The 139,579-nt window shown below is 51.1% G+C and overlaps 14 protein-coding genes across 15 annotated transcripts; 9 read left to right on the top strand and 5 right to left on the bottom strand.

Annotated features, from left to right (window-relative positions):
* Positions 1-38,777: 38,777 nt before the first annotated feature.
* LOC128272899 (F-box/LRR-repeat protein 7) lies at positions 38,778-41,947 on the top strand. Its single transcript, XM_053010784.1, has 5 exons — positions 38,778-39,853; positions 39,929-40,419; positions 40,491-40,751; positions 40,821-41,000; positions 41,074-41,947. Exons 1-5 carry the CDS (start codon positions 38,778-38,780, stop codon positions 41,607-41,609), a joined length of 2,544 nt encoding a protein of 847 aa, XP_052866744.1. The 3' UTR covers positions 41,610-41,947.
* Positions 41,948-42,366: 419 nt separating this feature from the next.
* Positions 42,367-43,078, top strand: LOC128272375 (mitochondrial import inner membrane translocase subunit Tim16). The gene is made up of 2 exons (XM_053010172.1): positions 42,367-42,664; positions 42,733-43,078. The coding sequence occupies exons 1-2, from the start codon at positions 42,502-42,504 to the stop codon at positions 42,969-42,971; spliced, it is 402 nt and encodes a 133-aa protein (XP_052866132.1). The 5' UTR covers positions 42,367-42,501; the 3' UTR covers positions 42,972-43,078.
* Positions 43,039-43,537, bottom strand: LOC128275002 (uncharacterized). The gene is made up of 2 exons (XM_053013369.1): positions 43,400-43,537; positions 43,039-43,333 (listed from the first exon to the last, which is right to left on the bottom strand). The coding sequence occupies exons 1-2, from the start codon at positions 43,535-43,537 to the stop codon at positions 43,142-43,144; spliced, it is 330 nt and encodes a 109-aa protein (XP_052869329.1). The 3' UTR covers positions 43,039-43,141.
* A 481-nt stretch (positions 43,538-44,018) lies between these two features.
* LOC128274999 (transmembrane protein 169) lies at positions 44,019-45,885 on the top strand. Its single transcript, XM_053013365.1, has 2 exons — positions 44,019-44,147; positions 44,755-45,885. The coding sequence occupies exons 1-2, from the start codon at positions 44,019-44,021 to the stop codon at positions 45,883-45,885; spliced, it is 1,260 nt and encodes a 419-aa protein (XP_052869325.1).
* Positions 45,886-46,592: 707 nt separating this feature from the next.
* On the bottom strand, positions 46,593-57,419 carry LOC128271452 (ubiquitin carboxyl-terminal hydrolase 8). 2 transcript variants are annotated; one of them, XM_053008987.1, is made up of 11 exons: positions 56,637-57,419; positions 56,435-56,573; positions 56,051-56,373; positions 55,846-55,976; positions 55,468-55,759; positions 48,822-48,952; positions 48,603-48,705; positions 47,973-48,089; positions 47,691-47,900; positions 47,251-47,612; positions 46,593-47,192 (listed from the first exon to the last, which is right to left on the bottom strand). In XM_053008987.1, exons 1-11 carry the CDS (start codon positions 57,417-57,419, stop codon positions 47,072-47,074), a joined length of 2,712 nt encoding a protein of 903 aa, XP_052864947.1. In that variant the 3' UTR covers positions 46,593-47,071. The 2 variants fall into 2 exon arrangements, with proteins under 2 accessions (XP_052864947.1, XP_052864948.1); XM_053008988.1 differs by having other exon boundaries at positions 48,603-48,702.
* Positions 57,420-57,902: 483 nt separating this feature from the next.
* LOC128272858 (protein unc-50 homolog) lies at positions 57,903-59,037 on the top strand. The gene is made up of 4 exons (XM_053010741.1): positions 57,903-58,243; positions 58,306-58,371; positions 58,436-58,795; positions 58,865-59,037. The coding sequence occupies exons 1-4, from the start codon at positions 57,991-57,993 to the stop codon at positions 58,999-59,001; spliced, it is 816 nt and encodes a 271-aa protein (XP_052866701.1). The 5' UTR covers positions 57,903-57,990; the 3' UTR covers positions 59,002-59,037.
* Positions 59,038-63,617: 4,580 nt separating this feature from the next.
* Positions 63,618-66,835, top strand: LOC128272005 (mothers against decapentaplegic homolog 4). The gene is made up of 9 exons (XM_053009711.1): positions 63,618-63,787; positions 63,881-64,140; positions 64,221-64,395; positions 64,473-64,664; positions 64,770-64,997; positions 65,139-66,087; positions 66,154-66,322; positions 66,427-66,544; positions 66,617-66,835. The coding sequence occupies exons 1-9, from the start codon at positions 63,715-63,717 to the stop codon at positions 66,826-66,828; spliced, it is 2,376 nt and encodes a 791-aa protein (XP_052865671.1). The 5' UTR covers positions 63,618-63,714; the 3' UTR covers positions 66,829-66,835.
* A 3,577-nt stretch (positions 66,836-70,412) lies between these two features.
* LOC128274996 (fork head domain-containing protein FD4) lies at positions 70,413-72,650 on the bottom strand. The gene is made up of 5 exons (XM_053013361.1): positions 72,566-72,650; positions 71,894-72,437; positions 71,578-71,767; positions 70,716-71,486; positions 70,413-70,637 (listed from the first exon to the last, which is right to left on the bottom strand). Exons 1-5 carry the CDS (start codon positions 72,648-72,650, stop codon positions 70,413-70,415), a joined length of 1,815 nt encoding a protein of 604 aa, XP_052869321.1.
* Positions 72,651-75,777: 3,127 nt separating this feature from the next.
* LOC128274994 (uncharacterized) lies at positions 75,778-78,335 on the bottom strand. Its single transcript, XM_053013359.1, has 5 exons — positions 78,326-78,335; positions 78,027-78,193; positions 76,675-77,871; positions 76,303-76,596; positions 75,778-75,972 (listed from the first exon to the last, which is right to left on the bottom strand). The coding sequence occupies exons 1-5, from the start codon at positions 78,333-78,335 to the stop codon at positions 75,778-75,780; spliced, it is 1,863 nt and encodes a 620-aa protein (XP_052869319.1).
* Positions 78,336-79,275: 940 nt separating this feature from the next.
* Positions 79,276-80,389, top strand: LOC128270249 (general odorant-binding protein 19d-like). The gene is made up of 2 exons (XM_053007651.1): positions 79,276-79,390; positions 79,489-80,389. The coding sequence occupies exons 1-2, from the start codon at positions 79,325-79,327 to the stop codon at positions 79,861-79,863; spliced, it is 441 nt and encodes a 146-aa protein (XP_052863611.1). The 5' UTR covers positions 79,276-79,324; the 3' UTR covers positions 79,864-80,389.
* On the bottom strand, positions 80,009-82,140 carry LOC128270248 (atypical kinase COQ8B, mitochondrial). The gene is made up of 2 exons (XM_053007650.1): positions 80,624-82,140; positions 80,009-80,561 (listed from the first exon to the last, which is right to left on the bottom strand). Exons 1-2 carry the CDS (start codon positions 82,138-82,140, stop codon positions 80,009-80,011), a joined length of 2,070 nt encoding a protein of 689 aa, XP_052863610.1.
* Positions 82,141-92,436: 10,296 nt separating this feature from the next.
* On the top strand, positions 92,437-93,870 carry LOC128274987 (uncharacterized). Its single transcript, XM_053013352.1, has one exon. It carries the CDS (start codon positions 92,437-92,439, stop codon positions 93,868-93,870), a length of 1,434 nt encoding a protein of 477 aa, XP_052869312.1.
* Positions 93,871-98,854: 4,984 nt separating this feature from the next.
* LOC128274327 (uncharacterized) lies at positions 98,855-99,818 on the top strand. The gene is made up of 2 exons (XM_053012481.1): positions 98,855-99,230; positions 99,292-99,818. The coding sequence occupies exons 1-2, from the start codon at positions 98,855-98,857 to the stop codon at positions 99,816-99,818; spliced, it is 903 nt and encodes a 300-aa protein (XP_052868441.1).
* Positions 99,819-100,257: 439 nt separating this feature from the next.
* LOC128274984 (uncharacterized) lies at positions 100,258-124,826 on the top strand. Its single transcript, XM_053013348.1, has 4 exons — positions 100,258-100,995; positions 119,567-119,906; positions 119,982-120,321; positions 123,740-124,826. Exons 1-4 carry the CDS (start codon positions 100,258-100,260, stop codon positions 124,824-124,826), a joined length of 2,505 nt encoding a protein of 834 aa, XP_052869308.1.
* The last annotated feature ends 14,753 nt before the right edge of the window (positions 124,827-139,579 follow it).

The raw sequence follows: 139,579 nt of genomic DNA, 5'->3' as shown, positions 1-139,579 counted from the left end.
TCGTTGCAGAGCGGCGCTGTGCTCGTTGGCGCGCCACATTTCCTTTCTTTACGCTGCACCGGCCCAATTGGCCGCCCGAAAGGAATGTGCTTTGCGTAGGCAGCACACGCAGTGATTGCAGGGGGCCTGCCCTGTCCTGTCTGCCTGCAGGGCAAGTGTTTCTGCCGATCGCCGTCGTCGTCTAAACGCGGTGCTGGTGCATCAGGAAACGGGGCTAAACGGGGTAATGGCTATTTCGGAGCTCACTTTCAGGAGACTCACACGTGTGTGTATGTGGCCGGACGGTCCAGGTTACCGGAAGCGTGCACCGTGTCTTCTTTCTCTTCGCGCGTAGCGTGAATGGGTGCCAGTAACAGAGCCCCGGTCTCCCTCCTGGTCTCCCGCCGGTTGGTTACAATTTCGCAATTACACACTCTCTCATGTGTGTCTGCCATCTGGTCTTCGTTTCAGCGAGTCCGCCGTTTCCCCTACCACCAGCCCAGAGATGCCTCTCGAGTTGACCAACTTGCGGCGGCCCTTCTACGCATCATCGGGGCTATCGATGGAGTTCCACGGGCCCGAGAGCCCCATGCCCTCTGCTGCTGCTGCAATGCAACGTTAATGATTGGTGCGCATACAATGTTGTGACCGCGAATCGATCGAGACACAGTCCCGTGAGGTGGCGCACGAGCGGATGAGAAATTCGAATCGAATGCATTCCCCCCGGTGCGTTGCATCTTTGCCAGCGATGGTCAATGCCACCGTCGCGGTGTGTCATTTCGTCGACCGTGTTCTTGGTACCGCACCTGGGGCCACTAACGCGAGAACGATCCAGTGTCCGCACGTAGAACGGAAGCTGAGAGAGACAGAGACAGGGAGTTGGTTAGCGGTGGTTGATGTGGTTTCCGTATTTGTCCTAACCTTACCCAGCACGTCCAGTGAGGGGGAGCCCTGGCACCATTTCTCACACGCCTCACTCGAAGGTGATGATGGTTACAGGTCCACCGGGACCACGGGGTGTGTGATACGCTCGATCAATTACACTAGTTATGGTTTCATGTTTTCTGATCCTACAATCGAACTGGGCTGGAAGAGGCTCCCACAAGGCTGAGAGCGACCTGTAATTCAACAAAGACGCCATTTATTTTTTGTTGATACCATCGAACAGATCACACAGATAATTTGCGAATTACCCTTATGCAGCTGCATCCAGAGCGGTGTGAATGGAGGAGAGCACTTCCCACAATCGTCTTGTGGGCAATCTTGGGCCGCTGGATTCGCTTGCCATTTCTCTCTGAAACGTTGCATTAGAAACGGATTAAAAAAACCCGAGAGCCGTAATTGTGCGCAACCGCAACTAATCTACTTATCCCGCGCGGGGCGCGCTAAGTGCCGGTTGCAGTTCGAAATTGGCACCTGACTCGCACCTCACTTTCACTTAATCACGTGTGTGTGTGTGGGGCGTCGCAATAAGCACCGGGATTAGCCGGGCGTCCAATCCGCGGTCCTTAATCACTTAATGCCCGGTGTGGCGTGGTGCATCAAAAGACTCGATTTCACCGGCGTGCGGCACGGAGTGTCTTTAATTGTATGATGACTGAGAGGGTTGGGTAAACTAGGAAAAGCATCACGAAAAGTCACACCTAAAGACACGCACACCCGGAAAAAGTAAATATTTGCAACAGAAATTCTATTCGGGCGAAGTGTTTGGCGAAGCGCTAAATCGGGGCCTAACAGGTTCTTCTCGTAGCAATCGCCCGGAAAAGAAGGGGAGCCCATTAAAAGCTGCCCGGACGGGCCTGGGTTGTGTGTTTATTTATCTGACACTCTGGACGATAGTAACAATATCGTTAACTGCTCTCAAAAGCAACACCTCGTCGTGCGTCGTGCCTCTCCCCGGTGCGCCGTTCAATTACGTGATCGACTGTCTGTTGCGTCTGCGTTAATGAAATTTTATGACGCGGACCCCGGTACCGGCGGGACTGGACGGTCCACGGACCGCTGACCACCACCATCATCATCAGCATCATCCTCTTCGTCTTAAGGGGCCCCTACAGGACGGGCCCGTAGATCCGTCTCACTTCACACATCCATCGTGCGGTCGACGTCGTGGATGCGCGTCGTGAGCAAATATTTACTTTATTACATTACAGCCTCCACACTCGCTCGCTGGCCCCAGCCCGGCCCGCGTCCTGGGTCATCCCGGCCATGGCTCGCCGTGGCTCTTGTTTTGCACTTTCGCACCCGGGGCCGCAGAGGAGAGGAACCTTAATCATAGCACTTAAAATTAAGGCTATTTATTTAAACGACACCGAGGCGTCTTTATGGTGTGGCTGTGGTGGTCGTGGTGGCGAAACTTACCACACTTCATAAATTTAATATTTTTATTACACACTCGCCACCCGACCCGGCAAACCCACCGATCCACCCGCCGCGTAATGACGCACCGGGGCTGGCCTGATCTAAATGGGAACATCGCGCTAGAACAAGGGTGCGCACTCTGCCTCTCAGAGACCATCCACAAGACTCCCACTCTTCTCTGGGGCCTTCCTTCTCTTCCCGCGGTGTTCTTTGGCTTCCTGTGGGCAACTCGGCGTAACCATCAAACCACACATCCACAGCCGTCGCGAACCGGTGTGCAATTGCACATTTTCACAGGCAGGCTGCTGGCTTAATGATTAAATTGAAGGAGCCACCACGCGCATTCTGCCGGCCTGTCCGTTGCATTGATTCTTTGTTTAATGCACGCCTCCTGCACCTCGACCGGAGCGGCCTATCGCACGCTGTTCCGGTTCTCCGTGTGTTTGGTGCGTAACAGCCTTCCACTGGTTGGCCGCGGCAATAAAACTAATAAAATTATTTCTACACTTTGCGCGCGCGCGGTGAGCTCACGCGAACCGAATGCGCTGTGGCCGGTAATGGTGGTGGTGGTGCCCGCCACCGGTTTGTCCTGCCGCGAGAGTGTGCAATTGTCGTGTCCGGAGGTGCGTAATGGCGCTAGAGAAAACATACTCCACGAGCAGGTTTCGGAATGGTCCGTTTTTTTTTTCTCCGATCCCTTCGGTTCGCATTCATTCGGCTGCTAATGGTTGGCGATATTTACATTTCTACCGGGGGCCTGGGTAATAGACAGGCCGCATCGCCGCATCAATCCCACTTCCGATGGGGCTCGACTCGAGCTCGGCAGCCGCGCCTGAAATAGAATGCAAAATTTATGTTAATAATTAACGTAATACACTAGTGCTAATTCTTGCGTTGCGTTGAATAATACTCACCGCCGACGAAGCCTCTCCGGTGAGGGGTGTGCCAGGTTGACCGAGCCGGTGCCCGATGTCCGGATTCGCTCGGAACGACATGTCACGGCACGGCACGGTCGTAAACCGTCCCAAACCAAGCTGCGGCAACGAGGGCAACATAAAAAAGCGTGCGCGCGCACATTCAGACACAAAACGTAACCCGGATAACAACCCCGGAAAATGGCCGCCACGGAACCGCGTTCTTGCGGGAACGGAATGGGTCGGGTCGCAAGACAAGCATCTCACGGAATGGGCCGACTGAATGCTGCTTGCAACACTAACGACACCGGTCACGCTAATGGAACGGCGGTGCGCGCGACGGTTTCGGTCGGAACATGACTTTATTGCACTTGCACGGGCCGATGTTTGGTCGGTCGGGGGACATTAGACACCACCGGCCGACTCCGGTCTGTCCCCGGTTCGGGGCATGGCATGATTTGGGCCGTTAAAGAATATTGATCGTGGCGGGGCGATTGTGTTTCGAACTCTGCGCAAACAACAAACGCAAGCTTTGGGGAAGCTTTTCGCTTCCTTGGGAAAAAAATGGTAATTATGTCGGGAAGGAAAATCGGTTCCGCAGGCACAAGGGTTCGTTGTGGTCCCTTGTGGTCCAATGAATGCTTATTGAAATGACAGGCTCAAGAAGTTGGGGGTTAGGTATCTCAGGTCCCGCATCTAGGGCTAGGTTTGTAGATTTCCGAGAATAGATGCGGGTTAAGTGGACCGACAACTTCGGGCTGTATTTGGGAACAGACCCCACTACCAATCACTGGCTCCGGAGCTCAATTGAATTCGACGAGGCCAGGGGTTGGTTCCATAGCTTTGGTGAACCGAAAAAACCAATGGAAGTAGATCCTGATTCAGGCAGTATTCATTTAGCTAACAAATATCGGGATTAACGGGAAAATTCCTACGTGTAAAAAGACTTAAAACAGACGGTACCTAAATCTAAATCTGAGAAGTCGGCCATTTCTTTCAGCTGATCGCCACACTGGTCTAATTTCCAGTGAAAATTCGAAAAAGGAGAAGAACCTGTCAACAGATCTCCAGTACGATCTAGTAATCATTGAAAATTCGATTTTACTTCCCAGCAGTTAACCAATGGCTAAACTGCCGAATTCCTTCAGATGGAGAATCTCTCATATTGTGCCATTCCGTAGCATCGAGACCCAACTACGACCACAAACAATACCTCTGAGGAGTAATGACACTCTTCTCCACCCCGGCCTGATGTTCCTTCATTTGCTACGTCAGACGCTCGCTCGCTTGTTAACTGGGGCTACCCCTTAATAGCCCTTTCTTTTCGGTGCCGTGCCAAGCGATTGCCGTTGGGTGCGTTATTGTTTTACGAGAGTGTTTGTGTGTGTATGTGGAAGAAAGAGAGCGAGGGACAGAGAACACCACTTTCTTCCGACGGAAGTGACCACTTTGCAAATAACCGGTTGAGGCGAGCGAGTGTGGAATCTGTGAAATCCGGCGGCCACTCTCCGGGCCGGCAGAACAACCGGTGGTGGTGGTGGCCTACGGTCAGCGTCATGTGGGGATCCGCCAACACAGACCCAAGTCCGCCACCACCACCGCCGATGAAGCCACTTTCTCGTGCGTTATGCCTGTCTCGGCAATTCGATCATGCCGGGGGGCGGCCCGTCAGTAGCCGCCCGCCCGCGGTGGGGTCGGTATTTAAGTGGGAAAGTCATCGTCCGAAAAACACTTTTCCAAAGCGCACACACACACGCACATCTAAGACCTCGCTAACGTACACTAATTGGGTTGCTAATTAACACATATTTGTTTCCTGTGGCACAGGCAGGCAGCGCAGCACGGCTACCGGCCACTTTTTGGGGTGGTTGGCTCGCGGAGATGTCCGAATTCGAGCAATGGGCCGCGGGGCGCGCGCCCATCATCATCATGCTGCTCGAGAGTGCAGAGTTCAGTCCGTCAGTTCCAGTTTCCAGTCATTTGGTACGCCGATCGATGCTGGTTGTCGGTAGCGAAGCCGGAAAATCGAAACGGTTGATTTTGGCCGGCCATTCCAAATTTTGCCCACCGGGCGAGGCGAGCTCGAAATGAGAAGCACATTCAGGCGAAGCGATAGCGGTCGGCACGGCCGCGCACTCCACCGCGCCAAGGGACGTCTGGCACGGATCTCCGAAATCTTTGGCAGGTTCCAAAATGCTATGCAAAACGGCGAGACGATTAAGGAAATTGAGTTTGATCAGCACAGCACACAGGCATTCACCGCAATTCGATCGTTGTTTTTCGTTTTGATCAATGGAAATTCTGTGTTCCGATGAACGGAACTGTCCGGGGAACGTCGCCACGCTGAACCATTCGAAAGTAGCGCGCATTAGTGACGTTTCTGCGCCGAAGACTCTCTACCGGGGGGCCAACTTTGCGGAGACTGCGCTCTGGAATGTCTAGGAATTTGTGTCCAATGTGTGTCTGCGCGCGATGTACTCCTTGTGTGAGTTGCTGAGGTCGGCTCAGCAGTTTCACACAGTTTGTCACACGCTCCCCAGAGAGCGGGGTCCCATTGCTACGATCTGCGATCCGATCTGCACCATGAAGCCATATTTAATGGCGTCCTCCGATTTGCAGGGAGTTTGTCGCGGGCTGCCCAAAATGAGAGGCTCCACGAGCCTTTCTACGGCGGCGTGACAGCTGTCACCGATTGGCTTGCCAGTCTGTCCCAAACTGAGTCGCCCCCGAGAAGTCGCCAAAAAGTCGGCCTACCGTTGCCCGGGTCGGGCATTTGTGACAGTGTAGCAGGCCCGTAACTCCGCTCAATTACCTCGTTGCCTCGACTGTGATCAATCACTATCAGGGGCGCGCATCGATGTGGCGCGCCACATTTTCGTGGCCGCGTGGCCCCTGCTATCGCATTTTAAGTACTGCGTTGCGCGCGAGCTTGCGTAATGCGCCGGCAGTGCGAACGTAACGCAACGCCTGTCTACACAGCCCTGCCTCCGACGTTGGGACCGGCGGCGGAACCATTAGCCGCCACCAGGCGGCGTCGCGAATGGAAAAAAGAGTCATGCGAACCGAATTGAACCCGTCGTCGCTAGAAATTGGTACGCAAGTACACGCTCTCTCGGTGATTGACACACACACACCACTGCGGCGGCTTCCGTCAACCCAACCGAGTTCGAGCAGTTCGATTTGTGCGCTGCCCAACAATCATCCGAGAGGCTCGCACCGCAACTCGATTCGATCGCTAATGAGAAGCTAACGCCTGGGTTAGTGGCACCGACTAAATCTAGCTGCAGACACTCCGGGCTCCGGGGCCACAAATAGGCAGCTGTTGCCGGCGGTACCACGGGGCCAGACACCATTGTTGGGAAGGTAGCATGCTGGCTGGCTGGCTGGCTGACTCCAGCTGTGTAATGATCCATAAATCTCTCCCCCCCAGGGGGACGCGCCCGATACTTCGCCCCACGATCGCCAACTTGAGAGAGAGGAGTCACCTTCTTCGGGCGCTGTACCCGGACAGAGCCGCGGCCACGTACTGCTTGACACCGTTTCGAGCCGAGGGTGCAACAACAACGGCGAGTCGCTGTTTTAGGAATATCTCCCCACGATCGAGGTTCGACTTGGTGGTGACCCTCTGGAAATCTTTGCATTCCCGGCACGGCCCGGCCGACGACGTGGCAATTGGCCCCGCAACTGGTGTGAGCTTGATAGTAATATTCTGCGCCAGGGCTCCTGGTCCGCGTGTTCCTGTGCAAAACGAGAGGAAATAACCAGATCACACAGGCGAACTGACGGAAGCCCCCCCACTGTTGGTGGCCAACGGGTCCAGCAACGGGTCTTACCTCCGGCTCAACGCAAATTGCAACCGGCCTGTGGTGGTCCGTCGTTGTTGTGGCTGTGACACTATTTCCGCTTTACATTCAGGCGCACGAGTCGCCTCTCGAATCGCTCGGGGTTCGATCGTTCCATTTTCGGGTGTTGACACCGATCTGCTTATCCACACGGCGGCAGCGACACCAGCGCCTTCTCAGCACCGAAGCGGACCAAGCCGAAAGCCGGCCAAATTCCATTAGGCCGGCTCCCGTGAACCGGCGTCAAACATTTGTCCAAGCCAGCTACAGCCCGGCGGCGTCCCCACTACTGACCAGTAAGTGGGGAATCGATTTTCTATGCAAAATTGACCATTTTCGGGTTGACTGCTTGCGGCTCGGTTTATTGCTTTTTAATGTTGGTTTAATGCCATTTGCTTGGTTGTTGATTCGCACTTTCACACTCGCGAGACGATGTGGGGCGATGTTTTGTCTTGGTTTCCGGACTTTTTTGGGTGACTACAGCCACCATTAGGTGATAAAATCGTCCTCGGTTTGCTCTCTAGGTTTCCTTTCTCAACTCATACATATTAATAGCTAAGTTTTTTTCCGTGGTATCTTACAATAGTTTGCCATTAATGTTGGTTTTCTTGTCTAATGGGACAAACTCCTTCTGGTAGCCTCATTATTTCCAACGGAGTACCCCTAGTGCCCGGAGTGTCCTTGTCAAACAAGTGTAACCTTTTCAAACTCTCTTGCGCTCCAAATGGTTTTCGCAAACAGCGGAGCCTTTTACCGGAGTGGTCCAAATCCGAGTGCCGCTCTCAGAACACGTTAGCCCAGCATGGATGAATGGAACAAACGATACACAGGGGCCCACAACCTTGTCAATGCCTTTTTAGTATTTATTAGCAGGTTAGTTGGGCCGCGGCGGGACATGGGTTTTAGTACATTCCACAGCGCAGGGGACTAAGCGCCTCGAAACAGCATGTTCAGGACACCAACTACACCATAAATCACACAATCAGCAGGATGACATTTGCAAACTGGGACACCATCTGGCAGGCCAATGAGACAATGGCCAGCCAGTGAGCCAAACGAACCGTCCGCTCGTTACGAAAGCACCACATGTGGTAATCGTGACGAGTATATCAGAAAACATAGTCCTGCCGGGCGAATGTTAACTCTTCAAATGTAGATGCTAATCTTAAAATGCGACGGTGTCAACAATCGGCCTTCAATCGGTAGCAGGCACAGAACTGTCGGGAGTACGACAGAGGCTACAAAAAAGAAGTGACAGAGGAAAGGGTAATCGTCTTTAGGAATGTTGCCACGTCAAAGTTACTCTTTTCGGGTGTTTGCATTAGCAAGTGTGTTGATTTAGGACGTTCCTTATCGGAAGGGCCTTTTTCCGTGGCGCACCGCTCTTCGTGAGAACTGTAGCAACTGCCAGTAAATCGATTTTTCATCTTTCTATCTCAAACGCAACGTAACGCAATTCAGTATAATTCGGGTTGTTTTCGAGCAGTTTGAGCCAAAAACACCTTGCGCGAGTATTGACATGTATCCAACGAGAAGCGGGAAGAGAAGCCGATCGGATACGTCATCGGGAAGCCCGATTCTCTGAAACGAGAAATGATGATGAAATGAGGCGTAGCGACGCGCGCCAAGAACAGTTAGTCTTTTATAACTGTGCCCCAAACCGGGCCCAGCTAACGAAAGTTGCAGACGTTGCTAAACACCAGGAGAGCAAAAAAATGTGACATAAAATGCCACTTCGAAAGCGCTCCAATCGCAGCCTGCGTTAAACGTCAAAACGATAATTGTTGTCACCGGTTCTCTTTCGATTATCATCGGTGCAGCTCTTTCTCTCTCTCGCGCATGCACGGTGCAACGGGTATAATTTTTCTCTGAACCCGAACCGGGGACTGTTCTGATAGCGATCGAAAGCAGCGGGCCGCCACGATTACCGCAGCGATTTATGGTGCCGTAGGAAATGTGGTCCTCGCGAAATGCGTCAATTCCGCTGCCCGACCGCGTGTGTCCGATTACTGCTAGCCAGGAGATGATGATTGTGCTGCAGCAGCCGCAGCGACAGCTTCGTGGACGGAGAAAAAGTAGGCTTCGTTGCCGGTTGCGTCACTAATCAGGCGTAGGAAATCTTTAATCATAAACTGCGCTCAGGTGTGTTGCGTGGCATACCGGACGACCGCGCATCTGGCAGGCTGCTGTGACTTGAATCTGACAGCCCGATCTTTTGCAGCGCTCCCATCTACTGGCGGCCGCCGATGCTTTACTGCAAACACCTCCAAACGGCACCCTGAAACGATCAAGATTTGGTGGTGTGTATTGTGTGCAAACGATTTAGATGTTAAAATAAATTAATCAGAAAATTATGCTGCCTACAAAAGCGTGCCCATAGGACCATTAAAAGCTTATTAGCCCCTCACAGCAGTGACAGCCGCCTGTTGGAACCGGGCGATGTGATTTTGACATTCTCTCAAATACACGGTACGGCGGTACAATTCCCAAAACCAATCCAGACATGGTGCCCGTTGTTGCTCGTTGCTCTACATTTGCTTTCTTCTTCATTGTTTATCATGCTTTACGCTGTCCATCCAATAGCCAACCCGATTTACAAACATTCTATTATTTCCATTGCGCCTTCCATTTAGAGGGCCCCACTTCTAATCACTCCTAATCAGCGCACTGGCGAGAAACGTCAGAATCGCGCTATCAAAAGTTCCGTGAAATCATCTTTGCGCATTAATTACAGTGGGGGACCCCGCGGCACGGAGTGACCGAAAATTCATTTGGTCCTACACCCGGCGGTCAATTCATGGTTTTGTTGATGTCCCAGAAACAAGCAAAAAACAACAGGTTGACTGACCAACGGCCAGAACTACGCGCAACAATCGAGTAATTAAATTAATTCAATCAAATACTTCACCGTCGTAACGGTCCAACGGCGGTCCGGCTCTGGGAGTCGGCATTAAGGCGGCGATGCTGTGATAAGAAAATGTTTGGCGCAACTTTTTTGTAAAACAACCTCTGTGTTGGATTTTTACTGTTACGTAACTTCTTCATTCAACTTGACACACATTTTTGAACGCCCAATCTCGAGTCTTGGCTCTGGTACATTCAACTGCTCTGCCGGAAAGGGAATTAGAAATTAAGAGCCGTCGGACGTTGAACGTAACTTAACTTTACGGGTAAAGTAACTTGAACGCTGAGAAGGCCACTCCGGTGACTTATGTGACGTTGCATAAAACTGTCACCGGTGCTGGGCGCGCAACTGATGCAAAAGACGTTCACGCGCAAAGGACATACGATATTCTGTGCCGGTCTGAGCTGGGCAAATTTCGCCAAGCGGACGTGGTGCGGCCGCGGTAATTAATTTCATTAGCACTTTCGGAATGATTTATCGTTCATTTGCCCGCCACAGCCCGGTGCGCCCCCAGTGTGTGCCCCGGTACGGCCACCCGGGCGGCGGACAGATCTCTCTTCTTAGGCTCTCTGAGCGATGGCGATCTTGTTGCACCGACAAAAATGAGCATTAACGGCCAGAAAAGAGGGCCAAATTTCGTAAACGCAGCGCAGCGGGCCGTGGCCGGCACAGGGAGAGATTCACACTCAAAACGAGCCGTCAAGGTATCTGCTTTCTGTCGGGGAGGTGAGGGACACACGGTGTGCGAGGGTGAATGTAAAGGCTAAAGGCGAATCCGGCCCTTATCCAACACCCGATCAGCCCATTAGGTCAATCGGTTTCACCGGATGCCGCGGAACGAGGGATTAACGGCGCGAAATCGAGATACGACATTCCAGCAAAGTCTGACGGCCACAGGGGAGGAGAGGCAAACGAAAAAAGGAACCGCCACGGACCGGCGGTGACAGTGACGTTTTGAGTTACGACGGCGCGCACAATCCGCCGAAGTCTAAAAGTTAATAGTCTAGTAAGTGTCGCACATATTTTTCGTACCGCCGCACGGCCACCGCGGTCGGAAAACGGGGGAAATTGGTTCGGAAAACTCGGGTAGTCTCTCACGACGGCCGGCGGCGATAGTCTAACAGGCTGACCCACAGAATGGCTCACTTAATGCAAATGATGCGCCGATAATAAATGGCCCCACCCCACTTGCCACAATTGAATGCCTCCCGGAGACCACCCGAAGAAGAATTTTAGGACCACTTCCGGGCGCGGCTCGTATTCGAAGCACCGGAAGCACCGGACCCTGACCGGGCGGTCGGCGCAAGTCAAACCGATCACGACGTTTTTGCTCCTTATCGTGATTCAGAAACGGAACGGAATGCGCGGTTCGTGTATTTCGTGGGTTTTTGTTTTTGATCACCAAAAGCTGGATTCCCGGCTCTCTTTCGAGAGAGCGAGAGACAGAAAGAGCACCGAAAGCTCTAACGCACCGCTCCCTCCTAGCGCCCCCCCGATACTCCCAGACCGGACGAGTCGGGCGAGCTGTCAGAATGGTTTATTTATTAGAGATAATTGGATTAATTTTCCGGCCAGTGCATGGCCCCGGTCCTCCCGCCATCCCGTCACGGTCGGCCACTGCCTGGGCGCGCACCGGTGCCTATGGCTGGGCTGCTTCGATTCGTTTCATTTCCCTTTTTAAATGTCTCAATTAGATAAAACACATCGCTTTCGGCTTTCGCGGGGGTTCTCGCGATTCTTCCCCCGGGGTGGTAATGATGATCATTTGTCTTTTCGGTGAACTAGAATGAACGCGTCATCCGTCTTGTTCCACCGTCTCGTGCCTAAAAATAGAACGCCTAAATCCACAAACGCCGCCCGGCCGGCCGGCCGGAAGGAAGGTTTGTAAAACGGAGTGCCACCATCGCATTAAATATTAAATTTTAATCACAACCCAACGATGGACCAGACCAGGAGAGCGATTCTGGTCAGGGTAGAGAGCATAACCATCCTTTGAGGAGTTTTTAATTGAAAAATGCTTCCTTCTGGACGCTCACTAGACTGAGCCAAAGACCGTTAAAAGACGGCGATACGGATGCGGCTTTAGGAGGATATAACGTAAATAATTAACTTTTTATTAAATTAAATGTTCGAATGTGGAACATTGTTTCTTTTTCGCACAGTGAGATCCGTGAGGGTACCTCATCCTCAACTACTTACTATTTATTAAGCGAACAATAAATAGAACCAAGGAAAGGCAGATCATTGTCCTCGTCGAGAACCTTTTTGTTCTAATTTCCAACAACCCTTTGGTTCGATCGTTAGAAAGTTTGAATCATTTAAAAACATTTGCATGCCAAACGTTTCGTGTGGCTAGAAAGGACCAAAAACGGAAGCGAAAAGAATGAGGAGCATCAGAAAAAGGGTACCACAGCTGGCCACTGGCCCAATCTTAAAGCGGGGCCCGCCGCTCCCGCCGTCGGAATAGGTCCACCAGCGCGACACAGGGTCGCCGGCCGCCACCGCCGCCGCGAAAGAATGTTGATGAACACTATAAAAGGATAATGACAGTAGCGTGACATTTTCAAATCGCAAACGCATAATTATGTTGCTGCGCGTGGCCCTCCCGTTATGCTCACCCCCCATCCGGACGGCCTCTTTTGTCCTCCAGCGGAGAGCACCCGCACGGGGGGCCATCGCCCGGTCCGCTGGTGGTGTCCTTCCAGGCCAGGAATCCAGTTGAAAAATGCGTCGCCCATCTCCCAGCGGGGTTGGCGCGCGCGCGCGCATTGTAATCCGATCTCCGAGATACACCGACGACAAAAAGGGTATCCTCCACACCGCCCCCCAGCCGGCCAGCACACAGAGACAATTCATTTCTCTCAAACACACACACAGTGTGTCCCGAGCGCAGGCGCGAGAAGTCCTGCGTGGCCGTGGCGCGACACGCGATTAAGATCAGCATCTTCGGCCTCGTCCCGCGTTTTTTTTGCGCACGCTGCGATAAGGAAGAAGGACACATGGACCGGAGGTCGGGGTCCCCTCAAAAGACACCGAGATGCCGGCCCGAAAAGAGGCGCGCAGCGTAAAGGACCGCAAAGCGTATACAAACGCGACCGCGCGAACCCTATGACGTTGCCGTTGCGGCACTCAGTGACAGTGACAACAAACACAACGCACAGCACACACACACACACAGATGACGGCCGGAAGAGGCATGTAGCTCCTTCTCCGTGCGGCCGAAAAAAGTCAGGCCGAACAAACGGACAGGGACGGACGAAAAGAAATTAAAAAGAAACCGCGAAACGCGAACCGCGTGCGAAAGCGACGATGCGCAACTAAAAGCGCAAGCCGCCAACGCCGCCGCAGCCAGCACAATGACGACGGCGCGGGGTCGAGGGGTGCATCTGTCAACGCGACAGGGTGCACGCCAGCTCCGGAACCGGAAGGGTGGCCCGTCAGTGGCGGTGGCTGCGGCGGCGGCGACGAACTGCATTCAACCTTCACGATCATTTGTCAAATTGTCAATTTGATAGGATAATTTACGATCGGCGCGGGATGCGGCGCGTAGGGCGTCGCTGCTGCTAGCCGGTCGCGGGTTCGCGTGGTCATGCTGTGGTGGTGTGGCCATGTAGAACTGTCCCCGCTTTCGCCCTCTCTCTCTCTCTCTCTCTACGTCCGATTTCTGGGTGTTTTTATTTTACTTTTCAAATTAAGCAAAAAGGCAAACAAACACCAACACCGGCCGCCGCAGCCGCCGCCGTGGGATTCCGTGTCCTGGTCGTCGGCTCCTAGCAGTAGTCCGGTCCGTGCTGCGTGTGGGTCAATAATTACCCTCGGCGCTTCGTGCACCAGGACGAGCTTAGAATGGGTTCTAGGCGCGGGATGGGCGCTGTCATTTCAGTGGCCACGATCGCCGACCGACCGGCCGGATGGTGACAGGAATCGGTGACGCTGTGGTGGGGCTGTGTTGCCGCCGCCGGAGAGAAATCATTACCGCAATGCCTTATTGAGCACAAAGCCGTCCGCTCCGTTCCACGGGATTCGAACCTAGGGTTGCGGATTCCCAGGTTTCGGATCCTGGGAATTGGCACGCGGCATCTGCTCGCCCCGGCAACGGTTTCTGCTGCTGTCACCAAGATCGGGCAAAGAGTTTCATTCCCTCTGCATCCGTATCATTCTAAAAACCTTTCCTAGAATGTATTTAGTTAAATTGCAATACAATTCTTCTGTACAATTAAGAATGCTGGGACATTCGACCCATAAGACGACCGTCTGACAACTCCGAATGCGTCTCTAAGCACTAATGGGGAAGGTGTCGTTGCCCATAGCAACGATTGTCTTTCTCTTAGCCAATTCAATGATACGCCACGCTGCCGATTTTTCGTCAAAAGATCTTTCACTTCTTGGCATTCCTTTCAAGTAGGCCTTTCTTTTGGAGCTGAATTTGGCAAACACTAGGCACTGAATCAATAAACGGACTAACGCACTCGTGACATCATAACGATGCTTATTCTCATAAATACTGTCATGTACTGTGTGTACTATCCATGCACAACTTGCTCTATTCAATTTCAACAGAAGTCCAGCCATACTGAGAGACGTTGCACTATTTGCCACCAATCCAACTCGGTTGAGTCGGAACATCTCGAAATAGTTAAAATATATTGATCACTTTCGCGCTGTATATTAACAACTCCAGTGGACACCTGGGGCCATTATGGAAGGCGCAATTCAGAAGAAGCATGAGAGAAGCATTCTTTCTTTTCACGGCGATGGGCCAGGCATAAAGGCGGACAAACCGTTCCACCGACGTTGAGAAGGTTTAGCTGTGAAAAAGGTCAAAATGTGAATTCGTAGGTAGCGAAAAAATTAATGTAAAAAAGACAGAAATAGCAAAACGTACCACAGTGTAAACAAACATTCAACATGTGTCACAAATGGGCTGCGGGTGGTTCTACTACTGGTCCCGGGAGGGCCCCGTAATCGCCATGTTATAATGATGGCCCGGGGCAGAATTTTAAATTAATTTAATTCAAAATGTATTTTAATCAACCGAACGCACATGATTAAGACGAGAAGAAACGTGTTTCACAGCCGTTTACAAGATTTATCCGTTTCCCTACCGGCCGGCCGGCCGGCTTCTTATTTTCGGCAATCCCCCGGGATTGCTTGCTTTGATGTGAAGAAACACGCAGCGGGGGCAGCGCTTCCTTTTCTATCGCAGCAGCCGTTTTTTGGCGACAGATTCCAACCTCCATAGGCAAAACATAAATCATGTTTAAGGCCCCCCGCGTCATCCGCGCGGCCACCGGGTTCGCCGTGAATGCTGGGCACCGCCGTTGAAAACCGTCACACTAAATCATCCCCACCGCCTCAGCGACTACCGCGATGCCGATTGTTTAGCCCAATTTTCACTATCTAAATTGTAATATATCTCTCTCTCGGTTCTCTCTCGTTACAGTTCCTGTCGGCCGCCGCCGGATCGAAGCCCGCGAGTGTCGCGATGACTTTCAAGCTGCGCTATCGGTAAGAGGCAACTGGCTGCGTGTGCGCGCGCGGCGCGGTAACGGAACCGAAAAGCGATTAAAATGATTTATCCCCCGGTGATGGGGCCGCTCAGCGCGCGGGCCTATTATCCAGGGCCTTTTTTGCCAGAAAGAAATTAGCCTCCAGAAGGCTTTGTGCGACACACACACACACAGCCGGTAGCAGGCACTCCCTTGCACGGTGGTGGCCCGACCCGATTGACTCTACTGCCTTTTCTTTCCGTTGTTGTCCGATTCGAACCCAGCCCAAGAGGCTGACCAGTCCCAAACGGGGGGAACGTCCGCCCGGGATGGACCCAAAATCGGGCGATAGATTATTTCTGTTTGTGAATAAATATGCCATAAACAATATTTACCCAGCCCCAGAACCGCCGTACGTCGTAATTGTGCAACGCAAAGAACCCGCGGTGGCTGCGGTCGAAAACGGTGCATTTTGGCAATTCCCAAACCGTTAGATCCGTTTGGGAGACCCTCTACATGTGTGTGCGCGATTGCTTCCTCCTGACCGCGGGGTCTGACGCAGTGGCGCAGGCGACTTCTTAATAGACTTTTAATCCGATTTAATGGCCTCCGGACGCAACACGATACGCCACGATGATTAGGGATTTAATAATTTCCATCCACGATTCCCCCGATGGCGGTGCGATTATTGGCGTTTACCTTCGGGGGCATTTCGGACCTCGGACCGTTCTATTCGAAGAAGGCTTTAAGTATTATTTTCCGCCCAAAAACACACACAACAAGATGCTTCCTGCAAAAGACGCACACGGCACGGCAAGAGGAGCAAATTTGACGCGGAATTTCGCTACTTTTAAGAACCTGAGGCCGCCGCTACTGCTGCTCGAAAGGTTTTCGTCGTGGAAAGGTTTTCGTTTTAGATAATTAGGCACCCCAAATTGGGGGAATTTAATTATCGGTCCATAAGATGAGCGCACATCTCACTCCGTTATGTCCATCCGACGGGCCATGCTGCAATATGCTGCGATGATTGGTCCCGATGGCAGGTGGCCAACCTGGCCCTGGCACACCGTGCGTGGCACAAAGCGTAATTACATTTCGGTGGCTTCTCCGGCGGCATTATTGGCAACATTGGAAATTGGCCTCACACAAACACGCGGTGCCGTGGTGTGCGGCGTGATTTATCGGAACATTGGAAGCACCCCGGACCACACACAAATTACCCATCGCATCGCATCGCGCCACGTGATAAACACATTGCGCGCGGTCGAAACAATGGCAATCGAGCGCGTAGCCCGCGCGATAGCTCACTCCGCGCCGCTGATGATGATAATTGCGCTGACCCAATTGTCCAACCACCACAATGGGCTTCGGTAATGCTCCAAACAGCCAAATGGCAGCAGCGTGGCAAACCACAACGACAACAGCAATGAAAGAAGAAAAAAAAACCCCCGAGAAGAGAAGGACTTCTAATGTCTTTCCCCGGCCCGGCACGAAAAACATGATGAGTAATTTAATCAAATTGCTGCTGCTGCGCCCAAGACATGGCCCAAGCCCTGCCTCTATCTTGGGTCGTCTTGGTCCCCGAGGTTTTTTCCCCGCTTCTTCCCGGCCGCAACAATCGATTATGAATTTGTTTGCGCCTTCGTTGCGGGGATCAATTTATTTGTACATTCTCTTCCGCAGTGTGTTTTGTTGTCAACCTTTGTTTTGTCGCTCTCGCTGGTGGCGTCGGGTGGTGCGAGGCGTGACCAACGCGAGAGACCTCGAAGTCAAATCGAAGTCATAATTGAGCCTCCGATTGCGAGTCCAGTAAATTGTGTTGGGGTGATTTAGGTACAGTTACCGGGTCCTTTCGCGGATGTAGGACGTTCTTTCGGCTACCTTCGTAATAAATGAAACCTTTGTAATAACTGCACAGAAGTGATCAGCAGCACACGAGAAAAAAAAACTAGCAAACTACGCACCACGTCGGCTCATGTGACCGTAATGTTAATAGCTAAAAAAATCTAGCTTCCATTTTGATCCCGAACACCTCGCATGGGCCCGACTGATGATGGGCCGATGATTCACCAACAACGATGCTTTACCTAAAAATGATTGAAATAAGGATTTTTATGATATTCAAAGCGAAAATTGTCTAAAACAAAAAGTTGGCACAAGCGTTAGTACAGCTTAGGTTAGAGAAATATATTTTCTCATGTAGGAAGGAACATTAGAATTAGATTATCATAATGGAAATCATTTAAAGCACTAAGAAACCATCCCTAGAACCCTTCCGAATCGATGTGCTTTAGTTCCCAAACAAAGAAAAATGGTTATCAACCTAAAGACAAGAAGCATGTTGCGCTTTCCCTACTATCATTTGCCATTCGCATTCATTCCCGTGGATGTGAATAATTTCCAAACGCAAAAACCCATTTTTTTGCACTTCACCAATCCGTGTGCCACGGTGGCACAGAGAAATTTAAATTCAGTGTCTCCAATCCGGGACCAGTGGTCCGGGACCACCACGTGATCCTCTCCGGACAGCAGCAGCGAGTGAAAGCGAAACATTTCCATCGCTTCATTGACATGCCAGCCACCCCGTCGTCGGCGCGAAGGAAAACCCACGGCTCACGGCGGCGGCGACGGCCACGGCCACCGATGAAATCCGAAAGTTTCCCACGATTATGACTTATTTCCCTGGCCCGCGCTCTGTTGCGGGAGGGGGGCCCATCGCATACAAGCGGTCGTAAAGCGGCAATATTTTAATCCCCTGGCGCGTCGCAAAAGTCGGACCCAGATAACCTCCCGGCCGGAGGGTCCATCGCCCGGCCGGACGAATCACTGTTGCATTATACAAACCGTCGCCAGATTAAGCCGGATCGTTGTGGGGGGTTTCGTAACCGGAGCCATTGTTTGTGGTGCTCCTGCTGCTCCTGATGCTGCTGCTGCTGCTGGATACGCAAGTTAAGCCATTTTCCTTTTTACGTCCCATTTTATGTTGCTTCTGGACGATTTGGTTTTTATTTCAATTAAATCAACGTAATGAGTTGATCCAAGTTGCGATGCGCATCCAAGTAACCCGTTTTCACTTTCAGCCAGCTACGCCACGAACGCCGGACGGGTCGCAGAAATTGTCACACTCTCTCAGTAGGCGCGCGTGTGTCGGGAAGGAGTTTTGTATAAATCACACCCACGGACCGAATGTACTAAGTGGCCAGCTTCGGTTACGTGTGTCCTGGCTGACCGGGCGGGGCAGCGACACCGCACCCAGTACCGCACCCTCCCGGGGGCCCTGTTATCGCAAAATAAAGTAATTTTGCTCCGTGACCGCGCGTGTGGGTGGGTGGGTTTGTGCCGCGTCGTGGTGGCGGACTTTCACAACAGCAGCCTTTTTTAACCCACCAACCTTCACCACAGTTTCCAGAGCACTTCCAGTCGAGGCGCCCTTCGACGGGCCGCGTTGCGCCATTCGTGGGACCTTCGCTGGGCGATTCGTGCGATAAAGTGAAGAAAGTGGCCGTCGTCGATGTTGCCGTCTAGGATCTGGGAAGGAAATTATGTTCCTTCCAACAAACAAAGCAACCCGGGCCGGGACTCCAGGGCGCCGTTCCTCAAAAAGGAAAGGAAGTGATAGAATATTAGAAGAAACACAAGGCGTTCGGCGGGCGCACAAAGCAAAACTGGCACACAAAAACCTATCTGCACTATTTTATGCGCTGTCGCCAACCACCGTCCGCCGGTATCGGGGGGCCCATCTGACCGGAAAACCGGGGCCACCGCCGCTCGCCGGGTTCGACGAGCAGCAGCATAAGCTCCGCGCACCCAAACTCCCAGGCACGCGCGCCGCGGCGCACCAGGGTGAAAACTATTAAGTGCAATTATCGTCGAATAAAAATCGCTTAGAAAATGGTTGCCCAACTTGGCCGGTGCCCTTCCGCTTGCCGGTGCGCGGTGGGCAGCAGAAATGATCGGACCCCGGGACCAGCGACCGATGAACCCATCGCGGTTGGAACGGTGCCCAACCGTTGCGCGCGCCCTGTGATGGTGAAACATAAAAATGATCAAAATCAAAATGGGTTTGCATCACGAACGGCGGCCCGGCCGTTCCGGCTGCAAACTCGCCAAATGGTTGATAATTTCGACACAGGTCGCCTCCTCTTAGTGGTCCGCGGAGCGGGTCCTCTTTATCTGTGGGAGTTTTTTTTTCTCTCGTCCCGCGCACGCAACCCAACGGTTAAAAAGGTAACGATAGGACCCCACAAGGAACGGGGTTCTGGGTTGACACCATTTTTTGTGCTTTTTCTAGTGAACACTCAAGCGATTACATTGACGTTGGGCTTGGAACTTGGAACTTTATTAGACGGACTAGGGCAGAGGTCTCCCGAAGATATTCACAATGTGGAAGCATCGTCAATAAAGAACCAACCATGCCACAATACACCGAATGATGCCAAATAAGCGGCTAGTGAATGTTTAATTGATACTTCATCGTTCGATTTGTCGCGTTTCCTTCATCTAAAACGCTTTTTAGGAATTGTGTTGATATTAAGTTTTGCTGTTCGGTCAATGGAAATAAACTACAAAGAGATCTCTTTGAAAAATGGCCACAGCTTCTGTTCAAAGATAAAATTACCGTACGAAGGGTTGCTGTTTAGGGGTTTACTAATAATCCAATTGTAAACTTAACACAAATATCATTACTGGAAGCAGTTCTCAGTTTGTTCTAACTTTGATCCCAAAAATGCTAGTAAGCCGGTTAGATGTCATCGAGATGGGATCTGTTATATGGCCGGGCGCTGCTTGGGCAAAGCATGGCTAACCTGGATCCTAATTGTATCGATTATGTTGTTGAATCTACCATTCACACAACACAATTTTAAGATGTTCCAACTTGCCTTATACTCGCCATTAGGTCGAACTTGGTTGATTTTCTTTTGTAAAATATCGCATTCAAGCTTTAAATCCTCGAACAAACATTATCCCGTGGACGTGGAGCGTGGGTCAAACTACCTAAAAGACCGCCTGCCTTGGAACTGAGACTGGCAATGCGACGAACTCCTCCGAATGGATTATCCATCGTGCGAAGAGACACAAGCAAAAAGGTGCGACCTCGGTGTAACCTGTACCTGTACCGATATCAATCATATTTCATGTCCGCGGCCCCAAAACCCACTGGCAGGGCGATGTCGCGCAAGAGGCGCCTCCCCGAGATGGATCTCCTGGAGCAACAATGTTTCGCCACAAAACGAAAGAATCAACCCTTTCGCTTCACCAAATTCGCAGCCGATGTCGCAGCATGGCGAAGCAATGTTGTAAAGAGCTGCCAGAAGAGGAATCTCATCCCGAGCCGGCCGGCCGGCCGGGGCGCGCACGTCTCATTTCTGTCTCGTGTTTCCTTCTTCTTTGTTGCGCGCCATGCATTACCGGCTTGTCGCAAAATGCTTTACATTTTTCACCGCTCTTTAATCCTCTGGCATAATATGCCGCTTATGCTGTTCGGTAGCCTGTTGGGTCTCTGGGAGTCCTTGTCTGGGAGTTGCAATCCCCGCCCGGCTCGCCGCAGTCGGTCGGTTGGCCGAACGAACCCCGGGACCAGAAATGTGTAAGATAAACGCTAAACCGAACCGTTGCGCGCCGAAAACGACCAAAAGAGCGAGCGAAATCAGAATGCGCCAAAGATACCGCACCCTGCGGAATGGGTACCCAAAGTTGGGCGGAATGTTTGTCGAGTAGCAGAACAACATTTTTGGCCGCACAAATCTGCAACCGCGGTGCGTCGAAATTTTCCATTTGGTCACCAACCAACAGTCAGCCGCGCGGAATCTTGTCCACCGTTCGAGCCTGTGGCGGAATGATCCTTCCGTAGGAGCTGAGTTTTGGGAGTATCGTTCTCTAATTGCAGCCGGGTTGGGTCGCATTTTGTCTAATTACCGGTCACAAATGGGCGCCACTTTGGGAACTTTGCAAGACTCCGGCGTCCAGGTCCATCCATCCGGCAAAATTGGTCGATAGGTATGTGTCCTTTCTTCCCGAACGCGACCACTTTTTGATCGATTCTCGTGAATTCATTATCGAGGCATCGAGGGTGCTGCACCGAGAACCATCTTTAATTAAACTTCGAGAAAAAAATCGATGAAGCCTACCACATTGAGGCGTGGTTTGCGCTAAACGCCTCGGACCTGGACCGGCTACTTCACCGTTGCTTCGGCTGAGAAACAACTTAATTAGTTCCAGAATCATTGTTGTCCTCCCCAAAGGAGGCGACACGATTGGTTAAACGGCGGTGACCAATCGTAGTGCTTCGCAGGTCCTGCCGAAGCTTACGGCGGAGAACCCGGGAGGTCTTACTGCTGTTAATTTGGTAACCCACCGGGCAATGTGGGGCAATTATTTCTCAATTGAACCACACGAAAAAATCCGCCCATCCGCCATTCCGAAGCACGACATCAGCAATCAGGTAACAATTCCGTCCGTCCGTCCGGAACTTCTGGGACAACGAATTCCGTCTGGAAGCTCGCGATCGTCTAATTAGCGCGTCTCGTGCGTTCAGCAGCCTTCGGCATCCCGCTCCGTGTGGGGCGAGGGGGGGAAAGCTGAGAATCACTGGTTCCAAAATGGCCGCCCTTTTGACAGATCGCACTCCGGTTTTGACTCGCAATCCGGTGTTCTCGCACGTCATCCAAAGTGACAACGCAGCAGAGATCACTTTCGGACCGTTTTTGGTTGCGGCACTTCCTGGAAGCGAATCAATCAATGCCGCGCTACCGCGGAGAAACCGCGGCTACCGCGACCGGGCGAGCCGGAAGCCTCTTTTATACCGAGACATTCGATAGGCCCGTCGATCCGATTCCTCCAAGAGCCCAGCGCGGCGTTCAACGGGACCGTCGGCGGTCGAGTGTCGACAAAACGGTCTCGAGTTGAGAAATCGGGAATTAACGAGCATTAAAATATTTCGGATACTTTTTAATGCTCGGATTTATTAAATTCCCATTTCGGAAAGCCGCTCGACGGTTGCAGTCGTGCGTCATATTTTCGTTCGTCCGGCCGTCCGTCCGCCCGTGCGTTCGGAGAAATCAATGGCCGCGCCCGCGTTGGCCAACCAGGGTCCTGCCGTAGTTGCTTGACTGCTTCCAGAAATGCCACCTGAGGACTCCCCAGTGACTCAAAAGCAGGCTCGGCTGTCCGGCTGGCCAGCTCACATGCGTGGAGAGGCAGAGACGACGCTTGGTTCGCTACGCGACGCGACGTTGTTGCTCCCATTCCGGACCGAACCGTAAAAAAAGGGGAGAGAACAAAACGAATATCAACCGGGAGCCAGTAATCACAAATTCCCGGACCCGCTCGTGTGGACCTCCGCCGGGCGGGGAACCGGGATGCATACCGTCTCCCTTTCACGAACGCACATGAAACAGATGGACGGTTGTCAATCTGTCAGCTTATGTTACCGATTTGTTGGGCTCCCACCAAGTTTGGAGTGGGACTTGGCGGCGGCACTGGCCGCTCTCGCAACTGTCAGATATGCGGTCAACGATGATCGATCCATCGGTACGACGACGACCGTGCGGAGTTGTTTTCCATACGGGAGCTTAGTGTAATTTGTACATTCCCGCACCGGCACAGCCCCGACGGCCGACGAGTTCCACGTCCGGGACACCGGGAATCGTCCAGATTTTGACAGAGTTTGCCCGGTCTCTGAGGGGGGCCCCGCGAGAGTGTGTGGAATGTCGACCAAGGCGCGCACTCCGAAATCGGTATCGAGAGGCCAGTGACTAGTGACCCTTGTTTTCGGCAGTTTTACCCCGATAATAATCGCAACCCCGCAGTGGGAATATATCCCGTTCGGATGATAGGGAGTTATCATTTTTCATGCGGCGTTACAGTTTTCCTAAGCCGGCCCGACGTCGGACGTGCCCAGACGCTTTGTAAAATAATCCCGAGACCCCCGCGGGAGGACCTCCTTCCGCAACGCACACCACCGCTGGATCCAGCACGCAACCAGACCCAAGCCAAAGTTGTCGCAACCCAGGCTGTGGAATCTAGTGTAGCAACCTGTTTCGGTCTTTTCGGCGGTCGCACCGGTTGCGGAGCCCGCCCCGGCTACGGTCCAGGGGCCCGGGTGTCCAAACGCGAAACCGTTTCCTGCGTACATTCTTCTTCGCGATTGCGATCCATTACGCGACGCGGGGGCCCAGAGGACGCCGGTCACAGGAAAGACAGGAATCGGCCCCCGAACAACAACAACTGATTGAGTTTGTCATCTTGACTCATATCTCATATCGGAGATTTTGATTGCCAATCTGATTGTTCCGTTGTCCGCCTGCTGTCTTGTGTCCGTGCGTTTCCTGCCGCCAGAGAACCGGTTAGCCGGCCGGCCGGCCGCACAAACCAAAATGCCTTCCGTCGTCTGACGGGTCGGGTTGGACGGTTCTCCTTCTTTCGCCAATTCCGTTCCGTTGTGGCCCAGAACGCCCGGTAAGTCCGGTATATTTGGTTATGCTGCGTCCTCTGCACACCGAGCCCCACCGACCGACCAGCGAGTGCCACATTTCTGCGCGCTTGTAATCCACGGTCTCTCTCGTGTATCGACGGCGAGGGCACAAGATGTCCGCGGAACCCACGGACCCCGTCAGCGTCATATGTTGTGTTAATCAATGGTTTAATAATTAATTGATAATAAACACATGTAAACGGGGGGCGATTCAGTGAAATGCGATACACCGTCGCACGACAGGCAATAAGATAATAATTGTTCTGCGTTAAGCACGGAGATGCTGTGAGTTTTGACGTTCCCTTTAAGTGCACGTTGCAACCATTGGATCGGCCAGTGGTTTGTCGCCATATTGATGCCTAATCCCGGATATTTTATGAATATCCGTGGTCAACATGCTGCACTGTGCATGTCCAGGGGCCCCTTTGGCCCATACTTGTCTTATAGCTCTTGATTTACTAGATTCTGCTAAGATTATAGTTTATGTCTAACATACATAGGCCAAGAATGGGCACGAGCAACAAAACATTGCTTTTGGCTCCAGGCCAAAAGCCAGGCACCTACTCTATGCCACGGCGCGCCGTGCATGTTCAGGATCCTCCCCCCATGCGCGTCAGGACGGACGCGCCACCGCCGTAGGCTTTCAATTTCTTCCGCCCCAACCAGCACTCTTCGTGGGACCGTGAAAAATCTTCCCTAAACACCTGCCACCCGCCCGCCCGCTGCCTCTTCGTTGCCGTGAAAATTCAAACTTTCTCAACGGCTTGCGGCACGACCACATTCCTTCACAATGCCACAAACATAGGCGTATAAGTGAAGTGCATGGCTCAAAATGGCCTGGCCAATGCAGCGTAAGCGGCCTCGGCCGTGTCGTGTAAATACTGGCCCGGGCCGGGCACCGCCGTCACGGCCACCGCAACCTGTACTTGTGCCCTGCGGGCTGGAATGTCGTGCGGGGCGTCGTGCATGGCAGCGGCCATTCGTGTACAGGATGCACATGCAGCGCACATTAGCCATCGATGCATCGTGTGGGTTTTTATTAATGAATTTTTGATATCCATGAGGTTCGCGAAACTAAACGAGGCCACGAGAGGTCTTTCCGTGCACCTTGATGGCCGTCTCCGGCCATCAGTGTGTTACGCATTTGTCTCGATGGAATTGCATCTAAAAAAAGAAGAAGAAAATAAGGCTTGCATTCGGAGACGGGGTCAGCACAGATCGATCTTCCTAGATACTTACCCCAAATGCCATGTCGGGCGAGCCGTTACCACTCGGAATCGGTTAATATACTTCGTAAGTTCCCATTGACGTAAATGAAAATGAACATTAATTAGGCTTTCGTTCTCGATGTGTCCGAAAAAGGCTGTTGTTTCAATTTTATGCGACTAAAAAAAGCATTCCAAGAGCATTAACTCAATAACAATTATTTCTCAAAGAAAGATACAATAAACTGTGCAGCTTTTGCGCACGTCCCCAACGGGACGGGAGCGAGAACTATGGCCACACAGTGCTGCAGCGGCCAGGGAACTGATCCTTCACAAAACGCTCCGAGCGTACTCACGACTGCCTGAGACAGGACCGAGGCGGCGGTGCGATGCTCAAATGGCCGTGGTCCTCTGGTCCTTCAGACCACCACTCAGCGGACGGCCGCGTTGGTGCTCCGGAGCGGTGTCTGGCTAGGTTTGTGCTGCATTCCTCACCGTCGCGCACTAACCGACCGCATCCCCCCGAGAATGTCCCGGGCACAGCCGCCACTCGCGGCACCGTGCGAGGATCGGCCGGATCCTCGGAGCAGCGGTCGGTCGATGGGTCCCCGACTACCGGTACCGGTATGAGTTTTTATGCGTGCCTTTGTCAACCGCCAGCGGCTGCGATGAGGCGTAAGTGCACTTTTGCGCACAAGTGGTTTACGTGCATTCCACGCGTTCGCGATACCGAACGGAGCCCGGAACCGGGTGGGGGGAGAGCACGCCACGGCGAAACAATAATTTCATATCAATTATCAGTCCATGGTGGGCGCGGCGGCGGCAAGGCTGGCTGATGGATGATGGAGTCAGAGCCGGCAGAAAGAGAGGCAACGGCTAATTAGTAGTGGGCCGCTCTGCTCTGCGCAGAACTAGCCCGCGCGCGCATCGGAAGGAGGACGAGATACTAGGCGAAGGAAATGACGAGATGTCGCTGCAAAGGCAGGCCACATTCCAGCCACGCCAGCCGGCCGCCGGCCGGCCATTCATTCTCCCAACAACATGCTGCTCGCGCTCGAGCGAACCACTTGCACCCGTACCGGATGTCCATTTTGGGCGTTGAACCGAGACCGGCCGTCTCGGAGAGGCATCTCTTAGAGGGGCGCGCAAAGCTAGCAAACACAATTGCACCGTCTAGGCAGATAGGCTGGCGGACTTCATATTTGGATTTCGATAGCAGGCGGTCCGCAGGTCCCCGCCGCTTGGTCGGAATTAAACGAATTAGGATTCCACGGGCCAACGGGCGCACCGCTATGCACCGGAGATTGTTGGCGCATAATTGAACGGAAAACAATCATCGTTCGTTTAAATCGGTGGCTTGGTGACTTCAACGTAATCCGATCCAATCCACGAACCCGCTGTTGCTAGGTGATGCTGTGGAACGGCATTTGGAACGAGTTTTTACGTATCTCAAGTGTAAACGTTCAACACGCAACATCCATCCGCCGGATGCTGAATGCTGAAAGGGGCGGAATTTTGTCCACACACCGCGAACCTTACGGCTAGTGTGTAACGGAGGCCTACGCTCGCGATTATCTCGACATTGGATCATTCCTCACCTGTGGTTACGCCTTCAGGACATCTATTTGCCCCGTGCGGTTGCCCCATCCGGGTATGCCACCCTGTGGCCTACTGACCGACGACCATCGACAGCCACAACTCTCCTCTTCCCACGTTCGTGGCGCGAACGTGGCGTGGAGACTCTCCATAAGTCACCGCGTCTCGAAGCCTGCGGGTGCCCATTGTGCGGCACATAAGGGGCCGTGCCCGTGTCATTCCAAGCAAACGAGCTCCTCAGCTCCGTGACATCCATCGCCCCGAGGGCACCATCGCCGTTGTGGTCCACCGTTTCCCACCAAGGTAGGCGGCAACGGTCATGACGACGACGACGACGACGACGACGGAGGGAGGAACGTCCTTTCACCGACGGCATTTTGATCGAGATCTCGCAAGAGATCGGTTATGAGATGCGATGGCGGCCGCGGCCGGGTTCCCCGCGCGCTGGCTGCACGATAAGTTTGGCCACCAAGTCCTCTGGGGGCAGGGTAGTGGGAGGAGGCGGTCGGGCGCGCATTCCTCGCGCAAGCCGGATCGTGTCTTAATCTTCTACCGGCATCTTTGAGGTTGGGAATTTTCGGGAATCAGACGACGGCCCGCTCCGCACTCTCCCTAAACCCCGCACCACACGACAACGGTGAGCGCGAGCGCATCACGAAAGTGAAGCAAAATCGAGATCGCACCCATCGGCGGTGGCCTCGATTTCGGGACGCGTCGGTCGGTCAGGTTGTCGTCGATCGTAAACTTCCGCGAGCCGGCCGGCTCAGAGCGAGTTGTGTTCGACGAACGAAGAAGATCGCGAACACATCATCCTTCGGGCGCGCAATTCCAAGAACGCATTCCTTCGTCTTCCATCCGGTAAAACATCCGGCCACGCGGGTGAGGCTGACACGAACCACGGGTAAACACTAACAGTCCCACCGCTATAAAGCTTTCACAAATTTGTCAAAACAATTTCAAACAACCGCAGCCACGACGCGACCCACCGTGGCGGTGCTGAGGAACACGCGCAGGACGAGATGTGATGACCGAACGTTGCGCCATTCGCAGCCCGATAGAGAGAGAGAGAGAGAGAGAGACAGAGCCACAGAAAACTCAAATAACATCGGCGGGGAACAAAAGGAAATTCGTGATCGTTCCTCGAACCCGCGCGCCTCGGAACCTGCTCGGTGGGCCAGGCGGCGGCTCCGGGAGACGAACCGGGAAGAGCAAACAGACCCACAGCGCTTAGAATAGGGTCATAAAAATGCTGCAACATAAGGGACCGACCTCAGCATCGTCGCCGTCGCCGTTGTCGTCGTTCGTGACGGTCAAAGATCGTCGACGATCGCCCGGATGATGATCGCGGAGACCCTTTCCGCGAGCGCGGGCGCGCGCAGCACATAAGGACACGGTGGATTATTGTTTTGTGTTCCGTGTTCTGTGTGCCCCGTCCGTCCGACCGTCCGTCCGTATGTGTGTGGTTTATTCCTCGTCCGTTTCCTTTTGGCTTGGCCTTCGCGCGCCATCCTTTAATGCTTCCTTAGCTCGAAACGTGTCATTTTTGCATCAAAAATCAACAGCACGGTCGTGCCGGTGCGTGTGCCGGTGCGATGACAGCGCGCGGGGGCTTCGTGCTCCATTTGTGCGGCCACACACTTGCTCCCCCGGTCACTGGCGACCGCATCGATCCCGCCATTGTTGGGCCCGTGATGGGAATTCAAGGTTCAGCAATGCGGCGCGAACCGTATAAGAAGTGGTCCCCACTCGGTGACCGGGTCTGTGTTGACGACGCTGCTCGCCGGCGAGCGAAGCGAGTGGGTCCTCCGATCCGACATCTGATCCGAATCTTTGAACGAGAAATATCGTCCAAAGCGCAGCATAAACAACCGCAAAATAATGACCAACGCACCAAACAGCGGGAACATGCGGGTCCACAAACGGGGCTTAGTCCAGCGTTGAGTCGTACGAAACTGCGGATGCAATGATTTGATGCAACTTATGCAATATGCAAATACCGGAAGGACCGCGATCGCGTACACTGGAAACGAGAGGCACGTTTAAGCGAAATAAATATTCAATCCCATCTTGCCTTCCAAATTCCAACGCTTCAACGGGTGGCCATTATTTGTGGTCATTTGTAAGAGGCTGCCTGCTGCTGCCAGGGTATTCGTTGGCCATACGAATACGCACGCACACACGGACACGCGCGCTTGGAACGAACACCTATCATTAGCACAGCGCATGTGTGTGGTGATGCCCGCTGGCCACAGGAAATGGCAGTGGGCCAGCAGCGCAACAGCAACGACTGCGGCACCGCAGCTCCTCATCCTGTGTGGAAGAAAAACGGGACAGGAAATGTCATAGGTGTCATAGCTGTTGTTTATTGTTTTTCTCTGCCTTCTCCCTGGCCGGCCGAGGATCGCCTTGCACCTGTGGCTTTTATTTTTATGACACGTTCTGTTCCCTCCTTCACCGCCCCAGCGCCGAGAAGGTGTTCGAAACGGGCGTCCAAACCTCGCGGTGACGAGCACCGGATCAATTCCCCGCCCCCGGGGGCCCAAAGAACCACGGGCACGGCGGTGATGGCCTCTCCGCGTGCGGATTAACGAATGGTTTAGTTGGCGAGTAACCATAGTTTGGGCCGCGCAAAGTATGCACATTTGTTTCGCTCCGGAGCTCCGGTGCCGATCATAAAAACGGGTGATAAATTGTCTGCATGCAAAACATGGCCACAGCACCGGCAGCAGCAGCAGCAGCAGCGCCGTCCGATCGCGATCGTGAAGGATTTATGCAATTTTTGGGGGGGGGACTTTTTTGTTGCGTTTTCACCGTCGCCGGGTTGATTGTTTTCTCGCGCCGGACGGAAATGGGACAAAAACCCGGTCGCCGGTTTTATTATCCAAAATCACAAATCACGGCACCGCACGGCGCAGACCGCAGCCAAGTACGCTTCGAGGGAAGTGGCAGGGAAAGGCCGGTGGTACACAGAGCCGGTTGTTCAACTAATTTTCGACCATTTGCAGCCATTTTTCCTCCCGTGCTTATGTCGTTAATTTTAATGTCTTTACATGTTCGGCAACAGGGGCCCCGGTGATGGGTACGCGGGCTTTTAAGCCTGATCCATCAGAGCGGGCGAAAGGAAAACGGACGGGCGCACGACGTTTTGGCCGTTGCGCCCTGCAGCAGCAGCAACAGCAGGATGTTTACGGCCACACGAGGGAACCAAAACCAAAAAAACCCAACAACAAGAACCGTACTCGCAAACCAATCCTTCGGGCCGGACGGGCCGAAAAGGTAGAAAAGGACACATCACGTCCTACAATCACACCCGCAGGGTGATCATGATGAAGGAGTGCGCAAAGGCCGGGCCACAAAATCGGACAAATCGGCATCGACACCGGGCAGATAAATCGCTCACCCTGGCTCGTCCCGTTCCGGGCAGCCGGCGGTGTTGAAACCCCGAAACTTCCCAAAACGAGCGGTCCATCAGCGGCACGGCCCGGCACGAAAGAATAGCTCATGAAAGCGGACCACAACTGCCAAAACGACCGATGAAATCGAGCAAATCGAGCCAACCACAAACGGACCTCCCTCGGGGATCAACGGGTGAACGGCGACGGCGGCACGAGAAATAATAATGTTCCGCGAAACTCCACTGCATCGCAGATCGCTTATCGTCAGCGTCATTTTTGTCTCCCCGGATGGCCACCGGATGGTAGGTCGCCAGGGACGTTGAAGTCTTTCTTCCTTTTGTGTGGCTCGTCAACGACCACCGTTGTTCAAAGTGACATCGGGTATCGGGATCGGAGCGTAAGCGTAAAGATTTACTTAATTCATCCATCAAATCCTTCCATCGTGGTGGAAACCGGTGATGGAACGAAGATTGGGCCCGGCCGTTGCGTTAGCATACGCGGTCGACATCCGAGCCCGAAGATCTGATGGTCGGAAACGGGTCGCTCCGCAGAGATCGAATCGTGGCGCATAAATCGTTTCGCTCTTTTCCAGTGGCTTCTTCGCAGCATTCCGGCAAGTAAGGCGAACGTCCATCAAGCCTCAAGCCCCGGCTATCATGCACGGTAAATCTACATAAATTCCGATCAACGCGAATCTCCTACCTTCCACCGCGAGCCAGTCAGCGCGTCAATGATTCCGGCCGGAGCGACCGGCAAACTGTAATAAGGCATAAAACATCCGATATTATTATAATTATTCACGTGTTATACGATTATTGCGTTTGTGACAAACCTTCCGAGCCAGCCAGGATGGATGGCTTCGCGGGCTCCACCACCGCGTGCAGTGCTTTTTACGGGCCTTGCTAGGGGGCCCCCCGAGACGGAAGGTGCGAAAAACGATCTCACCTGCTTTGCACGAGGTCGTAACTTTGCACTCCATCCCCAGCCCGGGGGTGTCCTTAGATCTTAGATAAAATCTCACGGTTCGCCTGGCGCGATTGTGTCAATCGCGCGATCCTCTGCAAGGCTGGTCAACGGCGCAGCGCGTTTGGGAACTCGGTCACCGCTCGCGCTGAGGCCATATTTTCGCTAAAATACTACCCAACACCATCGGACGGCACACGCACTCACTCGCTCTCGTTCGTCCCAGTCCCGCGGCCCGCGCAAAGATCATATTCGAGGTAATTTATTGATCGACGGGTCCGTTACTTTCGCGCCACGACTGTCGAACGCGACGAAGTAACGCGTGCGTCCGGAGCAACGCAACCCGTCGTTGGCAAAACATTGTTAACACTTGGCCGGTGGAGAAAAAGAGCTACCAGAAACTCACAGATGCTGTCCCGGAAACTCGGGTTTCAATCCGCGTGGGTCGGAACTGCACACTGTTTACATTCTGGATGACAGAATCAATCATGTCAACAATCGATCGATCGGTTCGCGCGATCGAACTTTTCTTTAGCCGCGAATTAAAGATGGCAGCAAAACGAACTACGAATGCCATTGTAATGTGAAGTGGTTCCGTTGGCAGTTTGTTCTGTTCCGGCTCCATGATTATTAAACATCAAAGCTCTGCTCGTAATGATGGAAGTAAGTAAGACACTTAGCCCAACTCAGAACGGTGCGGCTCTCGTTAGATGCTATCGAAAGCATTTCCCCACGTCTAGAAAATGGCCGCGTTGACACGCACGATAAGGCATGAAAATTAACACGGGAAGCACACGGCGCACGGCGAACAAAATAGTAATTTCCACCGGGCACACCGCCGTGCCCGGTGGCTCCAGCAAAATATGCAACACGGTCCGACGGCCGGCCAGCCAGCCAGCGAGCGGTAGCAAACTTGTCGTTTAGCCTTCTCTATCTGAGATTAGAGCCATCAGTCACAATTCGTTCCACCGGCGGAGTGCAGTGCGGCCGCCGGACGAAGGCCGGGCCCACCGTTGCCACACACTGCACGCCATGACCGGAAAATGCCCCGGGGGTCAGTTACGGTCTCAATTTTTATCGTAATCACAGTACGCCGTTCTTTCTTTTTCCTTTGCCAACCGCGCACACAAACACGTTCACCATTTCTCTCTCTCTCTAGAGCCGGCGTTCCGTCCCTTTCTTTCCAGCACACTCTTTCTCCTTTGTGTTTCCTTCCGTACGAAGGCGCGGATCAACTCGCGCAACTACGCGCAATCTTTGCCGCCATGCTGCTGCTGCTGCTAAAGTGGAGAGCCATCCCGAGGAGGGACTCCGGTTCGCGCTTTCCCGCGCGTATGAATTCGTGCGAAAAATCGAGTCGCAACGCGGTGCACGGGGTGCGGTAGGAATGCATTTTCTCTCGCACCGCAGACGGCCATTTCTCTGCGCTTCGCTCTACCGACGGGCGGGCTACTGCGATCGGTGGAAGGTAGAAAGGCCACCGCACGAGCAGGCGGCCAGCCTACTGCCCCCCGGGCGGCCGTGGCACACCAGTAGGTAAGGGCGCCGAACGACGATGACCGTCAGCGGCAAACGCAAAAATGGGATCGGAATGGGGCCCGGTGTCCGCTCGTCCGCCGGCGAGCGAAAAGAGGTCGATCGTCCGAACCGATCCCGTCCCGCCCGGTGCGTATATATTCCAGCGGGTCTCGGACACGCAATTAGCCACACCATTTGACGCCATATCTTACCGCGGCCAACAAATGTGCTACAGTTGGGGACCGCGGTGCGCGCGCGCGCCGCGTGTGTGCATATCAACGATCTGCAGCGCTCCACAGCGGTGTCGCCCAAATGCAAAGTAGCAACGACGATTGCGACGATCTCCGGCGAGGTCCGGCTCGCCATCCCGTGGCCAGCAGCACTACGTTCGTTGCCACTGCGCCGTTTACCCGGGGGACGAGCCTTCTCAGGTGTATTGGTGGTGTGGCAGTGCCAGAGTGCAGTGGTGCAGACCTAACGGTAAACCGGAGCACCGCGGCCTAACTGGAGCATCGTGGTGGCTGCGGCGGCGGCGGCGGTATGCTAAACTCCTTACGCGGGTTGCGCAATATCGGTGAAGGGAATTGTAGGGGAATCACTAAAAAAGAGTTCTGCCTCTCATCAATGTCTCCCGCAGATTCGTTTGGGATCTTATTTAGGAAAAGGCCGCAAATTGTGTCAATGAGCGGTGTAATACTCCACCGGACTACACATGCACGTCCGCTCTGGCTGTCCGCTTGCTTGTCCCATCCCGAAACGCGGTGTGTGCGGTGGGTCTTTACGGTCCCAAAACGAGAGAGAGCCTGCCGACATTAGACGGACGCAACGGCAGGCTAGCTGACTGGCCGAGCGGGAGAACTGTGCTAAAGACTTCCAAATACGGGAGGGCCGACATTATACTACCGACATTACTGTGGCCGCTGCCGTCGGCACCGCCGTGTGGCCGTCAATCAGATTGCCGCGCGGTGCTCGCTGTAGGCAAACAAGCAGCAGGGTCCAGCGCGACCCAGAACCTCGCGGAGCGTGCAAATCAGAAAGCAGTTTGACCTTCCACAACCGGCCGGCTGGCCGGCCTGGTGCCGTCGGCGGTTCCAGGCCGGGACGTACAAATTATGGACATAAATCAAAAATTTGCTACACAAACTATGTTTGTCGGTGGTGCGCGATGCTGCACCGCGCTCCGCGAGAACCACTCACAGCCCCTAAAACAACCAAATTGAGCCACAGCTTCGAAGGGAATCCTTCGAAGTGCGAAGGCCCGCCGAGACTGGACCGGGCCTGGACCGAGACATAGTCTTGCGTCTCGATCGGCGGGGACCTTGGGCGGCGCTCGATGCGATCTCAATCCCGTGAGGGGGCCACCACCGTTCGAGTGGTCGGTGGTCGCGATATCGCGTGGCCCGGCCACCATTGCGCAATGGCGGAGCCGCGAGCTGAGCGATGCATTCATTTGCATAAAATATGGTGCAGTCAGAGTGTCAAATTGGTAGTTTGTCGAAGTCGAGCAGCAGTCGTTGCCCCCGGGGACCATCTGGGTGAATGATGAGCGGTGGCGGCGGCGGCCGGCGACGTCGTGAAAGGATATCGCTCCGTGGCTTCAGTTTTCCGATAGACTCCAACGAATCCACCGCCGCACCGGTGAAGTGGTTCTCTCACGCCAACGGAACGGAATGCCACGGAAGTGTAACGGATGTGTGATCCCTGGGCGTTGACCCAGGCACGGTGATCGCCCGCAGAATGAAGACCGTTGTTCCGTTGTACTAATTGTGTTCTAATAATAGAAAGATTACACTGCATTATTGTTAAATTAATTGTGCAAATACACAGAGAAGTCGGGCCACCGGGCTCTAGAAACAAATCATTAGCAGGCAAAAAACGCCGGCAGTTCATTAATTAAGCCGCACATTGGTCAAAGGGAGGCTTGGCAGTACCTCTATAATGATGATCTCACGATTTACAGGCAGGTAAAGGTATCGCCCTGAGCACGAGAACGTAAAAACTGCACCCCTACTGGTGAGCCACCGTCTTTCAGCGGATCGGAATTAAAAGCAAGACGGCCAGTGTCAGTTACATCAAATCGCCCTCGGGAGATGCGCGATTGAGGAACGTAGCTCTGGTTGCGGCGCGACGGCAGGGCATTTCATCCACCTGCCAGGGGCCAGCGCCTGCTGCGGAATAGCCCACCGTAACCGGCACTTAGTGCGGCACCAACCGGGCTGTCCGGGGTGGTTTGTTGTTTCCGATGGCCGCAGGACACTTTTCCGTAAATCCGAGCCGATCACCGTGCCGGAGCATATCCGGTTTGGAAGGCAGGGAATGTGGACCCGCCCGCGATAGCATCACCCAGGCCAACCTTTCATCGTACATTATTACGCCCGTAGCCCGGCCACTCAACACGGCCCCGCTGTATTCTGGAAGCCATCTTGGAAAGTTGTGTACGCAGCGCGCGTAGCGATCAATCACGCGGTCCGGGGCATCAACAACAGCGAGCGGGATATCAAAAACGGGTGGCCACCGAAGGAATGCGAAACGCTACCGTACAAAAATGCCAACTCTCTCTCTCTCGTCTTGGGAGCTCGCAGATCGGAATCTAGGATTGGGCGGTGACGGCGGCGGCGCGTAATTCAAGCCCGGAAGGACGAAACATTCCACACACCGCGTGTGCGCGCGCGCGCGCGCGATGATCCACCGCCGATGATAAATTGCGCCTATCGATCGGCCTAATAAAAGGCATTAATCAGTGCTCCTGGGGCGATCCTGGGAGCCTGGCAGTGCTCCACCGGCACGGATCGAATCCGACACGGGCTTGAGCTTGGCATTTTTCGCCGACTAGTGGCCCCTAGAGCTACCGGGTGATGTTTGCCTACAATCGATCGGGGGGGTAGGGCTGGGCCACGCCTGCGCACTGCGCGCGCTGCTTACCATTCCATTCGATCCGGTGCTACCGATCCGTGGCTTCGGCCTCGAGCGAACATCAGAGCCGACCGCTCGCCAGTTTTACTATCAATAATTTCACTCCTGGGGCACTCCTGGCCCGGCGCAGTAGCCGGGCACCATATTCAATGGCATACCCCGTCGCCTCCCCTTCGGATCATCGTAAGATTGTGTTCCGATGTATGCGATCGGCTGATCCTTGGTGGGCATGCATGATTTGCATCTCTGGCTTCCCAGTCCGGACAGGCAGCAGCACCCCGGCGAAGAAAAATGGCGCCCATTCGTAGGACCCCCGAATGGAATCGATGAATTATGGGACAGGCCGTCTGCTGGCCGCGCAAGGAGTGGAGCGCGACCGTGTTGCGTTAATCCTGTGACAGGCCCAAAACCCAGCAGGCTCCCAGCAGGGCCAACAATGTAGTCGCCGGGTGCACATTAATACGCCGCGCTACCGACGAGTGACGCAAGCTTCGCCGCATCAAACTGACAGCAGCACGCCTACACGCGCCCGCGCGCTGCATTTTCGATGCAACGGGAGCGCGAAATTTGCGCGACCGCGCGACAACCACTCCATTGAATATTCATGGCGTGCCCGCGTTCCGTTCCGTGCCGCTGCCGCCGCCGGACCCGGACCCTGGTCCGCCTGCAGGAGGCGCTTTACGCTTTATTAAGATTAAAATCTACACACAGACCGGCCAACGTGCGTCTGTTCAGCCGGCCCCCGGGCGCTAATAAAGCTACTCCGCGAGGCAGCAAAAATCTGGGACGCCCGTGAAGCGCCCTGAACAGGGATAATCCTCGGCCACTCGGTGGAAGGGGGGGTGCGGGCTCGTGAAGCGCGTGGTATTTATGTGTAAATTAAAGCATTGATATGCAAACTCGCCCAGGACCGGGAAGGACCACTTTAAGCATAGCGAACATAGTGACTCGTGCGACAGGCACCCTAATTGTAAGCGGAATGTGGCCTTCGTTCCGAGTCGTAACCGCAGATGGGATTTAATGGGAATCTGGACCCGCTCTGGATGATTCTACTTTTTGGGATTGATTGGAAAAAGGCCTCGCGAAGAGGGACGCCCGGTGCCACCGTCAATTCCGGTGGCAATCGCTACAGGATTCGCTTCAACGCCAACGCCAGTCGACAGTAGTGTCCTTGACACGATCGATTTGCAAATCTTGCCTCCTTGGTTCCCAGGTGCCCTCGGTACAGCAGACTGGTGGTGCTCGCCAGCCAGTGGTTCCGTTGGGATTGGCGGTCGTTTGATAGAAAGATAGATTGGAACGAAAATGACTTGCTCGATTGCACCTTGCCGCTGCTGCTCGACGGCAGCGATCGGAAAATAATACCTTCCAGTGACCGGCTCGGGTCCGGTCCCATTTCCAGTGCATCGACAGAGCTCCCTCGGCAACACTCCACTTGCAACACTGGCCCACGGGGGCAGTTATGGCGATGCCCGGGTGAAGATATCGACCCAAGATTGGACGCCGGCCACTTATTGTCCCGCATCCCAGGCCGCTCCCCGGCGCATGACTCCCGAAGGCTTATCGGAACCGCATCAAGCGTCGCGTCGGTTGGGCGGGCGAGCGGGCGAAAACATACTTTGGGTTTAGAATGGAATGTCCCGGCAACGCGGCTGCCGCTGGAACCCTCCGGCGAAGGGAAGCCGGGGTTTTCGGAACCGCCAACCGCTTCCTGCGCGATGGCGACCTAAACGATCGATCGATGACGGGCCCCGGACACATCGTAAATGTTTCGTTCCCCACTCGCCCCACCTCTCGCGCGCCACTCACGGGCCACTATCATCTGGGGATCGAAAAATTTCCGCTCGGTCGATCCACTCCACCGGCCCTGCCCGCCGCTCCGTTTGACATTCTGGCCCGCGGGCGGCACTGCACTCTTCAAACTCGCGCGACCCAAATCATGGCTCGTTGGCCGTCCGATCGCCCCGATGCTCCCCAGTTCGACGTTCGACATGATTTATAGCCGTGAGAAATGGCCACGGCCACGGCCTGCTGCACCCCGGAAACTCTCGGCCCTCGCGGCCACTGAGCGTTCGGCGTGATTATTTTGGTCGCTGGTCGTCGAAAGTGAAGCACGCTCTCCGAACGTACTACTTACTGTCGTTCGGCGCGCGATTAAGCAACATTGTGTTTCTGGGTTCTGGCCGCGACCTGGCACCAGGATTAACGCACTTAAACTGGCAGCAGTGGCAGTGGCGTTTGGTGGTTTGGATCCGCGGCGATCCGGCGAATGACGGACGACAGCGGCTTATGGTCGCTCATTTTCAGTCCCATTTTTCTCCGACGGGTTGGGGCCCGTCCGATTTTTCACACGAGCTCGCACGCAGGTCAGCTCATTTTTCCGCGGCCTCCATCAGCGGGGATCTCCACCTGAAGTGGAAGATAATTTGAATTTAATTAGCGTGGCGGCGAAAATCGTTGATCGTAAATTATGCGTATACGTTTGTGAAGTTCTTGCCAGTGGAAAGGGATCCAACGCGATCGCGATGATCGCGAACCGTGATAGTTCGAGCCGGTCAACTCGCCGGTGGCTAACGGGCACCGTTGGAGCAGCTTTGGTTCAGGGTTCACTCAATTAGCTGCCTACTGACGCGGTACGGACTTACGCGAGCTGAGCTTTGGTTGGCCATCTCGCTTAAGCAGCATTTGTGACGCTATGAGGACATACGGTATAATATCCAACGGTGCCACGTACTCCGGGGAGTACCGCGGATAATGAAGAGATCGACTCCATGAAAACAAAACGATAGATTGAAGATCGCAGTAGCTGGCGGAAGTAATCGTCGCCACCTAGGATATTAGTAAACAATTAATTACACGATGAACTCTACATCAAAACTAGCTGAACGAATCCGAACACCGACAAAAGATCGCTTTGGGATCGTTTACACTTACCTTCAAGATACGGGCGTGCCTGAGGAGTACATTGTAACATTATCCTACGCCTGTAGCGCGCCTCACTCAATCCGATTATTCGGTGCTCATCATTTCCGCTGCTCGCGTTGCGGCTGTCAGCTCGCGTTGTCTCTAACCACAATGTACGTGTTTTGTTTTCTTTGCGCAGATAAGTTAAACTGGATTGCCGCAGCACCAGCCGCCGCAGCAACAGCAGCAGCGCAGCAGCCGCGAGTTTGCGGTTCCAGTTCGCATTCGCGAGATCAGCAGAAGAGCACCACCGCACGGGCATGACGCATCAGCAACGGCGCGGTGCGCCTGTCGAGTGCCCGCTGGCGTCGTTGGGTCGCAACACGCCCTCAATGGACACCCGACAGTACCACCATCCGCTCAGTTCGAGCCCACTGGACCCGCAGGCGTACCAGATGTCCCGCAGCTCCCCGATCCTGGCGCTCGATTCGGACCTCTACTCACCGGCGGACAGCGGCGGGTGCGTGGTGAAGGTGGAGCAGACTTCACTCATCGGCACGCCGGACGGCGGTGGTTCCGTTCCGGTGGATGGCAGCGTTGGCGGTGGTGGAGGTGGAGGCGGAGGCGGTGGTGGTGGGGGCAGAAACGGGACCGTCCCGGGCGGAGGAGGATCGCTCCTGTCACGCAGTTCGTCCTCGTCGCTCGATCAGAACGGATCGTACATCGTACACCACCAGCCGCCACTCGCCATGCCTCTGAACGGTCATCACGGCCACGGCCGGAGAGACTATCGGCACATACGGCCCCGAACGTACACCCCGATCGATGCGCTCCTGAGCAACACCTACCAGCAGCACCATCAACGCCTATCACCGGTGCTGCGCGTCCCGCAAGGCTTTCACCACCCGGACGAACCGCTTCATCCGGGGCTCGGGGGGCTCTCCGAGGCCGATCGCTACTTTCTGGAGGAGAAGATGGACGCGCTCTACATTCAAGGTGCCATCCGACGCAACGCCAACGCCACACCGTCCAGCCTGACGCGCAACCAGTCGAGCAGCAGCAACAACACGGAGCGATACTACCTCGAGAACGAAAACATCGACGCAATCTACAACTTCTGCCGGCGCAACGTCACCAACGGCGGCGGTGGTGGTGCCGGCTCGGGCGTGGCCACTCACAACGGGCACCACAATTCCTCCTCGAAGGCATCGTCAGCCCGCGAGTCGCAGGTGGAGTGTCTGGACTCGAGCTCACCGCATCTGCTGCGCCGTGCCTCGAGCCCGGAAACGAGTGGCTCCGATCGGTACCTGCTCGATCGGATACGAGGATCGCCCGCGTTCCACAGCCCCCACAGGGGGACACACGTGAAGCCGGTGACCGATTTCGTTGATGGAAGGTAAGTGTCGGCGACGAGGCTTGGGGCCACCCGGCTTGTCCACTACTGACCACCGTCCCTTACGACTGTTTCCAGAATTCCGCTCACCAAATCGCAACACTTCAGCGACGGTCTGTCACGGTACGGGCGGTTTTCACCGAACCTGGACCAAGGCTATCACACGCTCGTGTCTCCGTCACCCTCCGGGCAGCAGCAATCCATGATACCGGCCTCGTGGACCACGGCTTCCAACCATCGGTCCGGTGATGGGACCACCTCAACCTCGTCCAGCCACGGTGGTAGCCCCGGGTGTCACGGGCCGCCCATATCGGCCGGAAGCAGTTCCACGGGGTCCGGCTCGAATGGAGGGCCACTCGGTGGAACAACGCTCCTCACCAGCCTGGGCAGCGTGCGCGGATCCGCACTGTACCGGGCGGGACCGTTTTTTGATCGCGTACCGGACGAGCTGATGGTGCGGATCTTCGAGTGGTTGGACAGCAGCGAATTGTGCAATATAGCGCGCGTCTGTAGGCGCTTCGAGTCGGTCATCTGGAACCCGACGCTGTGGAAGATCATCAAGATCAAAGGTAAACGGGGGAAGAACTAAACCGTTCGTTTGGACTGTCGGAAAACTCACTTTTGCGCTGACCTTTTGCAGGCGAAGAAAACAGTGGCGATCGTGCGATCAAAACCATCCTCCGGCGACTGTGTGGCCAAACGCGTAACGGCGCCTGTCCCGGTGTCGAGCGGGTCCTGCTGGCCGACGGGTGCCGGCTAACGGACAAGGGGCTGCAGCTACTGTCCCGACGGTGTCCGGAGATTACGCACCTGCAGATACAGAACAGCGTTACCATCACCAACCAGGCACTATCGGATCTGGTGACCAAGTGTACAAATCTACAGCATCTAGACATAACGGGTACGTGTGTGGCCTCCAGTGGCTCAAAAATCACGATCACGACAGCATAACGGCAGCGTTTCGTTACAGGTTGTGCCCAAATTACGTGCATCAACATTAACCCGGGGCTGGAGCCACCGCGACGGTTGCTGCTGCAATACCTAGACCTTACCGATTGTGCCTCGATTTGTGACGCGGGCATCAAAGTCATCGCCCGGAACTGTCCGCTGCTGGTGTACCTGTACCTACGACGGTGTATACAGGTGACAGGTACGATCGGTGCTCACTCTAAGCCCCCCACCACCGGACTCCCGGAGTTACGCAGTTATCTTCTCTTCCGCAGATGCTGGTCTGAAGTTTATACCCAACTTTTGCATCGCCCTACGGGAACTGAGCGTGTCGGACTGCACGAGCGTGACGGACTTTGGACTGTATGAGCTGGCGAAGCTTGGTGCTACCCTGCGCTACCTGTCGGTGGCCAAGTGTGATCAGGTGTCCGACGCGGGCCTGAAGGTGATCGCCCGACGGTGCTACAAGCTCCGCTATCTGAATGCACGCGGCTGTGAAGCGGTCAGTGACGATTCGATCAACGTGCTGGCCCGGTCCTGTCCTCGGCTGCGGGCGCTCGATATCGGCAAGTGCGATGTCAGCGATGCGGGACTGCGCGCCCTGGCCGAAAGTTGCCCCAATCTGAAGAAGCTAAGCCTCCGGAACTGTGATATGATCACCGATCGGGGGATACAGTGCATCGCCTACTACTGCCGGGGGCTGCAGCAGCTTAACATCCAGGACTGCCAGATATCGGTCGAGGGCTACCGGGCGGTCAAGAAGTACTGCAAACGATGCATCATCGAGCACACGAACCCTGGCTTTTGCTAACCGTCGGCGGGACCGTGGCACCTCACAGCATTTAGTACGTGCGTCGTGCAGCTTATAGGCCAATTCGTAGAGAACTTGTATAAAAAGGCCCTTCTTAGGAACCGTGTTTTGTGTGTTAAATTTTTAGCTACTAATTAAGCGAGTGTTCCACATCCGTGCTGCCAAAAAGTGATTGTTGAAAAATCAAAAAGAAAAGAAATTAAAGCCCCAGGGGGCCGCTCTGCTCGTGATCAATGCTGTTGAATGGAAATCGGCATTCACAAAGGAAATAGGCATCAAATAGGTAGGCAAATCTAGCAATTCGAACGAACGAGATACGGAAAGCAAACTGATGTGACGACGATGACGCAATTTTTTATTCGGAATTCGGTTTTTAATTGTTTTTAGATGTCGATGAAATTTAGTAAACATGTTTTTATTGTGTAACGAACCTGATTTTATTTATGTAAAAATAAACCAATCAAATATATTTATTTCGTAAAATATGATTTTTATCATTTTGTTTATGAGTTAACATAAGTTTATGAATTGTGTTTATAAATGCTGAAGCTTCCATTTTGATTGCAATCGTTATCGTTGGGTTTTGGTTACTATTCTGAGGATCGTCGAACTAACGGCCTAAATTCAATACAGGAGGCTTTTGAAGCTTGTACTAAAAATTAAGTGTTTTTAGCTCGGTATATTTGACAGTTCTACTGTCAAAGAGAAATGTCAACATTGGGTCGTCCATGCGCGAACTTTGTGTGCTTGTTGTGTAACGAAATTTGTTTCGATATTGGTCGAGAAACCGGCTCCTGCTGTGGCATGATGAAATATGTTCGATAGAACCGTTTAATACGCTGGTCGTTCGATTCATTAAAGTGATTTTACCCGGTCGAACTTCATTTCCATCATGGCTAAGTACATCGCACAGATTATCGTCCTCGGTGGTCAGATCATCGGCAAAGCCTTCACACGAGCACTCAAGCAAGAGATAGCGGCATCACAGGAAGCGGCCAAGCGAGCCGGTGGTGGCCAAAAAGGAGCTAATCGTGCCGCCGCGAACCTCAGGACAGGTAAACGACCGGGCTCGGGTGATGGGCGTTGTTTGGAACCACTCAAACTTTCCACCCCACGTTCGCAGGAATGACGCTGGAAGAAGCGCAGGAAATACTGAACGTGACGAAACTCGAACCGGAGGAGGTGCAGAAACAGTTTGACCACTTGTTTACGGTGAACGAAAAGTCGAGGGGGGGCTCGTTTTACCTGCAATCGAAAGTGTTTCGAGCGAAAGAACGAATAGATCAGGAGCTGAAGCCATCCAAGCCGCCAGAAGGGGAAAAACTTGATACCGGGACGGGGCCGACGGAGCAAAAACCGTGAGAACCGTGATGCCACTGTGAAAACGGAATGCGAAAAAAGTGTGGTCTATTTGTTAAGTAAACGAGTTTATTTAGTGCAACTGAAAGCTAATCGGTACCCGGTGTCTTTCTTGTAACTTTTGGTATCTTCTTCATAACGATGTTGAGTGGTGTTTCGTCGGTTGTCCCAGCCTAAAGCTCGTCCTCCTCAGATTCTTCGAGCAGTTCAAAGCATATCATTTTCTCAACTCCCAGGTTCAGCACCTGCTTGTTGACATCGGTGGGGTTTGAGCTGGAGCAACCGGCTTGCGGGTCCGACGGCTTCCGATTCTCGGCGCTCATGGTCAGCTGTGCATCCCGAGATTTGAGCTGCAGTTCTTCTACCTATCCAGCAAGAAAGAAACCATTGTATTAAGCCAATCAACTTGGTAAATTTCGCAATACACGTACTAGCAACTGGTTTAGTTGTTGGTTGATTTTTTCCAACATTGACTGAAGCGTGGACTCGACAATCCGCAACTGTTTACGTTCCTTTACCAACGACGCTAGCTCAACATTCTTTTCAATTCGTTCCGTCCTTCGAGACATTGTTTTCGGTTTGCACCATCGGTGAAAGAAATTTTGCACAATTTAAAATGCATTTCTTAATAAGCCCGACATCGCTGCGCTGACAGTAAACAAAACGCTTTCTGACAGTTCAGCCGCTTCGCAGGAAGCTTGGAGTGTTGCCAAATCGTTCAGAAATATTTTATATTTTCCATCGAATATATTTTTATAATAATTTTGAATACGGTTTAAAAAAGTGCCTATTTCCAAATTATGTGATTGAAACAAATCAACATCATTATGTTTTTTCAAACCCCTAGCAATGGTACGCCACTGAGCCGCCGCCAATCTCTCGTTGCGCTGTCTGTCGTTTGTGATTCGTTGGACGAACGTTCACGGCACCGGAAGGTCCTTTTTTCGCGCGTGTGTGTGTGTCTTGCACTACAAAGGGCTTCCCGCAAAAACAAGGTTAATAATGATCCAGTGTCTAGTGTGATCAGCGAGCGCTTTGAGTGAGCACAATATGGTTGCGGAAGTAGTAGGCGGTGGCCAGAACGAGTTTCCCGTGTTTATCCCACCGAGAAAGCGACAGGCGGGAAGAAAAACCAACCATGGCAATATCGACCATCATATCGACCACATTAATGTACAGGTACGACAACGATTTCCGTTTTTCACTTTGCTGGGAAGCCTGTTCCGATGCATCGGATGGGTGGGTCCGAATCCTTTTTCGCATAGCATGACGTTGACTGTAGTGGTGAAATGTTTTGATGAAACAAGGATTTCGCGATGGGTGTGTGCGTGTGCGTGGAAGGAAAACTGTTTATTTTGGGGTATAGTAGCCGGTAAGGGTGGTAAAACAAAACAAAAGAGACGACGTTTTCTTACTAAGAATTGGCTTTAAAAAATAAAATTGAATACACCTTTAGTATTTCGCACAGGAGGTGTTTGCGATATTTAACGATAAACACAAAACTCGTGTCTGACCATGGAATCCGAGTGAATTACTGAACTCACTTATGGACATTCGTCTCATGATTTCATATTGACTGCTGTTAGAACATTTTTAGTTAAATTAAATTCAAAACTCACAAATGTTATTAAGCCTTTTTGCGGTTGAACCACAATTCTATTTGTGACACTTCTATTTCCGCTATTGACAATGATTAAAAATTCCAGTTCCTTAAATCCAACGTCCAAGTCCTTATTCATACTACGCACTACTCCTGATGATGGAACTGTGGACCTTTTCTTCTCAGGGTACCCGCAAAGATTGGGATTTAACACCGGAACGCCAAGACTGCCGGAAGCCGACGAAGCGTTGGAACAGCGAGGAGATTATCGAGATAAGGGCAGGCGGTAAAGGGTGTCCCATGGCGACGACGGCGGTGGCGAATGGTGCCAACGAGGACGAGGACGATCTCAATGAGTTGCAACAGTTTCATCCACTCAAGGACAGTTCCACCGTTACGCCGAGCAGCATCTCCGAGAGCAGCTTGGACCGGAAGTCGAGCAAATCGGCCGAACTGTTGACCGGTGGCAGTGGCAAGCGGTCCAAAAAACGCGTAAACATTCGCACCGATCTCGACGAGATCGGTCGACGCCGATCGCCATCGGTGATTGGCAACTACGAAGATCTCGAGTCGGGCGAAACGAGTGTCCTGAACGCGGAACTTGACCAGCACAGCCTCGAGCGGTACAATACGAGCCGTTCGTACGGCTCGTCGGCGGACAATTATCTGACGATGACAGGCACGATCAAGCGGGGTCGCAAAAAGGGCCAATCGATCGATGTGCAGTTGAACATTTCCCGCGAGGAGCTCGAGCAGATTAGCAAACAAGCGCTCGCGGCCCACGACGAAACATATCGCACTCGGCAAGAATGTTGCACACTACGCACCGGGCTCCATATCCTGCTACTGTCGATCGTTTGTCTTCCTTTCGTGACGCTCACGACGGCAATCTATTCGTTTTACATGGGCACCGTCACGTGGTACAACATGTTTACGTACTTTAACGAAGAGCGATCATACTTCTACAAGCTGATCATGTCTCCGCTGCTCATTCTAGCCTATCCACTGGCCATCGTGCTCTGCACCGTAGGGTTGGCACTGTACGCAGGTTTCCGGCAGCTTAGCTTCCACTTCCGGGCATGGCTGAACGAGGTGTCTGACATCGAGAAGGGATTCTACGGTTGGTTGTGTTCATTTCTGCACCTCTCCGATTGTAGCCCGTACGAGGTGGTCATACTGACCGAGATTTGCCCACCGAACCCGAGTACCGCTCCCGGAAGCGGCGATGGCTCTAGCCACCCGGCGGCCGGTGCTGACGGAAGGCTACAGGGAGAATCAACACAGATTAATTCCTCCACCGAGGAGCTCTCGGTTTGAATCGGTCCCATATCTTCCGGCAACTTTAGCGAGGCCAGCCCCGCTGCCCTAGTTTAGAGGTAGCTAATGGCAAACAAGTTATCGGCCAACCGTAGAAGTTCCCTCACCCCTGTACTGGACACAACTGTAGCAAGGTGCGAGGGACCAGACTTTACTCGACCGTCTAGCGATGTCTACGAAATCTTTACTCTTTACAGCCAACCATAACGGCTTTCGATGGGCAATACTTTCTAGTTTCTAGCATTTTTTGCCATCCAGTAATTGCGCCATTTCGATGTTTATGCTAAAGCGAAAACAAAAGTATTCTACAAAACAATCAAATCATAAATGGTTCCAACGCAAGAGGGGAAGCGGAATATCGATATAGCAACCGGTCAAATACGAACACGGACACTGCTAGTTGAAACTCGTGAGACTGCACTGGCGAAGAGGAATCTCAACTCAACTCCGGAACCGGTACAAGCAACCGGCAGCAACAACTCGGAGGATCAAAGCACTTCCATCGCGCGGAATGGGGAATCTATAATGCATTACAATAATGTAACTTATACGAACCTTATGTAAGTATATCAGAAAGGAAAATAAAACAGGATTTTTTTTACATTCATACAAGACGACGCTTCTCTGCCTTGCTGGTTTTGTTACCGTGCGCCGGAAAGGAAAGGTTATTACGATTTCTACATTTTATGCCAGCGTGTGGACCTATGTTTAGTATATTTGTTGCAAAAATACATTGGTAGCATTTACGTTCCGACGCAGTCGATAGCTGCTACTGCACAGTCACAGACACCCGGCACATCTGCCGGGAATTCCGCGCTTCCCGTTGGGTCCGTTGTCACTATCACCTGCTCACAACTTTACTCGTCTATTCTCTTCTCCGGTTAAGCTCTCCTATGGTTTTCTCTGTTTTGTTTTGATTGGCAATCACAGTAGAATTACGGATTAGATGCACTGGTTGGATGCACACTGGTTTACATGTTGCGCTCGGCCCATCATTCGGCTCCGCCGCCAAAGGGGCCAACCGACGTTCGCAATCGATCGACAGCGCGCGCTGCGTTAAAAATCTACAAAAATCGCACATCTTTTGAACATCCTCAAGTCTTAAGCTCCCGTTGACCGCGCTGAGAGCCGGTCATTCGTTTGGTCTTCCCGTGCCGAGTTGGGGTCCCCGCTGGAAGGAGACCCCCTATCGTGCGTCCGACAGCGGCCGATCTGGAAGACAGGAGTAGAAGAGGATGTACGCTGCGCTTGCCTGCACATCCGAGGCATCGATGCTGGACACGTTGTAGTCATCGAACTTGAACCATCTACAACAAAACCAGGTCAATAACGTTTCTTCACAGAACACCGAAAAGGAAGACTCACTTTTGATGAACATTATTCAAGCAGAACGCCGTGTAGTGGCCGCTCTCCATCGAGCCGTAGTGGTTCGAGACACCGTAGAGGTGGTACCGGTACGTCGTTAGCCGCTTGTTGCGGTTCACCTCCGTGCGGGCCACGTAGCTCGTCATGTTGAGGTCGCTGAGCGGAAACTTGACCAGCGTTTGCTTCTTCCGGTACACCGTCGACATCGTGTCCGGATCGGCGTAGAAGCGCTTGAAGTGGATCACCATGATCGACGGGAGGCGCGAAATGTCGAGCTTCTTGATCGCTTCCTGGTTGCTCTTACAACTGGGGCAGTGCCAACCGCGCACCTCTTCACCGTTGAAGTACATATCGAGGCAGTTCTGGAACCGGAAAGGTATTATTTGTGACGGAACAAAACGTAGATGGATAGTGCCAACGATGGACCGCCAGATCATTACCTCCAGATAGCAAATGTTGGAATCCTGTGGCAGCTCGAGGCTGAGATTCGAAAACGACTCGTACGTGGCGCTCTCCTTCTGGCAGCGGGTGCACTTTACCGTGCTCTTGATCTGGCCGTAGAACAGATTGGAAATGTAGCTACTCTTGCCCTTGAAGTGTTCTATCCACGCCTTTTCGGACAGTGGTAGTTGGTCGAGGCTGGTTGAAATCTGTTGGACGGAAACTAGAATTACAGTCCCGTCGATATGGGCGCGCGGTCCGCGGTCCGCTGTATTGCTTACCTGCATCTGCGTGGTCTGAAGGTCGGAATGTAACCAATCTATGAGGATTGTGAGAAATTCGTGAGAGTCCTGCTGCTCGATTCCGCCAAACTGCCGCTCGTACTGTCCAACGACGTACTGAAGGAAGGAATAAGTAACAAAAAGGTTGAAATTTGCTTACAAAGCCTATACTGTATCGAATCGGCCGTACTCCCCGAACATTAAAAGCCTACATATCATTGGATTAGGAGCTTATCGTGTTTGGACGCTGACAGCATGTCACACGATCATCATTCGACCACCAAATCCATCCCCACGCGCTCGTAATAAATTAAACCTTTGCCAATCACACCTCGAGCGGGCGCATTGCTTGTCCGTCTTTTGCTGGACCACAATGGTTGGTAAACCAATTGTCAATTATACACACATTAGCATTTTGCAACTTTCATTGCTCTTAACGCCGAGTTCTTCATTTGATTTGACATGAACAGACATGTGTTGTGTTCGAATCATTGCGATGACTCGAAAAGAATTGGATTTTACGAAAACTTTTCGTACACAAAGTATGTTTAGGAAATAGAAAACCGCTCGGAGGGGTAACAAGTAATGAGCTGTAATAGTATTTTCACGCCACTGCCTGTTACGACTTACCCTCAGGTTCTTGCTGGCAATACACTTGTACTGGCCCGTCCAGAGCGCCTTGATGACAGCGGCCACCTCTTCGCCTATTTTGCCCTGCGTTTTGTTGTTGCTACTGGGAAAAAGGGGTACAAAAGGGGGAAAAGAGCACAAATAAAACCAATTGCAACGCAACCGAGTGTTACAAAACCGGACCGCCAGGCCGAGCCATCACGTGTCAATCATACTCACCGGTTGAGGCGCATCTTGAACGATGCATCGTGGAAGTACTCGTTGAGAAAGTACGTATTGCTGAGGCACTGCAGTATGCTGTTCATGTAGCAGGTATTACCTAAGTTCTTCAGGCCGGTCAGACCGCGTCCCTGTGGGAAGAAAGTGGAAGCAAAACGAACCGGTGAGAACCATAGAACGGTACAAGAGGCCTGACACAATTTACACACTTCGTTCTCGTTTAAAGGTATTGCCAGCCCCGTCCAACGAATGCAAATGGTATGCAAATATACACACCAAAGTGTGGTGCAGATCACGCCTGTGGCCTCACAAAAGGCACAGCCAGCCCGGGCGCAGCTACAGACACTTCTTGCCGTGGCCAGAACTCATGTAATCCCCGGTCATTCTTTAGCGACCGAGCAAGCTAAGCCACCTGCCACCGACGGACCAGCGGACTAGAGATGCTTACATGGCAAGTAATTGAATTAAACTATTAAAATGTTGCTCCTTTTCGAAACAAGAGTGACAGCTGCGAGGCCGCACAGCAAGCCATGCCGTTGTGTAATATTGATGATTGATTTTTCTGTGCGCTTTGCTTTTGCCAATGCCTCCTTCTCTTTGGTATCTTTTCTCGCGCAACCTACTTCACAGACCGGCGAAAACCGATTCGTGTTCCGTTTCGAAACCTTTCTTGGCATTTTTTTTCATTAAGTCTATAACCATTTCTCCTTCGCGGTTTCTTAGGGTAGCTTTCCTAACAGGATTCTTTTGTGGTACACGCGTTCACAGTTACGTTGTTCCGAATTTACAAAAATCACGAACCAAAACCTTGGATGTGGCAGCGCGGCAGCAAACACACAAAGGCAGCGCGGCGTCGCTCGGTCGTCGTGAAACCTCCTCCTGCCCAAGGATATGGGAGTCAGAGAAGCAGAAAAGGAACCGGTAACTAGGACAGCAGCCCATCGTCATCGTGTGCACGATAAAGCACGCACGAATGAAAAAGGAGGAGAAAAAAACAAAAACTGAAGAGCCAACAGCCAAGAAAGAATCAATTACTGCCTCCGAACCCTTCGAAGACAGTCAGCTGAAGATTCTTTGTCCAGCGAGACTGGGCCGTGCTTATCCGTGCTTTCGGAAATACGAAAACACCCTCGCTTCAGTATCATTAGTTTATGGAAATTTCGTTAACCATTTCCATTCGCCTGCCAGCGTGTTAGGATGGATTGCAACCGATGCCCAGCAACCCATTTGCCACGCGGCCCGTTCGATTTCTGGGCTTCAATCACTGACCCGTCTTCTGCCACGTCCACCACTAGCCCAGACAGGCCAGGGGGTCGGGACAACTTATCGAGTTTACACATCTACTTTCGTGTTATCGGGCAGTAAAAGAAGGTTTCAACAAACAGCCGGGGATCCGTGTCCCGGTGGCCGGTTGTAGGGTGCTTTGGCTTTCACCTCCTTCGGTGAACAACCGGCGGTACCGGGCTTTGTTGACGCGCTGTGGTCTTCGTGTTTGGCGGTTTTTTCGTGAGTGGATTGAGCCAGAGCCAGAGCGAACCAAAAATATCCAGCGCAGCGCACCAACAGCGGCGGCAACAGTGCGATACGGAACAATCGCAATCAGCAACGGCGGAGCAAGGGTCGGTTTGTATTTGATGGAGAACGGCGTCGTCACTGTACGACGGCCGATCCGGTGGCCACTCCACAGGGACGTCGCCACACAATCGTTAGAGCTTCCTGCCATTAAAAATAGCTTACGGATTGGTGAATAATTAAATAGTCCGCCGCGGTTCGCTAGACGGCTCCTGCTCCTGTGGGTCGACGGTCCTCTCTCTGGCACGTCGTTCGGGCCATGGCTGGCTCGATAGTTTTTCTTACGAAGCTCACAGCTCGCTGAAGAGACGAGAAACCAGAATACCATAAAGAAAGTGGGCTCCGCCGCCCCCTGGCGGGCCCCGACCACGAGAACGGGAATCCGGCGTTCAATTTGTATGCAGTTAGTAATTGATCATATCCCCGTGGTCGTGGACGGGAGTGAGTGAGAGAGAGCGAGCGAAAGTGGTGCGCCACCCTCCGGTCCGGTGCCTGTGTCCGGATAAATGATCCGGTGAAAAAGACGGAAAACCCCTCCGTGTGACAGCTGTTCATTTCCCGGCACAACTCCTTTTGGATTAGCGAACCATTTTTGCCGTTTGCGCGAATTGTTGTTCGCAACAAAGTTGTTTGTGGCGGCTAGGCAAGCGCGTTGCGGTGGCAGTATAGCCTAAATAGGGTAAGTGGAACCCTCGGGCACCCAAGGGCCACCACTAAAACGGTGGTTCTATTTTTCTACTTTCTTCGCGATTGCTACTGCGGAATTTTGGTCGATAAAATCGGGAAAGAAGCGCAGCTAGTGAACCGAATTGGATCGTTTTGATACGCTCTGTTCCATTCGCGGTTTTAGTCGCGATTCTGAAGTTGATCCAAAAGCCGCAAAACCTGGTCAACACGAAGCTGCGATTTGTTCAATTATTTGCTGACCTATCGAGTTCTTGTCTTAACCCATTTGTCGCCGGTTGTGTAAATTCAATTTTGCCCAACGGGCTCTTCGATCCTTGCTCGGTCGACCGTCGCTGGTCGGAGCAACATTCCACCGACCAAGCAGGCACTGACAGCAGACTGTACGACTTCGAAAGAATGGTTTTTCGCGAAAAATGAGATATTTTAAGCTGTCAGCAGTGCAAAAATGTCATTTTCTTTCCGTCGTACTCCCCAAAGGTCAGCATTAAACCAGTTTACGTGCAGTAGTTATTCATAATCACACAACAAATGAATGGATGTATGTCAAGGGAAGTCCAGGAACAGATGGCGCACGACCCCGGAGAGTTGCGAAAATTATAAATTCCCCGACCGACGACACGAAAAGCTTGCGCGCACGGACTCGGAGCTAATATGCTAACTAATGACATTAATTTCGTCTTTCCACCCGCTGACCGACTGACAGGGCCGACCGAGCCAACAACAACAACTACAACTGGCCGCATAATTTTGAGACTCACGGAAAGCCACCATCAAAAGCGCAACCGGCGAAGGTGTGGTGGTTCCCCCTGGAAAACCCACTGCCCACTGTCTGCGGCATATTCCCACAGGGTCACGGGGCAAGGTGATTCGGGGCACTGGAGACAGGTGAAACAATAAGAAGTGAAGCGATAATTTAACCCTCACGTGCCAACGTCACGCTACGGCGCAGTCTATGCTGCCTAATTCCCGTTGCCTTCATTCGGTTTTTTTTTCTTTTCGGTAGAAAGATACTGCCAAGACAAAGGATTCTTTTTTACCACGAGGATACCGGTTTTATAGCTTCATTTCATGTGGAAAAAAAATATATACAGATATTAATTTGGTGAAACCCAAATTGCAGCGCCATGTTTCGCGGTCGTTCATACCTTTTTGTACGGGATTAGCTGGTGGTAGTGTGGAAGTTTTATTTTGTATCCCGCGACAACGACCATCGTGGAGCCGGCGTGCGTGCGTGCGTGCTCTGTGGTTGCAAACGGCAAACGTCCGGCCACGAAGTCCGGTTTAGCGAAACTATAATATCGCTTGTACAGTAAGACGCGTAACTGTGATACCCTTTTTAGCAATCTTGTCTTCCGGTTGCAGGACGAGTGCTTCTTTGACCGTGTTCCCGGGCCGATCGCCGAACGCTTCGCTCGCACGCCGTCGGTGCTGTTGAATTTATTGCATCCGTTGTTCCCGTTCCGTAGGATGATGATGGCGATAATACGGCTATCGACGCTGCTTGCCAGGATAAACTCAAACAACAATCAATCACACCGTGCACAGTGCTCATGGCAGTCGGCAGTCTGCAGGTCGGTGCGATATCCGGAACACTTGCACCTTACGACCACCGGATCGGAACACACCAGCGATTCACGATGTCACACAGGCAGGCAGGCCGGCAGCGTCGAATGGTTTATGTGTTGCTTTTCCCCAGCTTTCCCCTTGCCGCGAGCAAACTAATTCGCGGAACTAATTAAATAACCACAGCGCGGCCACCGTTAAGCACAGCGAGAACGCGTCAAATTCTTCCTCCGCTGTCGATCGATGCTAACGGAACGGAAGGTGCATTCACCGGAAAATCAAACCACCGTCACCGTCGCGCGGTACACTTTCCCCGAAAAGCGAACCCTCCCAAAACACGCGACGCAACTCCGTGGAAACCGTGTGGGGGACGACTATGAAGACTTGTTTGCGAGGGCTAACTCGGGTCGACCTAGCCTAGATCCGGCTCCACCAGCACATTCCAGCACCGCGAACGCGAGCAAACTGAACCGGCCAGTCGGCCAGCGATGGGCCTTCGGCCCGATGTTTGTTTGGAAGTTCTTGCCCTCCCTGCCCCAAGCACGAGTGTTCGCCAGGACGTCTCGTCAGGACGAGTGCTCGGCTCTCGTCGAAAGAGTGACACGGCCAAACACGAAGCAAACGCCGCGGCTCTCTCAAAGTCGAAGCACACTCTCTCTTTCTCTCTCGCGTGCCCGGTTCCAATCGAGGAGGCGCCCATTCCTGTGGCCGGCACATGGCCAAACACACAGTAATCCCGTTTGCGAACCGGCAAACTGGCGGTAACCATCGCCATCGGTAGTACGCGAAGCGATGGACTTAGCGGAAACCTCGAAACACGTAAGAGGAATCAACGCTCCGCGGCGTATGTCGCTGCAACGTGCCGTGTCTTGGAGACGGAACCATCGCGGTCAGTGTCTCGGAAAGCGCCATCCGCGTACCGTAAACAAACTCCTATCTGCTAATACTCTGGCCCTAATCGAACCGTGCTCGATACACGTGGCAACGGAGGGTCGATGCGAAGCGTGTCCCAACGCTGACGCAAAGCACCTTCACGGGTTTCTTCCGCGTGTGTGTGTGTATAGACAGACAGGGACGCCGGAAGGAGCCATTACCAATTCTGATTGGCATGCCTAATTGACGACGGAGCGCTTACGAATTACGTGGCGCTTTAAGAGGATGGTGTTGAATGCAAAACTCAGACAAGCTTTAAAGGATCAATAATTTGGTCATTTGAATAATTGTTTCAGATCCAAGCGGACGACAATATGTTCGTTCAGCGGTATCCGATCTGAAACCGGTGGTCTCCGATCGGGGGTCGATGTCCACCGTTGAATAAGTTCGCTTTGGCATTTTATTTGGTCATCCGCAGAACCTATCCGCAGCAGCCAGCGTCACCAGGCGCCTCCATCAGGGCTCCACTTCATAATGGTTCCGAATATTAAAATACAATAAACTGGCAGATTGGTTTTGGGCGCAATAGAAAATGCAATTACCACCAGTATGGTCGTTCGGATTCCGGAAGTTCCGGACATGTCCGCCGTTGGCTAACCGGGGGGAAGCGATTTGACCAAAACAATTTAATGATTCAATTTTACGATTTTTCGGCAAATGCTCCACCATCTCGCCACTGGCTGGCTGGCACACGCGAACCAGACAGACCGGAAGCGACCGACACAAGGCGAGAGCGTGAGCGGATGAGTGAGCGAACGAGCGAGCAAGCGAGAGAAAATGAATGGAAGCGCCACTGCAGAAGTACGCCGCCAGCCAGCGACAGTGTCAAGGACGAAGCGCCCTCGGATGCTGGGGTGGCGCACCGAACCACACGTACGATGCCGGCACCAGAAAATTGCAGGACAATTTTCTGTCGTCTACATCTGCAATGCACCACCAACACCATCATCACCACCACCACCACCAACGGATGCAGTCCAAACCAAAGGTCGTGCCAGTCGGGTTATGCGGCGACATCAATTATTTTCTATTACTCGGAATCGGAAAAGCGCGCCCGGGATTCGAGCGCTTTCGAAGTGTCATTACCACCACCACCACTATACCGCGGTCGCCGTTTGAACGATTCTGTCTGCCCAACCGGAGGTTCGATTTGTGCGCCACAGACCGAACCCATAACGAATCGGACCCCATCACAATCGGAGCGCACAGCGAAGAAAAGAGTGTGCCGTCGATTCGGTTGATCATTGTTTGCTCCCTCATTTATCATCATGCTTTCTGGCAGCAGCTGGCCAAAGGATAAACTTTTTACGACGCGCACCACCGGCGTCACCATCAAGGCAAGCAAACAAGCGCGCCATATATACGTCACACGCAGGGCACACGCGAGAAAAGGTCACAGTCATTCACCGATCCGACCGACAAAGGTGGTGACCGGAGGAACCCATACTATGCCCATAAAGCAAAACGATAATGAAAGTAAATTGAGGCCACGTACTGGTGTTCAACAATTTGGTAAAATTATTGAACCGGAAGTTTTAGAAAAAACCGGTTCAATGATTCGGTTGATTTCCGACAAATTGAGTTTAAAATGGCGGGTTCAAAATTCGGTTTCGTTTCTTCTACCGTCTCATCCAAGTATGCCTAAAAGCGCATTATAAAACATTCTCTAAGAAACGTTAATATAATAAGTATTCGCCACCGGTTGGCCCAGTTGGTCAGAAATCACATCATAATACGTTGGTCACGTTTTCACCAACGATTCGCAGCTCATGCGCCGGCCAATGATAACGAATGGGCGACACACGCGGACCGGACAGGCCGCAGTGTCGTACGGAAATCGTACAACGGCGACCGCATCGATCCCCAATGGAACCCCCCGCATGCTACTTACCACGCTTCCGTAGACCGGTGCGAAGTCACGCTGCACCACGTCGAGGTCGCGAATGGTGCGCACGTTATGATTATGATCCGCCAGCGGTTTGGCCGACCGATCAAACTGTGGCATCGTCGGAACGCCGGCCACGGGTGGACCTTCCGCGTACGGCTGCCGGACCGACTCGGGCACGTTCTCCTTAAGGCGTCGCTTCTGCTCACGGGCCAGCGCAAGCTTTGCCTCACGCTCCCGGGCCAGGCGTTGGCATTTTTCCTCCAGCTCACGCTGTTCGCGTTCCTTTTCGCGCAACCTTTCGGCAAAAGTGGTAATGGGAAGATCAAGAGAAGATGATATATGATGGGTGGTTGCGTCAAACCGATTTTGCGTCACCCGTACCTTCGCGCGTGGGCCTCCCATTCTATTTGTTCCGCCTGTTCCGTCGAAATGTGTTCGCCGCTTTCTTGCTTCTTCTTTTCCATCTCCTTGTAGCTTTCCTCCTCCTCGAGAAGGCGCGCCTCTTCGGCATTCTATGCAATAAAAAGGGACGAGAGAACGGAAACGCGTGTTACGGTCACACCGATACTCAACCACGTTTCCTTACATAGTCTCGCTGTCGGTCCTTCAGCTGCATCACTTCGAACAGCAACGATTCCTGGGTCTCATCCAGGCCCGGATCGGCCGGTTGACTGTGTTCGAGATTTTGCAGCTCCGTTTCGGTGTTAATGATTTCCAGTGCATTCTGTTTCGATTTGTCCAGTATCTGCTCGTGCTCGACTAGGATGTCCTCGAGCGGCTTCTGGCGTGCCTCGTAGAGGGTCACCGCTGCCACTTTGCTGTTTCGGTCGATCGTTGGTTTAAAGCCGGGCTTCGAGAAACTGTTCTCCTTCATCGGAATGTCGCTAATGTTCGGATACTCAATATCATCTGCAAATGCGGGAGGTTTACGATTACGGGATGCTTTACGTGAGAAACACACGCAGTTTACCTAAATTTTCACCAGCGGAATAGAGGGCCATCGGTGGGCAGAAGGCGGGATTGGTGCAAGAAGCCGGATAGTACAGCAGGAACTTCTCGTAGCCACCGTCGAGACGCAGAATTTGCGTGTGTTCGATGTCTTGATCGTACTATGCGAGGGGAAAGGATCCATGAGCAGGAGAAGAACGCGATTCCATCGGTGTCGCACTTACGTGACACAGGATGTAGTCTAGCACATAAATAGGAGTGTCCTTCACCGGGCTACCGCTAGTACTCCAATCCATCAGCACCACCTGTTCCTTCACCATCCGATTGGACCACAGCTTCCGTGATTCGGGTCGCAACGCGTGATTAATCTTTCCCGCCGTCATGCCCGCAACCAGCAGGTGTTCCGGCACGTTAACCAGATACGCGTAGCGGAGATGTGACTCGTTGAAATCTTTCTCCGACCGGCAATCCATGATCAGCAAGCTGACACGATTGTCGTTCATCATGCCGTGCAGTTCCGTCGCACTAACCGTTTGTCTGGCTCCAGAACCAACAGCCGTCGATGAGCCGCCAGCCGACGCTGGCGCAGCTGTGTTCCGCTCACGACTCGAAACCGTGGCAACCACTGGCTGGGAAGCGTTGGTGCCTCTGCTGAGCGCCTTTTCCAGATACCGAGCGTCGAGACTTTTTTTCAGATTACCGAGTTTATCCAAGATACGATTAATGTCTGATTGCGAGCAGAGCAGCTTCGTGACCATCTGTTTTTTGCGCGGATACTCCTTGTGATCGCGGATCATCAACACAAGACGCATGAAGCGCATGTAGCCGACGTATGCTTGCTCCTCATCTTTTTCGATATAGAAACGCTCACTCTGCTCGATCAGCTTCTGGCCCGACCTGCAGATCGTGTCGAGGTCACGGTTCCGAATATCGGGCGGTAGTTTATCGTGCAACTTCTCCAGATCATCGATTGCCGAGCCCAGATACAGAGGTTTCAGTTGACTCATTCTGCACGATTTGTGGGTTGTGTCGTGGCCCTGGTTTTTACTGAAACATTATTTTGCACTTTCCCGTTACACTTAGCGCAAACAATGCTCCGTATTCAACAACAAGGCGGTCCGGTCCGGAACGTTGGAGAAACACGGATGGTTTTCGTTAATTGATGGTTTTCGACTTGTGTTGTGAGTTGAATAAGTTCCAACAAAATGACAGCAGCAAACGTCAACAAGATGACGGGTCCTGACCATCACTCGTTTTGAATGTAATTTCAGTTAATTCAATCCGGAAAAACTATTCGTATCTTTTTAATATTTTGAGCAAGTCTGGGATTGAAAAAGTGTTCCCCAAATGTTTCAATAGTGACTGTGATTAAGGGCAAGTTCACTTTCAAACAGGGTCTCACTTGAACCCTGCTCAATGTTGTGACGTTTCCAACAATCTGACAATCTGACGTGACGGAGTCGATTTGCTTGTTTACTGTTTACCAAAAAATTTTAGTCTTCAAGAAGATGAGCAACAAATCCTAGTTTTTGCGTCGCGTCGGAAACACTCTTCTTGGGCGGCTGTGAAACGGAAACGATGAAATACGCTACGTCCCCTACACCATCAAGGAGCAACAGCTCCCTGCTGGGGATGTCGTCAAGGGCGGCATCACCGCTCCCTCACCCGGCCAACTATCGAGGTGACTGTATGAGCGCTACCACGAAAAGCTACAAATATCTGCGCCGGTTCGTAAAGTTTGACCAGATGGACTTCGAGTACGCCATGTGGCAGATGGTTTACCTGTTTATAGCCCCCAAAAAAGTTTACCGAAACTTCAACTATCGGAAACGTAATGCCTCGACCAAACCCGGGACTGGTGCTGGCAACTAATCGATGATTATGTCTTTCCAGATACCAAGTCACAATTTGCGCGCGATGATCCTGCTTTTCTAGTATTGCTGATGGCATGTCTATGCGGTAAGATTGTGGTTGGACCGCTTTTGAATACGCGTTTAAACTCGCATCACTCTTTTTCTTGCAGTCACATCGATAGGGATGGCGTGGGTGTTAAGCTTAGGATTCACACAGACCATCCTGTTCACACTCTACGTGGTATTTGTCGACTGCATATTCTGTGGCATGGTGGTGGCCACCATTTTGTGGCTGATCGCTAACCGCTACCTAAGGGATCGAAACAGTGACTTCGACATGGAGTGGGGCTATGCGTTCGACGTCCATTTGAATGCCTTCTTTCCGCCGCTCATTCTGTTGCACTTTATTCAGCTGTTCTTCTATCACCCGTTGATCAGGTGGGACTCGTTTCTGTCGACATTCATCGGCAACACCATTTGGCTGATGGCACTCGGCCACTACATCTACATCACCTTCCTAGGCTTTGATGGTACGTTAGCCGATGACACGAAAAACAAACCAAAATCCGTTTTCAATATTTAACGTTCCATCATTGCAGTGGTCCCATCATTAAAAAACACCCGGATAATCCTCGTAACCCTACCGCTTCTTTTTATTTTCTACGTGTTGACTCTCATCATCGGGTGGAATCTGAGTGTATCGCTGATGTACTACTACCATTATCGAGTACTTTGAAGACAAAAAAACAATCCGCGTGTGTGGGGACTTGTAGCCTGTTAAATAATAAAACATGAATTGAAAACGAACGTAAAAGAAAAGATAGTTTTAATTTTGCTACTCGGCAACTGATTTTGGAGAAATTGATTTTACCATTCGCATGGAACCTTTTATTCCATGAAGTTTCCAAAGCATGCAAAAATGATACGGCTCATCAATCACATTTGAAATCAAAAACTCGCTACGCAAATGCACTCCTTTTGTACTAAATTTTACATGGAAGAAGTGCTCAGTGCAGGGCTGGTTTTCTTTGTTTATAAGCGCAAGTCCAAAATTATGCTTGTGGTTTCAATTCAGATATGGTTGGACCGAAATAAAATAACCGTGCCCAGGTTATCTGCCATTCCATCTACAACCTAGTTCGGTCTATTATTTTCGGCTTTTCTACCCAACGAGGTTCCCTTTCACTTGTATTATAATTTGAGGTACACAACTCTATTCGTTACCGTAAATTCCTCACCATTCTCACGATTTACCAATATGGCACATAACGCTCAGTTAGCAAAAAATGGCGCACAATAAACATGAAAAGAATTCTGTTCCGAATAGCACGAGTTCTCATTTTGGTACGGTTTTGGCTTTTACAAGGTCGTTGGAGTTTATCTGAATTTAGCTCTTTGGGGTTTTATTTCGAATTACCCAGAAGATTATAGACCTCTTTGGGACCACTCATAAGCTATCCGTGAGTTCTGAGTTCCTGTGTCGACGAAATTAAACCGAGCTGTCAAAAGGGTAGAAACGGAACCGAAACTGTCAAAACGCACCGCAGAATAGTAAACAAACTACACGCGGACGAATTTATAAAATCTCTGCACAGAAATAAACGATTGCAGTCAAAATGAAAGCTGCGGCAGTAATCAAGAAAGAGATTGGTGTTGAGTAAGTCGGTGTTCAAAATGATAAAACGGTGTGATAGCACATTATTTTCCAGGACCAAAATATGCCGATGGTGCCTGTCGAAGTGTGCAGCTTTGAAGCCCCTAGCGAACGACGAGTCCGGACAATACAAGCTTCAACTACTCTTCGAATGTACCGGTTTTCAGGTAGGAAGATTGTTAAAACAGACATCTCAGCCTATTCCAAAAGAAAGACTGTTTTATGAGAATTGTACTTTTGTAGGCCAATGTATTACCTGGAGTTCCTTCGTATTTGTGCACGATGTGTGAATCACGTTTGGATAAGATGTATACGTTTCGCTGGCGATGCAACAAAAACATCGCATTGGTCAATAGATTTACCACAGTGAAGAACGAGACAGACATCCATAGCAAAGATGATCACTCTGCTGAACAAACGGTTGGCACAGCATTGTTAATCAAAAGTGAAGTTACCTCACCGGATGCAGCGTACGATTTGCACTTGATTCAGAATAGTTGTAATGCTGATCAAGTAAATGGGACACATGAATGTTCTGGCAACCAACCTGATGATTTATTCGAAGCAGAGGAGAATCCAATTGCATTCAAATTAGAGAATGGCGATGTCGATGAACAGGACAACAGCCCAACAAATCCTTCAGAAGTGATCTGCCAGGATCGAGAAGATGCCCCTGCGACAACCAGCACAAAACATACACATATTGAGGATTCGGCATCAGAATCAATTCAAAGCAGAATTGCTGCGATCGATGCCGGAAAACGCCTCAAAGTTGGCCAAAAACGTAAAAACGATCAAGAAAAAACGCTACATCGGTTGCGCTCGTATAACCTTCGGAGTCGTCAACAAGTTTACAATGGCAGAAATCGGAACACCCTCAGAAAAGGCCATCGCAATAAGGAAAATCATCCCTGCCCTTATTGTTCTGCAAATTATATTTATCCAAGCCTTCTGAGACGTCACATCCGCACTCACACTGGCGAAAAGCCTTATGTGTGTAACATCTGTTCCAAAGCGTTCAAATCACGAAATAATCTGGCACAACATAAGAAAATCCACAACAAGGATCAACATTATCAGTGTCCGCAGTGTTCGTCCAAATTTGCATGGTTATCCACATTCAAAAATCACATTCGCATTCATACCGGTGAAAAGCCGTTTATTTGTAAAATCTGTAAAAAAGCGTTCCATTCATCGTCCGCACTATCATATCATTCAAAAATTCATAACAAGGACGAATACAAACAGTGTCCGCATTGCCCTTCAAAATTTGCGCAGTCGTCATCGTTGAAGGATCACGTTCGCATTCATACCGGTGAAAAGCCGTTTGGTTGTAAAATCTGTAAAAAAGCGTTCCATTCATCGTCCGCACTATCACATCATTCGAAAATTCACTAAAAGAACCGATAGCATTTGTTTGAACCTGTACAATAAAAGTGATTGCTCACAAAACATTGTCTTTGATGGAACATGGGAAACGGAAGATAACGAAAATAACGAACATTGCGACAAGAGAAAAACGTATTATGACGTAAAGTTTAACTGTTTAAGGCAAGTTTAAAATTATGTTCAGACGTTATTTACTCCATACGTGCAAATAAAGATCTCCCTCACTAAACAAACAATATTACATCAGTAATGACCGGTTCACTACTCAATTGCTTACATGACATAATTGGAGCAATTTCTGGGCGGGTACTACCGTTTAATACAACAGGAGACAAATATGGCCCTATCGAAAATCATCTTGCGGCTGGTACGATTAAGAATACAGAACAATATCATGCGAAATGGCAAGGAGTGGGAACGGAATGTAGAAGGTATCCGATGGAAATAACCGATTTTTGTTTGTCTAAAGTCTGGGTGTTTTACAACTAATTCATTATCGGCAGCCTAGCGGAAGAGCATTGGATCGGATGTTCAAACCTATTTAATTATTGCAAGGACGTTAGCAGTTTAGGATCGAAGTCATTATCGAAAGAAGCGACGATATTTTAATATTTACAAAAGCGAGACAAGTCGGCAATTTGCAAATTGAATTTCCTAAGAGCCCTCTGCACAGCCCTGTTCCATCACAATCATCGCGTCACTCGAGCTGTCATCGGGCACACAAACATGACCACAAGCGAGAGCGAGACAGCAATCGCTGTGTGCGCTCGTGAGCGAAAAACGCGTGCGTGCGAAACGGACAACCGACTGTATCGTGGTGGTTTGACGGGACGGGACAAAAAAAGGAATTCGCCATTTTAAAAAAGACCCTCAATTCGTAAGAAGGAAGTGCTGCAAAATAGTGCTCTTGTTCCCTACGCCTGGATTTGATCGTTTGATAATTCATCCTTCTTTTTCGCAATATGGTGAAACGTTCTCCAGTGCCCTAACCGCGGACGGGTGACTGTGGAGAAAGAGAAAAGTTGCTTTGTGAACCACATAAATTTTGTTCGCCCCCTATCCTTGGCGCACCTCGGTTCGCTCTCTGGCTGGTTGTCTGCCTTTTCCATCGCGGACCCCGAGGAACCGTGGAAAAAAAGGTTTCTTACAGGTAATTAGTGAACGGTGCAATGGGAAACGAATCTGCGGATTCCTGGCAGGGCGGTACACCAAAATATCTTACGTCCGTCCCTTGAGCTGGTGGGTTCGTTTACGAAACATCACTGGCATTTGCTGCAGCGCGGGTGTACCCCAGTGACGGAGGCGCAAACCAGCTGCAGATGCGGAAATAAGGATCGCAGCTACCGCGGACTCTGGGTCTAGCGAAGAGGTTCGCGATATTCCTATTCATTCACCCTTCCCATTTGCCCTAAACGCTGCGGTGATGGAACAGTAACCTGCAGGAACAGGGCTGACAAAAGAAGCGACACACCAGTGAAGCAACAGTAAAAACAACAACATGCTAACGCCGGTGACAGGAGCGCCCCGTTTTGTGAAGCAATTCCGGATTCTGATGGCAGATTTTAGAGTGAACACTGGCCAAGTATTCTAAACTCTCGACGCGCTGCGTGCGTAATGTGTGTGCTTTTAATACGTAAGACACCTATGGGTACATTTTGTTCAAAAAGTGTGTTTGTAGTTTGTGAAGAATAGTACATTCTGTTGCACATTCGCTCATGGCAACCGTTGATTGTGAAGCATGCAACCCGGGCGAAAGTGGGTTGAAGGTTGCCCGCACGACCAGCCTCTTGCAAAGCAAGGCGCTTTAGTGGCAACTTCCTTCCAGATGTGGCGTCCACGGTGTGTAGCGAACATGTTGTGAGCGTCGAAAAACATAACACGTTTCTGCGTGAAAGTGTGTTAATAAAAAACTATTTGCATCTCCAGCATGGCACTTTAAGCTTCGTGTTGGGCCGACAAAATACGCTGCAAGGGGTCACTAGATGTGTTCTTAATTTCTTTTTATTCTGCTTCAGTGTGTAGCGGTGCATCTCGTGTGTTACAGAGTAGCGAGAGAGAGAGAGGGAGGGAGCGAGAGAGTGAAACCGCCCGAAGGAAAACTCCCGGCACCTAGAGTGCCATAAAAGCGGAACACTGTCCTTCAGCGCCGACGACCACCCGCGGCCGCGGGGTGTACGCCGGTACCTGCGAAACACTGTGCGTGAAAGTGCAAAGTAACGAGAACCGGTTGTTGTACAAATTGCATGAACACAGTAGGCGTCGATTGGGCGGTTTTGTTTCGCATGTGAAAAAGTGAAGAGAAAGGCGGAAAAACCGAGCTACTTCTCGATCGTGGTCCACCGGAAGTAACCATTCACCAAAGTGGATACTAAAGGCAACCTGGGACTTTCCCAGGACTTTGAAAGGATGGTCGGACTCACGGGTGGGGCCCATCTGTACGCGGCCGGGCTCCCGACGGGGATGCCGGCATCGCAGGACGGTATGTGTGCCACAAAATATTGTTTGCCAACCACAGTAGCCTTCAAGACTTCCGCTACTAACCTCCGCTGTTCCGATCCTGCTCCGCTTACAGTTGTCCGTGACATGGGAGGTGCGATGCCAACGGCAGCCCCGACCAGTGCCGATGCCTGCCTCAGTATCGTCCACTCGCTCATGTGCCACCGTCAGGGGGGCGAAACTGAAAGCTTCTCCAAGCGGGCGATCGAGTCGCTGGTGAAGAAATTGAAGGAAAAACGGGACGAACTGGACTCACTGATCACGGCCATCACCACCAATGGCGCACATCCGAGCAAGTGTGTCACGATACCGCGTACGCTCGACGGCAGACTGCAGGTGGAGTGGAAAATCCAGCAAACACGAGAGCCGCCAGGCAGCAGCGATCTCTAATGCGGTGTGTGGTTTTTCGATTTTAGGTCGCTGGTCGCAAAGGATTCCCGCACGTGATCTATTCGCGCATCTGGCGCTGGCCCGATCTGCACAAGAACGAATTGAAGCACAACAAATTCTGCCAATACGCGTTCGATCTCAAGTGCGATTCGGTGTGCGTCAATCCGTATCATTACGAGCGGGTCGTATCGCCCGGCATTGGTACGTGGTGTTCCCATATGCGCGTCGTTTGCAATCCGGTTTGGCAAATCATGCAATCCTGCTTTGCCTTTTTACAGACCTCTCCGGTTTAACGCTGCAATCGGGACCAAGTCGGTTGATAAAGGACGAGTACACGCCCGGTGCGGTCGTTGGCGGTGGTGGAATGGACATCGATGGCAACGAGATTGGAACCATTCAGCACCATCCCTCGCTGGTGGCCGGCGGTGCTTACGCCAGTATGGGCATGCATCCACAGGTTACCGGTAGGTGTTTTTGACGACCGCTTTCCCGGGATTCGCTTTGCCGTTTTCTGTTGTCAATTGTTTTTCTTTTATTCATTTATTTACGTTCCGTTTTGTCTTCTGTTCGGCCAGTAGATCCGTTAGGCATGTACGGTTCTAGTAGTGGCCCTAGGCCAATACCGAAGCTGGAGTCCTCCGAGCAGCAGGCCCGAAATAATGGTCCCAGCAGCTGGATGAGCGGTGGTGGGCCATCATCTGTCGCTGTGGCAATGGCGTCGGCAGTCGCCTCAGCCAGCAGTCAACAGCAGCAGCAGCAGCAACAACAACAACACAGTCGCCTTTCGTCTTCTTTGCCGCTTTGTAAGCCACGTTTTGCGTTCTTTTACAGCCTATTTTTTTCTTCTTTTTTTACTTACGAATGTTCCCGTAATTCCCACAAACTTATAACTTGAGCTTGAGTGGCAATATCATATCAACGCAATTGTTTCCGTTTCGTTTTAGCCTCCGTTATCGGTGGTCCAGCAGGGCTGTCAAATAATGGTTTGCGAGGACCACAAAACTCTCAGCAGCAGCAGCAGCAGCCTCAACAACAGCCACAGCAGCAACCGCAGCCGCAACCTCAGCCCCAACCGTCATCACAATCCGGCAGCCAGCTAACGAACGGCGGTGGTAACGGCGGAGGTCTACTTGGGACATCGGCGCAATCGGGAGCTCCTGGCGGTGGCCTAGTTGGCGGCGATACATCTCAGTACTACACCAGTGCGGCCCCTACCGTAGTGGTCGATCCGTCGATGACGAACGATGCGCAGGCGATGGGTGGTGGTGCCGGCATGGCCGGCGGACCGCTGTCTGCCACATCACCAGTATCGCCTCATCTGCAACAGAATGGCTACGTGTCGGCCAGCAACGGGCAGGCTCCGCAGACCGGTCCCGGCCAGCAACCGACGGTCCAGAACCCGGCAGCACAACAGTATCAACAGCAGCAGCAGCAGCAACAGCAGCAACAACAACCTACTCAGCAACCGGGAAGTTCGGCAACCTGGTCCGGATCGAACACCCTCAACTACACCCAATCGATACAACCTCCCGGTCCACACCAGCAACAGACGCAACAGCAGCAGCAGTACTGGCCACACAGTTCGGGAGGCACGGCCGGATCGGTCGTAGGATCCGGCACTGGTTCCTCGTCGAGCAGCGTCGGCAACACTGGCAGTGGCCAGATGTCCGAACTACCTGGTCAGCAGCGGTTACTGTCGCGACAACCGGCACCCGAGTACTGGTGCTCGGTTGCATACTTCGAGCTCGACACGCAGGTGGGGGAAATGTTCAAAGTGCCCTCGAACCGGCCAAACGTCACGATCGACGGATACGTCGATCCGTCCGGTGGCAACCGGTTCTGTCTCGGTGCCCTCAGCAACGTGCACCGGACGGAGCAGAGTGAAAAGGCAAGGTAAGTGTGTCAGCTTTCGAGGATCGCGATCGGATCGGGACTAATCGGGATTCGGTTCCCCGTTAGGCTGCACATCGGGAAAGGTGTCCAGCTGGATCTGCGCGGCGAGGGCGACGTCTGGCTGCAGTGTCTCAGTGATCACGCAGTATTCGTACAGAGCTACTACCTCGACCGGGAAGCGGGCCGAACGCCGGGCGATGCGGTGCACAAAATCTATCCCGGAGCGTACATAAAGGTAAAGGTAAAGAGCCGAACGAGGTTCCAAACGATGGCGAGCAGGATCTTAACGCCTGAATCCCGCTCTCTCTCTCTGTCTCTCTCTTGCGCTGTTTTCCCCAGGTGTTCGATCTGCGGCAGTGCCATCTGCAGATGCAATCGCTGGCTAACTGTGCCCAGAAAGCGGCCCACATACAGGCAGCCGTTGTGTCGGGTGTATCGTCCGTCGGTGCTCCGAGAAGTAAATTCCTTCGCACGCAGCGCAATGCTAACGCGATTCATTGTTACACGGTTGTTGCTTTTTCTTCCGTAGATCTATCTGCGGCCGCCGGCATCGGTGTGGACGATCTGCGACGACTGTGCATACTGCGGCTGTCGTTTGTGAAGGGTTGGGGTCCCGACTATCCACGGCAGTCGATCAAGGAAACGCCCTGCTGGGTGGAGGTGCATCTGCACCGTGCCCTCCAGCTGCTCGACGAAGTACTGCACCAAATGCCCATCGATGGTCCCCGGGGAGGCGAGTAAGCAGCAGCTCGAAGCAGAGAGAGAGAGGTGGTACTGCACGGTGTGTTAGCCACGGTGTGTTAGCCACGGAATCGATCTCGGCGGTGACGACGGTTGATTATAAATGTACAGAAATCAAAAGATCCAGACACCAGGATTCTGTAAATATGGTCTGTGTGTGTGTGAGAGAGTGAGTATGTGCTGGTAAGAATGCATGATATGGGTGGAGGACTGTGGCGAGCTACAGTAGTGATGATCCAATGAAGGAAGCAATTCTTCGACGTTCGGACAAGTGTGATTCTATTATGACAAAGATTTAGTTTTTTAAGGCAACAACGTACACGATCACTGCACACTCCCTCCGGTCGCAACACGTACGCCTCATACCCTGACAAATAAGGGGACCTTCACAAGGGCCAAGTGCAGCGCATTACAGCAGAGCGGGCAGAATACATCGCTATTGGTTTAGTGCTAGGAGGATCACCGAAGGAAGAGCGAAGCCACGGTGGTGGAGTTCACATCTTCTCATGTATACTAACAATTTGCAAAACTGTATATGACTATATAGAACTACATCTATAGCTGCTGGCAGAGATGGGACACTCGCGAACGGCGGGCGGAAGATCCGTTTGGGTTTGGCTAACAGTGGATAAAAACTGCAGCGCAGAAACTCGGGATGCGATGTTGTAGCAAACAAAAACAAAATCACTATTTATATACAAACAATATACTACCGATCCTACTTGTTGCTACACGATTACGCGATCGAAGCGATCGCGGCTGTTGAACGAAACAGAGGAAAACAAATATATTCGGTTCAGGTGTTGTATGGTATGGTGAACACAACCAAACAAATAGAAACATGATAGACTACGGTTTCGTTCCACTTTACAGTGAACCTAAAAAGACAAGAAATGAAGGGACAGAACGGGCGACAAAGCGAAGGAGGAGGCAGACAGGCAAGTGACAGCACTCCGTTTCTCCGATCTGTTGAACCGAACGGCCATGGGGATAGAGACCGAAGAAGCAAAGTGGTGGTGCCCGAAGGACGGCCCGGACACAGAAACATAAACAAACACACGTGCAAACAACCTACAAAAAAGTTCTACCTCTGACAAGAGAAAAGTATATAAAAGGAAAAGTTACTACACGCGACCGGCGTTAAGAAATGGAAACGAAACATTCGCTCCAGCAACGTGGAACGTGACACGGGGGATATAACGAGGGCCGATCACGAGTCTCCCGGATCTCGCCGAATCCGCTACCGATGCGATCTGAGCCGATTCACTTGTGCACTGATCGTTTCCCCCCAAAAAGAGCCACTATTTTGTGCAACTTGCTTCTTTTCACTTAGTGGGGTTGCACCGAATGTCACCGAACACTAGGCAGTGCCTCAGCCAGTTTGCCATTTTCAAGGTAGAAACAAAACACAAAACGTAACGCAGTACCGACTATTTTCGACGAGTGCCCAATTTACCTAGGAATTACAGAAAGTTAGACTGAGCGAGAGAGAGAGAGAGAGAGAGAGAGTAGAGTGTTTGCGGAATGATAAAAAAACGCGAGAAGAATAACAAGATGCCTGTGAGATTTTTTTTTTTTCAACAATCTGTTGTACTTCCGGTGCCATGTTGTCGTGTGTCTTTTTCGGTTTTATGGTCGTACCCACCGCGTGGTGGTGGCGCAGAGATACAAAAGAGAAGCGTTGAATCTGAAGAACTAGTAAAACTAGTTGTCGTGTCATGTTAATTTTATATGTTCCGCTACTATTCCGCTATTACAGCAGCCGATAGCTTTCAAATGCGTTTTTCTGGCCTTCATCGTACACGCCTGCACTTCCAAATTGGGTTCTTTTGGTGGCGACTGTCGTAGGGAATTAGCGATCGCGCGTCGTGTGGCGCTGGTTCCATCTTTCTTCTCTCAGCGCAGATGTGTGATAACAGAGGGATAAGGATAAGGGAAGCTCAGACGCCCTGGACACGCGCCTAGTACACAGAACATGGTGGATTAAACCGCGAGATGTGTAGGACCTACCGATAATGAAAGCAAAAACGGTGACGGCTGCAACTTACCGGTTTGGTTTGAAAGTTGATTTGCTAAGAAAATGGTACAACGGAACGAAATCAAAGATATAATATATTGCAACAAAAAGGATAAGTGATCGTTCGTTCAACGTCACAAGTGCAATGCGTTGAAGCTCCCGAGAGAGACACCCCGTTGTGAATTGATCATTAACTCGCAGAGGATCGTTAAATGGAAGTCGACACCCTCAAAGGAAGCGGGTGCCGTTTAGAAGCCCCGAAAACCGTCTCAAAACCGAAGGCTTTGTGGAGGTTCCGAAAAGAAAGTCAATAATCGTGGACATCTGATGAGTCCGCCTCTATTCAATGGTCTGGTTTGGATTATTGTTCAATTAGGTGTTGTATTGTTTAACATTTTTACGTTTTTCGATTGTTTATTTGTACACTGTGTCGTGTGCGCTTCTCTGTGGTAACAGGCGAATAGCATTACACCGGAGGACGACTTTGCGTACGTTATTTACGATTCATGTTTTTATTCTCTTCTACCCTTTGCTGGTCATTTTAATGTTGCTTTCAACAAGGTTCCACATCCACACCTGTTTTGACATGAGGAAGCAAAAGCCAACCATTTCGTTAAACATACTGTTTTTCGACTGTGTTTAGTATTCGCCCAATTTCTACAGCCTCTGCCACCCCTGCGTTTTTGAGAAAATTTTCCCCGAAACCTTTTTTGTTCTCGTATGTTTGGGTACGTTCCGACCATCGGTCGATCGGTTGGATGCGAGGACGACGCAGATGATCGATGATCGCTGTTTTTCGGCCGTGCGGTGTGAACCACAAGAAAAGGACAGTGGAGCGGACATGAAATTCAGATCCAAGACAGAGATTATAGATGGCAGTGACCTGGCACACAAACCACACAGGGACAGAGGGAACGTACAGAATATGAGCATGAGCAGTGCTGCGGCGTTGATTAACTTTAAGAAAGAGAACGTAAAAAAAACAAAACACAAAACAAACATAGAAAGTTGCCCTTATTGCGAAGTGTAAATGAGTTACATCATTTTATGAATAAAAAGATCTACTATTTTTAAGTAAATACATCAATGCCATTTGACAGTTATTGGCAGATGCCTTATGTTTTGTTTACCGAAAGTTAAACCGATGCTTTTTTTTTCATAACGTTTATTTGAAGATTCTCATGCACTTAGTGTATTATGTACAGATGGTAGAAGAAAATGAAACGTTTTATCTTAACCGATCCGAGGCCTACTGAGCCGCACACGGTGGTTTCCATGCATCCGTTACGTCAGTAATCTCATTTGCACATAGTTGGCTGTGCATTGGTAGACTTTCGTTGACGAAACCAAACGCTTCAAGCAACACGCAATTGTTGCTCCTATACCAAATCAACCTCCAAAACTAATGCCTGTTCTAGAAACGCCTAGAACGCGTGGTGTGACTACTACGGTTTAGCGCAGACTATGCGCCAAATGGCTGCTGCTGCTGCGCGTGGGACTAGATACCGGCCTCCTTTCGGACGGACTTCCGCGCGAACGGGGGCTGATGTTGCGTGCGCCCTTCCTTCTACAGAAACCCATGCTCGTTGAGGAACTCGTCGCTAATTTCGTTGTCGTTGATGTTGATGAGATTACTGAAATCGCTCTCGTCAAAGTTGCCCATGTCGGGCAGATAGTACGGGATGGTTTCAACCACCACATTCGGGCCCGCCTGGACCTGCTGGACGTTGGTGAAAAATGGCACAATAATATCGTCGTTCGCCGGCTGCGGTATTTCGTTGTCGGAGAAGATCTGCAACAATAAAAAGCACACGGCACAGGCCATTAGGATTAGCAGGATCACGGCGGCATACGCCATCGGTAAGCATACCTCATCCACCGTCAAGTTGTTGAAGATACTGGCACCGGTCTCCCCGTTGATGATGGAATCGAAGTTAATGGGACAGTTTTCCACCATCGCGCTGGCCCGGATCAGTTGCTCCTCGTTGATCGGTATCTCCCCGCTTGCTACTACTGCCGGGTGGTGATCGGGTGGCGTGTTCGCTACCAGCACCTGACCGCTGCAGTCCAGCGACCGAACGGTCGGAATATCCGTGGAAATCTGAGTAACCTCACCCACCATCCCGGGTTTCCCGTAGTTGTCTATGATATCGATCGTCACACTGGACACCGGAAGGGGTTGCTGCTGTTGCGCCAGCTGCGTGGCCACCGGAACAAGACTAAGCTGCGAGCTCGTGTTGTTGTTCCGGTCAATCGTTGGCGGTACTGGAGAGTCCGAGCTGGGTGGAGTACAAGCGACCTCTCCCACCACTTCGAAAGGTGTCCGCCGGCTTGGTTTGCTCAGATTGTGGTTCACAGTCAGCTCATTGTTGTTGTTGGTACTCTGTCCAAAGTCTGACCCTCCGCTGCCAGCGGCGGTACATCTCTTCGGTGATCGTGCAGCCGATCGTCCCCGGAGGCTGCTGCTGCCGCTGGTGGTAACGTTGGCCGACTTATTGCGCTGCCGCACCCGAACCCGGCGCCGTTCGCTCTTTGACACATCCATCGACAGCTCCCAGTAGCCGCCCTTTCCCTTCTCGTCTTTGGCCCGTTGTACTTTGGTAAAGAAGAAGCTCAGCGACAAATTGTGCCGGATGGAGTTCTGCCAGCAATGCGGGGAGGAGAGAGAAAAACAAACCCGTTGAGTACCCGGTTCGTCCATTGGCACGACGAAGAATTGCACGCGAACTTACATTCCAATTTTTGTGCACCTTGTAGTAGGCGAACTTCTCCTGGATCCATTTGCATATCTGCTTGAGCGTCATGCGGCCCTCCTCGAGCATGGCCATGGCGATGATTTGTGCATAGTTGAAGGGCGGTTTTTCCAGCGAGTTCGTCACCGCCGTGTACTGCTCCTTGCGCTTATCGTACGTCTCGCGGCTCCTGTGCAGCGTACCGTGTCATCGAGGGGTGGTGCCCGAGAACGAGAACAAATAGAGAACGCGTGCCCAACGGTTATTGGCGCTCGCGCGAGCGTGCGCGCGCGCGCCATGTCCCCGTGACACCTACCGTCGTACTTGGGCAATAAATTTGTTGAACCGTGCCGTCGGTAAATCTGTCAGCGGCACGTCCGACGGGGTCAGGTTGGTGATGTTCTTCAGCTCCGTCAGCCACGACAGGTTGGTCAGTTCCGGTTCCGAGTCGTCCTCGATGTCCGCTACGCTAGCGCCCAGTTCCAGCTCTTCTTCGATCTCGTCGTCCAATTCTTCCATATTTTCTTCACCGCCAGGAGAGCATCCGTCCGAGGGACGGTCACTGGCGCCGCCCATGAAGTCGGTCTCGAAGCTTTGATCCAGTTCCGAGTTGACACTGGACGGAGTCTGGGCTGGCACGTTAGAGGTGGAAGGAGAGTGTACGACAAACGGTTGCGTTGGGACGGCGCCGGCTGTCCCAGGCAGGAAGGCGGGCACCGGCGAGCTAGCCATGTCCGCATCGATCGATGCGCTGCTGTTCAGGTCGTCCACCGATTGCTCGGATACGGTCGACCCGGCGCTCGAGGTGGCTGGCGTTAGGGGGAGCGTCACATTCTGAGCGTTCAGCACGTAATCGTAGGCTATGCGGAAATGTCAACGGTGGAGACCGGACGAACCGGAGCAAAAGGATACTTATTAGCAACCGGAACCCTAATTGATGCACAAAAACGCAATCAGGTGCAGTTCCCCAATTCACTGAACCACTTACAGCTCATGTCGTTGTTGTAGATGATGATGGTGCCCGGGATTTTCAGTAAATTGTTCAAAAGGTCATCATCCTCCAGTTGCGTCATGGTGATTGCGTATTGGTTGCAAACTACCACAGGAATCAACGGCACAAGCCACAAGCCAACGATTCAATGCCTTTGTCCGCGGACTCCGCAGAGTGGCATTGGATTGACACACGGGAAGGGAAAAACGGTCACCAACTGCGCACTGCGTAGATCCGTGGTCCACACGTCAACCGTTCGTCTGCGAGCCCAGGCCATCGAAGGCAGCCGCGGCCATTACCACACGTACCGTCCTTTGTGCCCCTCCTGATCTCTGAGGGCTTTCCACAAATGTTTCACCAGAGCAGATAGATGGAATTTTCTGTTAGACGCGATGGTCCGTCGAGAGTCCCTCATTAAATATTCACTTTCTTCACGGACCCCTAACGGTTCTCTGGTGCGCTGCTCTATATATTATTCACGTGCAAAAGTGCATCCATCCTGTACGGTTCTACACTGTCACAAACCGCGCCGATCGAATTCAGCGTTCTGAAATCCTTTACTTCGTCCACTAGTCCACTTCTGAGGTACTAGCTCCCAAATCCCGCGCCACAGATCGATTTTCCGTTGAGTGTAACTTCAATTTGTCTCTCAGACACTTCTTCGTTTCCACTTTCGCACAAATCCGACCTAATATTTGAAAACATCCGGTAAACGGGATCGACTAAAGTCCCCAGAAATCCCCATCGATTCAATTGATTTTCACTACGTGGCCACCATCTTGAGTCACCATCTTTTTTTTCTTGCTCACTGTTTCTCCCTCACTCACTCACTGGTCACCGGACGGTCCGGAATCCGGGATACTCTCCGTGTACGCGCGTGTCCTTGCTAACCACTAGTGGTGGTCCGCTGCTAGTTACGACTGGACAAAGACTGCTCCATTCGGGGACCGCTTCGGGCCAACTCCTGTTGGCCAGTCCCACTCTCTCTCTCTCCCACTTTGTAGTGGTCAGTGTGTGGACCACATAGGTCACCGGTGATGGTACTATTGGTCCCACTCTGGTCACCCGACGAAGGAAGGTGATCCGCACAGATGGACCCCGGCAGGCGCAGGTTCGTCCCAGAAAAGCCGGACACTCTCGCCAGACACGCTCTCGCGGGTGGACACTCTTCCGTAGTATTCGAACGTCCGTTACAAAGTGTACGCGCGGGTCCTCGCCGAAAACGGTGTCCCTATTGCCTGAGCGCGCCCAAACTGGTGTTGGTGCCGTGGCAGCTGTCCTCTTCTGGTCTTCTAGTCCTGAAACCTCCGGACTCGGAGACGCGGAGCCACAGACCCCAACTGGCCCGGCACCCGGTCGCCAGAAACGCTGTTCTGTTTCACTGTACAATTTCAAAACTGTCCCCACCACCACCACAACGTCCGCGAGAGGTCCTTTTAACGACCGTATCATATGTTACGTGGCGTTACATCTGCGGACGGTTGTGTGTGTGTGTGTGTAACGTAAAATGCGTTGTTTAACGGTTGGCTGCCGAAAGGACCTCTCTCTCGGTCCGCGTCTGATGTTCTTTTTTATCGTTTTTTTTTCTTTGCTCCATTCCACTTCCTTTCCGTTCCATTGACTGACCCCACACGGTCCGCATGCTTGGGGTGTGGTGGTGGGACGCAATGAATAAACAATGAGCAACGTGCGAGCGAGATAGCAGGATGTAGGAGTCCTTAATTCGAGCGAAAAAGGGTCCCAAAAAGCCGTGTGTGTTACAGCGTGCTGTGTCCAGCACCGAAAGGGAGTCCATTCCACTTTCCACAAGTATATAGGCCCGGAACACATCCGGTGGCGGGTTGATTGCACCGCACCGCAGGACACTATGACGTCACTAGTCGTTAGCCCGGTGACGGGCGGGGGAAAAGAGTGCAAACTTTGACCCGGAATCCATTCAGCGGGACTCAGATTCTGCGTTTTATGCAATCCTCAAATCACATTAAGCGTGTGGTCATGGTCCGGTCGTTCAGCAATCCTTAAATTCACTACGTGACAAAGCATGTGCAGCACCGCGTGACCGCGTAGTTGCGCAAGTATTGCGCGTCCTTTTGGCGTCATATTGCGTCTCGGGCCAGATGTATCGGGGCCATTGGACCGAGTCTTCTGAATCGAAGGCTCGGCGCTACAGATGCAACGCGGGCATCGATCGATCGTTTGATGACTCCTCCGACGAGGGCAATTATTTACCAGTGTCCATCGTCGAAAACAGTTCTGTCCTCAACGCACTTGAGTGCATTATATTTTATTTTAACAAATTACTCACATTCACTTTTATTGAAACATATTGAGCTTAAAAAGTACAAATTGATGTGTGCTGTTGAAAGGAACCTAAGTTTAGGGCATTGGACAACCTTTTTTGTGGCATTTATTTCTACAGGGGAAGCTATAGATCCCTGTGCACTGGCCCGTGACCTGGCCTTGAATTGCGTCCTTCGCCATTTTGTCGTGTTGCAGCAACATTTATAAACAATACATTGCATGGTAGAAGTTACCCTTCTTATTTCAAAAGCTTAGTACTGGTCAGCATTAGCACGTGGAGAGAAATCAGTACAAAGGGGCTACTGTCAACGCTTGGACCCCGTGCCACAAATTGTGGCGCTATTGGTTCAAATACCCGAACCCTCCGTCCGACCCGGGTCCGATTATCTAAAGCGGCCCCTCCGCCGGCCAGCCATTAATTGACACCACCAATAATTGTTCCCACATCTACATCAACCCCGGCGTCGGGAGCTCAATCAACTGTGGTAGGGTATGTTTCTATTGTTGAAGGGGCAGAAAACTATAAAATGGATAGTGGCCACCTCACCACCCAGCAACACAGGTGTTGCCGTGCTGTGCACGCGATTGCCACCCTCCCAAGTGGTTCGGGACCCTTCGGCAGCAACCCCACGAGAGCGTGTTCCCTGCACAGCGCAATTCGATCGAGTTGTTAGAGTCTGCTGCCGGGAGGGTTCCAAAACAGGACACACTTTATTGCTGCTTCTGCTGCTCCGGCTACTGTTATCAGATCATCACGAGTCCGATCCTGGCTGGGGACGGGGACACCACGTTTTATTACGTTCCCTGTCCGAATTTGAGAGGAAATTTCTAAAAGAAAGGGAACGAGCGTTCGACACCTTGTTCATTGGAGGGCCACCCCACCGTGTATCGGTTTTGGCTGATTCATTCTAGGGACTCGACTCGATGCGGTGCCACAGAAGCTCCACCAGAAAGGACACCAGTCCGAGCGCGAGTCCGATGACGAGCAGGAAGAGCGCACCGAGCAGGTGCGACGGCTGCAGCGCAATCGGGCCCGGATTGTCGAACTTTCGGGACGACACGATGGCGTGCTGGACCTTGTTATCACCAAACTTTGACACCACCTGTCAGGACGAAAGCGGGCGAAGAAGAATTACTCCGTTTGCGGAAAGTGCAACACATTTGCGGACATTTTTGGGGCGGTCGCTTCGGGGGGGTGGGCAGAAGATCTGCCCCCGTGTGGGGCCGGATTCATCCGGAGATCCGGGAGGCGTTAGCATACATGCGCAGTGTGTGTCCGCACCGTAGGGCAATATTTGTCTCTTTTTACCACACGCGCTCACGTGACAACTGACCAGTCCCCCTGACCGTGGGACACTAGACGGGACGCGTGACCCCACGACATAAGCGCGAGTACATAACGAATCCCTCCCGGTACCGTGCACCTGACTCACCTTGGCTTCCCAGTAACGTTGGATGCCACTTTCGAATACGGCCAGCGTCAGCTCGTCGAATTCGTTCATCAGTGGCCAGGTTTTGGTGGCCATTGCGACACAGTTCTCCCAGTAGATGTCGTCGACCATGATTTCGAAGCTTTCCACCACGTCCTTCGTGATATATTCCCCCACGGCAAAGTGGCCGTAGGGGAGCCGCTCGATAGTGAAGCCCATGTCGCGCTGTTGGGCGTGCCGGTGTAGCTCATCCTTCGGGTAGGTGATAAAAGTCTCCAGCAACTTCACGATGGTTGGCTTGAAGCGGTGACAACGATAGGTTAATTCAGTTTGGGGTTTGCTTTCATCTTTCAGCGATTCAACGACGGAACGAACCTGAGTGGCCAGTTGGATCGAAAAGATCCAAGCATCGTGTGTGGAGCCCCACCGCAAGTCGCTATCGGCCAGGTCCTGCACCGTATCGATAGACTTCTCGAACCGGGGCACCGTCATTACGCTCGACAAACCGCCGCTGTACGCATTCCCGATCATCAGGCCCACCATCAGCAGGGAACCGATCAGGATCATCTGCGATACGAAGCGATTTTTGTTGATGCGCAGCAGCACCGTTTGCAGGATGAAGATGGACATCACGACCATCACGGACTCGCAGACATCCACGCGGCCGTGGCCGACCTGAGACGACCGCTTGGCCATGGTGATCCGGGGCGCCGCGGCGTTGATCAGTATTTCGAAGATCGTCGCCACTAGGAACGTTGCAATGACGGCACTCCAGAGTACGGGTGAAAACGGTAGGATCGGAGTCATCCACGAGGACAGTTGCAAAGGCTTTGGCATCACGCAGGTAACCCCGGTTCGCGAGATCGGTTTCGAGAGTGCCAGAAATTCAAATTCCAAGAACCACGAGTAGAGCGCCCCAACGCCGATATCAGCTCGTCGTTCAACGACCGCCCCGAGGACGCCGTCTCCGGTGCGATTCGGAAACGTCTGGCCCCACTCGCCAACGTCGTCTACTGACACTTCCAGTTTGCAGTTAAATTTGGCGCAAAACTCAATCATCAACCGCGCCTCGGTCCCGTCCACGTACAGAACCCGGCGGTGGTTGAAGTAAGCGTTGGCCTGCTGCTGCTGCCCGGCTGATTCGGCGCCCTCAGCCAACATGCGCCAGACCGTGTACGGTTGATAGTTGAAAATGGCCAATCGCATGTCGCGTCCTCGAAGGTCACGCCGTTTGTTCGGGAACAAATTGACCCGATCTTGTAGCGGCTCTGTGTCCGGTCTCGAGGCTAGATTGCGGCTGTCCAGCAGCGTCAGTTCGCTCGCGGTTGTCGCAAGGAAGTTTGTCAGAAGGTCAACGCGGCCGGAGGCGTTGGGCCGTATCAAAAGCAGATCCAACATATCGTCGATGGCACTGTGGCTTAGGATGGTGGCCATCCCCGACTCGAGCTCGTTATCATCGGCGTTCCCGACGATAAATACCCGTTTCTGCGGGTAGCGTGCGATGGCGCGATCGTGAACGTACCGGAATTGATCCATGAAGTCGAGGGCCGTCGATGACGTTAGAACGAAAGACTGTGTGCCGGAAGTGCGCAACCGGAGTGGGTGTAATTAGTCTGTGTGTTTTTTTAGTGGTCAGATGAAGGTTATGTCATCGTGTAATCGCGTACCCTTCACAGGTCAGTACGGTACGGGGGGCTAATGATTGACTACAGGAGGACGGGAGTTACCTGACATCCGTTTTCGATGGCCTGTAGCAGAACGTCCGGTGGTTTGGATGCGAAATCGATCACTATGAACGGCAACGGGAACCCTTCGGTGATGGGTCTTGCCGACTGAACGGAGGCCGTGTTGATTATGATGCACGTGCAGAAAAATGTCCCCAGATACTGGTGAACTAATCGAAACGATTAATAAAACTGTCTGTCCGTGACTAATAACCATTATGATCCCTTACAGACACTTCTGAGGAACAGCATCAGCTCAAATTCGGTTCGTACGCTTTCTATTTGCACCAAAAACGCCTCACTTATGTTCATTCTGACACTTTCTCGTGTGAGTTCCGCCGACAGTGAGGTTATGAAACTGTCGGCGATGTAAATTCTATTTTATTCCGCATTCCTGGCCCGCAAACAGTCCCGATCGCGCCACGGTCGCTCCATGTTTAACTTTACAGCCTTGCCTGGAATGTAAAATTTAAATCATTACCTACCGGCCAACAAAACAACGTCGTTATTGTGTTTGCTTGCTGCAAATTTCTCAATTACCTCGACCACAACGTGCCATTATCATGGCCGACAACTTCTGCATCGTAAATGAACCGGAACCAGCGAGTTATTGATATTGAAACATTTTTTTTCTGGTTATTTCTCCGACTGGTCAATACGTTAAGCGCTAAGCCAATCGCTCTCGATTATCGGATAGCAAACAGATTTGCTTTTGGTTTTAAATTTTCTAACGTTCCGTATCGATTGGGGCAAAATGTTTGCTTAAAACGGGAGCGCCGGTGGACACTATGGAAGTAAATGCTTTTCCTTTCCGTACCATTAGTCACAGGGTGGAATGCCCATTCCGGATCGTATCGTTCGGGTGATTGCGATAAATCTTGTATCAAGTGGCGGGAAGTGGCTGACATCAGCCGGTAATTTATGTCCGAAAGTGTGCCTCGAGTACGCGAAGCCGTTTCATTTACAACCTATCGTATCGACAATCGGCCGGCCAGAGCATGAAAACAACAGAACCCCCCTTCCCACATGGTCCGCGGCTCCGAAACTGCGGGAAATTGGGCGGCAACACCAGCGGTCATAACGACGGTGGCGGGGGGCGTATTGCAGGAAGTGAAGAAGTAAATTCTTATAATTAGCCATCGCGGATACTGTACCAGATTGTATCACGCGAGTACCGACGGTGAACGCGTTGCAGCATGCAACACACTCCGGCTGTGACCGGGAATTTTAACGACTCAATCTATAAAAGAAACATTGTCGAGAGCCTGCACGGTGCAGTTTGTAAGCGAAATCGAAACGTGATGCTCATGATGAAGTTCAGCGCGGTCGGTTTGTTGTTTGTTGGACTGGCGTTGGCCGGTGCAAAGGTAAAGCATATGACGCTGCTGTAAGACCGATGGTGGTGGTGGTGTGGTAGTGCAACAAGTGGCTCTGTTTAATCGATTCTTTCTCACCTCCCGATCAGGCCGATAAAATGATGGACGCGAAGGAGATGTTGCGCGGTTTGGCGGTCGAGTGTAAAACCAAGGAAGGGGCCAGCGACGCCGATGTGGATATGTTCGTGAACGATGAAACGCCGGAAACGCGCACCCAGAAGTGTCTGATCGGGTGCATGCAGGAGCAGTTTGGAGTGTCCAACGGAAAAGCCTTCCAGCCAGACGGCTTCATGGAACTATCGAAGGTGTTCATGAAGGGCGATGAGACGAAAGTGGAAGTCGCCAAAGAAATTGCTGTCGACTGTAAAGATGTCACCAACGAGGATCGCTGTGAGCTGGCGTTGCTAATCATGAACTGCCTTAAGGATTCGGCCGAGAAGCATGGTATCTCCTTGAAGCATTAGCACCTTGGCTCCTTGATGTCCTGAATGCTCGCATTTCGTTCCCTAAAAATCGCATACACTTCCTAATAAACCTCAGGCCAGTTATAACTTTGTGACCAGTGCCGGTCGCTTTATTAAATATTCCGTTGCTGGGCGGTTCTATCGTTCAATCGAATTTGTAATTCTGCATCACTTCGTTAAAGATCGGTTTACAGTCGATTTTGGCGTTAAGCCGGGCACACAGCAGAAACACCCCGGACAGCTTTCGGTGCAGCGAGTAGATCTCCTCGGGCGGTGGACACAATCGGTGTGCGACCATCACCGGCACCAGGGCCGCAATTTTCTTCGTCGTACTCTGCCGGCCAAACTCGAACTCTCCAGGCACGCTGAATATTTCCCCCAGTATCAACACAGCATCGATGTGCGCATTTTCCATGGCGGGCGTTTCGTAGCCGGTAAGAAATCCCATCTTTCGCGAGAGCTCCAAAATCTTCTGGCGATCGTTTTTGGTGGCCGCCATTATGACGCGCAAGTAATCGTCCATGAACGCTTTCTGGTAGAAGCGTGTGGCCCCGAAATCGATCAGCATGAGGCGCTTCGTTGGTTCGTCGTACAGGAAGTTGGACCAGTTCGGATCCGTTTGCATGCACCGGAAGGTGAACAGCTCGTTAAGGCACAGCTTCATCACACAGTACGCTATGTGGTCGCGGTGCTCTTGACTGAAAAGAGAACGATCGTGAAATCAGCAAGCCGGTACATCCGGTCGCGTTCCGGCGATTACCTTAGGTCAAAACATCGATCCATTGGCACCCCCGGGACTAGTTCCGTCGTTAATACGTTCGCTGAGGTTAATTCCTTGATCACCACCGGCACCCGGTACTCGGGCATGTGCCGAATCATATGCCCGAAGCGTTCCGTGTATTCGGCTTCTCGAGTGTAGTCCACTTCCCAGGCCAGTTCCCGTTTGGCCACGGCAACCACATTGTCGATAAATACTCCGGCCGGAAACACGTCCCAAACTTTCAGCATCGATACGAGATTATCGATGTCACTCTCGATACTTCTGGCTACCCCCGGGTACTGTATTTTGATGGCCACCTCCGTGCCAGTCTCCTTCAGCACCCCTCGGTGTACCTGTCCGATCGAAGCGGCAGCGAACGGTTTCTGATCGAAGGTGGCCAACTTCGAGCGCCACTCGGGCCCCAGTTCGGAGACGAGCTGCTTTTCCACCTGCCAGTCGGGCATGTAGTCGGCCGCTTGCCGGACACGCTCGAAAGCCTTCACCAGCTGTGGCGAGACAATGTTCGAGTCCTGTATGCTCAGAATCTGTCCCAGCTTTAGAGCGGCACCTCGGACTTTGCAGAGCGTATCCACGATGCGTTCGGCATTAGTTGGGCTGAACAGGGCTTGCTTCACGTCCAGCGTGCCACCGATTCCGAGCGCTCCTTTGGCCAGCTCGTTTGCCGTGCCCAGCCCCAGACCGGCAAACAGTCCACCGAACGAAGCTAATCGAGCCACGCGTGATGAGGGCACCTTGCGTTGCTTGGCAACGGTGCTCAGCTGGGGTAGTTCGATTGGGTTCGAAGGTTTCGATTCGTGCTTGATCGTTGATTGATCGTACGAAGACACAAACTGCATCATGCTTTTGATCTGCTTCTCGTCTTGCGCTAAACCCTTCGAAGGAGTCGAAGAACGTTCGGTCTCCGCTGGCTTAGGAAGGACATTTTGTAGACTTTCTGTTGGTTGCGCTTGGGATTCGTTATTATGAACGGTTGTGGCGGGTGCTGCTTCTGCTGTTTGTTGGCTTGCAGTGCGTTTGGTGTTTTCTAAACTCAACCGTACTTCTCGGTTTTTGCTGTGCTCGGACAGAATCGATTCCAGTTCTTTTAGCGTTATTTTGGAAATGTCCAAGCTGCCGATATCGCCTGCACCTTCCGAGGATGGCAAAGCTCCGTCACCAGTGCTTGCATGCGTTCGCTGTTTCAGTATTCCATCGGCCGAAAGGGGGCCAACCTTCGGCAGAGCGGCCACCGTAAGCTGACGCAATCCTTCCGCTACCACCGCCGTACGTTCGATGGTTTCGCGCAGTACTCCTCCCGCTTTCTCCATCTCTTTCGATGGATTATCCAGCACTTGCTTAATGGTCTGTTCTCCGGCCACCATCTGTTGTTCGATCAGTTCCCGGACACTCGAATTTGCCCATACGTGCTCGGCGTATTGGCCCTGCGTTTTGGCTATCGCATCGGCCACCAATCGTAGGCCACGCAGAATGCCGACAGCATCTTGGGCGCGGGACATTTCTAACCGAATAAAAGCGTCGAGCCTTTTCACAATATAACACTTTCAGAGGTGAAAAAAAGATATCCGAAGTGTTTATTTCACAACATAATACGTTATTAGATAACTCAACAAAAAGCATTTAGAACACACACACACACAATTACCGGCGTTTCGAGAACTGTCAGATGGAACGAATGTAAATAAACCGGTTCGAGTGTACACAACACAGTGAACCGGTTCAGCGGCTGCCAGCGAACCGGTTCAGCCGCTGGGCGGTTGTTGTCTCTTTTGGCGCGCGTTTCGTATTCGTATCGTGTTCGTTGGAAACAAACTTAGTGGGTTTTTTACATTGTAGAAATCGATCGGTATTATGCTCTAATTTCAATGAGACAATTGAAAAAGAAACAGTTCACTGAGCGCACCACTTTTTGCGCCATCCTTCACCAGTGATACACAAATTTCTTAAACTCCCATCGTGAATTGCCTTGCGAAAAAGAAGGCATTTCTTGCAATTGCTTGATTCTGCATATAGCAAATGATCCATTAATCCGTGTCCGATACCCTTTTGGCGAGGTGGTGCATGAAAAACGGGTCAGATGATGCTGTCGTCGTAAACGTTGAATAATCGTGTTCGCTCTTGCTCGCCATCGGTCTGCGCGGGAAGCGTTCATTGCTGTGACCACACATCGACACTGTGCGATTTTCTGGAGGAAATAGTCTATCGGAAACTCTGGACCAACGAAGCAGAATTGGAGGCCATTGGTACGGGTTGCATCACACGCGGAGTGCTGATTATTGGTTCGCGGGACTTATTGGTAAAACACAAAAATCAACGGATCGGCAAAAAGTTAATTATCATCGTCCATCGGTCCGGAGCGCCGCCATGAAAGTATCGTCACGATCGGGGTTTAATTTTTCCGCTTCATCTTCAACGACTTTCTCCGTGTCGTCGATGACGCTGTTGTTGGTGCAGATTGCGCCGGCGATCGCCATTGAACCGCAACCAATAGATGTTGATTTCATTACGATTTTATTTGACTCACGCAATAAGCTTTCGTTCAATCGTTTCCCTTCGCCCAGGCAGAGGTTGAGTTCGTTGTATAAAGCAAATCCTGTTCGAAAAATGGAAAGTGTCGAAGTGATAAAGAGCAGAAGGACTTTTTTGATCGGAATGCCCAAGGTACCGCGCGCAAAGCTCTTATTGGGTCTTAACCTTGACTTAATCAAGCGGGAGCTTGGTGGAAATTAGCGGCCGGCTTATGGTGAGATCTGCCAGCAGTGAGTTTTGGGAAAAAATTGAGACCATCACCTCGCGTCAAACGGTGCCCGACCCCAACGACCTTGAAATTCAAGAACGGTGCTCGTTAAAAAGAAGTGTCTCACCGCCGGAGGTGTGTATAAATTGGGCTCATTTCGTTTCCGTTTTCTCATGATTGTGAGGTGCTGTTTCCAGCCCGCGATGGTGGCAATCAGCCGACAAACAATACTTGTTGTTGATGCGAAGGAAGAAAAATGCGTTTTATTCGGTTGACGCGTGTCGATTTTTAGAAAATTTTGCGTTTTAATCAAATACGGCGGTGCTACGCCTTCGGTTGGCCAGATTATCCATTGTGTCACGCAGCGTGCGGTACCGGGGGGTTCCTTTCTATTACCGCGGGTCATGGTTGATGGGCATGATAAATCATCCCTGCATCCCATGTCAAAAGCCACCAAAAGTTGGGGTTTCGGGGTCGAGTCGACCAGGGCAGTTAATTTATGCTCGGGTGCTCGAGAGGGTATGCACACGTAATCAAATAAAAAGTGACCTCCGCGCACACACCGTTTTGGAATGCCTTCGGAATGATGAATGAATGCATTGGGTCGGGAGGACAGTTTTTGTTTTCGCGGTACGGTCGGCAATCTTGGTTCTTGGTGGAAAAAAGCTCATTCAAGTAAAGCAAAAGTGATTATTTCAATATTTATGAGACACGCCAGGGACACAGCATCTCACGATGGCATTAAATGGAAACGAAATGACTATTGGCACCATTGGGCCTTTCTGCACTTCACGTTGCATTGGGATTGCAGAAAACAAGTGGTCCATTTAAATGAAAGCGCGTCAAAAAGAGCTCAAATGTGCCATTGAACAGACGCCGCTCTCGGTGATGTCTCGCTGTCTATCGCCGCCATTATTCTAGTGTCACCACCGGGGGGGGGGGGGGGGGAGCATTAGCGCATGGTCACCACTAGGCTTATGCCATGCCACTGCCACGCCAAGTCCATCGCAACACCCCATCAATCATCGGAGCCGAAGTCAATCAAAGTTCCTCGTCCGAGACTTTCTTTCTCGGCCCGCTCTCTGAACCTCGTCGCCGTTCTTCTGCCGCGGTTCGAACGATTACGCAACCGAAAAAATTGGCCTGATTGCACTTGCACCTCGGACGATCGGATCGGATATCGGTGCCCCTTGTTGGCGCTTGCTTCGTGGGCCAGCATACAGGCCGGTCGACAGTGCGTCTCACCGATCTCGCGCACCGTATTCGCTATCTCCTTGCTGGCCCATTCACAATCGGTTCGCCAAATATCCTGTATTAGTCGCTTTCCACCTGCTGTAATCGGACTCAGGAAACCCATAGGATCGAACAGTGCCATTACACTACTGAGTACGGCTCGCTTGGTTGGGTGTTCTGGTTCTTTCGGATTTGGCGGTACATCGTTCGTCTGTCCGGTCGCGAAACAAAAGATGTCCTTGTTTGGTTTCCAAATGATGCCCAAGATGCGTTCATAATCGGTGTTCTTGTCTCGAGACAAGTGTACTGCTGTTTCCGCACTATTTTCCCCGAGAGCATCAAGAAAGGTCGGAGAATTTGACACCCAATTTCGAAGGTGGAAACCTCCCTTAGAAAGGATGTATTTCACTTCTTTGGCTATTCGTATGGCTTGTTCTACTGTGTCTGAGCTGTCTAGATAATCATCGACGTAATGTTTGTTGATGACAGCATCGGATGCTTCTGGGAACCTTTTCGCATACTCTAGTGCAGTTAGATTTTTCACGAACTGAGCCGAGTAGGGTGAGCAGGTCGCTCCGAAGGTAGCTACATCCATGACGTACTTCTGTGGTTGACCTCGCTCATCAGATCCGAATAGAAACCTTTGCGCTTGTTTATCCGGGTTCCGAATTCTTAATTGGTGGAACATTTCTTGGATGTCCGCTCCGAATGCTACTGGACCCTCCCGAAAACCACTCACTATCTTTGGCAGTGGTATAAGCATATCGGGTCCTTTTAGCAGTTCACTATTTAACGAAACACCATTCACAGTGGCTGCTGCGTCCCAAACTAAACGTACTTTTCCGGGTTTCTTTGGATTTACAACCACGTTCAATGGTAGATACCAAACATCCGAACTAGGGGTTTCTTGTAACTCCTTTCCCGTAATCTTGTGCGCATATCCTTTAACTTGATAGTCACTGATTTGTTGTTCAACTTTCAGCTTCAGCTTTGGGTTTCTTTCCAACTTGCGCTCGAGTGATCCCATTCGTTTCACCGCCATAGGATAGCTATCAGGGAAGCTTCGCGTATCGTTTCGCCACGTTAGTCCCGTCTCGAATCGCTCGCCTACCCTTACCGTCGTGGTCTCGAGGATCTCTCTAGCACGTTTCTCCTCTGCAGGCTCGGGCATTACGATTGTCGCAGGTACGTCTTCCACGATATACTGTTGTCTGATCGCATCATGCAGTTCTTGGTTACTAACTGCTGACGTAGTGTGCAGGTGAAGATAGCTGTGAACCGTCTGCTTTCGCTTTTCCGGGCCGTAGATTGTCCATCCAAGGCGCGATCGTACGCCGATTGGTTCACCCAATGCACCGACTCTCGATTCCACCGGCGCAAACAAGTCCAAATTGTCCAACCCGATCAGCAGTGTTGGTCTTCCTGTCGCGTTTGACACAGGTACATCTGCCAAGTGTTGATAGCGCTGTTTCACTTCCGCGTATCGCACGTCCTGTCTCGGTAACTGAAGCTCCGACACTGTGCGTACGTTGCTCAGTGGGAATCTATCACGAGAGCCTTGAGCTGAAATGAACAGTTCTACTTTCCGGGACTTGTCCTCGATGCGATTGATGTCGGCCGTCCATGATACTATCAGCGGCTCTACTTTGCCGTCTGCTTTCAGGTGGGTAGCGACCGCATCATCTACCAGCGTGGCTGACGATCCTTCGTCTAAGAACGCCAATACTTCCATCTGCTGGTTACTCGCATATAAAGTTACTGGCATTGTGCGAAAGATCACGGAGCACTCTTCGCTGGTGCCCATTTTAGCATCCTGTATTTGCACAGTCTCCACTACGCGATGTAGCAACGGATGGTGTAGCCCATCGCACTTGTCTATTGTACATCGGTATTTTGAAAGACATGGTCCAGCTTCGTGCTTGCACAAACACACTTCACACAGGTTAGCCTTTTTCACTATCTTCAGACGCTCTGCCAGATCCTTACGCTTGAACGCGAAGCATAATTTGAGCAAGTGCCCCGGCTTTTCACACGCCCAACACACCTTTGTGTTCACAATTTTCGGGCCTTTGCTCGCCGTTTCGCGTTCAGCGACATGCACGTTTACACCGAACTTCCGTCTAGCACCTTTATCATGTTCAATGTTATTCATTTTCACACACGGGAAATCAGCAACTTCTGATACCTCTTCCATGATCTTGTCCATGAAGCAGGCAAATGCTCGTAGCGATTGATCCACTCGATCTTTCTTGAACCGTACCCAATCCAACTTGTAGGTCGGTGGAAGTTTGTCCACCAACTCTTGGACGAGCATAGGATTGTTCAAGTGTTCGTTCAATTGTGCGGCTTGAATGTGGTCACACAGTTGTTTCACTACGATCCCGAACTGCAGAAAGGTTTCGAGCCTCTCTGCCTTTGGTGCCGGTGCGTTCCTAACCTTCACCATCAGTGTTCTCAGCAGCTTCTCCGGCCTTCCGAAGAGGTTTCTCAGGTCCCGGATAACGCCTGGTACCGAGTCTGGCAGTAGAAGGCGACCTCTTACTGCCTCCAATGCATCTCCCGCCAGACTGTCTTGGAGCCGCTTCAGGTTCTCCAAGTTTGAGAACCCACACACTTCCGTGGTGGTCTCAAAGCTGCTAAAAAACTGTGGCCAAACTTCTGGCTCACCACGAAATTTAGGCAGGTTGGCTGAGATCGCTTTTCTGGCCGCTAGCTGGTCTTTGGTGATTCGGCCGATACTATACCCCGGCCCGTCAACCGCTGATGTAGCAGCCCGAAACTCCTTTCTGGAACTTGCGTCTCGATGCTCTATTGGTGCCAACCGTTCCCTGTGCAGCATTTCATATTCAGCTATTTCTTGTTTTAGCTGTATCTCCTGCTCCATTAGCTCTTCTTCAGCGCTCTTCCGCTGCTCGAACAAGGCTCGCTGCGCGATGAGCTCTTCTTGAGCCTTTTTCCGTTGTTCGAACAACGTTCGCTCTTTTAGAAGGCTCCTCCGGCGCTCTTCTAGCGCTTCGTCCATTGGATCAGAGCCGCGGGCGCTGTGCATGGATCCGGAGCTGGTGTAGCTTGAGCGGGACAGTAGTGTCTTGACACATTTATCGCAGTGCCAAGCTTTTTCTTTTATGGTGTCATCCACTCCTGCGCATGAGTAGTGAGCCCACTGGTCACACTCATCGCATTGGACGTAATCTCCGTCTGTTGCACTGTTGCAAACGACGCACTTCTCACTATCCATGATTGCATAAACTTCACAAAACAGAAACAAACTCACTTTAACTTCGTACAGTTCCGTTCACGGCTCACTGCACCCCTACTCTGTACCACGATATCCGTGCAATAACTTGGTCGCCGAGAACAGAATAACCAGACACGATTATTCTATCTCCGTGCGCCACTAAAAATGCCACGAATACGTGCAGAACTGGGTAGCTCCGAACTACAGAACACGACAAATAAAGTTTGATTTTGTTGAGTCGCGATCAACAAATAATACACGTAAAAACAGTTTTGCCAATCGGCTTCGTTATTTCTTCTTAAATACACGAACGCACGCTCAAACTTTATTTCACGGCTATATCTCTTTCTAAGTCCACTTCCAGATCGCTACTGAATCATTTTCTCCCTCACCTTCAATATATATCCTCGGGTTTTTGCTCCCCCTGTCTTTTGGTGTACTACTTTGTTGTCAACCTAGATTCCAGGAATTCTCACTTCCGCATACGGTTTCCTAGAATGCTAGTTGCAACATTGTATGAGTTCCCCGAATTCTCGTCGCAACATTTTATTTACATTTTATTATCCCCGAATTATCGTCGCAACACTTTCAATAAATCTTTATTAAGTCCCGAGAGGGAGCCAGGTCCTCAGCCGATGGTATCTGAGTCGCCCAGACGAGCGCCATCACGAGAACGAACGCGCCTGCTTCCGTGTCACGTGTCGCTTGGAGCGAAAGAAAACAAAACAGGAAAAAACATTGTAACATTGGCCATTTTGACCACATCTCTTCCTCTTCGCGTTGCTTCGGTTCGGCGTTCCCACCTTGGCCGATCCGAAGGTTTCGCAACCGGTGCCAAGCCGTTCCGCGTGCCAGGCGAAAGTGTAAGGCGAACGCGAGCGTTCTAAAGGCGGCCAGGTCCGCGGCCGGTTGATTGATTTGCGCGATCGGTTAATTGGTGAAGGGGGTCATTTTTCTTCGTTTTCGCGCTCTGACCAAGATTGGCACTGGGGTGCTTGGAAGATTTTCACTCGAAGGCTCACACTTTCCATTCGGGCAGATCGTATGGAGATTTGCCAAAAGAGTTTCCTTTTTTCCAGTCAGTTCTGTGGTCTCGCTGTTCTGCGATGAAACTGGTCAGTTGGTGGTGTGTGTAAAGTCGGTGGCGGAGATGATTGTTTTGCAGATGATCGTTTGGACCCGGGTAGTGCAGAAAATTGAGTTGGCCGCTACTTTAGCTATTATTATGGCTGCTACTTTAGCTATATTCAAACGGTCATTTAGCGCCACTCGTCACTGGTATGCGTTTATTTGGCGTTAATTGGCATTTCAGTTCAGGGGAATTTAAAATACCGAAGCCAGGAATGGCGGATCGTACGGCAAAGGTTGTCTGAAACAACTTGAACTCGAGCTCGATTTATAGCACAGGGTGTAGCATTTATTGTCTAGTTTGAAAACTAACTTAAAAAAACACATAAAAGGTAAAGTTCTTAATGAAATTAGCTTTTCGGAATCCCCACTGTTGTAGTAAGTCTTAATACTAGGTCGATGCGTCGAGATTCGGAATTTTAAAAAGATGGCTGTATCTGCCGATTGGGACTTCCCAGTTTTGTTGTTCATTCATCATTACCTTGTGTTGATATCCGGTAAATGATTTCAGGTCGAAGAAAAAAATATTTCGGGTTGCAACCCATCTTTAAAAGGGTTAAACTATGCCAACATTTGTGCCTGAAAATGACGTTTTGCGGGGATTATTATTTTTCTGCCCCTGTTGAAGAAAACTGCTTCAGAATCGCACCAAATGCTTGTCGGGACTTGTGTTTGGAAGATCACAGTGCTTTAAGTGGTTTAAAACATTTCAAAATGGCGATTTTGACTTTACAAAAAAAAGCCTTGAAGGACTCCAAAAAACGAACTTTCTGGTGGGACAGAAAGTTGTGGTGTTTCACAAGCTCCTAAAATCTGATGCAAACGTTAATTCCGATCGCTACTGATAACAAATATCCTTTTTGAACCATGCATTGATCGAAAAATGACCAAAATGCAATTCTAGGGGGTTTCGATGGGGGCGCCTGGTGGTCCGTGGAATCAAGCACTAGGCGCCCAAAAAAACAAAACTGTTTCAGGATACTATCAAATCACTTGGATGAAAGCTGCTATCCCTCTCCGCGTTATTCGCCAGACTTGGTTCTTTGCGAATACCATTCATTTTCCTCGATGGGACACGTATTGGCTGAGCAGCTCTTCGTTTTCTACGAGGAAGTCGAAATGGGAAGACTAATTAGTTTACTTAAAAAGTCGAAGAATTCTTTCCTCTGGGAATCCATGATTTAGCAGAGAGATAAGAGAAATGTATAGCTAGCAATGGCACATACTTTGAACAATGTAGAAAATCGCGTTCAAATTTTATAAACATTTTTGTGTGTCAAACAAATTCCGAATCTCGACGCATCGACCTAGTAATTTGAACACATTGTTCTGTTGTTTCGTGATTCATTTTTTCAAATGGCAGGCATTCAACTGAAAGTTTGACACTTGGATTGACAGATGCATTCGAAATCTGTAAAGTGCGAGCCCTATAATTTCGAAACTACTAAATGAGTAACCCTTTACTAAATAACTAATAACATTTCACAACCGAAAAAAGCCCCAAAAAGGGTTCGGTTTTCCATTTTACGAGGCGACTTTCCTTCGTAGGGCGCGTGTGTTACGTCGGGCTAATCGGGTGGCTATCAAAACGCCCTCTAACAAAAACTGACCCCGACCTAACGATTTGGGCGGGTCGGTGTAATTCAAAATCAGTCACCGAACCAGAACCACCCTTCGTGGCTTCGGATCCGATCGACGAGCCGATCGTTACTCATCCCCTGTCTTCGCGTCGCACGTGCCCAGACGATGTATGCAGACCCCGTTGCACCTCCCCCGTGGGCCCCATGAGTTCATATTTCACGTCCCGTGCGCTTCTGTTTCTCCGCAGTGAACGAAAGCAAAATAAAAGCGAACGCGGCATAAATCAACGATTGATAGCCTTTTGCGCTTCGTCTGCCCCCAGCGCTGATCCGTGTGGTTTTTCTCCCTCGTTTCCTGCGGCGCATTAAAACAAACGAAACGTGAAGCCGGATCGCTCCAATCAATCCCCGGGGGGGGTATTTGTCACCCGTGTCACCCACCGACCCACCGCGAGAGCCAAAAGTTTCACTTTTCTTGCCACATAACGCCGCGCCTGTTTTAACGCGCGCCGGTACCGAAATGGTGAAATCGGCGAGGACGAACCCGGACGATTCTAGTCTCGCGGGCCGGGTCTCCAGTAATTGTGGGAACCGAGCGCATCGGGACCCAGCCAGCCAGCCAACCGCATCCGCGCGGGATGGGAGAACAAAAAGATTGGCTCACGTAATGGGCAGAAAGAAAACTTTGGACCCTTCGTAAATTAGACTCAAGAAGCAGAAGAAGAGATCACTTTCACTGTCTTTCACTTGGCGCACCGACAATTGTCTCGCAATGCGCACACGCCGGTGTGCCGGAAATGCACCAGGCACCGGGCCAATCGCCAATTTCTTTCATAATTTCGACGCCCACTGCGACGTTGACTCTAACGAGGACTGAAATCAGAATGGAACCTGAGCCGAGGGATCTTGGTCACGTGCCTTGGTCACTATCGGCCCTTCCGATCCGTGTCCGATCCTCTCGCACTCTCGCCGCCGCCGAGTGGACCGTGTCCACCTTAACCGCGCGACATCGCGGGTGTCGGGGCCATCGGCAGGTTGGTGGTGCGCCGCAGATCATTCGGCCGCTTCGGAGAGTCGTCGCGGTATATAAACAGGTGAATTTTGGCAGCTTTGCAGCATTCCTTGGCGGTCGGTCGGTGCGCTTGAACGGCTTGCTCGGAGTTTCAATTGCTCTTGCTCACTAGAGCCCCCGTGCATGTGTTTGTGTGTGTTTTTGTGTGCGCTGTGAACCAGAGAGACCCCGCCGGAGATCGCACGAAAAGTTGGAAGTAAAAACGGATAATGGTTAGTGAAGCAGTTATTGGACTTTTTATTGATGGAAAGCATCGCCACAACTTGGCTTGGCCGATTGAAAGTGTTTAGATGGAAAATTGGAAGATGCCTCGTGTAGAGTGAAAGTTTAAGGCGCAGTGTGTGTGATCGGAAGCCAAAGCTGATGGAACAAATAGTATTTCGCAAAAGTTGTACAAACTAGCACGAGGGAAACTGATCGGCCGCGGACAAAGATTCGTCTGTTGGTTTATCCTCAGTTCGGTTCGAAGCCTTCTGTTTGGTGCACTCCTTTCGAGGACCAACCGGATGGTTTATGCAAATCGCGGCGCGGCAATGGAAAACTAGTTCAATGTTCCGATCTTAATTTATTCTTTCGTTGGGCTTTTGTTACAAGTTGTATAGTTGGCCTAAAGAAAGGCCCTGCTCTCGCCCTCGGGGTTCCGATTAAAACGAGTCGACATTGAAGATGCACGGGTTTGATTCAATTCTTGGACTCCTTGGCTTTCCACTCCAGTTCGATAAGCATTTACAAACTACCCGCCATCTAAAACTTGTTTCCCCGATATTTTCTCCCATCTTCTTTTAGGTTGTAAAATTGGTCGCCCTGATGGTGGTGCTGGGTGCAGTGACCGTCCTTGCCGTCGGACCCCGGTCCGAACCCTCGACCGGTCCTGTCCAGAAAACCGGTGGACCCAGCGCCGACGGTCCGAAGTCGGCGGTGGCCCACACCGTGCCGGTGGCCGGGAAAAAGGCTCCGCACGGTAAACGCGAGGTCGCCAGCTACGGATTATCACACTTCCCCCCGCAGCACCAGCACCACAGTCGGTACAGCTACGGAGGTCATCCGCAGCTGGCCGAGCTTTATTCTCCGGCGACGAGTCACGGTGGCTACAGCTACAGCATCCCCCAGCACTCGCCAGCCTACCCGGCGGCCTACGGATCCCACAAGCTGTTCCTCAGTCCCGCGACCTCCAGTCTCAAGTACACGCCAGCCGCCGCTTCTTCACACGCCTTCTTCTCACCGCACGGCCATTACGCATCGTTCAACGGGTTCAGCGACGCGCCGGTCAAGTACGGTAGCTTCGGCTCGAAGGACCTGTCCGAGCTCCTGAAACAGCTCCACAGCACGGTTGGCCCGCTCACGATTAAGCCCGTGCCGAGCAGCGGCTACGGGCACGGGTACGGGGGGTCGTTCGGAGAGCACGAGCACGCGTTCGACACGAACGCCCTGCACCTGAAGCCGGTCACGTTCAAGCTCCAGGAGCTGCCATCCTTCCACGGCGGTCCCGTGCCCCAGGCCCTGACGGCACCGGCCGGGCCCACTTCGAGCTCCTCGACGTACGGACACGTGACGCACTCCCTGGGCTACGAACACGCTCCCTCGTACACGCACGGTGTCAAGGGACTGCGCCACTATTCCACCCCCAACGTGCCCGCCGGTGACCTGTACTCCGGCAACAAGTACGTCTCGTCCCTGGGTCTGGGGCAACCCTCCCAGCACGGAGCCAGCATGGTGTCCCCGTTGCACACCTCGGTGCACTCGGCTCTGGCCACCCAGAAGCCTTTCAAACCCTCCACTTACCTCGGCTCGTCCCACGAAACCATCTCGGCGCCATCGAACGCGCACGTCCACACCCATCCCGCGCTGCCCGCAGGCTCGTATCTGGCGCCCTCGCTCCAGTACCTGCCGCCGGTCAACAAACATCCGCTGCTCCCGCCGAAGCTGAGCTACGATTCGCCGGCCAAACATGGCTACCTTCCACCACCACCACCACCACCGTCATCCAATGCTTACCTGCCACCGCACGGCAAACCCACGAACACGTACCTACCGCCGGTCACTTCCGGTGGCCACTCGAACTACATCCCACTCGCAGCGTCCGCATCGGAATCCCACGAAGAGACGGTCGTCCGCCAGCCGGTGCAATACCATCACCAACAGCAGCAGCACCAGGATTCGAACGAAAGTCTGGACTATAGTGGCGCGAGTGCGGCTCCGACGCCAACCGCAGACACACCGTCGGGCCACTGGAAACACTAGGAGCCACCGGGACCGGGAAGGCCTCGTGTTTGTTCCCTGCCATTTGCCCTGCTGGAGACGAACCGGAGTTTGGTTCCGGCGACAGGAGTGCGAAGTGGAACTCCCAAACCGAGAGATAGAGAAAGAGAGAGAGAGAGAAAGTAGCGTAATGATAACTTATGTGTTAAATAACGATATTTAAAGAAACTCGCCGAACCGTGCGGCGGACGAAGCGGATGATAATAAACGTGAAAAGCGAACTGACCACCGATCGGCTTGAAGTGAGAAAGACGGTGAAAGAAACGGGCGACGTTTTGGAAACATTCAACTCGAACTCGGTTATGCTGTTTCCATTAAACTAGAGTACCATTCCGCTGCCGGCGGGATATGTCGGCGAAGATGCGTGAAAAATCAGAAAGGGTGACAAAGAAACGGACCCCGAGTGAATGATCACCCTGCGTGCGTGCGTGAAAGGGTGCTTTTCACGTAATCCGATCCGTTGACCGACCGACCGGTGGGTGAGCCACGCTTGCGCTACGCTAATTACCCACTAATCGCTTCTTGTTACACTTCTTTCCTAAGACGACCCACGATAGACGAGGGCCATTTTAAGACGCAACGCGGAACGGAACACTGCTCAAATTGGCGTGACCGATTGGCCTGTCCAGAGTTTTCAATATTCATTTGGGTGCACTGTTTTTTGCTCGATGGCTTCAATCATGTAAGCCCCTGTATGGCGCATCTTATTCGCTTTCAAAACACACGATCTGAATCTGAGCCGCTGGACTGAAGAAGGCTCGATTGCATAAGAAAAAAAAGTGATGGGATCCCGGCGATCCCTTCCCAGGTCGGTGGGATTATGAGGTCGTGGTTACTAATACTAAAACAATAGGCATCATCGGCATAAACTCCTCTCACAACAAAGCAATTAGTTTGAACAAAGGAAAAACCATTGGAACTCCCCAGAAAGCCGGACATTCGCGTCACAAGCAGCAAACGGCAAAACCTTGAACTTGGCCGCCACACGATGTCGCTTCTCACGATGACGGGGACGGAGACGCGGTCGAAAGCCCAAAAGACCCCAAAGAGCGAGTGTGCGAGAAAATCAGACTCCCTTTCCGTGGTGGCCCTACTGAATCTTTTCCGAAGCGTGCGAAGTAAACGGCAACGCAGGCGGGGGGTTCGTCTGTGCCGCGGTCGTTGAAGTCGTTTGGCTGCGCATCCTCATCGGCGCCCGCTTTGAAGGTCGTCGACGTGAGAGATGCGCTCCGATTTCTGATCCGCCGTCGTCGTCGTCGGGTTTGGTGCGCACATCGCGTTTCCTCACACAGCGCGCCCCATTACGCGGTCGATGTCGTGTGCGGCTCGGTGTGCAATATTAACACCGTATGTTGTGATGTGCATTGCGCATACGGCTGTGTTTATAATCGGACAGGGGTGCAAATCGGGGTTAATCTTCTTTCCCTCTCTCAACTCAACTAGGCAACTTTTTACCTCGCAACACACAAACGGAACAACGTAAAAGCTACCGGGTTTTGGGAGCTGTTAGAAACCTTCCGAAACGGTTACATTACGATGAGGGAATAACAGTGGATTTAAAGTATTTTCGTTTTTGAAAGCCCAATTAAAGTCGGGGTTGATGGTTTGTAAAAACTTTTACACGAACAAGTGTGTTCTCTGGTGATGAACGATCAATATACTTTCGAATGCAACTTTCTCACCAACATTTGCAGCATTTTCGAAAGGATAAAGTGGATTTCGTGCGTCGACTCATCACTGTGGACGAGACTTGGGTCTATCACCATGATCCTGAGACAAAGCAAAATGCTAAAGAATGGTGTGAACATGGTTTTTCGGCCCCGAAACGAGTTCGTACCCACGAATCAGCCAAGAAGGTTTTAGCAACAGGTTTTTGGAATGCGAAAGAAATTTTGTTTATGGATTAAAGCGTGTTTCATCAAATGATTAGGTCATAACAACTGTGGACGCGTATTTTGTAGCCCATCCCACCTCAGGGATGGAATTCATAAATTAATATCTCGTTGGATCAATTTTATTGATGTTCAGGGAGACCGTACCGAATAATGCAGTGTATTTCAAACCTTAAAAGTGTGTTGTTCTTATCGAACCGCAAAACTTATGGACCAGCCTGGTACATTGGATTCGGGCTCTTGGCTCTGAGTCTTATTATGAAACAATGCAGACGACGCCGTGTCTACGAAGTGGCCAAGGACCCCAAAGCAAAGAGTTTAATAGTGCTCGGGCTTGGGCCGAAACTGGTCCGAGTTCATGGCATGCGAGCCGGCCATGTGACCTCCGCACACATCACAATGGATACTTTTCTTCACACTTGTACACAAATTTGTTTAACGTAAGGAATTAAACATATTCCAGAGATTGGTGGCCCGATATTAGGTTTTTTTTTATAAAATGCCCGTTTTACTTGGATTATATTTTTTACTGATCAGGTTTCATTAATACGTGAAATGTTCTAGTTCAAACTAATTTTTTAACATCGATCCAATATACAACTTTATGCCTATTCCTTATTCATTTTTATTTTATCATTTGCCATGCGTCTCGTGCATTGTATGACTTTTATTTTCTCTCTGTTTTTTGGTTTATCGTACCGAATATCAATGATGCTTTACAAGTTTTATTACTCTCCAACAGCAGCTCTCGAAACAAACGAATTACGATCGGTTGGCCAACGCCATCGCGAGAGCGAAAGTGACCCGATCTGTTACTGTTCTTGCAAGAGCCGCGCAGAGAAATGCATTAGTCTCGGGCGCACTCGAAACAGCAATGAGCCAAAGACGATCGAAGTAGCCTCACCATTGACGGGACGCCGGAACGCTTACTTCGATCGGTGCGGTGACCGAACACGAAACTTCCATTTTTGACAAATTAATAAAAAAGAAAAATCCACTTCAACCACCGCGCGAAACGGCCTGCGTCGAATACTAACTGGGAATAGTGTTCCGTGCGCGTGTACGGTATATGTTTTTATGTAGTCTGTTTCCGTTACAGTTCCTGCTTCCCAGCTGGCCAACTAGCGCCTCTTCTGACCCGTGGTGGCAGCGCCCGATGACGCTGAAATGATGTTTTCTTCAATATGTGGCCGCATGTGGCCTGCGATGGCTTGTTTACCTATTTATGGAGAACACCGGAAGTGTGACACGCCACACTCTACGCGCCCGGACTGCTGCCCGGTGCCAGAAATGGTAACACGCCCTCTCGGTCCGTCGGCGATGGCGTAACAGAGCGCGGTCCGACCCGAGATGTAGGAACTCCGTGGCCGCCGGGCGTGCCGAGCGAGAAATTTACGCTCTCCACGGGCCACGGGATCATTTGAGATGCGGAAACTCTGTGGGCCGACTTTATAGCGGGAGTAGTCGTAGAAATTAAAACGCATTGTGCACGCTGCGTTTATGACCACACAACGGAACGATGATCCGGACACATTAAAGGGTAGTGTTTATGTTGCCCGTTATGCAAGGGTAGCTCGCTCGCTTGCGTGTCCTCGCGTGCAGTGTGCGTTTGTGACCTTTCCAACCTCACGAGTGTCAATGCGAGTCCAATGGCCATCCAAGCGGCCAAGCGGACGCAACCGGTGCGCATTCGAGCGGACGTGCATTTCCAATTGTCCATCTGCTGATGTTGCGCGCAGGATAATGAACTTGAAACATAATCACCACCATCGCGCGCGGGTCGCGAGTGAGTGAGTACCGTTTTCCCGCTCCCGACACGACACGTGCACGACGACGACGACGGTGGAATCGGCCGGGCCTGTTGATGGTGATGATGTTTGGCCGCATGGCGACCATCGGTGCCGCCGGGGTTAGGGTAGCTGATTACCTTTCCGTGTGATTACTTTCTACATAATTTTCCCAACTTGCCCAACCAAGGGTATCCCGGCACTCTGTGGCCCCAGCCTTGAAAGCGCGGTATTTGCATACTTTGCCATCGCCGACGCCGGGTCGGCTCGGAGCGCAAACGATCACTACCATCTCACTCGCCGGCCATTGATTCGATCGGCGCGCCGCAACCGGATGACGCATACCGGAACACAACACACACCACGCCAGCCGGCCGGCCAGGTGGCTGGCTAATCTCGCAGCCCTCGCAGATAATGGCCGTGGCCGTCGCGATGATTAGCGCCGTAACCGTAAATAACGATATTTGGATCACGGGCCACAACGACCGTGTGTCGAGGTGTGCCCACCGCGCTCCGGGGCAGATTCCGCAGGCTCCGGCTCGTCGGTGGTCGAGGAAGTACGGGTGCGCGTTTGGTGGCGCTTTAAGTGGCGGTGACTCTGTTTGCCCGAACCCGAAGTATGAGGAAACCCACCTGGAGTGGACGACAGTGTCTCGGTCCCGAAACGCTCCGTCTCGGTGTTCTTCCGGCGATCGGGCGGCTACCGTGCGTGCTACCGCCCTTTAATCCCGCGAACACCTTGGACAACCCCCGAACCGGAGCGCGCGGAAGTAAACTTGCGGCCCTCTAAAAGGGCTGTCGGCGGTCGGCGGTTGCCCTCGTGTGACCGCCAGCTTTCCTCGTACAACACCGCGAGAGTGCCCGGGCGCACCGCGCATGCGACCGAAACCAGCCCTCATTACCGCCGGGGCCCCCAGAAGGTGTTTACTGCTGCGGACCGCTTATTTTTGCTACGGCTACGGCTTCGCCACGGCAACTTTTCCGCTTTTCCTGCCCACCACCGTTGGAGCAGATAATTTTCCATCCCTGCGCGACCGCCCGCCCTGTGTGTAAGGGCAGTGTGTGTATAAAAGACGATGCACCTATCAGTGGCGCGTCCATTTATCAATCAAAACCCCACCGGAACGGAGCGAGTTTCGCCCTCAACCCCATCACTCGTGTGCGTGTGTCTTGAGTGTGTGTGTGTCTCGGTGCATTAGCGAGGTGACCGTCAACGGTAAGCCGTGTGAGAGAGTGAAATTGGAATTGGTTCCGCTGTGTTTGGTTCCCGGTGACGAGTGCGACATCATGAAGCTGGCCCTCCGCTTGGTGGGCACCGCCCTGCTCCTGGTGCCGCTCGCCGTTCGTGCCGATCCGGGTGTGATCGGCGTGCAGGAGGCGCGCAAGACGCGCACCCCGTCCAGTGGGCCGACGAGCTACAACACGATCGCGCCCATCAACGCCGACAGTGAAACGTTGAGCAAGCTGCAGAACCAGGTGGCACCGACCGCGCAGATCCCGCTTAAGGCCTCGACGACGGCACCGGAACAGTCGGTGTTCCACACGGTGTCACCGCCCAGTCTGCCCTCGCCATACCTTCGCCAACCGCCGCAGTCCGTGGCGCAGGGTCAGTACTACTTGGCCATGGTACCGCAGGCCGCCGGCAACCACATGCTAGCTCCAGGTAAGCCCGCCCGGTAGTGTCCGAACCTCGAAGCCCAACCGTGACTCCGTCTCGATTGTAGCCACCACTCCGCTGATCATGCAGTACATCAACCCGCAAGGGCAGCCAACCGGGGGTCTGCAGTACATCCAACTGCTGCGGCCAGTCGTCTACCCGTACGGCAACCAGCAGTATCTTCATCCGGGCTACCTCCAACCTCAGCAGCAACAGCAGCAGCAGCAGCATCAGACGGTCCACCTGAGTGCGTCGGGCGTCCCATCGAGCCCGTACAATGTATCGCCAACACCACCGCCGGCGACAACCACCACCACCCAGGCCGGGTTCGTCCCGTTCCAACCGGGTAGCGTTCAGCCGGGATCCGCCTTCGCCCACTACTCGCCATCGCCGTCCATTCACTACGGCCAGCCGGCCCAGGCAGCGGCCTACAGCAGTGGCCCGATCGGGCAGTACTCGAGCCCGGTGATGACCTACTATCCGCACCGTTTCCTGATCAACCCGTCGTCGGATCTGAACTTCAACACCAACGAGTACGTTCCGTCGCACGGCGATGGGGCTTTCCTGAAGGGTGTGAAGAGTATCCGTGCCTAGAACGCGCTCCACTGTCCGAGTGTCCGTCCCTCTCCAAAGTTGCCAAATGTACTAGAGGTCGTAGATGACGAGCCCGAACCGATGCGATGCGATTTAGGGTTGTTGCCTTATTTATACCGATCGTGTGACGCATTTACAGAACGGCTTCCCAAAGTTTCAGGATGAAATAAAAGAACCAGATCTTTAAATCCGAATTGTGTGATGTTTTGATCCGAGCGGAATTTGAACGCCAAAGAATTGTCAACGAATGTAAACAACTTTAGATAGAGCAGCTAGATTACCCTATTTTTAATCTAGATCAGTTTGGGGATACCTTCGAATTACAGATCCAAGTTGGCTGTGCAGAATCAGTTTCGAACGAGGCCGGCAGGAATAAGGTTTGCATTGCACGTCGCACGTCGAACAATACAACATTTCATTCTTTGTTCCTTAGCGAATGATGGAAAGCATCCAACAAATCCATATTCAGCTGAAGTCGCGGAACGGGGACATCTTTCTGGTTGATCCGGCCATTCTGGAGTACTCGGGCGTGCTACAAGCGAGACTCGACGAGCTTTGGGCGAGCGAGAAGGGCGATAACGTCATAATGGTTCCCGAAGGAGACTCGAATCTGCTGAAGATGATCATCGATTGGTTGCGCAGTCGTAAGGAGGACCAGTGCAGCATCCCACCGTCACCGGAAATCGCAATCGCCGACAGTTCATCAACGATTGCGGCCAATCAGGAGCACGAGGATCTGAACGACGGCCGGATACCGGGCATCGGCCAGTGGGAGGCTGACTACTTCAACGGTAACAAGGGGAGCATCTTCACACTGCTGGCAGTGGCCAATCGGTTGGAGGTCGCTACACTTCTTAAGGATGCCGGATGGGCCCTGCTCAAATGGTGCCGAAACAAATCGCTCGATGAAACGTACGAAACATTCGGAATACGCAATCCTACGGAGAAAACGAATCGTGGCGGCGAATCTGCAGGGCCTGGACCGGAATCAACGGCTATTCCCGAGAATGCGGAGGCCGACGAATGTGACCGAAACACGATGCCACAACATGATGTCGAAATAGAAAATATCGATGAGACTCCAAAAACCGATGACGATACGATGCCAGCCGGTGCCGAAAAAGCAAAGGACGGCGAATCTCCGGAATCCGATGCCTACGATGCCGAAATGATAAGCGTCAGCGAATGTGCAAACACCGAAGTGGGATCGATGCCTGCAAAAACAATTGATACCGAAACAGGAGAAGCCAGCGAGTCACCAATGATCGACGATGCGGCATTAACCCCTGAAACCGAATTCGAAACAGCAAAAGTCGGTGAGTGTTCAACAATAGGTGCTGAACCAAACCCTCCAACAGATGGCTCCGATACAGCCACTGTGCCTCCGACGGCCGATACCGAACATGGAACATCCGTGGAAGAGGAAGGGACGCCGAAGCCCAGTATCGATGACGATGACGCTATGGATATAGATATTATTGAGCTCGAATAAGGCTTACTTTGTTCTGTTTTTAGAATGAGCGAATAAACGATGCGTAACCGTTGGAACTATTCGAATCACAGAATTAGTCTTTTGGATACTATTAAGGACTGTGATCCAAAACTCGGTTCGAGACGAAATGGAGAAGTGCTGGGTGGTGTGCTGGGACCAACGCGGATTTTGTGCGGTTTTTTGCGACTCCCCACGCTGCCACTTGATGATGCCGTCGTTCATTGTGTACGCAAATGCCCGGCGCACCTATCGCTAGCCCGATCGGGCGCGTTGTGCAACCCCTTTCCGGAGCGTCACTTTTCGGCACGTATTTTTCCGGTAAGTAGAACACCGGTAAGTGCAACAATAGTGAACCGAAGCGCGGTGGGCGCGTGATGGAGATCTTTACGACGAGATAGAAATGTGTGTCATACGTGGCAAGGGGTTTTTTGGGAAGAAAGTGAAACGGCAACGGCAATTAAGTGGAGAGACAAAATTCAATTCTAGCGAGGAGGGCACGCGTGGCACACATTTGGGGTGAGCTGAACAATTACACAACACAAACAATGTCGTTCGCTTTAAAGGGGCTTTAAATATTTACGTAATTTTGCATGGTTTATTTGTGATTTTCGACTTTGCCGGGCATTGTGGACTTTCGATTGCATACCTCTAGGCGCATACACTGCAACAAATACTAACCCTTCGGTGCAACGGTGGCGGTGTTTTTACAAATATAAGGGGGCGAAATTTGACATAAACTCATTATTTGAACACATTTTACATTTAATGTCAAATAACCAAATGATAAAGCCGTTCTTGATCGTAAATTAGGGCCCGTGCGATGGGTTAATCTCTTAATAAAATTTAGCATTTATTTTTTTTTAATTTAGCATACGGCAGATACGAATGAGGCCTGTCGAAGTTTGCCTTAATGTATCTTTCCAATACTTCGAAGCTGAGACTGCAATTCGCGATGCAACTTCCGGTTTTGTACCGCTCCTGCGCTTAAATACACCGGATCTTCTGGCAATTCAAACGGATTCCACTTGTCGCCGGTTTGACGAAATGTCATAAACGAACTTTCGGTGCCCTTTGGTATTCCAGGTGTAAACCAGGGGTCCGTCGACAAAATAGTGTCTTCAATTGTGTACCGGACTTCGTTCACCGAGGTTGACGCCATCCTTCGTTCACTGTCACAAATGTTTCGTTCTGGGTGAATTGTGGTGCATTTTATAATGGTTGGGAGGACCAACAGCTTGAAGATAAGCCTTACCTTATCTTGAACGTCCTGAAGGGTTTTGAGGACAGTACATTACATACATTGAAAAAAGGTGTAGTTCAGTTCTCATTCTCTCCTGAATTGGCCGATCGCTCAAGCCACGAGGTTACTGCACAAGCGCTTGAAGTGTTTTACATAAGTCGAAAGACCGCTGCCTGCCCCGGACACCGAGGGCGTCACTCTTGTTAGGTAAGCGTCACGCTAGTCACACACTTTTTTTTTGCTTTCTTTCGAGGACTTGGACCGATCTTAAGCATCGTCACCACAGCAGGTGGTGTGGGCCGGTTCATCGGCGGCTTTATTTTTAGCAAATAAATAGGTCATAAAAGCCACCCGGAGGGCAGGATTAGATTGGTCCAGTTTTTGTCACTCCCCCTTTCAAGGCGCGAAAGGCGCGCTTCGTGAGCAACCCGCGGGCCAAACCGCGCGCCCGTATGATCAAATAAAACGCTCATAATTTCCTGTGTGCCAGTGCCAAACTAATTACGGCGATTGAGGGCCATCGTTACGATTCCGTCGACCGAATGGAGGATTTGCTTAACATCTAGCCTACGGTGTCGATGGTTAATTTGTCGAGCCAGGCTGGACACCACAAAACCAGCGGCACCAGGGCAGTGTGGTTTGTGGTTAGGCTGCAACATTTTTGCACGAGTTTGCTCGATCGTCTAAAGCCGACCCAAATATTGCGACACAGGGCGCGGGTCACTGAGGCCGAAATGGACGGCGAAATTAACTTTCAGCAAATTATTTTCCTGTCCTGTCCGGTTCGGCGATTGTTTCGCGACCATCACCTCGCTGTGTCCCGCGGTCATCGCGGTATCTTTTGAGCCGTCTGGGTTTGGCCAGTGAAAGCAACAGGCACAGTGGCTAGAGGCCGGTGGTAGAGAAACGGTTTCCTGATCCGCGGGTGATCGGGAGTGGTCGAGATTTGTCACCGGTGACTCGCCCCGAGGGTGGTGTGCAGCCTGCACACACAGCGACACCGTTCTCCGATCGGCTCCGATCGAACCGGATGACCGGTGATCGAGTTTTTGGCTGTATGTGGTGCGTGATATAATCGCCCTCTAGACCAAAAACAACCTTCGGCCTCCGCTGATAGTGCAGTCGGTATCGCTCGTCGCTGTCACGCAGCTGGCCTGCGTTCGAATCCCGGGACCGGTTGTCACGCAGCCGGCCATGGTTTCGATTCCCGATACTGGCGTGACAGAGGGATTGGCGCGGGGCCAACACACCGGTACAGAGAGGAACTTAGATTGACATTGTCTCGGGTGCAGGTCAAGACCGCTCATTAGTTTTTTTTAAATCCCGGGCCGTATTTATTAAATTTAATTGCATTTCCTCCACTTCAGAATGGCCTTATCCCGGGCCAACTCGGCTGTAAGATGCTGAAGGTTTATTACGTGTGTCGGTTCATGTTGTAATAGTATTATTGCCGTTGCCGAATTTGGATGTTTTTACTACTAATAGGTGAAGTTCCGTGAAACCAATAGGTAATTGTGTATGATGGCGGCCGATAGCTGTACATTGTTCCGGGAGTTGTAGGTGTTTGTAGTATCTTCAGTGGCTATTGGACCGCTCAGTGGTTGTTGTCGAATACTTAAAAGCAGAAACAGGTAATTTTAACGTTATAATTCCTTTTTGTCTTGTCGCAACGTTATTTTTGGTATCTCCCGTTTCCCATGTTTCATCAAAGAGATGTTTTAATGAGCAACCACCTTTATTGTACTGATTCAATCAAATGCTATGCTTTTTTCATATTAGAAGAACGGAAAAATGTAATTAGCAGTTGTTGTGAATTTTCGAATGATGTGATAGTGCAGATGATGAATAGAACGCTTTCTTGCAGATTTTACACACAAACGGCTTTTCACCGGTATGAAGGCGAACGTGATTTTTGAATGTGGATAACCATGCAAATTTGGACGGACACTGCGGACACTGATAATGTTGATCCTTGTTGTGGATTTTCTTATGTTCTGTCAGATTGCTTGAAAACCTGAATGTTTGATCACATATTTCACACGCATAAGGCTTTTCGCCGGTATGAATACGAATGTGATCCTTTAAATTTGACGAAAGCGCAAACATTGAAGGGCAATGTGGGCACTGTTTGTATTCGTCCTTGTTGTGAATTTTCTTATGTTCTGCCAGATGGCTTCGAGATTTGAACGCTTTGGAACAGATGTTACATACACAAGGCCTATCGCCGGTGTGAGTGCGGATGTGAATCTTCAGCTGGCTTGGGAGAATATAAGTTGCGGAACAATGAGGGCAGTGGTGCTTTCCCTTATTCCGATGGTTTTTTCTGAGGGCGTTCCGGTTAACGTTCCGTTCGTTGTTAACTTGTTGACGACTCCGAAGGTTATACGAACGCAACTGATGTAGCGTTTTTTCTTGACCGTTTTTACGTTTTCGGACAACTTTATGGTTTTTTCGGGCATCGATGGCTGCAATTCCGTTTCGAACTGATTCTGATGCTGAATCCTCAATATGTAGGTGTTTTGTGTTAGTTGCCGCAGGGGGATCTTCTCCATCCTGGCAGATCAATTCTGAAGGATTTGTTGGGCTGTTATCCTGTTCATCGACATCGCCATTCTCTAATTTGAATGCAATAGGATTTTCCTCTGCTTCGAATAAATCATCAGGTTGGTTGCCACAATATTCATGTGTCCCATTTGCTTGATGAGCTGTACAACTCCCCTGAATCAAGGGTAAATCGTGCGCTGCATCCGGTGTGGTGATCCGGTCATCCGGTGTGACTTCACTTTTGATTAACAATGCTGTGCCAACCGTTTGTTCAGCAGAGTGGCCAAGATGGTCTTTACTGATGTCTGCCTCGTTCTTCGTTGTGTCTTGCTTTTCGGTAAATCCATTGACAAGTGCAATGTTTTCGTTGCATCGCCAGCGAAACGTATACATCTTGTCCAAACGAAAATCACACTTCGGGCACAAATATTCCTTCGTATTTATTCCAGGTAATACATTGGCCTACAAAAGTACAACTCTCATAAAACAGTCTTTCTTGTGGAATAGGCTGAGATGTCTGTTTTAACCATCTTCCTACCTGAAAACCGGTACAATCGAAGAGTAGTTGAAGCTTGTATTGTCCGGATTCGTCGTTCGCTAGGGGCTCCAAAGCTTCACACTTCGACAGGCACCATCGGCATATTTTGGTTCTGGAAAAAAAATGGCCTATCACACCGTTTTATCATTTTGAACACCGACTTACTCAACACCAATCTCTTTCTTGATTAATGCCGCAGCTTTCATTTTGTCTGCAATCGTCTATTTCTGTGCAGAGATTTTATAAATTCGTCCGCGTGTAGTTTGTTTACTATTCTGCGGTGCGTTTTGACAGTTTCGGTTCCGTTTCTACCCTTTTGACAGCTCGGTTTAATTTCGTCGACACAGGAACTCACGGGCAGTTTATAAACTGTAATTGAAGGGTAGCTCTGATGTCACTCAATGTTGTAGGCAATTCAAAATATAATCTAGCAAAAATCGGTTAAACTCGATTAAATGGTCAGATTTTATATGAAGCGAACACACCCATACGCCTGCTATGATTGAGCAGTTTTCTCGTCGAAAAAAAAAACACCAACTCAACTGTGCTGGAAATTATGTGTATAAAACTTTACCACCGGAACGCAACCGGAATGCCATTACCGAGATAAAAACAAACAGAAAGAATAAGTCCATCATCAACACACAGCTGACCCGAGGCGCAAACGTCGTCAGCGTCGTCGTCGCTGCAGGATTATGTTTTCCTCACGTTCGCCGTTATCTTCGTGATCCGCAATTTCCATTTCCAATCACTCAGAGTCCCCGTCCAGCTCTGAGCCCGCCCGGAACTCGGATTTTGAGGTTTCAATCCCCCAATGCCGCGGCCAAATACAAATCACCGTCACCGCGCCCAGCCACTCTCTGGTAGGGCCCGTAGTGGCTGCCGTGGGTGCTACTGTTGCTGGTGGCTCGTGGCACACTAGGAGGTGGTGCCCTGGTGCCTGGGTGTGTGTTTTTTATACCTTTTTTCTGCCCCAAGGTGCGGCAAGGGAGAGAGTACTTTCGTCCCTGGTTGGCCGGCCGCTCCGCGCCAGGAGAGGCCAGGCTCATACACACTTACGACCCTCTGGGTCTGCCGTTCGTTAGTCCGCTCGGACTGGCCGCGGCTGAGTGACAGTTGAAACGGTTTTCATATCTTCACTCGCAACCGCCTCTGATTGATACGATCTAATCAATCATCTTTGAGATGATCTCGTTTTTTTTTGTGGGTTTCGGTTTGCTTATTGCGCTGTCAGTCGCTCGCAGTCGGGACCCGGTGAGTGGACCAATTGCCTATTGCTTCGCTAGGAAGGCAAACGGGGCAACAGAAACACCACCACCTGGCACTTTGCGAAGCGCTTGTTAGTAACATATTCGTAACATCGCGACTTCACCGGGACGAACTCATAAAATGAAAGAATTGATCGCCGTCGTGGTTGGTTTCGCCACCAGCGTCACACGCAGACAGGATACAGGAGCAGGTTGGTCTCCCGGACTCCCGTAGACCCAAGACGAAGAGGAAGAAAACCGCAGTGCCACGTGATTGATGATTGTTTCTGGCAAGTTTTGCTAGTTGGCGAGCGAGCGAAAAACAAATTAAAATCTAGCACATGCACGGTTTCGGTTCAGTTTGTCCACAATTTTTGTGTGTTTTGCGAACCCGAAATTGTTGCCGATGATTTCGGCCAAACAATTGTCATCAGCGTGGAAGTGATCGGTATCGACCGGTGATTGATTAACGACGACGACGACGACGACTGCGATCGCCAGTCACTCGAGTTGCTGTTCCGGAAAAAGCGTCAGGATGTATGTGTTTGTGCGTTACGTAAATACAGCAGTTGAGAGTGATCGAAATTTGATTGGCTGCATATTAATCATACTTACATTTGATTGATACGATCGTTAGCCGGCGACATTATACAATTTGAGTGGGACACCGGGTACTAGGTAGTCTCTGGCGGCAATCAAGAGTGCAACCCGCAATCTTGATCCTCGAGTCAAGTGCACTTGGCTTGATTAATTTTATTACGTTTTAGCGCATCCTCCTCAATATGCTGAAAGAAATAAAATTAGCTAGGCGGTGTTATGTGTGGTATCGAAAGTAATCCCCTTTGGCGGGTTCGAATTCGAGTTTGAGGAGGAATTTCCCTTTTTTGGTTTGGAATTTTTGAGACAAAAAATCCATCTTGGTAAAGCTTAAGACGGGACGGATCATGTCAATCACCGGCTAAAAAGCGCTGCTCAAACTAATCACCGGTCGGTCGCGTGGGTGCCAAACGGGATGGCCGCGGCCCTTTACACCGAGCCCACACTGACCGAACCCTAAGCTGAACCCCCCTCAAACCAATGGGGACGGCGGCCCGAGGCCACGTGTCCCGAATTGGCTGGTGCCATTGTTGCAAGATTGCCTTCCGCGCGCGGTTTCATTAAACTTTCGTTTGGCGTTTCTTCGTTTAACAGGCGGCTGTTACTCAAGACTTTTTTCACCATTATTTCAGGAACCGCGGGGTCGCGTTTAGGGGTCTCCTTGTTGATGAATAAATTAGGCGCAAACCCGCGAATAATCGGCCTCTCCCTGCATTTAACCGACCGGCCGGGGTCCCGGATTTGAGACACTTTATTCGAGCACACGCCAGCAACTAAACGGGACCAGCGTCGGGCCCAAATTGGGACCGATTTCCTGGCTGCCTCGACAGATTGCGCAACAAATTAGACGACGGCGAGCCGAGTTTGTGGCTCGTGTCCCGTGGCATGTCAACGGTTTCGCTCAGCTCGTCAACCAGCGCTCACGCGGTTCGTCGCTGTGCGTTTGTGCAAATCATCATCGACCCAACTCGGCGTCCTTTTCGGCGTACGGGCGCGACTTCCTCGCGAAACGGGACTGCAAACAATTAGAGTCGCATTTAAATCGGCAAATTAAAAATTACCATCGCACGCAGCGAGACACATTTGCCCGGCGACCGCCTTTCTCGGGACGTGGACGCATGCCTTTCTTCTGCGCGCACACTCGTATCCAATCATCGTCCCGTCCCGTGCTTTGGCGGCCAATTGATGCTCGAAAGCCACCGGCAACCGAGGCTCATTTCGCGTCCAGTGCCGGACCCTAATTACCGGCGCGGTCCCAAAGACCCCGACGGTCGCCGGATTTTCTACCGATTTGTGGCCGTTTTCTGCCAAGCGACAACTACCGCCATCCGGACGGACGGACGGACCATGTGGACCCAAAAGGGGTCCAAGATGTCCTTAGGAAGCGGGTGGGGAGGCGAAAACCGTTCCGTTCATCTCGAACCACATTCTTGACCACGGCCTTCCGTATGATGGTCAGCTTGTGATCAGCTTGTGCGTGATCGATGGGAACTCGGCGGCCGTCGTCAGTCGGCACAGTCGCAGTGGAAAGGGAAGGGATCGAAAGTAAGATCCTGCACCCCGATCCTCTTCGCAACGTGCATAAATCTTTGGAGAAGGGTTTGGTTTTTTTGAGCAGCCCCTGGTGTTGATAAAGTAAAAGGCGCAAACATTCACCTTAAAATTTCGTGCCGTTTTCGACGTCCCACGAGATGCTCGTACTTTCGTTTGGAAGAAATTTAGGTTTTGCGTCAGCTTGTTGGAATCGTACCACCATCGTTTTTACGTTGAAAGGTTATCGCAAATCGCAATCGCGTTGTGCCCAATAATGTTCGCAAATAATGAGCTCCTAATTGACTTGTTGACGTGACGGTAAAGTGTCTGAAGCCGATCGAATAGAAATTGTCGTCAGAAGCCTGTTTCGATGGAACCGGTGTAGGTTGCGTTTCGGATCACTGTACTAAATACGATGAACGCTCTGGACAGCGATCGGCGATGGCCATGATGGCTTCATTTTACAGGAAGCTTACGAGTTCTTCTATTTTCGATATCAAAACAAAATGTGCTACATTGAACTTGACTTCAGTGATTGCATTCAAATACTGCACGATATTATTAAGAAAATATGTTACATGTTATTGATAAAAGAAGGTATTTTTATCATATTATAATTAATATTATAATAATAAAAATAGCGTTTCACAAATTCAGTGAAGGTTCATTTCAGGAATCAACACCTTCTTTGACGAACCTGTTGAACGTTGTCATGGTTACAAGGCTTGCTTTTCTCCGATGTGGCCATAGAATTCCTGATTTAAAGTCATTTGGGCAAATTGATAAAATAATATTTATTTTTCTTTTGTCACACCTCATTTACCTGTGAAATTAACACTTAACTGGCCCCAAATGAAGTCTGACAGGCTTGGGACTTAGGTTTGTCGGACAAGTAAATTCATGGAACTCACAAAAAAACATTTCTCCGATCGCCCTGGGCTCACTTCCTTCCGTGTTAAGGAAGGAAGGAGCCCTCTATTACTTAACCCCCCTCGCGACGACGCGTTCTGCTGCCTCCTTTGTCAACCTACCACCGGGATACCTCTATTGGTTTCGTGCCGTTGGAACTGTTTTTTTTGCCTATCGTTTGTTATGATTTGTTTGCAACATTCGAAAACGGATTTCCTGAGATCTGATTCACGCTCAATAGGCCGCCGGCCCTCGATCGGCGAACGGATGGGAACATAAGTGACAGAAAAGAAGCCCACATGTCGGACCGACGACAAGTGGCCACTTCACGGCGCAATACGCGTGAAACTTGCGTGTGGCTGCGGCGGCGGTCACCAAGGTACGTCGCTGGCGGGCTTTTCAAGATGCTTGAGAGTGAGCACGATTGGCAAACCTGCGCCGAAGAGAGAGAGAAAGAGGCACAATTAAACGGGCGAGCCCGAGGGAGAAGGGGCGAAAGAAAGCCGCGATGAAAAAATGCGAGCAAAAGGGCTCGCCGGGAGTGCGCCGGTGCGCCTAGTAGTAGAGTAGTGGCGGTTGGAATGTGCCACCGGCGCTGATTCGTTTCGATGTCGCAATCGAGAGCACCACCACCAGGGTGGGATAGGATAGGCTCGGAGATAGAGAGAGAGAGAGCTCCTTCGGGACCGGACAATCACGGATTGTCATACATGGAAGCAGGATTTTGCACACCGGAGAGTCCCCGGCGCTGGTCACGAAGCTGCGAAGGCCAGCGACGGCCGATCGTCGCCGAGCGTTGAAAGCAAAAGTGCGAAACCGGCGCCCGAAAACCGAAAGAAAGAAAGCGAAAGAGGAAAGAGGCTGGGTTAAAACGGCGAACGCACGGACGGCGGACGTGGCCGCGGCCAATGTATAAATGGCTCCTACGCCCTAGCGATCTGTTTTAGTTCCAGACCTACGGTTGGACGGATTAAATCGTTGCGCGCGCGCAAACCACGTGGGCGCTCGCAATTCAAACTCAGAGTGTGTGTGAGTGTGTGTGTGTGCGACCTCCGGAAGGTCCTTCGATCCAGGAACGTGGAACTGAATCCACGATTCTATGATTCGAAACCACCATAACGTGAACTGGTTTCTGTGAAATAATTGTTAATGAAAAATATCGAACGAATTGATAAACGTATCGAAGATCTATCTGCTCCAGACTGAAGCTTCCTGGTGCTCGCAGGTGGTGAAGGTGCAGTGAAAGTGAAGACTGGGGCCAATCACTCACTATATATTGTGTCGAAGCTCTAGCACTGGGTTTTGACTAATCCGTGTTTTAAAAAGTGCACAGACCAGACAGAGATTCTGTTCGGACATACTTCCAACAGTGTCATTGGTGCGGGTCACGTTCCAGAGAGGATACTGTTTTATCATCTACCACAATGATCAGGATGGTAAGTGCAATGCGGAAGTGATTATCTATTTAAGCAAATTCTGCTAGTACTATCAACATTTATGTTAATTAACAAGTTATGCCCCTTGATTCATGGTCCAATGTCCAACACATTTCATGTGTTAGAACGGACGGTGTTGTGATATCATTAAATTAAAGCTTTGCGCCCGGTCCAACTCAACTCAGCCGGGGGTTCGTATCGACTTTCTTCCGCAACGGAACACCGAAGCCTTATGCTGGCTCGACAGAAAGAAGTGGCCCCTCGAGTGGCATGTTAACTACATCGCCCGTAGACGAATGCCTTCCGTTTGGTGGCTAAATTGCATCTCCAGTTACGCTCGCATCCCACTCTCGAAGCCGATCGCCATCGCCGACGTTGCGTTTTCCCAATCGCCAATAATCCGATCGATCGTTCCTGATTCGACGGTGTGATAAACGGGCTGGCAACGTTTCGCCAGTGGCCAACGCTCTAGCGGACGGATGAAGAAGGAAAAGAATGGCAAAAAAAGAACGCAAAGATAAGCTAATAAGCCGTGCGTTGTAAACGCAACCGATTATGTAACACCATCCTGTGAAACCCGCAACCCGCCGCGCGGGCCTCCGGCAACCATTAGCCGGGGTGTGTGGTGGTTCCAGGCCAACCACAAATTATGATCTAAATCAGGGCTAATGTCACTCATTTTAACGGTCTGCCTTTTTACGCCGCCGGTTTGCTCACCTTTTTACCCTAATTAAACCACCGGCCGGCCGGCTGGCCTGTGTGGCGTTTTCGTAATCCCCACGAAGGAAGAGATCGGTCACTAATTTAAAGCCGATACGCCGGCAACCAGATCGAGCAGTGTGATCTGCCGGCAGTTGCTTCCTCGATTTGGCCCCGATCATTTGCACCGAGCACCGATCGTTAACCAGGGGGCAATATCGGTATGTGGCCGAGCATTTGTAGAGAGAGCGGTTGGAGCCTTGATTGGACGGCCAGCTAGGTCCGGGCTAGGGGCTACCGTAAAACCAACTGCCGCGAAGCCGCGCGCGCCTTGAAGCGCGAAATGAAGCTCCGAGCCCGGAGCCTGGTATTTAGTAAACAAATAGCCGATCATCAACACGGTGGACCGCGAAGCGACACGGGGTCGAGACGGAAAGGAAAAGTCGCATCGGACGCCCGAGCCGGACCATTGATCGGTTGATCGTTCGTATCGAAGTGTGCCCACGACCGGGTGGTCATTCATAACGGACGAACGGCCGTCGTTAGTCGTCCATCGTTGGGCGAATGAATGAAAAGCCGGACGGTTGCGGTGGCGATTTTTCCCCACCCATTTCGCGGTCGGTGCCCGGTGCCCTCGCATGATGGCTATAATTTAAGTTTAACCGTACCTAAGCCTCTCAGGTGACACTCTCGAAAGGGATGCAAAAACACCGTCAATCAGGTTTTCGTGTGCACGCCTGTGCCACTGAGTGACACGTGCGAAAATTGGCCGACAGATGCACCGGTGTGTGTTGTGCAGGAAGGAAGCGTTCGCCCCGTTCCCATGGCCCATGCTGGCGTCCGGCCGGCGGATGTGGAATTTGAATAAATTTCCCATTCGCTGACTGCTTCCCGCTTGTCACTTTATGATTGCCAATAATAAAGGGCGACGAGTCGATTAGGCCACCGCCAGCCCCGGGGGGCTGACGCCGGAGAGATTATTGCCCCGGAGACGGAGGTTCGTCGCTTGCCTTTCCGCTACTAGTCTTGCCCACGCATCGAAGTCTTCCGTTTTGCGCAAACCGGGTGAGAACACACAAAAAAACGCTGGGAATTCGCGACCTTCGATTTTATTGCGACGGCCCATTACGGTGGGATTCACTTTCCAACGGTTGGGTCCACTGATTGAGCAGTTTGGCGTCCCATAACCGGGCGCATTTTGTCGACACGGTCGTCGAACCGTTTTTCTAACCGCGAGCGCGTGGCGACGAGCCTGGGCAAAAAGTGGCCAATCCGATCCGAGCTGCGGATGGTGCGGAAGTTTTGCCACTCTGAAGTCACTCTGCCAACTTGTCACTGGCGGTCGGTCAGTCATCACCGTGCGCCATTCAAACCGCGGAATCGCGCCAAATAATCGTGCACAGCCTTTGCCCCACCTTCTTTCAGACCCTTAAAAGGCTAACCACGGATGTGTCGCCGCGAATGGTGGGGAAATTAGTTGTTTACCTGTGCCGGGGCGGTTCGGTTTAATGAAATCGAGCGCGACACACTGCACGGATCGCTGAGGGCCATTTCACCGCAGGTTCGGACCGAGGCGAGCGGGAGGTCGAGCGCACTGAGTGCGAAAATGGCCGTCGGGATTTAAATTGCACTTTTTCCACCGACACCCCCCGGCGGGGTGAGGGGATGGGTTTTTGTTTCTCCGTCCAGCCATCAGGCTGTGGCCAGGAATCGAAGAGGAATCTGTTGATTCATGGTTCATTGATTGCCCGGAATGTGCTTTAGCGTATGATTAATGGCGCAGTTTGCTGTGGTGAGCCCTTCGCACCGGCCGGCCGGGCTGCTTTTTCTAATGTGATTGTGATTTAATAGTAGGCGACGGCCAAATGACACTAATGAGTGTGTGTGTGTGTTGGATAGAGGAAGCGAATGGAGAGATCATTTGAGAAGAAAACGGTCTGTGAAATGCTATTATCTCTTTAAAAGGTTTATATTCTTTTTGTTCGGATGATCGAAAATGGAGCTTTTTTGTCTGCAAATTTAAAAGGTTATGATGTCAGCCTCTTTTTTACGAAAGTTCTCTAAGAAGCCATTCAGCGGGATGTCCATTGGCCTCTGCCAAACTGGACGGCCTAAGGAGACTTTGTGGCCTGGGTCGTCGTCAGCCAGTCTCATGACATGACCAGTCCACCAGAGACTACCGATCAATTTGATCATCTTCCTCTCGGACGCGACTATGACGGTTTCGTCAGCGAAATAGGTTCTCCAGACTGCAGCATGACTCGGTGGCTATCACCCTAATGCGAACCTCTTCAGCAATGTAGTTGTTGGTGCTAACATTTTACCCTACATCGGTGAAGCTCAAGGCAACCTTAAACTTTAGGCTGCTCTTTTAATCCCATATAAGCCTGAGCTAGCCTTCGGAGAGCCTTCGACCTATGATGTCTTCGTTGGACTTGAAGTAGACAATCGCTGAGGTCTCCACTACACAGAGTTCCGGATAGCTTGCTCCAGCGCGATCTTTGTTATGGTCATGCTAGAAGTTTGACCGATCTTCCAAAACTAGTCCTGGCCTCATACAATAGCACAGCCCGAGCAAAATTTCATGATACAAAAAGCCATACAATTAAACTTATTCCATAACAAGCATTATCCAAACTGATAGTTTTGGAGAAAGAATGTGTTAAGACTTAGATGCCAAACTGTAATCCTTGAAACAGAATTTATTTGTATTACTTAACTTGCGAGGGTAACGAAATCAGTTCAGTGGCACCCTGAACGCCGTTACCAGTATGTAACGTGTGTGCTCTCCGGACTGTCCGTGCTCGCGTTCGGACACACTCGGAACATAACCATTAAAATGCAACCTGTCGCAGCCGTCTAGAGTCTCCGACGGACCGACCGACAGCAATCGGCACAACATTGTACCACAGGTGGCCGCGGCCAGCTATCGCCGGCGACAGTACAAAATGTTTCCGGCTCATCGGAACCAACTCCGGCGCACTCCGGCTCTGCCATGCCGTGGCTGCCTATCGGACGTCGGATTATTGCAAAATAAGATGATAAAAATTACTTCACATGAACATTTGCGCTGGTCTCTATCAACGGTACTCGAGGTACTCCCGTTTTTTTCCCTCTATTTCTTCGTTGGAAACTTTGTTTTTGATTTCCCTGCTTGCTTTGCGCGGCGGTCGGTTAACTTCCTTCCGTCCTTCCGTCAACCGGTATGCCCAGCGGCGGCGGCTGCTGTCGTGGCCAGCGCGGCCATCGTAATAGCAGAGGGCCGCCGCCGCCGACACCGACGTCTGGACTGGTTTTGGACAGTTGCGCGCTCTTGATATGGGAGCGCGCGCAGAGACCGCAAAAAGCGACCCGAAGCAGCCGGACGGACCTGATCGACCAGCGAGTGCAGCGACAATAATAAAATAAGCAACTATTTACAAGAAAGCAGCCAACTGTCAGTGCAGGTCGATTGCAGGAAGAAAGTGTCCGCCCGGACCTCCGGGCCCGGGCCGTGTGGGCCCATGTGGTCAGCCACACCGCGCGCGCGGCAACTATCACTCCGTCGTCGTCTTTGGTCGGTCGGTCGGCACCTGCAAGAAGGTGGTGCCCTTACCCGCAGGCGCCCGATCGAGAAAGAGACGTACAGAAAGACACAAAAAACTCGATCGATCGATCGAAACGTAACGTAATTCCGTTGCCCGTTGGCGAATGCTCCGATTTTTTCCCAACGTACGGCGGCGACGACGGGGACGACGTTTTGTTTCCGAGGGAATCGGGAAGCAAAAGTGAAAGCGGTTCCTTGATCTTGATCTGGAATTCTGGCCCCGGTGCGACCGGTGCGCGGTTTGCGGTCTTTATCAGCCGGGGCGGCGCGGGGCCGTTGCCGACCTCTGATCTCGGGATCGATCGTCCACAGGGGCGTTGTTCTGCGGGATGGTTGTTTCTCTGTTTCGGGGTGGCCACCGCCCCGGCCGGCCGGACGTCGGTGAAAACGTGCCATAAATATTAGACGCACCTTTGCGCGCCGCTCTTGAGTAGCCCAGTAGTTGCCGGGGCCATTATTTTTGCACGCCTATCAGATGGCGATGCGGGCTCGATAAGCAAACTGATTGAATTACGAGAGCCCGATGCCCGAGAGGCGCACGGATCACGTTTTTCGGGTTGCAACAAAATTGGAACCGGAGCGAAGAAAGGTTCCAATTGACAGCGATTGCCAGTCTTGTATCAAGGCTTAACTTGAAACGTGTCCTTTCAGAAGACGTCAAGAAATTTGTTTATCGCTGTAAATCGCTGTCGCTACTTTACCAAAAACTATATTAAACATAATGTGACGTTTTAGTACATTTGCGCTATGTCCTTACCTCAACAAGCCGTAATTTCGAAACTTTTGCTGAAAGAGATTCGCCTGAATAAATATGTTTTCGATGCACTCTTTGTTGGAACAGTGGATGCGGCATTTTACCAGCAAATGACACTACACTTACGAAGCGTACGTCCATGATTACGGGCTGTTAAAAGGCACTCAGATCGTGCCCGGGCAATCATGTACCGCGCGCGGGATCCGAGGGAGCGGGAAATGCAAACGAAGCATTATCCTTTCGCTTTGCGTTCCTTGTCATTGGCAGTCCATTGATAAAAAAGCGACACTCTGAGACACCCCCGGAGGTCCGGCGATCGTCCGGCGATCGAAGAAGAAGAAGTACTTTCGATCTTGCATCATCATCATCATCAGTTGACCGCGGTTGGTTGCCGACCTCGACGAGGCCGCCGCCACGAGAGTCTATAATTTCCAATCGCTCAGCACAAACGAACCGATTTACTGATACCCGGGTTTATGCACTGGCCAGGTGCCCGTTCCTCGAAGTAACTGCTAATGACACCGTCAACTGCCGATCCCGAAAAAAAAACAGGAATGCGCCATTCGGTGGCCCATTCGTTTCTCTTTTTTCGGGGGTGTCCGGGATCAGGTCAGGTCCCGCTGAAAATACGAAACCGTTGGGGGGGGGGACCCATGTGATGGTGGCCCAACCTGATAAATCGGATCACCGGACCGAATCTGAGCGCCGGGGCCGGGTCCAACAGCCTTCATCGCCACTGCAAGGGAACATGAATTGCTTTCTTTATTTCGTCCCACTCGGTGACCCCCCCCCCGGAACGGTGGACGCCCGCGTATGTTGTAATGTATCATGTCCGGCCGGCAGCCCCGGGGCAAGCGGATTTTCGCTTTCATTTCGCTGCTCCTGCTCCGGCAACCTCCCACGGGTGAAGGTTTGAAACGAAACCTTTGTTTATTTCCACCCGAACATGCCCGCTGTCGGTCGGTCGGTCGCCTGCTCTGTCAGGTCCACTGATGGACCACTGATTTTGATGGCTTGTTTTGGGGTCGGGAAGAAATTTCGAGCCCGGCAGCGAGGTTGAGTTCTGTTTTCTCCACCACTCGGGACGGTGGGGTCATCGAAAGCTTATTGACAGGCGGACAACGTTGCGACAGTAGCGACAGGGCGGATAAAAACGGACCGTGGCCGTTGTTACAATGTTTTGCCCACTGCCCCGCGCCGGGGCCGCATGTTTACGCACCCGTGCCCGCGTCGCCGGAAGCTCCGGGTCTGTTGTTGTTCATGTTCATGTTGGCTGGCTGCCTCCTTTTTTTGTTTCGTTGCTGCTTTTAATTGATTAACGTGTCGCTAGAGCCGCCAGATAACAAACTGACCGTTTTTGTGCTCTTGCGATCACTGACCACAATTGCTTCATCGCCTCAATCGCGGGTCATACATAAAAATGGGCGCGAGGTATGATGTATTTGCGCCCTCGAGGCGTTTAATAAACTCGGGAAGAGTGCGAGGCGATTGAGTGCAATCAACGCCGCGTTTGAATTGTTCCGTGAAAAATGTAATAGTCCAACGATTAATTTATCCTGCTTCATTTGAACAATTGAAGAGATTTCCCATCAGATTCAACGTGCAAGTAATAATCAATTGTATATTCCTTAGCTGCTTTAGTAGACTGTTGTTTTAGTACAACCACAATTGATTTTACGATTAGCTTCTTTATGCAATCGAAAGATGTTTCTTTCTGTTTTATACTCTAATGTGTTTGTTTAGTAATTTTTGGTTACTTCTGTGTTACTACTTTACTTTCAATTTAAAACAATATTGAAAACTGAACACACTACTAACTACTACGAAGAATGGCTTATTATTTATTGCCGCCTATTTCTTCTTGGAACTTTCTCTGCAACTTTTCTGACTGATTTGTTGTTTAAGCAGTTGCATCTTACTATTGTGGGGCTTTGGAAATATTTGCTTTAAAAGAAACGTTCAAGTTTCCATGTTGTCCTTGTCCTTAATTAAATTCGTCAAGCTTTGTTACCCGCCAATACCTGAGCACTCACTCGCACGATCGAGAGGCAAATATTAGTTACATCGTCACTTGTCTTCTTCCAGTCCACCGCGCTCACGGCAGACTGCAAACGGCAATCCTTCGAACCGTACAACCGAGCCCATCGCGTCCCGGAAAAAACCCTAAACGGTGGTGGTTAATTTCGAAATTGCCCATCAAGATTGACTAATAACCCGATTTCAATGCCCGATCCGCGCCGTTTTTGTTGTCGTCTCCAATCTAATCGCGTCATCTTAATCCTTCCCATCATCATCATTATCATCGGCACGATCGCGCGTATCTATCGACGGCGGTGAAAAACAAAACCAGCGAACTGCAACGAGTTTCACGCATCGCATTCCCGAAGCACCGCGCGCCACGAGCGATTTAACGCCAGTTTAGAGTCCCGGTCGATCGGTTGCATTCGCCAACGACATAAGGAGTGCCAAGCGCACTGCGTCTGTGCCTGCCAAGCGGAACTAGCCTGCCTTCGCGAGTTGCTGCTGCGCGGGCCGGGGTAATCTGGTTCAGTGCACTGACCAGCTATTACCATAACACTGCCAGACACCAGCAGCCTCACTGCCAACCGGAGCTCGTCACTCTCGTCGTCGTCGTTGGTGACACACGCACGCGCGGCTTGACTGATGTTATTTAATTTTCCACTTTCTTTTCCCGAGAGGGCTTTCCAATACTGTGTGGGTTTTTTTCTCTATATATATCAGACACGTTGGAGGGTGTCGCGGTGCAGCCACTCGAGAGTCTGGGCGCTCTAATCACTCCTTAAATGCACTACTTAACGTGCCGTGTTCGAGCCGCTCGGCCAGGAATGCGAAAGACGATGTTCAAGTTCACGGTGACGATGCTCGATCGATCGTCGACGACCAGCACCTTCGTCGATTTTGCTCGATTCTTCGAACGCGTTGATCGCCCAAATGTATGCAATACGCTGCGCACGTCACTTCTTTGGTTTAATTTTTTTGCAGGAGATGGCTCTTCTCAAACAAAAAAATTCAGTTAACATTTAAATTTTACCCAAAGATTTCGAGCATCAATAATAATAATACAATACAATAGGTTATTTATTATACTTGAGCACGTGTATTACACATAATCTTTTCTCACCGATCTTTGTTACTGTCATTTTCGTTGCTAGCTGCGCCTAAATCCGATCGTTTTGATCAGCTGCTTCAGCTGCCTGTTGCTTCAGGCCGCGCTGGTTGTTGGGGCTGGCCACGACCCACCGCCCAACCGGCCCACCCAGTTGGACGACATCGAGCGGGACACTCTGAACAGCGAGCGGCAGGTGTTTAAGAAGGAAGCGATCGCTCAGCAACAACAACAACAACAGCAACACGGTGCCAGCTCGAGCCAAAGCAACAACCACTACTCGCTGCAGATCCAACACCATCCGGGCAGCACGGCCGCCGCCCACAGTTCCGTCAAATACGTGACTCCACTTCCGGCACCAACGCAAATTACGTACCCAGCGAAAGGTTGATCGCCGTGCCGCCGTGCCCGTGGTAATTCGATCGATCGACTAATTTGATATCGCTTTTCCCGTGTTTTAGATCATCATCTTGCACCTCAACACTACTTCCACCAGCAACAGCAGCAGCAGCAGCAGCCGGTCCAGCAGCTACAGTATCAACCGCATCAGCTCCATCAGCATCAGCAACTTCATCATCAACCGGTACCGCAGGTGCATGAAGATCACTCAACATACACGGTCCCATCGCGCCAATCGCTACTGCAGCCGGTGATTGGGGGCAGTGCGCCGACCTCGCCCTACCTTACCCCGCAGCCACAGTACGTGTACGTGCAGGCCAGACCCCAACAGCTGGCGGCGGTTACCAGCCCCGGTCAGGGTTTGCCGCAATCGTTGCTACACATTTTGCCACAGAACTCCCAGTAAGTATCCCGGGATGGGGCTCTAATGTTGTTCCTACCCTTCCTTCCTGTGGTTTGTTTTAAAATTCAAGGAACTGTGACCCTTTCGAGGCCGAAAGGTAGGACTATAAAACGTTGCAGAAATTTTGAATGACATTTAAAAGCTATCAACAGTCATCGATTCGCCGTGAGCTATGGATTGAAATGCCTTTCATTCGCCGACCTCTCGAGCTCGAGCATAAGTTTTACGATCTCGAAACTCGCGTTAATGAGTTCGGAGATTGCCGGTGCCGGTCAAGCCAGCCAGTTCCGGTGTCATAAATGGTGGCACGATAAGGAAGCGGGTTGGGTTTATTTTAATGCTGTGCCGAGCAAAATGGCACCACATATCATTAACCGACAGAAGAAAGTGCCACAATATTGTAACATTGGCAACCATGAAAAACATGCCGTAAACCGCGGACGCCCGAGGGCTGTACTTAACGAACAACATTTCGAAAATCGGATCCAGGGCCACGACCACCGGCCGGCCACCTTTATGGCCCGCTTATGTGTTAATTCACATCGAGATAGCCATCCAATGTTTATTGGCCCAATCGATCGACGTTTATGTTTCCGTTAGCTTTCGTTTGGCCAAAAGTCGATTTGCTTCTATTATTGCCCCGCAGAAAGCCCAACTGGATCATTTTGCAAACATCAAACAAACTTCCTCGGACGGCATTTATCCAGCATTTCACCTCGGCTACGATTTGCCAACCATGAAATCGTTCCACGCTCGACCCGGCGGCAAAAATGACACGGCCTTTGGATCATCGAAATCGAAAGGAAATCACGGCACGTCACTGTCATAAAATGGCGGGCCCGAGATCCAGGTGTCGCGTGTTGCGTAACGTTGCTATCGATTCAGTGTTATTACACCTCACCGTTGTTTGAACCGCTGCTCTTTGACCACTCATGTGTGGCATCCAAAGGGTGGCCCGACCCCCGTTGCACTGCTCCGTGATTGATTGCCTGCGATCGGGGCTATAATCCAAAATGGTTGGGTGGCCGCGCTGATGAGCTTGCGATTTAAAATGGTGCTGCCATTTGCTGGCCTCAGCTTCTTTTCCTTGCCGGCGTTAGTTCCGAATCGGCTCGATCGATGCTGTTTCTACCGTTTTCGTTTTGGGCCGCCCATTCGGGGGTGCGGTGCGAAAGAAGGAAGCAATTTGCGGTGGCGATAAATAAAACCATCTCGTTCATTAGTGCAGCGGTTACGCCCGGGGGAGCCGGGAGCAATGAAGGGTGTATAAAAAGTAATAAAATACCACCCAAATTACATCATGAAATCAAACGCTGTTCCGATTATTTCAAAAACCGTTGATTCATGGGAACATTTGTCGCCTCGAGTGTGGAAAAACATCGATCGGTGGTGATCCTTTGTTCGATAATTTCTGATTTTACTTTATGAAAACTCTTTTTAGAGTGCATTGGAAATGCTTAGAAAATTCGAGCATTCGAATGTATTGAGGCCTTTCTATTTAAATGTCTCTAGCGAGAGCCATACCATTTGTTATCTGTTACGTACTTTAAATAAAAAGCAATCAAGTTGAAAATTAATGCACATCTTTACGTCACATTCATCACTAACATGCTGCACCGGGCAACTTGCAGCGCCCTTTATAGGGTTGAGTCTTTCAGTGGACCAAAATCATCAGGTCCACAATCCAGCCAAAGATTATGGCCAGCCCCCCGCATAATAATCGGCGATGAAGAGAGTAAACGATGATCGTAAAGTAAATAGCACCTGCATGTGGCCGCGTAGCGCAGCGAATTCAATTGCCGGTCACGCCAGCCAGGCTCCGCCGGCTATTGGTATCATTAGTGGCGCGGGAATCAGTGGCCCTGGGTGGTGCTGGTAGAGGTGCTAACTGGCCCCTCTATATCGCGCGGGACACAATGGAACTCCTGCCACGGCGGCGGCGTAATGTTGGCGTAATGAAATTATGCCCCAATCTAGGACGCCACGCCAGGGAGTTACTGATTTGTCACTCGGCAGCAGATGGGCAAGGGCCTCTCACGGCCCAGCACTGATGTAGGTCCGTTGATACCGACCATCCTTAAGTAATTTATGACATGTTACCTGCTCAATATGCTGGCGTTGCTCGGAAAGCAAACATCATCTGCAATGCTGCCGATCGGAGCGAGTCGCCGGAGGGTCTTGCGTAATGTTCTTTGGGTTGACGAAAGTCGTCACGCTGTCAAGATTGAGTACAATCGTTCGTAAGTTTCGCTTCCGATTCTGTGATACGAGCACCGAAGGGTGTGAATGAAATTGCATCGAAATTACGCAACTTGAAGTGCGCAAAATTTTCGGTGTGTCAACGATTGTTAGTGTAATAAGCTTGTCTCCATTGCTTTACTTGTCCAGAAGAAATCAGGTTGAATGTGAGTGGACTCTAATTCAGCTTTGCAGGATAATTTTTTATGATTTGTCTTGAAGTTACAAACTGGAATAAGCATCAATTTGAAGGTTGAATTCAGATGTTCAGAACTATATTAACACGAAACGAATTGACAACACGATGAACTTAAAACAAAAAAATTCAGATTGACTTTTTATTGATTGACCATTTGTTCTAAAATCCATTAAATTCAAAATTAGTTATCAATAGTTTTTTTTATTCTCGTCAAAGTTACAATTCGTCATCTCTATAAATGAACTTTGGACACTTTGGCTGGATCAATTTCTTTACTACCTTTGCTTCTGCCTTTGGATGTCCATGTCCATGAGAGCACTCACCTTACCACCGTCTATAAACAAAATGCAAAGCATATCTGACCAAAAGATGCAAAGAATAAGTAAAGACAAGAAATGTATCTCACATCTGGCAGGCTCTTGATTGATGGCTAGTTAAGGCTGGCCATTAAAAACAAATAACTCATCTGCCCCGCTGCGTGCTTGAAACAATGTAGCACAGCGAACGATTTGCCCAGAATTGGCGAGAGATCCACAGATTTGGCACCGAAAGCAGCTTCCATTAGGAATGTCTTTCGCCGGGCCACAGGATTGCTTCGTTCGTTCCCATTCCCAGTCCACCGGTCTACTGCTTGGAGCGTCTTGTCATTATCAACTCGAAAGAAGAAAGGCCAGGCCAGGGGTTGGATTGGTTGTTTTTACTTTTCCATTTCAACCTCTCATAATTGTGTGTGGCACTTGAATATCTTCGAAATGCATTAAATAAATTAATGCAAATAAATTCCTTCCCCGATGGCGGTTTACTGTTGGATCTGTCGATCCTCGAGGTACGCACCACGTTTCGCGCATGCGCTCAGCACTAACGGTCTCATCTGCGATTCGTTCGGATCTCCGTTGACCGTCCTTTCTCTCTCGTTCGTTCGCAATTACCATTATTATGCAAATGTGAGCTAATACAAGATGTGTTTCGTCTTTGCGCAGGGCTTATATCATGATTCCGACTCCGGCGTACTACCACCAGCAGCAGCAGCAGCAGCAACAACAACAGCCTGCACACCTTCCTTCCTCTGGTGCACCGACCCAAGCGCCACACTCGGCCCAACAACTGGCCGCCTATGCCAACGACCCGGACAACCACATCGAGACGTACTCTCACGGCGAAACTGGAGCACAGTCACCGTCCGCACCGGTACCTTCTCCGTCGCTTCCGTCGCTTCCTCCACAGGTTCCACAGGCCACCACCCCGACGCCCGACATCGTCTACGCTCCTTCCGCCTCGACACCGGTTCCACCGCACCGTCACCAGTCCCCATCGTCGGAGTTCTCCATCGTGAAGAGCATCGAGCAGCCGATCTACTACTCACACGATCTGCCACCGGCACCGTTGCCTTCGCCTGCGTACAGCAACAAGGACTTTCCGCAGCACTCATTCGTGGCACCCTACCACCAGCGCCCGACGCATCTGCAACCGTACCATCCGCACCATGAACCGCACGGCCCACAGTACCCGACATTCGTTCCTGGGAGCTACCCACAGCACCTAGCGCCAGCACCATCGCCACTGTATCCCTCACTGAGCCACCCGAACAACGGCATCCTGAACTACTTCGGAGTGCAGCAACGGCCACCGACCAGTCTGCTCGATTCCTACGTCCCCAGTGCCCTGCAGGTGCACAAGGGACCACCCGTCTTTGTTCCGAAAGTGCAGCATCGCCCAGCACCGCCGCCGGTGTCCTTCTACCCGACCGGCTATCCGTTCCTGACGGGGCCCGCGGCTCCCCATCAACTCCACCACCATCAGCCACATCATGCGTTCCCGGTGAATCACCTGCACACCACGGTCCTGCAACCGGCGGCCAGCGCCACAACGCTCGCCGGTCACCACGGGCACCAGGTCCTGCCGGCCTACAACTACAACACGATCGCCTACTCGGTCCCGTTGGCTTTCACCAAAACCTCCGCCCAGTACAAACGGTCGCCGGCGCTGTTCAGTGTGGCCGGATTCGTTCCGCGGCTTCCGCTGGCCATGGCCACCACCAAGCTACAGCCGGCGGCCAAGCTTCCCTGAGTCGTTCGTTTGCGTTAGTCGTTAATTTATTTAGTTAATAAACACCCGTTATCAACGTTTGTGTTTGTGTTTTTCGGGAACTGCGAGCGTTTTTGTATGTCCCGCTAATGGTTTTTAATCCTGCCGACGTCCAAGCATCCCTCAAACTTGAAAAAGAACGGGAAATTGTGTTTAAAAAGGGGTAACATAGTGCATAGCAATGCGTATTGTCTAGCTTTAGGCGCGGTTTGGAATCAATCGAACGCCTAGATGTAGACTATCGTATATCGTTGGGTGCATTTGGGAATCCTTTGGGAACCTGTAGAAAAACTTTAGAGTACTTTGAAGAACGTTTGGAATGCTTTAAAACAAATTAAGCTGGATTGTACTGAAGTGTGAAAAGTGCCGAGCTTTTTGTAACTTTTCGTTAAACAAATTTCGTCCAAAGTTTAACGCAAAATGTGAGGAAAGATGTGTCCAACACGCTTTCGGAGTCGATACCGGCCATAAAAAACATTTTACTTCTCTAAACATGACACACGACTAATTCGGGGACTCTCCTTTTTTATTTTCAATTTTCTTGGCCATTTTCAGAAAGTTTTGGGACGGTCCAATGTCTCAAGCTGGGTTTGCGGCCCTATCGGTGCTTACGGCGTGCTTAATTACTAGCCGGGTCACCGGGCGGTCCCAATAAAGATGGAACGAATTGCTTTTACTACCATAACCACCGCGCCCAATGACCGATGTTGGTTGGGTCCCGGTCGGTTTACAGTATCAACAGCAGTCGCTTTTCGGCCATCGCCTCCGTTCGCCATTACGGTGTGCAATTTCGTGTGATGATGCGATTTTCGGTCGCGAAGAATAATCTCGTCCCGCGGATCGCCTCCCTTGTGCGCTCCCTTACGTAACCCGTCTATCGTCGTTTCGCGGTGACCCCCCCCGGGACGATGTAATAATCGTCGTGTTTTTTTCGTGGTTTTTGCGCCGTGTGCTTTTACTCTCTGTGCATTTGCGTGTCTGCAAACGTGTAAAAGGACGCCACCAGAAATGTCTCGCGTAAGTACGTAGTTCGTCATTCAGGTGGTCGCGAGGGGGCGGAAATGGGGGGAGAAGCGAAAAAAAACCCGTCTCCATTTCATCGTTTTACACCGTTGAACTTATGTTTTTGCTCTTTCGCGTTTTCGTTCAGGAACACCCCTTGTGCTCGGAGGTCCGCGGAGTAAAACAGCCCGTTACTCCGTTTACTATTAGTATTCCCGCAGACAACCGTTTAATTGACCGCTCCACAAAAAAAACACCGTGAGAACCGGCCCCCGGATGGGATCGTCGAATTTATGGCGGAACGCGGGCCGGGCCATTCAATCATAATCCGACTGCCGCCCCTGTGCTGATGAGATGCAACCGAAATGCAGAGCAATGGCAGAGAGATACACGACGATAAGCGCAGATCATCTGTGACAACGGCACTCTGCTTTCTGGGGCATCGCGTCACGCTGTCGGCCAACCGCCAACGTTAATGACACAGCCACAAGACAAGGCGTTTCCTGGCCACTTATCGGCACGAGATCGAGAAAAGGGCGGCTAATCTAGTTGAAAAACATTGGCCTAAAGCGAATAGCGTAATGGGGACTGAATCTGAACGAAAACAATGTATTGCAGAACGATTTTTAAATGAATAAAATGAGCGATGTTACCGAGACTTGAGGCGGTTCCATTAAAAGGGCGTTCGCTTCTGCGTGGAATTGTAAATTGATCTATTATTATTATACCTAAGGCTATACAATAAAACAGATTTTATGATAGATTTTTGATCGTTTTCGTTGTTTTGTAAAATTTTTTAGAATGCGAGCAACTGGCTGTAGTAACTGTTTCAACTGTTTAAGATCAAGTAGACATAGAATGCCGACGCAGAATGGAAGAATTTACAAACGCTTAAAAACGAAATTAAACAACCGAAAGTGGGTTTCGGAACAACATGTTTTATTTTATCTTCAATCTTCAATAACGAAATGATTTTAACCGTTGCTGCACACCAAAATGTGCCGACGCTGGTGCCGAAATCGAACTCAAACGAAGGGCATAAACGCTTCGAAAACGCTTCACCGGCTAACGCGGCGCTTCCTTGCAACCTGCATTTAAAAAGGCAACATTTCCCAACCGTAAAAGGCAACCGAAAATTCGATTGAGCCACAGCTCACCGCTCATAATGACCGACCGAAGATCACCAGGGCACCCCGCGTGATTCGGCGAATCGAATCGAATTCAAACGTTTCTGCATTTCTGGCACGCGGCAGACGTGCGTAGGTAAACATAACCTACAAACCGACGGAAAGTGGCCAAACCGATGCACATCTCATTCCTCTCCGATGGATGGCGAACGGGAATTGGCGTACCCTTGAACCACTTTGGCGGCCACCACCGTTCAGCAAGCAGTCGAGGGGTCGAATTTTCGCACCAACGTAAAAAAGGCCCTCTTCGAAGGAGCTCGACAGTCGACACACAAAAAAAGCACCACTTCGAGTAGACCGTTCGCGGTTAGGCGATCGCCTCGCCAGGCGTTAGTCAACATTATTCAACCCGTAGCCGAAGAAACACACGGAGGGCAATCGATTTGGCGATCGAAGACGACCATTGACCTGCCGGATGGCGACATAACGAAGTCGTGTTCGTCGTGCAGAGTGCCGTAGTAGTGCAATTAAATACCGTGGCGAGCATAACTGCTTGCCCACCGGCCACGTCGGCAGACATAGTCTGACAAATGGTACAAACACGTCGGCGTTTGCTCAATGTGTCTCACTTAGCGATACAAATTAATTCTAATCACTTACATCCGGCCGCAAGTTGGACGCTTCCAGTCGGTCAGTCGGTGGTGTCTAGAATCGATTACTGATCAGCAGCCAGACATCACGCTAACTCTCAGCCAATGCTGCTGGCATGCTGAAGCATCCGTTCCGTTTATATGTACAGTGTTCCGCGGCTTCGAAGGTCCAGCTGTGATTTTTGTTTGTATAACATATTGGCTTCCCGCGTGACCGATTTGTGTAACAACCGGTGGATTTGAAAAAAAACCAGTAAACTCACTGAACAACTTGTTCCGTAGTTGGCCCAGTTTCTCTCATTCATAGCTCGCGCGGATAGATTCCCGTGCGCCCGGCCGTCGCTTTCCCCCGAAAAATCTGGTGCAGCCGGTTACGTCATGTCTTCGCCTTCCAGCAAAACTAATCTCGCACCGCTCAGCGGATGCGATTGCACGGCCATCAAATATCTGTGGCCCATATTGGGCAGTAAATTAAAACACTAATGATTTGCCATCGGTCTTCACGATTAGCGGATCCGGCAGCGCTGCTTTGTTCCCAGATTGGGTTTTGCTCTCCTTTTCAGAGGGTTTCGTTGCAGCCAATGGAAGCCACTGCGTGCGGGGCAATGCGGGACTGCTGGGTGCAGCTTCGAAATCAATCCGTTCGAAACCGATCTGGCAGGTCTATCGAGCTATCGACTAGGGCATGCGGTTAATTGGTAGAAATTTGTGCGTTTGAAAGGCGTCAGCTTGGGCGTCCTTGATTAACATAAACTCTCACTTAAGCATTTTTTGGTGGCATAAGCACGCACTTTGAAATAGAAAGTTGCTCTGAAAGACCTAAAAACCGCCCAGTTTGTCGATCAAACGTAATAGGAAAACATTCCAAGGCGAAGAAATGATTGCTCCGGCACATTGCATACATCCAGGCGCGATGCTTATTTTACTGCTGATTGCTAGCCGTACCCGGGGCTTCCTGGACGTTTGACATTTTCTTTTAATTTCACTTCAAACCCCTATTCGATAAATACCATCCCGTCCTTTTTCATCGCCATGTGTCGGAATTGTCTCGCCTCAGGCACGTCGAAAGGTTGACAAAAGCGCGCCCAACACCCAACGGTCGGCGGCGTTCGCCACGCGCTGCTAAAGAGGGTAACGGTTTTCGCGAAATTGACGGTTTCGATGGGATTGAGTTTTAAACCCAGTTAACCATCCCGAGCCCGGGTGCTACCGGGCGCGAAGGGCCACGAAACATGTAATCTGCGAGAGCTGCCCCGCTCGTTGATTAGGCTGCCGGAGTGCCCCGGAGTGCCCCTGGCCGGGAGTGAGGCCGTTAACAGGAAAAGAACCAGATAGCAGCGGCTGCTGGGTCCACGGCCTTTTGCACGAGATGACATACAATTCACTTTCGCTTGGTCGAGATGACTTGGGTAGGTAGCCCAAAGAGGCCCGGATGGATTTGCCCGGGCACCCGATCGTTCTTCTTTAACGGCTTCGGATGGAGGGCTCATGGAGATGTTTGCATTGGCACCGAACACCACGATCGTTGATGATGTTGATCGTTTTTCTATGCTCACCCGTTGAATAAATTATTGGCCTACACCGCGCCAGAGTACGTGATTATGCGCGGTTAGGTGGTGGTTCGGACTTTCACTATCACGTCCACACGGCTGAGATCTCAGAACGATTATGCAAACCTTTAACCTTCAATTCACCATAATTGAATAGCAAATTCAATTTAATTCGTTTGGAGATTATTCTTAACGACTCATAAAACGATTGGCCGAAAGCATTAGTCAAAGTCAAGTTAAAATTAATCGCAATCGGAAAAACAATCTGTTTGTGCCAAGCTCGCGAATGAGTATGATTATTGTGGGGAAATTGTTAACTAATCACAGGTCGTTGGCCGTTCCGATTCGGGACCACAAGCGGATTGATTGTCGCCCACTGAACAACACTTACGCTGTCGATGGGTTCCCCAAATAGCACTTTAATTAAAGATGAATAGCCGAACTAATCGAGCGACAAACATCAGCGATCAGCACCGATGATGGGGCCGACGGCGGCCTCGTGACGTAAGACTTGACTTGAAGTTACATCCCGGCAAAGTGCGAAGTCCCAGCAGCGCCGGAGCACCGCAGTGCCGCGGTGACTTACTAATCTGGAAAATGCTTTACAAAAAATCTCCCATGCCCGTGGCCAAGAATCCAACGGGGCGTCACAGCGGGCCAGGTGCATCGTGCCACAAACCGGTGGGGTTTTCATAACACTGGCAGCCTCCGAGGGTCCGAGTTGTTGGTCCGTCGATGATGGTGGGCACCTCGCTCTAGCACCGGGGGTCCCTTCGCAGCGGTTAGTTCGCGGCAATTTCACACTTAAAATCATCAATTTGTGCGCGAAGATGCCAGGTGAAAGATAAATGGAGCTCTCGAGCCCGATCGGTGGTTATGCGAGCGCTGGCCCACGGACACAAGGGAAACTGCGCCGGCTGATGATGACCCCACCGACGGCAGCAGCATCCAGCGGGGCCAGATCGGAACATTGTTGCTAAATAACAAGATGCACTGGGCGCGCGCTGCATCCGTGCGAGGTCCGTGGCGTCGGCACGGCACGCCCCAAAAGCCGGTCCACCGGTCCGTAATTCCGCTACTGAACCGGAACGGTGCGTGATGTTTGGTCACTACCGGTCAAACTTTGTGTTGCGTTTAAAGAAAAAAGCTATTTACCAAATATTCCACGGCCCACTCGCTGGTTGGGCAGGTTTGTTACTAAACCAGCCTGACACGACCCACACGGACCACGGTCCTCGTCGGGCCGTCGGGTTGGAAAACATTTTCACCCCGCTGGCTGTCCGCTGATGTTATAATACACCCCTGGCCCGCGACCGTTACAAAAATCCGGACTGGATGATCTCTCGGCGCGCCCGACGGCCAACAGGTCCGTTCGCTTGGCTTTCTGGTCTTAATCCGGGGGGCCCGGTCTTCACCGTGAGTACATTAGATGCGTTTTTATTACTTCCTCGTGGCCCATGTTGTCAGCCGGTACGAGTTTGAGCTGCGTCCAGCCGTTACGAATGCAACGATGTGTCTGAGAGAGAGAGAGATGTTTTCTTCATCGAGCAACGGTTTGAAGTTCACATGTTTTCAAGCCATTGAGTTGGCTTCTTGTTTTGGTTACCTTCAACGTCACCTAAAATCATGCGCGAATAAAACAGAACTTGCATTGATTGAAGGACATTGATCCTTCGAGTAGTATTGTCGAAACATTCACATGTCGAAACGGCGTGAAACATTTGTCGAAAAAAGTGTTTAAACGCAATTACATTTTGTTATTCTTGTTTATTTATACATTACTCTTGCCAAGCAACCTATGAAACTAGCTGAACTTGATATTTTCAATCAAACGTGTCGTTGCGTGGTCCATTTGAGTTCGCATAATGTTCATTAATGACTCAAAATCAATAAAACTCTTGGTCGCGGGTTTTTTCTCATCCGTTTTAGACCATATTTTACGACACAACTTGCCACATACTACCATGAATGCGTTCTCAATCGTCTCGGACGCTATGAATTCTATGCCAAGATTAGGAAGTTTAAGAAATTTGAGATCATTGCCAAGCAATGCGACAGTTATTTGCGCAAAAAATGTTAGATTCTTGTTAGCAGATCTTGAGTAAGGACTGACGCTGGTGTACAGTCTCATATCAGCAACATATGGTAAGTAGGAAAACGGATCATCGATTTCCTCTCCCGCTTTCATAACGCGATTAAAATCGTCTACGACAAACCTTGCCCAAATCCGCTCCGATAAGGACGATAGATTATAATCGGTCACAGAAGATAAACAAGTTAAATCTTCCAAAGCTCCACATTCCTTGAAACGGGACGTGTTTGTTAACTTTCTTAAATAAACGAGGTTATGCCGAGGGAATCTATTCAAGAACATATCGATTGCCGCGACCAGAGTGCGATAGCTTTTAGAAGACAACATTTCGTGGTTGGTGTTTACTGAAAAATAAAAAATATAAGAAGCATGTGACAAAAACAAATCCCTTTTCTCTGGATGGAAATAATTTTACCATTAAACCACCAGCAGTTTCCTAGTGGCGTCAGCAGATCAGCCAAACACTTTGACCAACCCGCTCCACTCGAGGCTTTCCAGGATCCTAAATCATCCGACGTTAGCGGCTTCGGTCCAGGAATAGCATGCAGCAAGTCTTGAGCCGTAACAACGTTCCCTTTTCGTCCCAAGAGGAATCCATAGCTTTCCCAATCGTCGTCCAGGCGCTCCGCCATTAGCCCCATGCATTTCCACATGTACGCAATAATTGCACTTAAATTAACCGTTGTTTCCGACAGATTGGATTCCAAATAGCATTCTAGTGATTCGAAGTCAACATCTGTTTCCGGGATAATCACTTTCGGTTTTGTACACTCTTTCTTAAAATAGCCACTCGGATATTGGGCCACCACCGGGTCGTGTCTGTAGAATGCTGGTGCCCTGTAGCGCGCGTCTGTCGACAATATGACATTCTTTTGGTATTTTTTCTGACTCAGAAACTCTTCATCCTTCACGGTGGAGGAATCTTCCATCTTTCCCGTCGGTAACGTTTAACACTGACCGTACAAGACTGAACTATTGATTTCGCTGTGCGACACGTGATGGTCAACTGCGTCTTTTGAAAACGAATCGAAAGAATTTATATGAACCCCTTGCTTTGGCTTGCTTGCCTTTCATCTTACCTGGTAACATAAGGAGTCCAACGAAAGAGTCCTGATTTACCCTTTGAAGTACATACCTGAAAAGCACCGAGGGGGTAACGGTGGACTGACATCTACTGGATTAGCCCGAGTACAGGGTAAACAGATTTGAAGTTAACGGTAAACGATTTCGGTTTTTCGCCTTATTTTTCTCCCTTCAGCCAACCCTTGTAGTTTAAATCTCATTTTGGGGGTATAGCTTTCCAGCGATTAATTGTTTTAAACAGAGTGCCAGGTGTAGTTCTTGGCAGAATTCGAAGGGTGCTCACGTGGCCACATCAAGTTCTAAATTGCTTGATTAAGGTACAATGTGCTGGAAATTCCCATCCCATTACTCTTCAATTAGTGCATTAGTTACTAGTCATAGGTGTAATTGGACCTAGAGTGGAGGATGGCTGGATGCTTGATCCTTCTACATTGATCCTTCGAGTATTTACGCTTCGGATGTCCTTCATAGCCCAAGCCCCAAAAAATATTTGTCGAAAAAAGTGTTGAAACGCAATTACATTTTGTTATTCTTGTTTATTTATACAGTACTCTTGCCAAGCAACCTACGAAACTAGCTGGACTTGATCTTTTCAATCAACTGTCTCGTTGCGTCGTCCATTTGAGTTCTCAGAATGTTCATTAATGACTCAAAATCAATAAAACTCTTGATCGCGGGTTTTTCCTCATCCGTTTTAGACCACATTTTACGACACAACTTGCCACATACTACCATGAATGCGTTCTCAATCGTCTCGGGCGCTATGAATTCTTTGTCAAGATAAGAAAGTTTAAGCAATTTGCGATCATTGCCAAGCAATGTGGCAGTTATTTGCGCAAAGCATGTTAGATTCTTGTTAGCAGATCTTGAGTAAGGACTGACGCTGGTGTACAGTCCCATATCAGCAACATATGGTAAGTAGGAAAACGGATCATCGATTTCCTCTCCCTCTTTCATCACGCGATTAAAATCGTCTACGACAAACCTTGCCCAAATCCGCTCTGATAAGGACGATAGATCATAATCGGTCACAGAAGATAAACAAGTTAAATCTTCCAAAGCTCCACATTCCTTGAAACGGGACGTGTTTGTTAACTTTCTTAAATAAACGAGGTTATGCCGAGGGAATCTATTCAAGAACATATCGATAGCCGCGAACAGAGTGCGATAGCTTTCAGAAGACACAATTTCGCATCTGGTGGGTTCTGAAAAATAAAAAATATAAGAAGCATGTGACAAAAACAAATCACTTTTCTCTGGATGGAAATAATTATACCATTATTCATCCACCAGGTTCCTGGTAGCAACAGCAGATCAGCCAAACGCTTTGACCAACCCGCTCCACTCGAGGCTTTCCAGGATCCTAAATCATCCGACGTTAGCGGCTTCGGTCCAGGAACAGCATGCAGCAAGTCTTGAGCCGTAACAACGTTCCCTTTTCGTCCCAAGAGGAATCCATAGCTTTCCCAATCGTCGTCCAGGCGCTCCGCCATTAGCCCCATGCATTTCCACATGTACGCAATAACTGCACTTAAATTAATCGTTTCTTTTATCAGATTGGATTCCAAATATCCTTCCAGTGATTCGAAGTCAACATCTGTTTCCGGAATGATCACTTTCGGTTTCGTACACTCTCTCTTGAAATAGCCACTCGGATATTGGGCCACCACTGGGTCGCTTCTGGAGAATACTTGTGCTTTGTAACGGTAACGTGCGTCTGTCGACAATATGACATCCTTTTGGTATTTCTTATGGATCAGAAACCCTTCATCCTTCACGGTGGAGGAATCTTCCATCTTCCCCGTCGGAAACGTTTAACACTGGCCGTACAAAACTGAACTGTTGCTTTCGCTGTGCGACACGAATCGAAAGAATTTATGAGCCCCCGGCTTTGGGTATCGCCTTACACAGTAATATAACGAGTGCGTGCGAAAAGTGCGCCTTCTTCCATCCGCGTCCGAATTAATATTGATCCTAATGTTAACCAATCTCAGCCTACTGAGGCCTGACTATGTGGTGGCATACGTCCCTCTTTTTGCTATGCTTAGCATAATCGCTCCCGATCATCGCCCGGTTGGCGTGATCTCGCTTATGCTGAGCCTAATGTTTATATCACTTCTGCTTTGTGCGCTTCACCCAGAAGATGCAGTTCGGGTGGTCTTAATGGGTATTCGTTCTTATTGTTTACCCAAACGCGTTTATTTCCTAAGAACAGCGTTCGCACTGCTACATTGTTTTCGGGTCAACCTTCTCCACAGATACATTGTCATTTAACTTGAGCTGGGACTGAATCCACCACAGAAGTAAACGGCAACGATTTCGGCATGCCTTATTTTTATACCTACAGCCAGCCTTGTACTTTAAATCCCATTTCGTGGTATAACTTACGGGTGAATAATTGTTTTAAGCGGAGAGCCAGTTCAAGGGGTAGCCAGGAGTAGGCACTTTCCAACTGGCCAAGTTCTAAATTGCTGGTAATGCCTTAAGGTGCTGGAAATTCCCATCCTCAACCTTCAAAACAATATCTTACGATTGCTTAAATGAGCTGAACACTCTCTGGTCATAAGAACAAAAATGGTCCACGTGCTATAGCATGTGTGACAATATTAAAGTGATAATAGTGATAATATTAATTTGTTTTTCGACCTTTGATAGTACATTTAATAAAGCTATTTCTCAATTTTATTGCCATCAATTGCCGACGAAAATTAATTGCAAAATAATCAACTTTGGAGGCGTGTTCGCCCGCCACCGGACAACATTCCGCAATGTGTCAAAAGTAATTCCGTTTTCCTCGCCTCGTTGGCTACATCGTGGTCGGACTGTAAAACAACAACGTACGCCGCAGACTAAACGGAAGAAGTTGAATGGAAAATACAAAAAAACGGCCAGGTGAGCATGTCCACAGAAAGAAAAAGAAAAACTGCATCAAATAAATATGCGTGCGCGTAAATAACGCACCAATTTCGCGCGCTTTCAACCAAGCGTGATGCACATTTGTCGACACATTCGCTTCGATGACGCGGCCCGGCTCAGTGGAGATTGTTTAATGAAACGCGCATAAATCGGATCAATATGATAATCAAACCCGATCTACGGTACAATTAATTGATTGATTAGCGGTACGGACTGATATGGCAGCAGAAGTACGAAGCGTGTCTAATTTTCTCTCTTCGTTCCTGAAGTGTCTTCAGGAAGTTCTGTCTGGACGTGGAAAGTAATTCCGCTCGAGCATCATTAATGAAAGTGCCCTTAGGTTGCTGCCTTGGGGAGGGAGGGGGGTGCATTTTTAGGTTACCACGTGCCTTAACCGGTCGGTGAAGTGATCTTTCGAGAGCGCTACCAACCCCGAGACTTGGCCTTTTTTTGGCGTTCAAGTGAATTTTGCCCGAGAAGCGGAAAGAGATGGACCCCAAATTGACTACCCTTGCCGGATGCCTGCTGAGCGTGGCAATGCCGTACCAAAAGTTGCTCCCTTTAACGCTCTAGCTGGCCATGTCGGGGTTCCTTCCTCCTTCGAGCCGGCCCGCTGGCCTCCGCGTTCGGTTGCGTAACTTCCGGCCGCTGTGCTTCGCGTGGTGTTCGTGCCTTCAATTGCGCGCCTCACGGTGGTGGAATTACTGTTTTCGTGGTAAGACAAAAAAAAAACAGATTATCAGGGGCCGTGTGGCCACCGTAACGAGACCTCCCACAACATGTGTCTCATGTGCGAAATCGAAGAGACCCGCGTCATCGGGGTGGGTCGTCGATGGGTCCGAGCATTAATTTAGGCCAACTGACGGGGTCCGAATAAGAAGTCAGCAGTCGTGAGACGCGTGAAATGATGTTCCCCTTGCACGTGAAGCAACACTTAAGGCGGGCGGGCAGGGAACAAGGGAATTCATGGGATGTCCCCGGCACTCTTGCGAAGAGCCGTATTTCGGTCACATCACGCACAGCACACGCTCAACGTGATTCCGGTGTTACGTCGAAGAAGGTTGGCACGGGTTCCGGGTAGCGTCTGAAAACCATGAAGTACAACTAATGGCCGAATGTTCGTGGGCAAAGGTCATGAATAAAGGCACCAGGATCGGTGCTAAGAGTTGTGGCACGAGTGCAGCCCGCGGTTTCGTGCATTTCTCATCCATTTGAAACGGACCCAGACTGACTGAGGCACTACGGTGGGCTGACGCAATGTGACGTGATTAAATGTGACGCTGGAAAGGACATTTGTGGCAAAAGTTTTATGTATTCCAAAATTTGTATTCCATTCCAAAACGGCTGAATATTTTTCGATGCTGGAACTTTACTTCGATAGGTTCAAGGTGGGAGTGTTGTTTATTTTAGTGTATCCGGAGCAAAACCTCCCGTTTCCCGAATGCCCAGAGACGAGATTTCCGGAATCTGGTTTCAAAGCCGTTACTTTTTGCGTAAAGCCGCCTCGGAACGTGTGCCGCAAACTGAGGCGAAGTGGTCAGGGTCTCTCCGAATGTTACGCACTTCAGCGCAATGCGCGAGAAAAATAAAACTAAAACGACACCTCGCCGGGTTCCGTGGTACTGTTTGTTGTAACGAGCCAACGGGCGGCAAGATTCTCCACGCCGGACATGTCCGGCACACACACGCACCCCGCGTGTGTCGCCGTCTTCCGCCGTACCAAACAATAACCAAACATCCGTACGTGCCAGCCGGCCGTTATCTGCCGCGGGCCGGTGGGCATATTTAAGTTAGTGATGCCCTCGCTGTCCAAGCCATTTCCGTTCCGCGAGACAACCCGAGCGAGTTAGTGTTTGACGGGTCCACAGTAGAACGGAGAGAACGGTGGATAGCTCCACCGGAGCAGGTTGTCTTTCGTCGTCTCTCAAGCCACCAAAATGAGGGCTCCTACTACGGGTGTAATCCTACGGCTAGTGTTGGTGTTCGGGGTTTCGCGTGCCCAGTTTGTGAACCCTCGGAACGCGTACGGACTCGAGCTGGATGAGTACGAGTCGGAGGAGATGGTACCACTGACGCGCCGAATGGTCAGACCGGATCCTGCCTACTACAAGCGGAACTATCGATCGAACACGCTGCGTAACGCTCCGATGCTGCTGGCACCATCTACCGCCGACGGTGTGCCCTCTTCCTCGGAGCTGGCCAGACACCTTAAATCTCTCCTGAATATGGCTCAGCTCAAGGCGACCGCCAGAGAGCATCCTGGGCGACAACCGGAACCCAAGCACACTACAACTACCGAGCAGCGAGCAACACAACCCACTACAAGTGAAGTCCCCAGCACTACGACGATGCGGACCAGCACATCGGGAACGACGGATACGACGGAAGTACCACGAAAGCCTCAGAAACCTACCCAGCACCCGCGGGACGTGGCCCGCAAGTGGTTCCCGGTGCTGCTGAACGAGGCGATTCAAAACGTCCTCCACAACGACACCCGGTACGATGAGCTGGACGAGTTGGTCGATCAGATTGCGGCCGGGAGTCGTACCTACGGGAAGAAAGTGTCACCGATGCAGGCTCTGGTTCGGAACGCCCACCATCATGGGGCGACTGGTGTGAATCCCATGCAGGGTCCCGTACTGATGCCGTCAAAAGACGGCAGACCGCCGGCACCAGAATGGCAGCAGCAAGCCGTAGACTCGGCCGTACCCTACGTGGTAAACATTTTCAACAACACCCACATCGGATACATCATCATGAGGATCGCCAACGATTCGGACATTCGCATCGAAAAGACGAGCGATGATGCGGAATGCAACCTCTCGCGGGATGTTGCGGGTCGCCAGATGGAGCGACTTCGGTCCGACGTGGAAATGGTGGACTTTGTGGACTCGCAGACCACGAAAACCACTCAATCGAGCCACAAGCTCACCTCGAGGTCTACCGCTCCGGGCAGCTACGGCCGGGTGTCACACTTGCCCCGAACGACCCCGACACTGCCGAGTAGCGTGCGGCCAGCGACGGTGGATCCACCGTTCTTTAATCTACTGCAAGCGCCCGAAAAGGAACCGATCACGTACCGGGTGCTGTTACGGAACCCGGACGCCCACCCAGAGAAGCAGAACATGCGGCTGGCCGTACAAGTCCCGGGCACCCCGGGCAGAAGCGGGAATGCCGGGAAGGTTCCGGTCCCTGTAGAACGTTCTCGCAAGCGAACGAACGCCCTGCCGAAGACGCTCCCGAAGCATCAACCGCTGTTTTCGTCCGAGGAGAGTTCCACCAGCGATCAGCACGAAGATCGTAGTAAGCTGCTGACCACCCCCGACCGAAGCACCCGCCGGCGGTTCCCGGACTACGAAAGCCTTGAGGAGGACACCCCGTACGACGAGACGGAATTCTTCTACCCCGACAGCACCGCACCGACCGAGCGGACGGCCAAGTTCCTGTCCGCGGCCCGATCTTCCGGCGAACAGAAGCGCTCCTCGTGGAAACCGTTCGCCCAGACGCGTCGCTACAACTTCCGGCGTAAGTTCGGGTCGGCCGAGGTGCCCGATTCGCAGGAGCAGTGGCGTACCAGTCCGACACCGACGATCGCGGTCGACGATAGGTCAACGACCAAACTGGTGCACCAGGCGACCACGAGCGTGTACGTGAAGCGAAAGAAGGACTCCCGGCACGGCACGGACAGGAGTCCCCGGAAGCAGTTCAGGTTGAGTGCGGCGGGCGGCCCACTCAAGCTACCGATCGATACCACAGGCGAGGCGCACACGAACGAACTGCTCGAGATGGGCGTGGGCAAGATTAAGCGATCGTTCGACGGTGATCCGAGCTGGACGGCACGCGGCTCGTCGTCGGAGGACTCGCGGGGCTCCCCGGGGGTCGCCAGCGGCAGCGGGGTGGATGCGATGTTCAACTAAGTTCCCTGACCAGAGCGGGAAGGAAAGCGTTTCACGGGCGTTCTTGTAAATAGCGTTTGCCATAAATTAATGAAAGCCCGTCGAACGCGCCCAGTAGCTGAGCTAAGTTATGTTGTTTTTATATGATGAGTCAAAAGATCGTATGATAATAAATGTTCATGAAATATTCTGACACAATCGCCGATTAGAAAGATTACGAAAGATGGAATTTAGATCAAAATCTTTGAATATTTTTCCCTATTACTTTTGGCATGATGTTTATGCTTAGAATGTTATGTTTTGTGCTTCGATAAGAAAAACACAATTATAGGGTTTTAAACATACTTTATGATTCAGTATAGTCTCCCTGAACATCAATACACTTGTTCCAAACGAGATTCCATCCCCGAGGTGAGAAT

This window comes from Anopheles cruzii, chromosome 3 (assembly GCF_943734635.1).
Source record: "Anopheles cruzii chromosome 3, idAnoCruzAS_RS32_06, whole genome shotgun sequence".
Taxonomy (NCBI): domain Eukaryota; kingdom Metazoa; phylum Arthropoda; class Insecta; order Diptera; family Culicidae; genus Anopheles; species Anopheles cruzii.
Note: the sequence above shows the minus strand (reverse complement) of the source record. Positions and strands in the feature narration are given on the sequence as shown.

Bases quoted from the DNA above. Each gene is read 5' to 3' on its own strand.
- LOC128272899 (XM_053010784.1), top strand. From the start codon at position 38,778: ATGACGCATCAGCAACGGCGCGGTGCGCCTGTCGAGTGCCCGCTGGCG. The intron at 39,854-39,928 runs GTAAGTGTCGGC...GACTGTTTCCAG, and splicing joins ACCGATTTCGTTGATGGAAG to AATTCCGCTCACCAAATCGC. The intron at 40,420-40,490 runs GTAAACGGGGGA...GACCTTTTGCAG, and splicing joins GAAGATCATCAAGATCAAAG to GCGAAGAAAACAGTGGCGAT.
- LOC128272375 (XM_053010172.1), top strand. From the start codon at position 42,502: ATGGCTAAGTACATCGCACAGATTATCGTCCTCGGTGGTCAGATCATC. The intron at 42,665-42,732 runs GTAAACGACCGG...CCACGTTCGCAG, and splicing joins CGCCGCGAACCTCAGGACAG to GAATGACGCTGGAAGAAGCG.
- LOC128275002 (XM_053013369.1), bottom strand. From the start codon at position 43,537: ATGTCTCGAAGGACGGAACGAATTGAAAAGAATGTTGAGCTAGCGTCG. The intron at 43,334-43,399 runs GTACGTGTATTG...CTTGCTGGATAG, and splicing joins AACAACTAAACCAGTTGCTA to GTAGAAGAACTGCAGCTCAA.
- LOC128274999 (XM_053013365.1), top strand. From the start codon at position 44,019: ATGGTTGCGGAAGTAGTAGGCGGTGGCCAGAACGAGTTTCCCGTGTTT. The intron at 44,148-44,754 runs GTACGACAACGA...TTTTCTTCTCAG, and splicing joins TCGACCACATTAATGTACAG to GGTACCCGCAAAGATTGGGA.
- LOC128271452 (XM_053008987.1), bottom strand. From the start codon at position 57,419: ATGAGTCAACTGAAACCTCTGTATCTGGGCTCGGCAATCGATGATCTG. The intron at 55,760-55,845 runs GTACGGGTGACG...TTTTGCCGAAAG, and splicing joins TGGGAGGCCCACGCGCGAAG to GTTGCGCGAAAAGGAACGCG. The intron at 47,901-47,972 runs GTAAGCAATACA...TCCGTCCAACAG, and splicing joins TTCAGACCACGCAGATGCAG to ATTTCAACCAGCCTCGACCA.
- LOC128272858 (XM_053010741.1), top strand. From the start codon at position 57,991: ATGAAATACGCTACGTCCCCTACACCATCAAGGAGCAACAGCTCCCTG. The intron at 58,244-58,305 runs GTAATGCCTCGA...ATGTCTTTCCAG, and splicing joins AAACTTCAACTATCGGAAAC to ATACCAAGTCACAATTTGCG. The intron at 58,796-58,864 runs GTACGTTAGCCG...CCATCATTGCAG, and splicing joins CACCTTCCTAGGCTTTGATG to TGGTCCCATCATTAAAAAAC.
- LOC128272005 (XM_053009711.1), top strand. From the start codon at position 63,715: ATGGTCGGACTCACGGGTGGGGCCCATCTGTACGCGGCCGGGCTCCCG. The intron at 64,998-65,138 runs GTAAGCCACGTT...GTTTCGTTTTAG, and splicing joins TTCGTCTTCTTTGCCGCTTT to CCTCCGTTATCGGTGGTCCA. The intron at 66,088-66,153 runs GTAAGTGTGTCA...GTTCCCCGTTAG, and splicing joins GAGCAGAGTGAAAAGGCAAG to GCTGCACATCGGGAAAGGTG.
- LOC128274996 (XM_053013361.1), bottom strand. From the start codon at position 72,650: ATGACGCAACTGGAGGATGATGACCTTTTGAACAATTTACTGAAAATC. The intron at 72,438-72,565 runs GTAAGTGGTTCA...ATTTCCGCATAG, and splicing joins CTACAACAACGACATGAGCT to CCTACGATTACGTGCTGAAC. The intron at 71,768-71,893 runs GTAGGTGTCACG...TACGCTGCACAG, and splicing joins TTTATTGCCCAAGTACGACG to GAGCCGCGAGACGTACGATA.
- LOC128274994 (XM_053013359.1), bottom strand. The intron at 77,872-78,026 runs GTAACTCCCGTC...TCCGGCACACAG, and splicing joins CCATCGAAAACGGATGTCAG to TCTTTCGTTCTAACGTCATC. The intron at 75,973-76,302 runs GTGAGTCAGGTG...TCGTCCTGACAG, and splicing joins AACGTTACTGGGAAGCCAAG to GTGGTGTCAAAGTTTGGTGA.
- LOC128270249 (XM_053007651.1), top strand. From the start codon at position 79,325: ATGCTCATGATGAAGTTCAGCGCGGTCGGTTTGTTGTTTGTTGGACTG. The intron at 79,391-79,488 runs GTAAAGCATATG...CCTCCCGATCAG, and splicing joins TGGCGTTGGCCGGTGCAAAG to GCCGATAAAATGATGGACGC.
- LOC128270248 (XM_053007650.1), bottom strand. From the start codon at position 82,140: ATGTCCCGCGCCCAAGATGCTGTCGGCATTCTGCGTGGCCTACGATTG. The intron at 80,562-80,623 runs GTAATCGCCGGA...TTCTCTTTTCAG, and splicing joins GATCGATGTTTTGACCTAAG to TCAAGAGCACCGCGACCACA.
- LOC128274987 (XM_053013352.1), top strand. From the start codon at position 92,437: ATGGTGGTGCTGGGTGCAGTGACCGTCCTTGCCGTCGGACCCCGGTCC.
- LOC128274327 (XM_053012481.1), top strand. From the start codon at position 98,855: ATGAAGCTGGCCCTCCGCTTGGTGGGCACCGCCCTGCTCCTGGTGCCG. The intron at 99,231-99,291 runs GTAAGCCCGCCC...TCTCGATTGTAG, and splicing joins CAACCACATGCTAGCTCCAG to CCACCACTCCGCTGATCATG.
- LOC128274984 (XM_053013348.1), top strand. From the start codon at position 100,258: ATGGAAAGCATCCAACAAATCCATATTCAGCTGAAGTCGCGGAACGGG. The intron at 100,996-119,566 runs GTCAGCGAATGT...TTTCGTTGCTAG, and splicing joins ACGATGCCGAAATGATAAGC to CTGCGCCTAAATCCGATCGT. The intron at 119,907-119,981 runs GTTGATCGCCGT...CCCGTGTTTTAG, and splicing joins AATTACGTACCCAGCGAAAG to ATCATCATCTTGCACCTCAA.